The following is a 144,179-nucleotide window of genomic DNA, read 5'->3' on the forward strand; positions in this document are numbered from 1 at the left end:
GCAAATAATACTTTACAAGATGCCTTGATTTTGTGTTTAGATAATGTTAATGATTCTTGGGTAATAGATTCAGGGGCTTCATTTCATGCTACACCCCATATAAAATATTTTCTAGATTATGTTCAAGGTGATTTTGGACATGTATATTCGGGTGATGATGAGCCCTATCACATGGTTGGAAAAGGAAAGATAAAAATCAAGTTGTGGAATGGAAATGACTGGTAATGAAGGCTTCATAGTTACCTTTACAGATAATGTTTGGAAGGTCACTAAAGGTGAAAAGATAGGCACATTGTATTTATGTTCTAGTAATACTTAAATTCTACCTTAGTTGCTACAGAAAAAGTTTTTGTAGGGATAACTACAATAGATGTCGCAAGGACAGATTCAAAACTACACCATAGACTTGGGTATATGAGTGAGAAAGGGATGAAAATCCTTCACTCTAAAAATTTGTTTCCAAGATTGAATAAGACTGATTTAGAATAATGTGAAAATTGTGTTTATGGTAAATAAAAAAGAGTCAGATTTCTCAAGGTTGTGAAAGAGAATAAGAGTGAGAAATTAGAGCTTGTGCATTCAGATGTATGGGGACCAGTTCAGGTATCATCTCTTGATAGCTCTTGTTATTATGTTATTTTTATAGATGATGCAACCAAGAAAACATTGGGTATATTTCATAAAATAGAAATTAGATATTTTTGAAACTTTTAATAAATGGAAAGATTTTGTTGAGAATGATATAGGAAAAAAGTTGAAGTGTCTTAGATCTGGTAATGGAGGCAAGTATTGCAGCAAGGCATTTGAAGATTATTGTTCTTTCAATGGAATCTGAAGGCAGAAAATTGTTCCAAGAACCCCATAAGAAAACAATGTATCTAAGAGAATGAATAGGACCATCATGGAGTTTGCAAGGAGCATGAGATTGCACGTTGCATTACCCCTACATTTCTAGGTAGATGTTGTACATACTATTATTTATTTGATAAACAAAGTACCTTCAAATCCTTTGGATGGTGGCATTCCGTAGGAGGCATGGATTGGTAAAAAGGTAAATTATTCTTTTTAGAAAACCTTTGGTTGCGAATCTTTTGTTCATGTTGATAAAGAAAACATAACCAAGCTTGATGCTAAATATAAAAAATATACCTTCTTTGGATATGGAATGGATCACTTTGGTTATCAGTTATGGGATTTTGAAAATCAGAAAATAATTTGAAGTATAGATGTTATATTCAATGAGAAGGTCATGTATAAAGAACAAATGTAAGAAAAGAAGCAAGAACAAGTCAAAAAGGAATGTGGTGCTAGATGAGATTCCTGAAAATAAAATGTCATTGGTACCTGATGCTCAGCAACAACAGAATATCCCACAAACTCCTAGAAGTGTTAGAGGTTCAACGAGGTTAAGTAGACCTCCTAAAATATTTTATTCTTCTTTGTATTCTATTTTATTAATTGATTCTGGTGATCCAAAAGGAAATGAAGAAGCAATGCAAGTGGATGTCAAATAGCAGTGGGAGCTAAGCATGAAAGAGGAAATGGATTCCTTGATGAAGAATTATACTTGGGACTTAGTCCCATTACCTACAAGAAAAAGAGTCTTGCCAAATAAATGGGTTTATAGGCTGAAGGAGGAGGATGGAGGATAGAAAATATTTAAGGTCAAACTCATGGTTAAAGCTTTTGCACAGAAAAAGGTTATAGATTTTGATGAAATATTTTCTCCAGTTGTAAAAATGACCTACATCTTGAACAAGTAGAGGTTAAAACATCTTTTCTCCATGGGGATTTGGAGGAGGAAATATACATGCAACAACCATAGGGATATGAGGTTAAAGGTAAGAAGGAGTTAGTGCGCAGGTTGAAGAAGAGTCTGCATGGGATAAAGCAAGCACCCCAACAATGGTATTTTGAATTTGATAGTTTCATGGTTGAACAAGGTTACCATAGATGTCATTTTGATCATTATGTTTATTTTAAGAGATTAGATAATGACAGTTATATTATCCTATTACTTTATGTTGATGACATGTTTGTTGTTGGGTCTAACATGCAGCATATAAATGAACTTAAACATAAATTAGTAAAGTCATTTTCTATGAAGCATTTGGGTGCAACTAAGAAAATCCTTGGTATGAGGATTTCACAAGATAGGAAAAATAGAACATTAACTTTGTCCCAAAGTGAGTATATAAAGAAGGTGTTGAAAATATTTAACATGCAGAATGCAAAAGCAGTTGGTACACTTTTGGATAGTCATTTCAAATTGACTAAGGAGATTTGCCCAAAGACACAGGAAGAGGTAAATAAAATGTCTAACATCCTCTATTCATCAGTTGTTGGAAGTCTGATGTATGTGATGGTATGAACATGACAAAATATTGCACATGTAGTGGGAGTTGTAAGTAGGTATATGAGAAATCCAGGAGTGGAACATTGGAGTGTTGTCAAATGGATTCTCAGGTATTTGAGAGGTACTACTAGAAAGGCATTGTGTTTCAAAGGATCAAGTGCTTCTCTATGAGGATATGTTGACTCTGATCTGGAAGGTGATATTGATATAAGGAGTACTACAGGATATGTTTTTACTATAGGAGGAACTACTGTTAGTTAGATTTCTAGACTGCAAAAGGTTGTTGCACTTTCAACCACTGAAGCTGAGTATGTAGCTACTACTGAAGCTAGCAAGGATGGTTACAATTTTTTCTGAAGAAATTGGGCCAGGTGCAAGAGAATAGCCCATTATATAATGATAGCCAGAGTTTCATTCATCTTGCAAATAATTCTTCTCTTTATTCAAGGACAAAACATATTAAGCTCAGGTACCACTCCATACGGTTTGTTTTAGAGGATGGCCAGTTACGGCTTGAGAAGATACACACAACTACCAATATTGCACATATGTTCATGAGGGTAGTTCCATAGGAGAAGTTGATTTCCTCCTCATTTTCACTCAACCATCTTGACAGAAAATCATGAAATTAAGGAACAATTGAGTCTAGGAGTTTTATCCAGTGGGAGCTGCAAGTTCAACAATGTTGTCCAAGATTAGTCTCCAAGTGGGAGATTGTTTGGTGTGGAGTCTGATCAGCCTCCAAGTGGGAGATTGTTTATATTTGGTGACTAATCATGCAAGTACTATACACTCATTATGTTGAAAAACTGACATTGAAAAAACTCTAAAAATAACTAACTTTGAGTTTTGCCCTAAAATTGCTTGATATAAACAGCTGGAATGAAAAAGGCATTGTAATGGTGTTGTACTAATTTACTGGATAATAAGAAAATATTAGATGATTGTGTTATATAGATGTAGCCCATCTTGGGTGAACCACATTAAATCTATGTGTTATCTATGTTATGTATTTTTCTTCATCTTTTGTGTTTATATCTGTGTATAATTGTTAATTCATATTTTCTCTGAAATTGCCTAAACCCTAACAAAATTGGTAGGAGCATGTTTCTAGGACTATTATAAGATAGAGAATAGTATATGGTTTAGTATCAAGCTCCACAATAATAGTTTCATTGAATTATTGGCCCAAAAAATTCTTCAAACAAGAGACATAGAATATAAAATTAACATAATAAGGTGCAAGTTCTAGCTTTTAAGAAACAAGACCAACCAATTATATAACTTTGGATATGAGAATATGATAAAAGGAGAATACGTTTACAATAATATGAGATTACGAGAATACAAGTACGAGGAAAAGATTATGAGAATATTCTTTTAGGGTTAGTGTTAATTTTGTTAACCAAATTTGTGCATTGCCCTAAAAAATTGAATGTTATAAGCGGTTGGAATATAAAAGGCATGGTAATGTTGTTTTAATGATTGACTGGATTATAAGAAAAGATTTGATAGTTGTTTTATTTAGATGTAACCCATCTTGGTTGAACCACATTAAATCTCTGTGTTATTTTGTGTTGTGTTTTTCTTAATATTTGTGTATTTGAATCTGGATATAATTGTTATTTTCTCTGGATCTTCCTTAACCCTAACAACTGGTATCAAAGCCATGTATTTCTATAAATTGGTAGCCCTAGACTTTCATATTTGAGTGGTAGAAATGGAAGAAACCCAATTCAAGGTCAAAAAGATCAATTGTCAAAATTATGAGTTATGGAAAATGCAGACGGAGGATTACCTATATCAAAATGATCTATGGCGGTCAATGGAAGGAAATAAAAAGAAACCAACCACGATGTCAGATGAAGATTGGGATATTCTAGACAAAAAGGAATTGAGAACCATTTGGTTGTGCCTTGCACCATCTGTATAGTTCAATACACCAAATGAAACGACAACTAGAGACATGATGCAAGCACTGGCTAAATTGTATGAGAAACTCTCAACTTCAAATAAGGTATTTCTTATGAAGAATTTATTTAATATTAAATTGAGTGAAGGAGGATCTATAGAAGATCATTTAAATGAATTTAGTTACCAGCCAATTTACTTATGTAAAAGTAACTTTGATGAAGAGGTTAGGGCTCTCTTAATTTTATGTTCTTTGCCAAAAAGCTGGAATAGCTTGGATATGGTTGTAAGTAAATTTTTCTCTGGTACAAACTCTTTGAAATTTGATGATGTTGTTGGTGTTATCCCAAGCAAGGAAATGCGGTAGAAAAGAATAGGTGAGAATTTAACATCATCGGGTACTATTTTGAATATAGAGAACAAGGGAAGATCAAAGGAAAGAGGAAAATGTTCTAGGCATGATAAGTCATGAGGGAAGTCAAATAAAGGACACTCTAAATCTAGGGGAAGAAAGGATTGTTGGAACTATGAAAAGACAAGACATTTAAAGAAAGATTGTTGGTCTTGAAAAAACAAACAAGGAGACAGAAATGAAGATGGCAATAAGGAAGCCAATGTTGTAAGTAATACTTTAAAATATGCTTTAATTATATGTTTACACAATGTTAATGATTCTTGGGTAATGGTAGGGACACTATCTCAAAACAATTGCAATTTGGTTTATAGCTTAGGAAAAGGTGTTATTGTGGGCTTTCTTGTTTGTTTATTCCCTACTCTCTTTGTGTGAATCTAACCCAACAACCAAACTCCTTTGGAGAATTCTCTACCAACTCAATTGCTCAAATTACTCAAACCCAAGGCCAGAACTCACATGAGTAAGTTCAACCTTCAACATGCCTAGTTCAATGCTCTTCAGTTGTAGGGGACTAAGAAGGATCTGACATGGTTTACCAACTCCCTCCATGTTTTTTTTGTGTCTACTCCCTTTCATTTTCCTATCGTTTTCATAGGTCCTATAATTAAGGGATTGTAGCCCTAAGAGCCCCTTTTAGCCCTCCTTTTATGGTTTTTTCTCTTTGGTTCTAAAAATTGTTAGAGGACCCCACATAATTTTTGCAGATATGAATACCCATTTGGACACCCTTCAATATTTTTTAGGTTAGGTGGTATGTTTTGTCCGTACAGGTACTGTCCCAAAAATGGCACTTTTCAAGGGTTTTGAACTTGTGTGCATTCACCAATGGGGTTTATATGTCTCAACACCCTGTCAAGTGTCCACACTTACACTGAGGCTCTATCTAACATCCATCCTTAATACCAAACACTTGGAACTATTTAATTTGTCCACCCCTACAAGGAATAAGATATTGTGTAGTCATGTTCCCTAGCTAGGCTATGGCAGAGCTCGCCTAGGGCGTGATTTTAAAATGATCAAATGCAACTTCCTGGTCACAAGATTTAATATTTATACTACACATAGACTCTATAGCTTGAATCCCAAAGTTTTTTGGGAACCCACAATGGGAATTCAAGATGGAGTCATTTTTAGGGCCTAAACCTCTTGCATAGACCGAGAATAGTGAAAAAAAGAAAGAATTTATGTACACCTACTAAACCGAAAAAATTAAAGAAAACAAATGATTTTTAAGCACCATAACAAAAATTACTAATCCTCCATGAAATTACAGTACGGAAACTAGTCCATTTGGTACAGACTGCAATAAGCAATTTGACAAAATTCAATGAAAAAACCAGGAAATTGCTTCAGTTTGCTATTGAAAATTCAATCACAGAGGTTCTAACTCTTATTAAAAAAATTTAAGTGGCCTTATATATTCCCACACAATCATATCCAACCACCAATCAGACCACTAACTACCGCTTTGAGCATTTTTTCCAAAATTGCTCACATTTTTGACAAAATGTTGTCAAGCCACCATGACAACTTTTACTCTATAATGCATTTTGACAAATATGTAAAATATTCACAAACTTAACCACCTAGGATGATTTTATAACATCAAATAAACATATTCAAAATCCTTATGAGGCCTTACAAGGACTTTTTTACAAAATTTGCTATGTGATGCCATTTAAGGCTTACAAAGGCACATAGGCCCAAAACAGAGTAAGAAGCTAAATTTAATGACGAAGAAAAATACAAAACAAACTCAAAGCACACTTTTGGACTCTTCAATATTAATTTATTCAACCGTTGATCCAATGAGGATCAATCACACCAAAAAATTGAAGGTTTACTAGGAAACCTCAGGTGCTCCTGCACCATACTCCCCCAAAGAGAAAGAAGTCAAGTGACTCCTTTAGGAAACAAAGAGAGGTCAATTCAAACCTTTTAAAAGTATTCTTTAGGTACCCAAGTTTCCTCATATTTTGGAAGATGTTTCCATTTAACCAAATGTTCCATGTAGGCGGTATGCCTAGTCTTCTTGACAATCCTTGAATCCAACACTTTCTCAGCTTGTGGCATGGTTGGAGGTGGTAAAGGAAGGTCTGAAAGTGACTGAGAGACATCTGAGACTCTATTTTACTCCTCTATAATTATGCATTTTTATTGCACCAAATCTGCAACATTGAAAATAGGAGACAAAGTTATGTCCCCGGGTAGGTCAATCTTGTAAGCATTCAAGACTTTACAAGGTCCAATACTTCTCATTTGAATCTTGTTGGGAACACCTTTTTGAAGCCTTTCCTTGTTCAAGTGGACCATTACCAAGTCACCAACAACAAATTGCACATTCTTCCTCTTTTCATCCACTCTTTCCTTGATTCTTTGAGAGTTTTCTTGTAAAGCTTGCCTAACTTGCTCATGAATCTCCTTCATGGACTGAGCCATATCAATATCTTTTCCACTCCTCTACCCCATAATTCAAAGGTATATAATCTCCAACACACCTCTTCGATGAATCCCATAAACTACTTCAAAAGGACTCTTGTCAGTTGATATATTCACACTGTCATTATAAGAAAACTCGACTTGATGGATGATCTAATCCCAAGCTTTCCCATACTCTTTTGTCAAACATCTGAGAAGGTTCCCAAGTGTCCTATTGACCACCTCTATTTTTCATCCATTTGGGGATGGTATGTTGAGCCAAAATATAGGTTAGTACCCAATCTCTACCATAAAGGTTTCAAAAAATGACCAATGAACTTGGTATCTCTATCTGACACTATGCTGATTGGAAAACCGTGAATCCTAATGACCTCTTTTAAAAACAAATGAGAAATATGGATAGCATCATGAGTCACTTTACATGGGATAAAATGGTCCATTTTACTGAATCTATCTACTACAACATAGATGTTATCAAATCCAGTTTTGGTCTTGGGTAAACCAACAACAAAATCAATACTTACACACTCCCATGGACGGTTTGGGATAGGTAATGGCTGATAGAGTCTAGCATTGGAAGAGGTTCCCTTTTCCTTTTGACAAACAACACATTGTTCAACATAGTTTCTAATATCCCTTTGCGTCTTTGGCCAATAATAGAATCTTTGAACAAGTTCCAAGGTTTTATTCAACCCAAAATGACCACTTAAACAACCATTGTGCTTCTCTTGCATCAAGTTCTCTCTCATGGACCCTCTTGGCACACAAATTTGTCCTCCTTTAAACAAAATACCATCTTGCAAAGTAAAATCTGCATATTCACTATGAAAATGATTCCTAAACTCTTGGCAAACCTTGTAGATGTCAGCAAAATATTCATCATTTTGATCTAGCCCTTTGAAACTATCAACTCCAATTCTCTTGAGCTGCACTTATTGAACTATCAGTAACCTTCTACTCAATGCATCAGCAACCTTATTACATTGACCTTTCTTATGCTTAATTGTAAAAGTATAAGATTGCAAGTACTCTACCCATTTGATATGCCTATGATTCAACTTGTCTTGAGAGTTAAGAAAACTAAGAGCTTGATTATTAGTATAAACCACAAATTCTTTAGGCAATAAGTAATTCCTCCATTTCCTAAGTGATTGAACAAGTGCATATAATTCCAAATCATATAAAGAATACTTTTTCTTGGCTTCATTTATCTTTTCACTAAAGAATGTCACTGATCTATTGTCTTGGCTTAGGACTGCTCCAACTACTATGTTGCTTGCATCACATTCAATGGTGAAGAGTTTGTCAAATTTTGGAAGAACAAGGACGGGTTGAGTAGCCACCTTTTTCTTCAAGAGTTCAAATCCATTATTTGCCTCATTTGTCCATTGAAACTTAGTCTTTACACTTCCTTTGATTGTATCAAGCATAGGTGCACATATCTCACTGAACCCTCTGATGAACTTCCTGTAAAACTAAGCCAAACCATGAAAAATCCTCACTTCACTTGTTGTTTTGGGCTTAGGCCAACTAATTATTGCTTCCACCTTTGATTTATCCATCTTCAAAACACTACTTGAGATTACAAACCTAAGATACATCAACTCTTTTTTCATGGACTCACATTTCTCCAAATTGATAGTTAGTTTTTCATCACATAATGTCTTCAATACAATCTCTATATGCCTGAGATGTTCTTCTTTAGATTTACTAAAAATCAAGATGTCATCTAGATAAACAACAACAAATTTACCAATGTAATCTTTAAGCACTTTATTCATGAGCCTCGTGAATGTACTAGGGGCATTTGTGAGTCCAAATGGCATAACAAGACATTCATAAAGACCTTCAGTGGTTTTGAATGTTGTCTTCCACTCATCTCCCTCCTTGATTTGTATTTGGTGGTATCCACTCTTGAGGTTTATCTTGGTGAAATACTTAGCACCCCCTAAACAATCCATCAAATCTTCAATTCTTGGAATGGGAAATCTATATCTGATTGTAATCCAGTTGATGGCTCTTGAATCAGTACAAAGTCTCCAAGTACCTCCCTTCTTAAGTGCCAAAATGGTGGGAACTGCACATGGGCTGATGGTCTTTCTTATAAGACCATTATCCAAAAGTTCTTGGATTTTCTTAGCCACCTCTATGTTCTTCTCTGGTGTCGTCTTGTAGGCGGCCTTATCAGCAATGAGGCTTTAGCTATAAAGTCAATATGATGGCTTATGGCTCATTGAGAAGGAAAAGTAGCAGGTGTTCCATCACTTATAATCTCCTTAAACTAATTGAGTATTTGCTACACTTCATCAGGTATACAAACTTTCTTGTCCTTCTTTTCCTCTTTTGGTTTCACAACAAGTGTAAACCCCACTCCTTCTCCTTCTTTGAGAGTGTTTATGAACTCCTTCTCACAAACTAGTAGCACATTTGAACCTTTAGATTTGCCCTCTTCTCCATCTCTTATGGACTAAATTTTGTAAGTAACTCCATCTTTTTGAAAGGTGTAGGAGTTCTTTTCTCCATGATGTATTGATTTTCTATCAAATTGCCAAGGCCTACCTAGGAGTAGATGGCATGCATCCATTGGCAATATATCACACAAACTCTTGTCTTTATAGCCTCCTATGGTGAACTCCACCCAAGTTTTCTCATTCACCAAAACATGTTGCCCCTTCTTGAGCCAAGTAACCCTATAAGGATCACTATGTGGGATTCTTTGTAGTTTGAGTTTACTTACTGCTTCTTCTGACACTATGTTGTCAATGGATCTTGAATCCACCGCCACTCTACACACCTTACCCATGATCTTTCACTTTATCCTAAACAAGGATCTTCTTTGACTAGGTTCCTCCTTCACTGGTTCTTTGATCAAAACTCTTCTTATCATGAGGTTCTCTCCAACCTATGAATCTAATCTCATCTCTGATGACTTCACACTTGTTGCATCCTCTTGGATATAACTCACTCTCCTTTCACCTCCTTGGGATGAAGAAGACTTCTCAAGGCATCTATAGGTAGGGTGCCCAAGTTGATGACAATTGTAACACTTCATTGTGGAGAAATAGGACCCTCTTCCTGGTCCACTAGACCTTCCTCTACTAGAGTTGCTAGATCCCCTTCCTCTATAACTTCTCTTGCTATTGGAATCCCCACTTTACTCTACCAACTTGGATTCCCCTTGGGATCTTAGGTCTGCACCTCTTCCACCATAGCTACCTCTATGACCTCTACCATCTCTTCACCTACCTCTACCTCTATTACTTTGCTCTTGTTTCTTTTAACTCTTCTCTTCCACCTTGAGTACCAATTGATAGCACTTGTGGACAATACTAGGGCACAACAAGCTTAGCTCTTCTTGGATATTCCACCTCAAACCATTCAAGTACCTGGCAACATTGATGCTTTCGTCTTCTACCACCTTGGATCTCAAGCACAATTTCTGAAATTCTTCACTATAGCTGCTCACATCTAGTTCTCTTTGTCTCAAATTCTATCTCCTTTTGTGTAGTTGGATCTCATAGTATTCAGGGATATAGGCTTCTCTCACCTTGGCTAACATTCCTTTCCATGTGGCAATTGGATTCTTAGCCTCCTTTTGTCTCTCCTCTTGGATGAAATTCCACCAAGTCAAGGTTGCTCCTCTCAATCTAGATTTTTCTACCTTCACCTTTTGAGCTTCACTAACTCCATCACACTCAAAGTGATTCTTTGACCCTTCAATCCACTTCATAACCACTTCTGGTTCCATTTTTCCACTAAAAAGTGGCACTCCTTCTATGGACTTACCCCCTAGGGATTTGATGGCTCTAAGGAAAGGTTCTTCTAGCAAAATAGGATCTAGTTCAGGTGTTCCATCCTCCTCTACCACTTCTTTACCCTTTTATTCATTGACTTTGATAGTCACCTTCTCGGTTTTGCCTTCTACTTCACCTAGTTTATTCTCCAATCGTTCAAACTTTTCCCTGAGGAGAATATTCTCCTCCTCTTGGTCTTCTACCCTTTTGGCTAACTCTACATTAGTCACTATATTGAAACTAGTTTCACCCACTAATTCAATCTCTAACATAAACTAGCTCCTACCCAAATCTCATTGGGCTCTAATACCACTTTGGTAGGGAGACTCTCTCAAAAGAGTTGCAATTTGGTTTATAGCTTAGTAAAAGGTGTTATTGTGGGATTTCTTGTTTGTTTATGCCTTGCTCTCTTTGTGTGAATCTAACCCAGCATCCAAACTCCTTTGGAGAATTCTCTACCAACTCAATTGCTCAAATTACTCAAACCCAAGGCCAGAACTCACATGAGTAAGTTTAACCTTCAACATGCCTAATCCAATGCTCTTCACTTGCAGGGGACTAAGAAGGCTCTGACATGGTTAACCAACTCCCTTCATGCTGTTTTTGTGTCTACTCCCTTTCATTTTCCTATCATTTTCATAGTTCCTATAATTAAGGGCTTGTAGCTCTAAGAGCCCCTTTTAGCCCTCCTTTTATGGTTTTTTTCTCTTTGGTTCTAAAAACTGTCAAAGGACCACATATAAGTTTTTAGATATGAATACCCATTTTGACACCCTTCAATATTTTTGAGGTTAGGTGGTTTGTTTTGTCTGTACAGGTACTGTCCCAAAAATGGCACTTTTCAAGGGTTTTGGACTTGTGTGCATTCACCAATGGGGTTTATATATCTCAACACCCTGCCAAGTGTCCACACTTACACTGAGGCTCTGTCTAACTTCCATCCTCAATACCAATCACTTGGCACTTTTCAAGTTGTCCACCCCTGCAAGGAATAAGATGTTGTGCAGTCATGTTCCCTAGTCAGCCTATGGTAGAGCTCACCTAGGGCATGATTTAAAAATGATCAAATGCAACTTCCTGGTCACAAAATTTAATATTTACACTTCACATAGACTCCATAGCTTTAATCCCAAATGTTGTTGGGAACCCACAATGGGAATTCAAGATGGAGTCATTTTTAGGGCCTAAACCCCTTGCATAGACCGAGAACAGTGAAGAAAAGAAAGAATTTATGTACACCTACTAAACCTACAAAATGAAAGAACACAAATAATTTTTAAGCACCACAACAAAAAGTACTAATCCTCCATGAAAGTACAGTATGGAAAATAGTCCATTTGGTATAGACTGCAATAAGGAATTTGACAAAATTCAATGAAAAACCAAGAAATTGCTTCAGTTGCTATTGAAAATTCAATCATAGAGGTTATAACTCTTCTACAATGTTTTTTAGTGGCTTTATATATTCCCACACAATCATATCCAACCACCAATTGGATCACTAACTACCGCTTTGAGCATTTTTTCCAAAATTGCTCACATTTTTGACAAAATGTTGTCAAGCCACCATGACAACTTTTACTCTACAATGCATTTTGACAAATATGTCAAATCTTCACAAATTTAACCACCTAGGATGATTTTCTAACATCAAATAAACATCTTCAAAATCCTTATGAGGCCTTACAAGGAAGTTTTACAAAATTTTCTATGTGATGTCATTTAAGGCTTACAAAGGCACATAGGCCCAAAATAGAGTAAGAAGCTAAGTTTATTGACAAAACAAACTACAAAACAAACTCAAAGCACACTTTTGGACTCTTCAATAGTCCTTTATTCAACCATTGACCCAATGAGGATCAGTCACACCAATTAATTGAAGGTTTACTAAGAAACCTCAGGTGCTCCTGCACCAGGTAATAGATTCTAGGGTTACATTTCATGCCACACTCCATAGAAAATATTTTCTAGATTAAATGTTCAATGTGATTCTGGACAGGCATCTTTGGGTTATGATGAACCCTATCAAATTTTTGAAAAAGGCAAGATAAAGATCAAGTTGAGGAATGGAAATGATTGATTGTTGCAAGAGGTAAGGCATGTCCCTAATTTAAGAAGAAATTTAATTTTTGTAGGACAACTGGGTCGTGAAGGCTACATAGTCACCTTTACAGACAATGTTTGGAAGGTCATTAAATGTGCATTAGTAGTAGCTAAAGGTGAAAAGGTAGGAACATTGTATTTATGTACTCATAATACTTATTCTACCTTACCTACTATAGAAAAAACTATTACAGGGATAGTTACAATAGATGTTGCAAAAATAGATATAAAATTGTGGCACCATAGACCTGGGCACATGAGTGAGAAAGGGGTAAAGATATTTCACTCTAAAAATTTGTTGCCAGTATTGAATTAGATTGATTTAGAGTTCTATGAAAACTGTGTTTATGGTAAACAGAAAAGAGTTAGATTTCTCAAGGTTGGAAAAGAGAAGAAAAGTGAGAAATTAGAGCTTATGCATTCAGATGTATGGTGACCATCTCGGGCATCATCTCCTCGTGACTCTTGATATTATGTTATTTTTTTAGATGATACAACTAGGAAAACATGGTTGTATTTCCTAAAACAAAAATCAGATGTTCTTGAAACTTTTAACAAATGGAAAGCAATGGTTGAGAATGAGACAAGAAAAAAGTTGAAGTGTCTCAGATTTGATAATGGAGGTGAGTATTGTAGCAAAGCATTTGAAAATTATTGCTCTTACAATGGAATATGAAGGAAAAAGACAGTTCTAGGAACCCCTTAAGAAAATGGTGTGTCTAAGAGAATGAATAGGACCATCATGGAGCATGCAAGGAGCATGAGATGGCATATTGGATTGCCCCCTACATTTTTTGAAAGATGTTGTAAAAACTGTTGTTTAATTAATAAACAAAGAACTTTAAAATCCTTTTGATGGTGGCATTCCAAAGGAAGCATGGATTGGTAAAAAGGTAAATTATTATTTTCTAAAGACCTTTGGTTGTCAAGCTTTTGTCCATGTTAATAAAGAAAACAGAACCAAGCTTGATGTCAAATCTCAAAAATGTACCTTCATTGGATATGGAATAGATGACTTAGGTTATCAATTATGGGATTTTAAAATTTAGAAAATAATTAGAAGTAGAGATGTTGTAATCAATGAGAAGTTCATGTATAAAGAACATATGTGAGAAAAGAAGCATGAACAGGTGAAAAATTAATGTGGTGCTAGATGAGATTCTTGATAATAAAATGCCATTGGTACCCGATGCTCAGCAACAACCAAATATCCCACAGACTCCTACAAGTGTTAGACGTTATGTGAGGTTAAGTAGACCTCTTGAAGTATCCTATCCTTCTTTGTGTTCTATTTTATTAACTAATTCTGATGAACCAAAAGGATATGAAGAAGAAAATGCAGGTGGATACCAAACAGTAGTGGGAGCTAGGCATGAAAGAGGAAATGGATTCCTTGATGCAAAATCAAACTTGGGACTTAGTCTCATTACCCGTAGGAAAATGAGCCATATCAAATAAATGGATTTATAGGATGAGGGAGGAGGATGGAGGATAGAAAAGATATAAGGCCAAACTCGTGGTAAAAGGTTTTGCATAGAAAAAGGGTATAGATTTTGATGAAATATTTTCTCCAGTTATAAAAATAACTTCAATTAGAACTGTTTTAAGTCTTATGATTGCAAAAGACTTGCATCTTGAACAACTATGTGTTAAAACAAATTTTTTCCATGGGGATTTGGAGGGAGAAATTTACATGCAGCAACAATAGGGATATGAGGTCAAAGGTAAGGAGGAGTTAGTGTGCAAGTTGAAGAAGAGTTTGTATGGCCTAAAGCAAGAACCTTGAAAATGGTATTTGAAATTTGATAGTTTCATGGTTGAACAAGATTGCAATAGATGCCATTTTGATCATTGTGTTTATTTTAAGAGATTGAATAATGGCAGTCATATTATCTTGTTACTTTATGTTTATGGCATAATTGTTGTTGGGTCTAACATGCAACATATAAATGAACTTAAATAGAAATTAGCAAGGTCATTTGCTATGTAAGATTTGGGTGCAGCTAAGGAAATATTTGGTATGATGATTTCACAAGATAGGAAAAATGGAACATTAACTTTGTCCCAAAGTGAGTATATAAAGAAGGTGTTGAAAATATTTAACATGCACGATGCATAAGTAGTTGGTACACCTTTGTCTAGTAATTTAAAATTGACTAAGGAGATGTGTCCAAAGAAACGGGAAAAGGTAAACAAAATATCTAGCATTTTCTATTCATCACTTATTGGTAGTCTCATGTATGCAATGGTCTACACATTGCTAGATATTGCAGATGCAGTGGGAGTTGTGAGTGGGTATATGAGCAATCTGAGATTAAAATATTGGAATGCTATCAAATGGATTCTCAGGTATTTGAGAAGTACTACTACAAAGGCATTATATTTTAGAGGATCAAACTCTGCTCTACAAGGATATGTTGACTCTGATTTGGCAAGTGATATTGATACAAGAAGGATTACTACAAGGTATGTCTTTACAATAGGGAGAACTACAGTTAGTTTGATTTCTAGACTACAAACGGTTGTTGCACTTTCAACCACTGAAGCTGAGAATGTGGCTGCTATTGAAGCTAACAAGGAGATGATTTGGTTACAACATTTTCTGGAAGAGTTGGCAAGATGCATAAGGATAGATTGGCATTATACACTAATAGCCAAAGTAGCATTCATCTTGCAAATAATTATGCTCTCCATTCAAGGGAAAAACACATTCAACTCAGGTACCACTTCATATGGTTTGTTTTGGAGGATGGCCAGTTATAGTCCATGTTGACTATGGTGCTAAGTGTAATAGTCCAAGTTGACTAGAGTTTGAGGGTCTATATTCCTATTGGACAATGGCTCTAGGTGCCATCGTTCCCCCAAAAGAGGCCCAAATGCAAAGTTCTCGATGTAGTGGTTACCATCATTTATTATCTCATCCTGATATTTGAATATGACCATGTTGGAAGTTGTCCTAATTTATGAAATACCTTGGAAACCTTATATATAAGAGATCTTTCCTAATTCATTTTTACATAACACATTCTAATCAACTCTTAGAGAAAGAACTATGAGCAAATTTATTCGGATATGAGCATTATGAAGTAGTAAATAACAACAATCTTCATCAAACTGTGTTTTCATGATTGATCTTGTCTTTTCAAGTCATTTTATTGCATCAACACTTGAAGGTTCTATTTCAAGAGTAATACACCATCATCATTATCAATTTCAAGGTATAAAATTTTCAATTTAATATTTTACTTCAAATTTAGCCTCTTCCTTGCAAGGGTAAGCTCTCTTTTCCTAATCATCATTGTTGTAGTAAATGTTAATTCCTACTCAAGACTTTACTTATGCAAACTCATACATTCCAACACTTTCCCCCTCTTTTCTATGTGTAGGTGATAGATAAAATGGTAGATAGTTACATATCTATAAATTGAAGAAAGATATACATAGTTTCAGATTCAAAACAAGCAAAAAATCCTAGACATTTTTAAAAACTCAAAATTTTCTAGCACTTTTGAGCCTAGATTGTATACACAGATTTCTCCCTGTATCACATTTCTAGAAATGATCTTCTCTTCTTATTCAAAATTTTGTATATTCCTATTTATGTTGTTTCTTGTCAAAATCCCTAGGTGTTAAATCATTTATCATCTATCTTATCCAATCATATCATAATAAAAAAGAGAACAATCAACCACAGTTCCCAGCTTTGTGAAGGGACTAAAGTTTGATCTAATTGGTTATTCTCTAGTGAAATTTGATTTGAATGGATTTGATTCCTATTTTGTATACTTAGACTATTGAACCCCATTCGTCATACATTTAATGTGGAAAATAATGACAATTTATTTTCCTCCTCTACCTTACATGATGGCCATATAAGATTTAGTAAGGAATGGTTACATTATGATTATGATAGTTCTATTTGTTAATTGCACCCCAAGAATAAGAGGGGGGTGAATTATTCTTGATCAAACACATAAAATTTATTCCAAAACTCAATTTTAACTTATCCTTAATCTTATCGATAGCAATGAAAGATGAAACAATGAAATACCATGCACAAGAGGACACTAGATTTACATGGAAAACCTAGACAAGGAAAAACCACAATGAGAGTCAACTCACAATATATGAACAAGACTTCAATATTGTTTTATGCTCATTACCAAGGAATATCATTGCTACTTGAAAGGCTTGCAAGCTAATATGCACTGCCCTCTAGGGCAAGATACAAAGGACTTGTAAGTTGAGACTCACTACCTCAAGGAAAGATACAAGACCTGTGGAGGATGCTAACTATCTTCACTTGCAAGTTAAATGAATATATGAATCAAGATTAATCCTTCAGCAACATTGCCTCTAACAACCTCCAAGTATGAAGCTACCCTTGAATCTCTATCTCAAGATACCAACTTCTGAAACAATTGCCATACACTTCCTTTGGCTCAACTTCGCATCACTAACTCTATAAAAGATATGATCATGTAGGCACAAGACTTATATTTATTTACACACTCATATACACTATCGATATTGATTTGATCTTCTTTATATATCATCTTCTTCATTACAAATCATCAATTAGGTCAACTAGAGAAAGGGACAAACATAAGTCCTATCAAGTCAGCCACCAAACAAAATTATGGTGAAAGTGGTCCAATCTAGGAGATAAAAGGGACTTAAAAATATCATATTAGTCCTTTCTAAATAGCGTCAAATATTTCACATGCTAGTGCATACATCCTCCAAATTCAACAATAAGGTAGTGTGTAGCTCATTACTAGTCGGCCCAAATACATATCTTTTAGACGAATGAATCTAATGCATATATCCCTACATGGAAAAGTAGGACCCAAATTCAACATAACACAACCTCAATACAAGCGAAGACACCTAATGATACACTGCAAACAAGAGAACAACTTATGCTGGCCAAACCAGACAATTACCTTTAAACAAAAATACCAGATAGTGCAACAACAAATAGATCTTCTAGAATCATGCAAAAAATGCAATGATGTTTCTTTAATGTCCAAAAATATTTTCAAATACTTCTTTCCCACTATCACATCAAAAACATACTTGTACAACACAACTTGATACAGAATACTTCCCAAAGGGTCAGCAAATCCAATTATGAATAGATCATCATAATCAACTCTTGCGGATAACATCAATGCCTAAAACTTGAATTAGGATTATAGATGAGTTTGTAGATAGCTAGAATAATTGCATCCTCAATGCTTTCAAGGATAAATTCAAAATTAATGAGCCTTTTATAGCTCAAATTACTAGTTTACAAGTGGAGGGAAAAAAGTTTTACATGGAGAGGAAAGCAACAGAGGAAGCCCTATCAGTTTTATTTGACAAAAAAAGTAAAAGGGATAGAGTGAAGAAAATGGTGGATGATGAATATCATAGGAAAGACCTCATGACTCTGTGGGCAGATATGGTCGAGGTTATAATGAAGTACATTACTATGGATGACTGATTTGCCAGCATTTAATTTTATCATTTCATCATTTTAAATCATTTTAGGCATGATAAAAGGATATCCTTGCCTTTTTATTTACTTTCCTATTTAGAACATAGTCTGGTAAATCATGTAAAGAATAATGAGAACCATATTTTCCATGAGGTTTTAAGTTGTCTTATTATGGAATATGCTCAAGCACGTGAGATCAAGCCCTCCCTAGTTGTGAACAACCCTAAATCCTCAGATAACCCTGAAGTGCAAGTGGTCTCAAACACTAAGATTGATGAAGAGGGAATGGGAGATATGGCCATGGACTAGCGCAACCTCAACATGCCAGATGGTCCAAATTATTGGCCCTCTGAGGAAGAGGGACCCCCACTGAAAGCTACTCTTGACACCAATGGTAGCAGAAAAATCGAATACCCTAGACTTGCAGCAAATAAGTTTAAAACCCCCACTTCTAAACCCCAAGAGCTGGGCCCTCTGAACTCGAAAACGATAAAAGTGGGGAAAACAGGGGATTAGAAGGGGAAAGGGGAAAAGGAAATCAAACTGGATATTCCCCTCAATGTAGACCAAGTGGACTCGGGGGAGTATAAAAAGGAGATGGATTTTGATGTGCTCTGGCAAAATCCACCAAGTGTTAGGAGAAATGTTTATGTTGGGTTATCAACGAAATTATGTTCTCTAAGCAGGGAATTAAAGACATTATCAAGACTTTCACAAATAATCTCATGTCGGACAAGATTGATAAGCTCTTGAGATTGACTCAATAACTTACTAAGGATGTTAAAGTTATAAAAATTGAACATGAGTCGATACTTTCTCCTCTTGAGAAGAATATGGAGGAACTAAAAGGAAACCTTAGGGGCTTGGTGGAAATAAGAAAAGAATCCATGAACAGTAGTGCAAAAGGTCTTAGAAAGGTTAATGAGAAAATTGTTGTTCAGAAAGCTCAGCCAATTAGCAGTGTTCCTCCTTTACTTGCCAATTCGAATAAAAAGAATCCAGGGACAAGTTCTCAAGGGGTGGACACCCAAGTTACTACCGGACCTTACACTAGAACAAGAAGAATAAACTATGAGAGGAGGGCCATGAGATTCATAATGGAGGAGCTCAAGGAAATTCATAAGAATGTAATACAGAATAATTTTGAGCTCATGCAAGCTCTAGGATAGCTTTTTTGTTTTCTTTGTTGGTTGTTTTGCCTAGGTGTCTTTGTTTGGTTCGGTGTTGTGGGGTGTTTACCCATTTTTTATGTCATTTGACTATTGTTTTTGGTCTGGTTCACTACTATTTTAATCTATTGTTGTATGGATTTGGGCTTCAAGTCCCTATAAAACCCATTATCTTAATCAAAAATACCTAAAACTTGAATTGAGATACAACACAAATATTATAAGAATGTCCAACAAGACACAATGCCTAAAACATCAATGCAAATAAATGCAAATAATTTTCTAGACCAATCGTAATTGATAGGTTGATTTTTAGCAAACTAAAATTACCAACCATATCAAGTGGAACACTAGGGACTTAAAAGGATAGGAATTCAATGTCCATAGACCATATATATTATGTTCAAATATACAATACCATATCATTAGATGTGGAGGAATGTGGAGCATTCTTCCAAATTATCCTTAGCATACATTCTTGCAACAACTTTCTCCATCAAACTCCAAGGACCAACTGTCAACTGAAAACATCATTTTCTCATTCGGGAACAAACAAGAGATATAATCATCAAATTTTAGAATACACAAGATCAACACAAATGTTTTAATTCTTCTAATCCTAATATTAATTCTTCTCAATGCATCTTATCATATCAACTTAATATTCCTCATCTTATAGCATCTAATTATCATCTAAATATGATATCATCATCATGTTTTAATACAACATAGAGTATACATCAATCACCAAATTGAGTGTGGACATAAGACATCAATGAGGTGGGTATCTACAGTATAAATCAATTGCAACCATCATCCATCTATACTCTATATCAATGACAACAACTTCCAACAATCTTCCTATACATAAGTGTTAGAAGTATGTGTTGATGTGTTATTGTAGTTGTCATTAATGTCAAGCTTGTTGTTCCGGATTGGTTTGAATTTTTTGTGGTGCAGAATTATCTTGATGATTTGTTGATGTTACAATTGTTATATTGGTTTTTTTGGAAGTGCTTGGGTCGGAAATCTATTGTTGGTGTTGAGTGTTGTTGCTATCTTTATTGTATGTAGTTTCAGTGTTATTGATATGATGGTTTTGTGGTCCAAAAATATCTTTGTGTTCTCCAGGTGTTGTGGCATTGATTGTTGTTGGTTGTGAGATTCTATGTTTGACCTATCTTTAGGTCTAGATATGATTTATGGACATGTGTTTGATATGTTACGAGTCTCACCGTAGCGTGTGGATATCTGTATTTCAATTAATTGTATTAGAGAGTATTTTGTTGACCGTTAATTGCTTATATGGATGTGTAGCATGTGGATATGTTGTTAGTTGTGTTCTGGTGATTGTGCATCGATGAATTGATCTTTGGAAGTTATGTTTTGGTCTCCTATTTCTCTTGGAGTGGATTAGTATGTGCACTTTGATTCAAAAAGTGTATTTTGATTCAAGCCGACTTGGTTTAAGCTTTGATGATCTATCTTGTATATAAGGATGTGTATGTTTGAGTTGTGTAGAAGAGAGGAAAGGAAGGAAAGTGTGGTGAATATAGATGTGAGGATAACCAGTGAGGTTCGGTAAAGAGTATAAGAAGAGTTGTGTTTGAATGATATACAAGCTATGTTGAGACTGTGATAGAGATTGAGACACATTGTTGGCATTTGAGATCAAATTTATGTGTGTTGATGTTGGTTTATTGATGTAGAGTTCAAATATAGCTTCGTGATCAAGACATCCTTCTTTTCATATTATTTTTGTATCTTGCCCTAAGTGCAGTTAGCTTCGAATTTTGAAGTCCTCTTTGTATCTTGCTCCATGAGTAGTTAGTCTTGGTATGCAAGTCTAGAGAAGTTAGATCTTTTCTTTGTAATCCGATATACATAGTGGATATAGTTTGTGGGTGGGTTCTCACCGTGGCTTTTCCCTAATTGGTTTTTCCACTTATAAATCTTGGTGCTCATATGTGGACATGTTTTGAATTTTAATTATTTATATGTTGCATTTAATTTTTATTTTGGACTAATTCTGTCCACCCCCTCTCAATCCTACCTTGTGTTCAACAACAAGAAATCATCATAATAGACATATGATTTATGATAATATATAGCTTCATCCTCACTTATTCAACAATTACAACAATATCTATCCAACAAGTCACCATATCATCAATGACAATACAACAATTGTCAATGATCAAAGATAACAAATATTATCACACATCAAGTTGACATCAATGACAACACATATTGGTATGATTGATTCTTTGTATGTTAAATCATTATTCCTTGCTAGTTATCCATGCATAGGTGATAATATAATATTAATTAGTGAGTATAGGTTATACTTTAGAGTTAGGGTTTTGTAATGGGTTGGTTAATCTTGTATATTTTATTCCTCATTTATCCCTTTGAATAAATATTTTATTGCATATTTTTCTAGACATGGAGAGGTTGATATAGATTGAGATCTAACTATTCATGAGTTAGGGTTTTGTAATGGGTTGTTTATACTTTAGATTTATAAGATGGTGCTACTGAAGTACTTTGTAGTCCTTTTGTGTATGATACTTTGACTTACCATTCATCATATATATTTGTGGCACCTTTCCTAACAGATGATGGTAGAGGTGATTCATTATGACATGCACAATGATTCAAAATTATGTGTATCTATTGCTTACATGAGCACATTAGTTTCTTTCAAAGGTGTTCCTATTTTAAAAATCTTGGGTAATTACGACCTTACATTATTTCATTTATTACTCATGCTTATATATCCCTACCCTTAAGGAGTTGGATAATACTCTTATGAGAATTTTTTTTTAACATAATGAGCCTAAAATATATTATATCTCAACTAATGCAATACAAATAAAAATAACAAGAACTAATTAAGTATTATGTTTTCTAATTTAAATTTTGAGTTACAAATATATTCTCCACTATGTCTAATCTTTAAGAGACGTGTATGTTATCTATTCCTCATCTTTTATTTTCATCTTTTTGTACATAAGTGTGACTATTCCATATGAGAATATTAACTTTAATAAATGTGAATATAAATAAATTCCCCATTTTTTATCAATCAACATAATTATCATAGAGAAAATGGGGAAAATGAATAAGTTCCTAACAATGATCATTACACGTGCATCCAACTATAAAATTCACTACCTTGAAAATATCCCCATATAAGACATTGGAACAAAATTTGTAATATAATCTCATTAATTTGATTTCAAATAAGCCAACATATATATGTTCAAGATTATATTACATAAGGATGGATAATTTTGTTCTTAGTATTACATACATGGACAATATAGGTAGATTCTTTGTATCGAAACATAAATTTCAAGATATTAAAATCAAAGAGGAAAAAAAAATTATTCATGATTTTAATGAGGTTATGAACATAAATATAATAGAAAGAAAAACAAAGAAGAAATGAAAGATAAATCTACGATGTTAAACATGAATTTTTATTTTGGGATGACAATGTTGTATTAGATCATTGGAAGAAAAGCACTAAACCTCCTACTATGTTGATCAATTTATGAGCATCACTAGATCTTGGATGTTACTATTTCTTTATCTATTTAATTACACTTTTACCTTACCTTATCTTGTTTATTTTATATATCCATCTTGTTTACTAGATTTGGCATATTGCTTGTTTTCCTCAATTTGGGACCATGTTTGGCTTCACCTTATGCTTACTTTGTCTTATTTTCCCCACTTGTGAGGCATGCTTGGTATCTTTTATCTTTTTATTCTCATAAATTTTTATCCTATCCTTTTGGCCTTCATATTTCTTCCATTTTTTTCATCTTTTGTCCTATTTATTTTACATGTTTGATCCATTGTCTTTATAATATCTTTTCTTTCCTCACTTGGAGGGGTTTCTTGTATTATCTTATTTAGCCATTGTCACTTCCTTTTCATTGACCATCTCACTTACAGATCTTATCTTAGTATCCTTGTGAATACTAATTACTTCATTACTATGATATGTTCCTAAGTTGATTGATCTATCTTCTTAGAGATCATATTTTGAAGGAATAAATGTTTAAAATACAAATCCTACACTAAAATTGAAGGGGATATGTGTACAAAAATAATTAATTTTTCAATTATCTAATTTGGTTTGGATTTCACTATATTTAATAGCTCAACCCCTGTCAAAAATAGCAAGAAAAGATAGATGGAAAGAAAGTTGTGATAGAAAATAATATAATATTTTTGTAAATGAAATAATGAACAAATAAAATAATTTATTGCATAATGTATGATATTATTAAGAATAGCACAACAGCAAATGTTGTCCTTTTAAGTCAATCAGCACAATCCTTGTTATGTTTATCTTTTGTAATGTCTCAAATAATTTTTTTATGTGTCTATTTATATTTGTGTGTGCTTAATGATGAAGTAAAAAATTTAGTATTGTACTAATAATTGGTTGAGCTTTGTCAATAGTAAAAATATATTGTGCTGGATTTTTTAGTGAAAGGGTTTTCTAAAGTAAAAATAATATTATATCTTTTCAAAAAAATAAAAAACATATAAACAAGTGAAATAGAATCAACTTATAAAATATAACAATAGAAAAATGGTTCTCTAGATCTATGTTGGGATGTTGCTTTCTCCCTTGATAGATGTTGTTGGGAGAGGTTGGACTCCTTCCTGCAAGGCTTCTATGGAGGTGAAGCCCACCCCTATGGAGGTGGGCTGCCTGTTGTTGGCTCTGTTGTGGGAATGGTACATTTTATTTTTGTTGTTCTCTTTCCCATTCCTTATTGAGGTGGGGGCATCTCCTATTGAGGAAGGGATCTCCTCCTGGGGGGGGATGGTGGTTGCTTCATGTGGTATTTTCTTGACACTAGCAACTTGGAGGCAGGGATGAGGCTTGTGTGGTTCACCCTTCAGTCGATCTTCTTCTCCAAAGATCCTATAGAGGTGGGTTCCTCTCCTATGGAGGTTGTTAGAAGTTGTGTTGGTGAGGAGATTCTTCGAAGTTCGGTGTTTCAAATTAGTTACAATTGGTTGTGTATGGGTGCCATCTCAAAACCCATTTTGAAGGTTTGGGGAGCCTTGGTTAAATCCCTCATTGATTTGCACTTGGCTACCTAGTAATCTTGTGTTGGAAGGTCTAGTTACTATCCTGGTTCTATCCTTTAGTTGGGCACCTGCGTTTATGTTCTTCCTATTTTGGATCTCTGTTGTGTTAAACTAGGCTAATTTCTTAATCTTTTATTGTAAAAGGATTTAGGGTCCTTTCAAAACCCTGTTACCTTAATAAAATTTAGAAGAAAAACGGGGAATATCATTAATTATACAACATAAATAGTTGGGATGGGGATTAATTGTCTTAGGGAAAATATTCAACAAGTAGGAGATTGTTGGGTAACTATTGTATACTTACTATTCTTAATAGATGGGATGGGGCTAATTAATTGCAAAAAACAATTTGAGTGTTATTTTTGGGCTTTTTTTCTTTTTATATTTTAAAGCATTCATATATATTTTGGCATGATTCATGTAGTGTCTTAAACCACTATTGATGTGCCTATTTATAATTATGCATGCCTAGCTATAAAATAATAAATTATTATTGTATTGACAATTGATTGAATTTTGTCAATAATAAAAATATTTACTCAACTAAATTTTTATCTAAAAAAAAATTCTATATTATTTCTATTTTCTATTTTTATTATTATTTTAAATTATGTTACACGCTATTTATATTATAAAGATTTAGCCCACTTCTTTTCTCTACATTAAATTAAATTTCAGATACCTATTGAACATTTCAACAACCATCAAATGTCAAATGAAAGTTATTCACTGATTGCAGTGAAAAATAGAAAGAAAGAACAGTGACAAATCCAATTTTGTTTACTCAGATCCTCGCATATAATAGGAGTGACCTCAACTGTTTAAACAGTTCAAAAAAAAAATTATAAAATTATAAAATTATAAAATAGTATCGTATGTTTTTTGAAGGAGTCATTCTTAACCATCATTGTCTAGCAGAAATGAGTCATGAGAATCAATGCAAAGTTGTCATGTAAACAAATCAAGAAGGTGCTATAAAGCTCTTGTTTACTGCGAGTCTACCAGGAGAGATCATTCATTAGGAAGCCACACCATTTAACTATCTCATACCATGAAATTTAAGGGAATGGAATGGAATTCTATTATAGTTCACATGGTGATCTATTTTAGATCCATAAATAATCTATATACTTTCAATATGTCAGAGGCATCTAACTGTACACCCAAACTTTTTACATTATGTAAGGAGAAATAGGTACCTGCTTTGTCAGGCTGGAAAAGCAGCCTGTTTTTCGCTGTTTCATTGCTACTGTCCTTGCAGAATTAAGATCTCTACAAACTTCAAACGAAACCCAATTAAAAGTGCTATAAACAACCAAAGATCACTACTCTTGTTTACTACGAGTCTACCAGGAGAGATCATTCATTAGGAAGCTACACCATTTAACAATCTCATACCATGAAATTTAATGGAATGGAATTCTATTAAAGTTCAGATGGCGATCTATTTTAGATCTATAAATAATTTATAATACCAGAATATTCCTATACTTTTAGCATGTTGGAGACATCCAACTGCACTTTTAATATAAGAACGTCCAAACCTTTTACATTATGTAAGGAGAAATAGGAATCTACTTTGTCAGGGTGGAAAAGAAACTATTTTATTGCTAGTGTCCTTGGAGAAATAAGATCTCTACAAACGTCAAACGAAACCCACTTAAAAGTTTCTCATGATCTTAAAGATATTTAGGGTTAACTTGGCATTCATATGAATATCACTGGATTTCCAACAATACGTCCACCACTACTAAATCTTACCCTCTGAAAAGTTATTCTCTTCCGTGTGGGCTCAGGGTTGGAATACAAAATTATTTGACCAGGCCTTGAAGAAAGTCCCTATTCTTTAATGTACGTGGTATCAGAGGATCAGAAAAGAAGAAAGCCATTATTTTCCAATGTAGAAAATTAGTTGATTATCATATTAAGGACGACAAGTCTATATTGTATTTGAAATATTAGTGTTCTCCAAAATTTTAGTGATTTTAATTGCTTGTAATTATTTCAAAGTGTTGTTTGCTCTATTAGTAATCAGCACCGGAATTAGGGTTTCTTGCTCTCACAACCAAAAATGTCATATTTTGACCATGTCCAACACAATTGTTTTGGTCCCCTACGCACTAACTAGACGGGTCTCAGAAGCATTGTTTTTAAAGTTAAAAACGATACCATCAAATTTTCATACTTTATTAAAGTTGAAAATAACAAGACATACATGACCCATCACATCAAAGTTCCAATCCTTTGTCACTATGTTAATGGAACTTGAAGGAAACTTAATATAAAAGTTTGTAAGTGAGGAATTTCAAAACGAATATTAAAATAAAGAGTTATCATGGAATAAGGATTAGATGTCGGATTATTTAATAAGTAGAGTTATAATTTTTTATCTTTATAATCATGGTTTTCTTTGAAAATGTAAAATATTTATGGATGTCATAATATGTTTTTCGCTTAAATACATAATACTCTTTTAGTTCTACTTCATTGTTGCAAAGTCTACAAATGCATTTAATCCATTAGAATAAAGTGTTCTAACTTCATATGAAGATGATGAGCACATACTCACACAAAGGAAAGGATAACATATAGCATCGAGTCTTTTCACATTGCAATTTTAATTGATTCCATCCAATTCATATATTTGTTTAGGAAATTTTCTTATTAGACCAAATCTTAATCAAGATTTTGTAGCATCCCTACAAAAAGAAAAGTAATAATGTTATTTATATTTTATCATTATTTAAATTTATAATTAATCTTTAATAATTGTAATGGTGAAATTTGCAAACTGATGTCAATTTCTATTTAATTTTGGACCCATTTTCAAAATATCTTAATATAATTGCATACCCAAATGTTGCATGCTTTTGTGATAAGATTGATTCCTTCTTTGATCTCCAACCATCCTCATTTACTCTTAGTTACACACATTTTCATACAGTTATCCTCATCTTAGTCTTATTTATGATTATTTCTACATGTTCACATTATTTACTAGCCTTATTTTTTGTACATTCATTCCTCCTCCCAAAATTCAACATTCCTTATTTGGGTCATTTTTGTGATGCATAGGAGTGATCCCATGCAATGTGGATTTGATTGAAAATATTTAAAATATTTAAAATTTAAATTATTGACTCTCACCCTTTCCTCAAAGCTTTAGGTAGATGACTTATGTGATGATCCTTCCTACAAAATATTATGACAATAACATAAATATGGAATAATATAAATTATATATAAAAACTTGAAATTATATTTTTTGAAATTGATCTATCTACATTGATAGTCCATTTGAGGGGGAAACCTCCTTTGAGTAGCACTTAATATAATATAGATTGTGGTAAATAAAATAATAGCCTATGACTTATTATAGTGTCCTAAATTATGCCCGGTGCATTTATGGTAAAGTTCATGATCAAGATTTCTCTACTTTGGCATTGTGGGCTAAAAGACAAAGTGTCCCCAATCGCCCTAAGAGATCATTTGGGACTATCTTGGTATGGAAGAAGGTGCGACATGCAGACGTCAGCGTGTCGTGATAACGTCTCGACAGATTCCTGAATCCAGAATCACATATCCCGCATCAAGCTTTTTCGGGCATGCATCCCTTCGCTTAAGCATGTACATAACATTTATTCCTACCTATTATCTACATTAAAATCCTATCCTTTTCCTCATTGCAAGCTCTAGACACTCTTGGGAAGAAACTCTCTAAGAAACGATCTACTCTCATGCTTTGGCTTTCATTTTGATCAATTGGCTACTATATCACATCGATAAGATCATCTTGAGCTTTTTCATGCTCTCATATCAAGAGAGGGGTCTGGTTAGAACTCTTTATCTTCTCTCTTATCTCTTCTATTTTATCTCCAACATTGCATGTTGTGCATTGTTATATCTTTGAATGTTTCTATTGTCTAGGTGAATTTAATTTATCATTTTATCATTTATCTTGTGTCTATTTGGTGTAGGAGAACCTAGTTTTGAGTACAATTTCTTCATGTTGGTGTGTTAGTCCATAGATTGGTTTTGGTTTGTGAATAAGGGACTAATCATAGGTCCAAATATGTTTGTGCTATGCTTTGGTAAGTTGTATGTCAATAGGATCATGCATTTGCTTAATTTTGGCTTGTAAGCCTAAAATGGCATAATTATGCATTTTGATGTAAAACTTATTGAAAAGCCTTGTTTGGAATTGAGAAATGTTATGGTAGTATTTTTTAATCGTAATAGGTGGTTTAGAAAAGGAAACAAAGTATGAAATGCAAAAATGCACTTTTTGGCAAAAGTCATCAAAGTTGCTTGACAACATTTTGCAACGTTGAGCAACTTTTTGCAACTTTGAGAAAAGGGTTGGTTAAGAAACTGATGGGGAGTTAGTTAGGAAAATAATTGCATATAAATTCCATGAGCATGAATTTAATGGGGTTGTTGAACTCCTGGAGCAAATCAATATACATCTTGAAGACCATTTTCCAAGTTTTTACCTTGTGTTTTCTCTAATTTGGAGCAGCAGTCCATACTTCATGGATTGATTGCATTGTTGTTCTTTGATAATTATTTTGTACATGTTCTTTTAGTGCTCTGGAAGAATTTTTGTTATTTTTGTTGCAGGTTTGAATTGAGTTTTTTATTTTGGGTTAGTGCACGATCAAGGGGGGCCAAAAAGTGGCGATGTGAAAAAAATAGCCTTCTTCACTCGCCTAAAAATGCGAAAATCCGTGTTGACTTTTTGCTTGGCCTGGGTGTCAGTACACCTTGGCTTGGTAATTACCTATGCAAATCGAATATCCAATTTTTAATCGTAATTTTAATTTTAAAAATATATTATATATTACATATTATATAATATATAATATATAATATATTATTATATTATTATATTATATAATATATTATTATATTATATAATATATTATTATATTATATAATATATAATATATAATATATTATTATATTATATAATATATATAATGTAATAATATATTATATAATATATATAATGTAATAATATATTATATAATATAATAATATAATAATATATTATATTATATTATATATATTATATTATATTATATTATATATATTATATTATATTATATTATATATATTATATTATATTATATTATATATATTATATTATATTATATTATATAATACGTATTATATAATATATTATTATATTATATTTTTTTTTTTTATATTAAATATCGAGAGACCAAAATAAGGAGAGTTTATACAAAAATGAGCATGGGAGGCAAAGCCTTGGCCATCAACCAAAGAGATTATCCGACTAAACATAGACATCCTCCTACCAAAAAAAAAAGTTACGAGAAAGAGTATATACAGTGATCCATAAACATCAACTAAAGAGCTACTAAACACCTATTGTAGAATCTCATCCTGGTTTTCCAACCATGTTGTCCATCCTTGTGGGTCTTCCATCCACACCACCTTCTTCCACTCTAGGACCTGGGTAAACATCTCAGACTTATCAAAGTAGGGACCTCTGTTGTCCCTAAGTTCCTTGATCAGCTTCTTTAGAGCCTCATCAAATGCAGTCTGGTTCTTCGCAATTCTAGCCCATTCAAAGCCATCCTTCATCTCATATATGAACATGGTTGCCTGGCCATCCCTCAGGAAACGCAACAGGTTCTCCCTCTTAACATTCATCAAAAAGCATACCTGCACAACAATTTTATAATGTGTGAGTTTGTTTAAAAACCCAGTAAGAGTCCTATCAGTACCTTGGAATTTTTCCTCATTTCTATGTTTCCAAATAAACCAAAGTATGAAAGAAGAAATAATTTGCCAGAACAGATTAGCATCCTTCTTGAGGCCATGAATGAATCCAGTAATAATATTATATATATTATATTATATTATATATATAATATAATATATAATAGAATATAATATAATATTATATATTATATAATATAATATTATATATTATATAATATAATATTATATTTTATTATATATTATATAATATATAATTATATTTTATAATATAATACAATACGTATTATATAATATAATAATATATTATATATATTATATAATATATTATGTATATTATATAATATATTATTATATTATATTATAATATAATAATATATTATTATATTATATTATAATATAATAATATATTATTATATTATATTATAATATAATAATATATTACATAATATATTATTATATTATATTATAATATAATAATATATTACATAATATATTATTATATTATATAATATATTATTATATTATATAATATATTATTATATTATATAATATATTATTATATTATATAATATATTATTATATTATATAATATATTATTATATTATAACATATATTATAATATATTATGTAATACGTATTATATAATATATTATTATATTATATTATAATATAATAATATATTATATAATATATAATTATATTATATAATATATTATTATATTATATATGTTATTTTAAAATAATTTAAGTATAAAAATCGGATATCTGATTTTCTGAGACAAATATATTTCAACAGTGACAGCCAGTGAGTCATTTTTAACTCACGGGCTGCACGATTTTATCAAAATCCGATATCCGGTGTTTTGGCAAAAAATTGCTAAAAAATAGATTGAAACGTAAGAATTTTATCATTTTCAATCATTTTCATTCCTTTTTTGTATTTTTTGTTAATGTTTATTTGATTTTTCATTGAAAATATGGTTTTTTCCATGAAAACTAGGTTTTTTAAATCAAATACATAATTGTTTAAATTTGTTAACTAAATTTAATTATTTACATTCAATTAGGTTAAAAATGGGGGATAACAATGAAAACACTGACTAACCACAACCATAACAACCAAACCCTCATTTGTCAAACCCCCCCTCAATTAAGGATTTGATAGCACAAAATTTGAATGAATTGAGGGGGATTGCAGAAGTATATTGTAGTATCCCTTGTCTAAACCCAATGTTTGATCCTCTCACGTCGATCATAAAGAGTATGGAAACCATGACTGAGGAGCACAATGTCGCCCTTTTGTGGCAAGATTCTATGAGGGAAAAATATGCAGATGGCTTGTCGTATAAGGATATCAAGGATCTCGAGATATCCAAAACCGCTATCGCCTCATTGTTTGTCAATCCCCGCACTGGTCAACTCATAGATCCCAAAAAAACAAAACTTTCTATTAAATTGTGCACAAATGATGCTATTGTGAAAAATTTTGGGATTGTTGGTGGATGGTTTTCGACAAACCACCCAACAACAATCTTGATATCCCCTTCTATTTCATAAAAAAATTGTATGTTGAGTTTGTTTTACGCAAACATGTGAACTACTTTGACATCCAACATTTCCAATGTGTAGGTTTAGGTATGCCCCAAAATAGACCTGAGGCAGTCAGAGTAGTCCAGGGCCCATATGTCCCCCCTCCTCTTGTTGATCCCCCACCTGTAGTGCAGCATCCTGATATCATTTGTGAGGCGGCTTCATGGACCATATCGGCTAATCACTCTTTGAGTAGCCTTTTGGTTTCTCGGGTTGGGTCAGTAGCTCATCCTACTCTTGATGGTAGCGATGCATTCGGTGGCATTGACATGTCATCCTTAGCTCCACACATATGTGTGCCCCATAGTTGTGTCATGTGTGGGCACATATGCTTGGGTCCAGTTGGACAAGTCGTTGATCCTCCTGTGGACAGTGCAGATTATGAGGTGAATGATGCACCAGATATTATTACACAGACTGGAGGATACCCTAGGGAGTCCTCACATGCTAGAGGCGAGGAGGAACCATCATCATACATTGATGATGTATTGGTAAGATTTGTATTTTCATAGTTCATGTTATATTTTAATAAAAAATTTATAATCTAGATAATATTAAGTACTAATTTTTATTTACATGGTCTATTTAACATTTGATGATTGAGGAGTAGTCGAGACAGATTCAGGAGGGCACCTTGTCGGCCATTTCATTTGGCCTTGATAGCTTGACGGTACATACATTATTGCACCTAGTAGTTTGTATTTTATTGTACATACATGCTCATCATTTATATTGGTATTAATTAGATTATGTAGTAACTTGCATATATATCTTATTTTACTCTTGTAGGGAACAAGCAGCACAAGTGCGAGGCATTATGATTTAGGATCTGGTAGTGTAGATGGAGACAAGGGAAAGGTAATTGAATGCAAATATGATTGAATGAATAGTTTAGATAACATATAGTGATTATACATGTCTAGACATAGATAGATAGTTTCATATACTTATTGTGTATATATATAGAGAATTCTTGGCTTCACATCCTTGATGACTACACCCAATATACCTGAAGAAGAAGAAGAGATGCCTTGAGTAGATGTGCATTTATTTTATTTTTTTATTAGTAGATATAATTTGGTATTATCAATGACAATTATATGCTAACTTGTATCAATGTCATGTTTTCCGAACATATGTAGGTTGTGTATGAAAATATTCAAAACATACCTCCTCGACCAAAGACATACATCAAGAGTCCTGCAAAGCTGAAGAGAAAACGTGGAGATGAGGTAAACTTGAATAGTTCAATTATAGTTCATTTTTATTTTAACTTTTCGAATGTGAACTATATAATATAACTAATACTAATCGTGGTGTGTTTTTCTTGTGCAGGATCCTTCAGAGCCGAGCAGTGCGGTGAAGAGGATCAATTTTGATGATCCATCAGTAGCTTAGGATGTTATAGATAGTTTTGGGATGCTTACATGTCTAGTTGGCATGTATATTTTGTATATGGACATACATTTTGTTTCAGTTGGCGTTTATGCCATATTTGTGTATGGACATACATTTGTAATCATTTGACATTTTTATATATATAGAAGTTGATATTACATCATATAAATTGTTGTTCATCTATGCGTGGTGTTATCATGGAAATCTTTAATCTTCATTCCAATAATTAACAATGGTTAATAATGGTTATTTAATGAAAAATAAAATTCATTTCATTTTATCGTAAGTGTTGTTTTTATAATGAACAATATAATTCATTTAATGAACAATACAATTCAATTCATTTAATGAACAATATAATTTATGAACAATACAATTCATTTAATCAACAATACAATACAATTCATTCAATGAACAATACAATTCATTTAATGAACAATACAATACAATTCATTTAATGAACAATACTTGATACAATTCATTATTACCCTATGCATGGTCCTATTTTTCCCCCCACCTCAACCGAACACTCGAGGTTTAATTGGGGCAGAAATTTTTCGATTGGCGAAAAAATCGTTAGTCTCACTCAATCGAATGTTGTCGTGTGGCTAATTTCTCGTTTAGCTCGTCGCGATGACAAATTGTCGGTTCTGACATGTCCAGTTAGGCATTATTACCCTATGCATGCTCCTATTTTTCCCCCCCACTTGGTCAAACGCTCGGGGTCATACCCTACCGACGTCTTCCCTTGAGTGCCCTAAGTGCTCAAAATTGTCAAAATTTGACGCCCCCTAACTCAAAATCCATGGTACCTACAAACAATATGTTTGAACCTACAGGGCCATGAGAGGGGTCCCTACAAAAGCCTATCTCGGTTTTTTAATTTTCCCTACGGTTTTATTAGGGCAGCAATTTTTTGGTTGGTCAAAAAATCGTCAGTCTCACTCAATTGATTGTTCTCGCATAGCCAATTTCTCGTTCTACTCGTTGCGATGATGAACCGTCCACTCTGACATGTCCATTTAGGCATTATTACCCTATGAATGGTCCTATTTTTCCCCCCCACTTGATCGAACGCTCGGGGTCATACCCTACCAGCGTCGTCCCTTGAGCGCCCTAAGTGCTCAAAATTGTCAAACTTTGACGGGACCTAACTCAGAATTTGTTGCACCTGCAAACAATCCGTTTGAAGCTACGGGGCCATGAGAGGGGTCCCTCCAAAATCCTATCTCGGTTTTTCAAATTTCCCTACGGTAGGGCAGCAATTTTCGGTTGGCAAAAAAAATCATCAGTCTCACTCAATCAAATGTTGTCACGTGGCCAATTTCTCGTTCTGCTCATCGCGATGATGAACCGTCAGCTCAGACATGTCCAGTTAGGCATTCTTACCCTATGCATGGTCCTTTTTTTCCCCCCCACTCAATCGAACGCTCGGGGTCATACCCTACCAGCGTCGTCCCTTGAGCGCCCTAAGTGCTCAAAATTGTCAAACTTTGACGGGCCCTAACTCAGAATCCATGGCACCTGCAGATGATCTATTTGAACCTACAGGGCCACAAGAGGGGTCCCTACAAAAGCCTATCTCGGTTTTTTAAGTTTCCCTACGGTTTTATTAGGGCAGCAATTTTTTGGTTGGCAAAAAAATCGTTAGTCTCACTCAATCGAATATTGTCGCGTGGCCAATTTCTCATTCTGCCCATTGTAATGATGAACTGTCAACTCTGACATGTCTAGTTAGGCATTATTACCCTATGTATGCTCCTATTTTTCCCCCCCTATTCGATCGAATGCTCGGGGTCATACCCTACTGGCGTCGTCCCTTGAGCGCCCTAAGTGCTAAAATTATATATAAACAAGCATTACACTGTAGAAACATAATGATCATCAATATTTCCATGTATTGTATGCACATAATTACCATTACACTTTCATGTGACATCCATGAAGGGATATGCAAACATGATTTTTTTTCATTATCAATACAACTACACCAATGTACTCATGTATAGATACATGGACATTATCATCAATATAACTAAACCAATTTTCTCATGGAAATTGTATATCATCATAACAATGTTACATCAATTCACATCCATATACAAATACAACATCCCACTTCATCTACATCAAACATCCTCATGTTCTAAGAGAAAATCTTACGTACAGCAATGCCTGCATATAAACGAAGACCAAAATAAGTAACCTTTTTATGCGAAATGAATGTGCTACAAGAAACAAATTATAACACTTAATACAAATTAGTTTGGCAAATTATAAATAGATCATTTGAAACATTTTTAAGACGCACAAGATTGTATAATTACGAAACTTACCAATTTCTGCAAAGTATACAAGCATAACTTTGAAGAAAGATGCATGTTGATTAAAGCCCTTCTCACTGCATTTCTCTGCATGGTTGAAGATGATGGTAGATATGGTCATTTCTAAATAGAAATACATTCACTTGACTTAATGTTTATGCACAAAATTTTATCTCATTAATGCACAAAGGAATATGTACCATCACCAAGAGAGGGTCTTGTCAATGGCGAATGATCTAGCATGAACCTGTATTTTTAAGAATTGTTAGTCTACACATAAAATGAATGGATGAACATAAAGGCTTCATGATAATCACTTCAACTGAAATGCATGATAATAAATGAAAAGGTGGGATTATATACCACAAAAATATGACCCCTTGAATTATATCACAAGAACCCACTATGTTGACGCAAAAATCATAATGTGATACTATTGTATATCATCAAAAAAGAGTTGCATGAGCATAAATTTTTTGCACTAATTATATCATTAAAAAATTTCAAATAGTGTTCTCTAATAACAAAAATTGTAAATCTCATCAAATGCATGATAATAAGTCGTGTTGCAAAAATATGTCCCTTCTAATTATATCAAGTGTACCCGCTATGTGCATGCAAAAACTGTGTTGCCAAAAAAATATGTTCATCAATAGACCTGCATTTTCAACACATCCTTAATATACAAATAACAAACTTGAACATTAAGGTTTAATGATCATTGTTTGAAATGAAATGCATGATAAAAAAAATAAGGCACCATTAAAGACCTACTACTCAAGTGTGCCTGAAGGGTCATCTCTTTGCTTAAGAGTATCTAGTATTACTTCATGATCAGTAGTAGTCACTATCCATAGATCTTTGGTCTTCGGTTTTTCTTGATGCTTCAACAACTTGACATTTGTAGCTATAATAAGGTGTGAATACATTATAATGGTTTTGTGTCTCTCATAGTCTTCAAATGCAGGTATGCCATACTTTCTAATCATGTATGTTTGCAACCAAGTTTCCACAACAACAACTGAACTTGTAGGATATGTGAACCCGTCATCATCTGTCACTGGTTGTGTTAGCTTTTGTTTTCCCTGTACACATCATGCCAACCAATATTTTGATCTCTCTTCATTCTCTTGCAGTGCAACAACTGCAAAAACATGTCCTGGTTGTACAAGATCTGATAGACAATCATACTGAAGTGAAATTTCCATGTGATCATTTGACAAGGATATTGTTTGAGATAAAGGAGTTAGATAGTGGGGAACCCACATATCAACCCACTCACTTGACTCGCACTGATCCCAATCACACCAAACACAACTCTAACAAAAACAAGCCAACTCTCGTGTCCAAATGGTCCATGTACTTGCATCTGAGCTAAGAAATGAATGCATCTTTGAAGAACCTTTAATTGTTTGACAATCCAATCTATCTCCCACTATTCCCTCCTCAACCAACCAAAAGAATCTACTCACTATTGAATCAAGAGTACCTCCATGTGACAATGTTGAACTACACCAATCAACAATAGAACGTGCATCAGAGAAATTTGCACCTGAAATCCTCAATTGCTCCTTAACTAGAGCTCTCTTCAAACATGCACCTACTCCATCATGCTCTCCCTTCCCATGCCCTACCTCAAAAAAACACTAAATATGAGGTATATGCCTCTCTACATGCATTCTACTCAACCAATAAAACGTACGGGCATTCTTGAATTGACCCGTACAGTTATCTGACCATATTATATGTCGGTCAATTACAATATCTTTCTCATGCAAGAACTCAAAAAAATTCTTGAAAGAATGTTGCACATACTCAGAGGAGTGTGATCTATCATCACTCATATAAAAATGATACTCCCTGATTATCTTCCTATCCTCTTTTGTACTATCAAGAGCATGTCTATATGTAATGTGAACAAAAATAGCAATCTGGACTGAATTGTAGTACTGAGACTGTACCTCATTTTGCTGTTGCAATGTATAGTTCTCTACAAAATCAACCACTGATACAATAGTGCCAATTGGGAAAGAGTTCTTACACATCCTGAATTGTTGATCCAACCACTGAGACCTATGGGTGTTCCTTGCATACTTGTAGAAAAGATTTTCCTTAAAATCCAAAATAAAATCAGCAATACTCACTTCTCTTGAGACTAATTCACATCTAGAACCTTCACATCCACTCTTCAAAGTATATTTCATTGTCTCATATCTTTTTTTCTCAACATAATTCTTTCCAAACTCGTGCTCGCTGCCCTCATGAAAACATGAAACAAACTTTGACAACCCACCACATTCTGAGCACTTCTCATTCAAACAATCATTTCTATAGAAATAGCAGCCATCATCTCTAGGGCATAAAAATAGATCTTGCAAGTCTCTTGATGATCTCGGAAATAGCATTGCACCACACTCCTGCAACATCTCATTAGTATGCGAATATGACATAAAAGTTCCTGGTACATTGAAAACTCTGCATGGTACTTGCAACAACAAGTATTGCGGATCTTAAGAGGAACACAATAAAATGGTTTCAAAGATTCAAAGGCCCTTTGTGATATTTGCAAAGTTGGATGTAATTCACAAAAAAATTTGTAGAACATTGATTGGCTTGATTCCAAGAAATGTTTGGGATGTGGTGTGTGGTCTTGGTTGCCGATTCTTAATTTCAAAACGTCCTTTACATTGGGTGACACTCTAGAATTAGAGTACAAAAATTGTTCACTCTCCTCCTTCACATTTTTAGTCAACTTTCTATCAACACGTGGAAGCCTCCCACCGAATTCCCATGTATCTTGTTGAAGTGGATCATCAAGTCTTTGTCTTCGTGCAAGTGCTCTATCCAAAGTTTTATGGTTTATGTTAAAATCAACACAAGTTTGTCTCATTTGACTAGCCTTCCTCAATTGATGGTTTACTAAGGAGGTTTTAATCACTCTTCAAGTGGCTCTCTTATCTCTTTCTTTGGTATTCTTTCCAATAGAATTGAGAGCGTCAAATAGATTTTTTGCAATAATAGAATGTCTCTCCATCTTCTTGTTCATACGAATCTTCAATTTGTTTAGCAATGGTCTCATCTTTATCATCTTTAGCAACTGAACAAAGAGTTGGCATTGCTCAGTCAATGTCTTATTGCTAAAATTTTTGTTGAAAAGTTGTATAGCCCACAACCGAACGGTTCTTGTTGACCTCTTGCTTTCAAGATTCGCAATAATATTATCATCGATTTCAAATAACCATTTTGGGGTTCTTGAAGGTCTTGGGTTTGGAATTTGTCTTTCATCCATGAGAGGGTCTTCATTTCTAAAGTAATTAGGTGTTACATATGGCTCACTTGGTTGAGCAATTCCACCTTCAATGTTAAATTTTTCCACATTTTCACCTCCTATGTCAAAATTTTCCACATGTTGAGCATTTTCATTATCACTTTCAACATTTTCAAAATTTTTAATATTTTCACTTTCAAAATCTACATTTTCATTTTCAAATTCAATTTCCTCTTCACTTGAAGTAACATTAGTAATATTTAACATACCTTGTCTTCTCCTCCTATGACATTCTCTATCTCTTTCTCTATACACTTCAATTTGGTCATTTGAAAGTTTTCTTTTGCGTTTAGACTTCCGACGACTACTACTCCCCATTTCCCTCCACACACATATGCTCCTACATGATTGACATTGTAAGTTTTGACTTTAAGAATATCCCAAAAGCACAAATTTGTCTCAACCTATCTAAAAACCAATGATCCTCAACAGAAAATAGAATATGCAAATTGTGGGCCGTTGGAATCAACAAAATGGCCCACAAGGTTTTTTTCTTTTTTTGGGGGGTATAAAAATTGGATATCCGAGAGAGAGAGAGAGAGAGAGAGAGAGAGAGAGAGAGAGAGAGAGAGAGAGAGAGAGAGAGAGAGGGGGGGGGGGGGGAGGGATAGAGAGAGAGCTTAGGAGAGAGAGAGAGACAGAGAGACAGAGAGATAGAGACAGAGAGACAAAGAGACAGAGACAGATAGACAAACAGACAGACAGACAGACAAAGACAGACAGACAGATAGACAAACAAAGATAGACAAACAGAGAGAGAGAGATGGGGAGGGGGAAGAGAGAGAGAGAGAGAGAGAGAGATTAGGGGAGAGAGAGATAGATGGAGAGATTAGGGGAGAGGGAAAGAGAGAGATTAGGGGAGAGAGAGAGAGAAGGAGAGGGAGAGAGAGATTAGGGTAGAGAGAGAGAGAGATTAGGGGAGAGAGGGAGAGAGAGAGATTAAGACACCATAGGACCCAAAGCAACCCAATATGGTCTCATAACGGTCCTAAGGGGTTATAAGGGTTCATGGGATACCATATGACCCCTAAGGACAACATACGACCCCTTATGACACCATATGGTGTCATTAGGGATCATATGGTGTCCATAAGGGTCATATAGTGTCTTGGGACACCATATGACCCCTAATGACACCATATTCGGTCGCTTTGGGTCATATTGTGTCCTAAGGGGTCGTAAGACACAATATGACCCCTTAGGACAAAATATGACCCAAAGCAACCCAATATGGTGTCATTAGGGGTCATATGGTGTCCTAAGGGGTCATATGATGTCTTAAATGGGTCATATGACACAATGTAACCCACTAGGACATAATATGGCCCATAACGACACCATATGACCCCTATGGACACCATAGGACCCCTTATGACACCATATAGTGTCATAAGGGGTCATATGGTGTCCTAAGGGGTCGTAGGACACAATATGACCCCTTAGGACACAATATGACCCAAAGCAACCCAATATGGTGTCATAACGGGTTGTATGGTGTCCTTAGGACACAACATAATCCCTTAGGACACCATATGACCCCTTAGGACACCATATGACCCCTAATGACACCATATTGGGTCACTTTGGGTCATATTGTGTCCTACGATCCCTTATGACACCATATGACCCCTAACAACATGATTTGGTGTCTTAAGGGGTCTTATGGTGTCATTAGGAGTCATATGGTGTCCATAGGGGTCATATGGTGTCTTGGGACACCATATGACCCCTAATGACACCATATTGGGTCGCTTTGGGTCATATTGTGTCCTAAGGGGTCGTGGTTGATGACTTTTTTTGTAGCCAAAATTGAATGAACAAACTTGGGTGGAGTTCAATATAGGAGTTCACAAGGACAAAATCTTGTGTGACATCTTGCCCATGGATGCTTGCCACCTACTCCTAGGTAGGCCATGGTAGTTTGATAGAAAAGAAATACACCATGGAGAGAAGAATGCCTATACCTTTCAAAAGGATGGAACCACCTACAAAATTCAGTCCATAGGAGACCAAGTAGAGGGCAGATCAAAAGGTTCTAATGTGTTGTTATTTGGTTAGAAAGAGTTCATCAACACACTCAAAGAAGGAGAAGGAGTGGGGTTTTCCATTGTTGTAAAGCCAAAAGAAGACAACAAAGAGAAGGTGTGCATTCCTAAAGAAGTGCAGCGGGTCCTAAATCATTTTTAGGACATCATTAGTAATGGAACACCAGATACATTGCCTCCTCAATGTGCCATAAGTCACCAAATTGATTTCATACCCAAATCTTCATTGCCCAATAAGGCAACTTATAAAATGACACCAGATTAGAACAAGGAGATATCCAAGTAAATACAAGAACTCCTAGACAATAGACTAATCAAAAAGAGCATCATCCCATGTGCAATACCCACTATTTTGGCTCCAAAGAAGGGAGGTACTTGGAGACTTTGCACTAACTCTAGAGCCATAAACCGGATTACTATCAGATATAGATTTCCCATTCCAAGAATTAAAGATTTGATGGATTGTTTGGGAGGTTCTAAATACTTCACCAAGATAGATCTCAAGAGTGGTTACCACCAAATCAGAATAAAGGAGGGTGATGAATGGAAGACAGCCTACACGACCACAGAAGGACTCTATGAATGGCTTGTTATGCCATTTGGACTCACAAATGCTCCTAGCACATTCATGAGACTCATGAATGAAGTACTCAAGGACTACATTGGTAAATTTGTTGTTGTTTACTTAGATGACATCTTAATTTTTAGCAAGTTTAAAGATGAACATCTTAAGCATATAGAACTTGTATTGAGAAAACTATGTGATGAGCAACTAACCATCGATTTGGAGAAATGTGAGTTTATGAAATAGGAGTTGGTGTATCTTGGGTTTGTAGTTTCAAGAGGTGATTTGAAGATGGATACCTCTAAGGTGGAAGCTATAATCAATTGGCCTACACCTAAGATAACAAGTGAAGTAAGAAGTTTTCATGGCTTAGCTCAATTTTATAGAAAGTTCATCAGAGGGTTTAGTGAAATATGTGCACCCATTCTTGAGACAATCAAGGGAGGTATGAGAACCAAGTTTCAATGGACAAAGGAATAATAAAGAGGATTTGATCTCTTGAAGACAAAAGTGGCTACTCATTCTACCAAGCTTTGACAAGCTCTTCACCATTGAATGTTATGCAAGTAACATAGCGGTTGGAGCAGTTTTAAACTAAGACAATAGACCGGTTGCCTTTTTCAGTGAAAAGATCAATGATGCAAAGAAAAGGTATTCCTCTTATTATTTGGAGTTGTATGAACTTGTCCAATCCCTTAGGAAATGGAGGCATTATTTGTTGCCTAAGGAATTTATCACTTATACTGATAATCAAGCTCTTAGCTTTCTTAATTCTCAAGAAAAGTTAAACCATAGGCATATTAAATGGGTAGAGTATTTGCAGTCATATACCTTTACCATTAAACACAAGAAAGTAAAGTGTGATAAAGTAGTAGATGCATTGAGTAGAAGGTTACTAACACTACAAGAAGTGCAACTCAAAAGTATTGGAGTGGATAGTTTCAAGGATTTGTATGAAGGAGATGAAGACTTTGCTATAGACTACAAGGTTTGCCCAGAGTTTGGAAACCATTTTCATAGTGAATATGCAGATTATACCTTGAAAGATGGCCTTTTGTTCAAGGGAGGATAGCTATGTGTGCCTAAAGGGTCTATGAGACAAAACTTGATGCAAGAGAAGCACAATGGATGCTTAAGTGGACATTTCGGTTTGAACAAGACTTTGGAACTTGTCCAAAGATTCTACTATTGGCCTAAGATGCAAAGAGATATCGGGAAATATGTGGAACAATGTGTGTTTTGCCAAAGAGATAAGGGTACGTCTTCCAATGCTAGTCTTTATCAGCCTTTACCTATCCCCAACCGACCATGGGAGTGTGTAAGTATAGATTTTGTTGTTGGTTTGCCTAAAACCAAATCAGGTTTCGATAGCATCTATGTTGTGGTAGATAGGTTTAGTAAGATGGCTCATTTTATTCCATGTAAGGTCACTCATTATGCTAGTCACATTGCTCACTTTTTTTCAAGGAGGTTATTAAAATCCATGGTTTACCCATCAACATTGTGTCAGATAGAGATGCAAAGTTTATTGGTCATTTTTGGAAGACTTTGTGGCATAGATTGGATACTAACTTGTCTTTCAATTCGGCCTATCATCCCCAAATGGATGGCCAAACTGAGGTGGTCAATAGAACACTTGGAAACCTTCTTAGATGTCTGAAAAAGGAGTATGGACAAGCTTGGGATCTGATCATCCATCAAGCTGATTTTGCCTACAATGATAGTGTGAATAGGTCCACCGGTAAAAGCCCTTTTGAGATTGTGTATGGCATTCATCCTAGAGGTGCTTTGGAGCTTAGAGATGTTAGAAATTTGGGACAGCATAGTGGACATGCCTTAGACATGGCTCAATCAATGCAAGAGGTTCATGAGCAGGTTAGGACAGCCCTATTAGACACTACTCAAAGGATCAAGGAAAGAGTAGATGAGAAAAGAAAAGATATCCAATTTGCAGTTGGTGAAATGGTGATGGTTCATTTCAACAAGGCAAGGCTTCAGAAAGGTGTCCCTAGTAAGCTTCAGATGAGGAGGATAGATCCATGCAAAGTTTTGGCCAAGTATGGCAATAATGCATACAAGTTAGATCTACCCGATGATATGGCTTTATCTCCCATCTTCAATGTTTAATATTTGGTGCAATATAAGGGCACACTTCTAGAAGAATATAGTAGAGTCTTAGAGGTCTCTTAAGAACTTTCAGACCTACCCCTACCACCTTCACCCATTCCACAAACCGAGAAGGTCTTAGACTCTAGAGTTTTGAAGAAAACAAGGCATACCACCTATATGGAGCACTTGATCAAATGGACGCACAATCAAGAATCTGAAGCTACATGGGTACCTGAGGAAGAATTTTCTAAGTATGGAGTTCCCCTTTCTTTGCTGCCTAAAGGAGTCACTTGACTTCTTTCTCATTGGGGGAGTATGGTGCAGGAGCATCTAGTTTTGAGTACAATTTATTCATGTTGGTGTGTTATTCCATAGGTTAGTTTTGTTTTTTGAATAAGGGACTACTCATAGGTCCACATATGTTTGTGCTATTCTTTGGTAGGTTGGATGTCAATAGGATCATGCATTTGCTTAATTTTGGCTTGTAAGCCTAAAATAGCATAATCATGCATTTTGATGTAAAAATTCTTGAAAATCCTTGTTTTTCATTGAGACATGTTATGGTAGTATTTTTTATTCATCCTACGTGGTTTATAAAAGGAAACAAAGCATGAAATGCAAAAATGCACTTTTTGGCAAAAGTTGTCAAAGTTGCTTGACAACATTTTACAACGTTGAGCAACTTTTTGCAAATTTGAGAAAAGGGTTGGTTAAGAAACTGATAGAGAGTTAGTTAGGCCAATAATGGAAAATAAATTCTCTGAGCATGAATTTAACGGGGTTGATGAACGCCTGGAGCAAATCAATATACATCTTGAAGACCATTTTCCAAGTTTTTACCTTGTGTTTTCTCTAATTTGGAGCAGCAATCCGTACTTCATGGATTGATTGCATTGTTGTTCTTTAATAATTGTTTTTTACATGTTCTTATAGTGCTCAGGAAGCATTTTGGTTAGTTTTGTTGTAGGTTTGAATTTAGTTTTTGATTTTGTAAGCTTTCGGCCTGAGCAAGGGTTTGAGAGGCCCAAACATGGTTCCTTTGAGTTCTTCTCAATAACCCTTGGCACTCAAGCCATGGAACCTTTTTACAGTGTACATATTCCTTGTTTGCATTTGGAGGTCATTGAAAGCCCATTGAGCATCATTTCCCAGGTGAGCTCAGTCATAGCCCAGTTAGGAAATGAATGAAATTATGCAAGTGCTTGCAAGGATGAGTAGGTTTAGAGTTGCCAAGTGTTTGGAATGAGAAAGTGGGGTGTGGAAGAGAATATGTGATATTTTGGAGGTGTAGCAGAACAGGGAAGACACAAAACCCTTGAAAGACGACGAAAAAAACCCTAAAACCCCTTAAAACAAGCCATTTTCGGGTTTCGTACTTGTACGGTCAGACTGAGTTTTACCACTTCATGAATGTTGAAGTTCTTCTAAAAGGGTACTCAGATCACAAATGAGTTTTTCTGGGTCTTTGGGAAAATTTTGAATAAATCCACAAAAACCAGTTAGGTAGGGCTAATCGGGGCTCTAGGGCTACTAGGCCTAGAAATAGGAAAAGGAAGGAGTGATGGAGTAATTGATGAAACTTAAACACAAAACCAGTTGTTGGGCTTGTAAAATCTCATGAACACTTACTACATCTCCTATAAGAACATGTTAGGAATTTGATAGTGTAAGGTTGGATTTACCCTTGTGAATCTCAACCATGCCTGAGCAACCAATGAGCACATACTGATTGGGAGCACTCCTAGAGAGTTTGGATGTCTAGTTTGATTGATATACCAGAGAATAAAGAAGTGATCCCACTAAGACAACACTTGACAGCGTTGTGATAAAAGATTGACTCTCTTTGAGTACCCCTCCCCATCACTATTGCAATAATGGTTTTCCTCCATTAAGTGGGGTTTGTTTCTATTTCTTTTATCATTTATCATTTCATTTTATGTAATAGGGGTTTTCATCCATTAAGAAGGATTAGTTTCTATTAAAATATTTTTTTATTCAATATATATGGTTGTCTGTGGCGGTGGGAACACCAAAGCGGGGGTTTGACTAAGGCAAACCCCTATACAACCCCAACATTTTTCCCTGTCTCTATGTGCACAGGTATCGAATAGGTTTTGTGTGGCTAATAACTAATTTTGGAATGTTTCTAGTGCATTTATGGATCTCTATCCATACAAATGACAGTGTAGTGCGTAGATGTCCACACGACACACTAGCATCTAGGACCCAAGACCAAATTGGTTCTCTAGTATAATTTACATTTCATTTGTGAATCTTCATAGTAACTAGAGCTCCTTTTCTTTGTTGTATGTTTCAATATTTAATAGTTTAAATAGTTCAATTTAGTGATTATTCCATCATTATATTTTGTATCCCCTAACTCACCTTTAGCACCAATTTAAGTGAGGTAGTGGTGGTTAGTTTGTTCTCTGAGATTCATTATCTTAGAGGTAATAAATTCCCTCTACACTTATGTTTGTACTAATTGTAATAAAGATAACTAATATTTCCCAAGTATATGAGATTATTCAAAATAGTTCGAAAGGAACAACTTACAAAGCATATGTGTCTAAATATTTTATTACAATAAAGAAAGAGTTAAAGGAATAAGGGGTCCTAACATCCTGTTGGACCCTTGAAAATTTTTATCTTCAAAGCTAAAGGAAAGGATTTTTTTATTGAATTTGGTGAAGTGGTTCCCAAGTTGGACCTTCAAGGTGCATACCATGCCACTGGATCGGGATCTTATTGATTGTGCAATTGTAAATTTAGTAGGAGCATGTATCTAGGACTATTATAAGATATATGATAGTGGATTTTTTAGTAGCAATCTCAAGAAGAATAGTTTCATTGAATGATTGACCCAAAAAAATCTTCAAATAAGAGTTGTAGAATATAAGATTAACACGAGAATAAGGTGGAAGTTCTAGATTGTAGGCAACAAGATCAATCTATTAAATAACTTTGTAGATAACATAGAATTGAGAAGAAAATAGAGGACAAGCATATCAATAGGCTTGAAGATGGGTCAATAATAGTTTAGATATAATAGGATATAAACTATTTTTTTCATAGCATGAAAAATAGTTTTGATAAAGATGTCGTAGCATGAACAAAGATAAAAGTTCATGCTACGACATCTTTTTGAAGCAAGACTAGCAAAGGATGAACATTTTTCTATAATATATAGCATTTTTTTATAATAATCATTGAGAACCAAAAAAGATCCATAAACACTATTAGAGTTATCTTTTATTAGCTAATAATTATTTATTTAATTATTAGTCTATTATACTCTATACTTAAGCTAAACTTAGGAATCTTATAATTCTTTAGGGTTTCGAGTATCCTTTTATAAGGATTATATCTTTGTAATTTCATAACAATTGTAATTATTGAATTGCATTCTTGTTGCACAATTGATATGACTCCTCTTTTCTAGATCTCTGAATTCTGGCCTCCATAGCTTTTTTGCTTCTCTCCTTCTGTGATAGGTTTGCATGCAAGTGATCTTTGGGAGCTGTAGAGTTGATTTTTCCTCAACTCCTATAAATACTTTTGAGTGTATTGTGAGTGGACCTTGTTTGCATTCATAGGATTTTGTTAGGGTTAATCCAAACACCTATTGTACTACACTATCTAAGGTACTTATTTTTCTTGTGATCTTAAGAGCAATTGGAACACTTAGCACATTATTGAATATGGAAAAGAAGCTATAGCTCCATATAAAGGTTCTACATTTATTTTTTCCTATGTTTTTCTATAAATCAAATGTCAACAAAGAAACTCTCTTGGTTTGTGATAATTGCCTTATTTCAAACCATTCAAAAATTTGTTGTCCAGATTCTCATAGTAATGTTATCTCAAATGCCTCCTTTTCAAGTTTTGAGGAATTATGTTTTCCTCTCTTGGTTCCCCTTTAGATGAAAGGCCTTTACCATCTGATCTATTTCTATAGATCTCCTCAATTGACCTTCAAGAAGAATCCCATAAAACTTCTTATGGAAATTTAAGATTAAGTGGAAGCACGAGTTATTAGAAGGAGATCGATGCAATTCTTTAGGGGTGGATTGAGGAGATCCAAGAAAATATTATTGAGGAAATTGAAGATAAAGTATTAAAGGAAGATCAGGAGATCTAAAAGGAAGTAATAGGGGAGAATCAGTTGATGATTTCTCAGTATGTTTGTTATGATCCCACACTGAGTCATTTTGGGAAAATTCTTCTAAAGATAGAAAGAAAATGGAATTTGGTTTCTCCCTTAGTTATATTAAATTCTTGTGAGATTGAGTCTCCTTTTCCATTTTTATTTTACAATGCTATAAAGAACTGGTGGGGAAAATTAGTAAGGTTGCTGATTTTTTGCAAGGACAAGTCAAGAGTAAATTAGAATATGGAAATCATACTCAAGTACTTTTATCCTAGATCAAGATTGTTTGATATTTCTAAAACTTCTATTACCAACAATTATGTGTAAAATTATGTCTCTTATCTAGAAATGAATTCTCATAATCTGAGTTTGCATCTGTTAAAAGAAGGAAGAGTTTCCTTCAACATTTCAAGCCAAATTAAAATTGAAAGACTGGCATATATTAACTGTGGGCACCTGAGTAAAAACATACAAAATACTCCACTCTTAAGGATTGAATTGACCAATTTAATGTAGATTCTTTTAGCATCATCTTCAAAAATCTCACAAAATCCTGAAAAAATTATATCAAATGGAAGCAGGAGAGTTATTTACTCCATCCAAATCAAAAATAGGTAGACCTTTGGGTAGCTCTAAGAACCTAAGAGCTAAGATAAATGGGGAGAAAAAAATATTACTTCCAGTGATAAATAGTTTGAAGTTGGAGAGAAGAATATTGGTGAGGCTTATGGGGAAAAGAAACACGAAAGGTTATCAGTCTATGTCAGCAAAGAAATCACATGTGATGTCTTAAAGGCCCTTTAGGGATGATGAAGAATTGTCATTATCCTTGTCAGACTCCTTTCAACAAAATGAAGAAATTCTAGGAGATTCTGAAAATCAAATTCCTTTTTATGGTCTCTCTTCTGATCAAAAATTTGTATTCGTAGACTAAGTGAACTCCTCTCCTTTAACAGGGGAATTGGTAGTGGTTAGTGATTTTCTAGTTATTTCATCACCTCGACATGGGGAAATCGAGGAATCATGGTCTGAAAAATAAGAACTTATTAAGAAAATAATGAGAGTTTGGAAGACTTGAATGAGGATGAGAGTAGAAATTTTGATTTAAATCTATAATAACTTCAGAGGATTTGTGTGAAAAAAATTGAGTGATAAGGTCTCACTTGGTCTTCTACAAAATTGCTCAACTTAAACCAGATTATGGTGAAATGCTAAAGTGGAGGAGGGGAAGAAAATCATCATCATTTTTAAGAGGTTTGGATGGAGAAAATAGGGATCACTTAAAAATAACAGCCCTTTGGAGCAATGGGAAGGGGAATTCCCTTGTATAAGACTCATGAAGCTAATATCATGGAATTTTAGGGGATTACATGCCCCTAATAAGAGACATATGGTTAGGTGCTACATCAAAGTTACAAAACCAGAGGTGGTTTTTCTTCAAGAAACAAAATTAAATAGAGAACAAATATCAGCCTTCACAATAAAACTAGGGTATTGGGAAGTTGAAGTAGTTGAAGTTGTGGGTTCAGCTAGAGGTTTGGCTCTGTTGTGGAATCCAAGGAAAATAACTTACTCTCATTTGTCTTCAAATAGTCATTGGATAACAGACTTTTTTTCTAGTTTTCAAGAAGATATAAAAATTTCAATTTTTAATGTATATGGGCTAGTTCAAAACATCATGAAGTTGGCTCTATGGAGGAATTTGGAAATAATTTTCTAAATTACACCCCAAAATAATGTGGTGATTGGAGGAGACTTTAATGCTTTTCTTTATCTCTCAGAGAGATTTGGAGGTATTCAGAAAAAGACCCAGTCTCAAATTGACTTTTGAGGTTGGGTTGATAGAAATAGTTTGCTGGATATTGCTACAGAAAATGGAGTCTACATGGACAAATAGAAGATTGGATTTTAGCTATATTGGTGAGAAGTTGGATAGTTTCTTATTTAAAGGAGATCTTTCATTGGTCCCTTTCACTTTGAAATCCTTCATTATGCCAATATCTAGGTCAGATCACTATCCAATACAGTTAGAACTTGTAGGAGATAAGAAACTTGCTATTTGTCCATTTAAATTTGAAAAAATATGGATGAGGGATAAAGGATTTTTCCTATTGATTGAAATTTCATCATGATGGTAAAATCATAACAATTAATCATAGCATATATCAACCCACAATGAGGTATGGAGATGTTTGTCTTGATTACTTTTGGTCCAAACAATTCCAACCTCTTCAACCTAGAAGTGATGCTCTTTTTAAATCATATCAAAATTGGAAAAATGAAATGATTTTATCCTTAAGTAAACCCAAAAATCCAAAAATTAGTCTTCGCTCAAGTAATCATCATATACCTCTTCTTAAGGATTAGATTATTCTTCCTTCTAATGAAAGAAATAATCTTCTTCCCAAAGAGGAATCTATTTCCTCTCCTAAGGATAAGACTATCTTTTCTCCTAAGGAAAGTGATATTCTTTTTCCTAAGGAAGAATCCATTCTTCCTCCTAAGGATGAGTCTATTCTCCCTCCCAAAGGTAGAAAATTTCTTCCTTCGAAGCCTCAACCTAATGATAAAAATATCGTTCCTCCTAAGGATAGATCTACTCCTCCTCGTCATGATGGACCCGGTCTCCTTCCTACACCCTCTATCCCTCTTCTATATGGTGCAGTTCCACCTCCTACAACTTCTAAATAGAAGCGACTGACCTCTCCTATTTTTCAACCTAAAAGGCCTCAACCAATTCATCCTTCCTTAAAAGAAGAAAAAGAGCCTACACCAATTGAGCCTACACCTTCACAACCTTCTGCTAGAACTAAACAAAACCATTGTGCGAGAGAACGTTGATGGAGACGTCATGCTCAAGCTCATGAACTTGCTTCCCAAACCATTTCTTCTCCCAAGACACCAACTCTTGATATAATTCTAGTTGATCAAACTTCTCCTAAATAAGAGGTTCAACCTAAATCTCCAACACAAAAAATGATTAAGGCAACTGATGGTTCAAGTTCGATTCCTATTAGAGCTCCTATTTTTATTAATCTTGATGAAGAAATAGGTGAGAATGTTGTTAATAATGAAAATGTTGATCCTAATATTTCAGATAATGAATATGAATATGTTGATGTTGACAATGATTTATCTAAGATATTTTCAAAAGCATTAATCCTAGCTCCTATTAACAAACGAATTGATCCATCATTAGAGCATGGTCCTTGTTTGGAACTTGTGATAGCTCCATCTATTATGCTTAGTGTGGCTCCTCTTAAATATTTTCCTCCTTCCTGAAACAATGATGAGCAAGATCGAGAGGTGCATAAGATGCTTGATCAGCTTCATTAGCATCGTGGATTCTCTCTCCCTCTCTTCTCTTGCTTGTTTGTGGCATTCTTCTATTTGTCTCTCATTTCTTCTATTTTTTATCCCTAGTGTTGTCTACTTGAGGACGATGCAAAATGTTGAGATCTCTTTTGGTCTCTCCTATGTTGACTCAAAAGACACATGTGCCCTTCTTCCAAGGTGGTTTCCTTTCTTTGGGGAATGAGGACAGTTTTATGCATATATATATATATATATATATATATATATATATATATATATATATATTGGTTACCAAACAAACATATACTGGCCCCAAAGTTACGTGAAACCACCTCATGTTGTGTGATCATTATGCTTTGATTTCTCTCTTCTTGGGGGCTAAATCATTGTGATAATGTGCTTATTTTCTTGGGATGTATTCTACCTTAAATAAATTGCCCCCAATAAGGCATGCGCCATCTCTTTAACGTGGGGGAATACACTTTGTTCAATGATTCTCTCTCTTGCATATCTTGATATATGAAGTTACTTAGCGAACGTTGTCTTTTGATTTGTAATTTTTTGTATTTTTCTTTTCATGACTCATAGTAAGAGAGCCATACTAGTTTGAAGTAATGGTTCTCTCTCCTTCTCTCTCCCTCTTATAATGTCCCTTTAATCTTATTATCAAATTTGTAAGATCATAAAGTCCACTAGGGGCTTGGTGTATCTTGCCTTCTTGATAACTTAGTGAAAGTTTTCAATTTAAACCCTTTGTACTTTACCGACAATATGATAGACTTCATAGTCTCGCTAAAATGGGGGCTAAATCTAGCATCCTAAAATTGTACCCTTTGCAATTTCAACCGCATTTGGGTCTTCACCTTAGTGTTTGTGCCCCTTGGCCCAATTAAAGACCTGATTATGCTCTTTCACATCACAAATGGCATCTAAACTCAAATTTGCACCTCATTTGGCCCCTTATGCCTGCACCAAAATAGGGCACGACCATGGCACCATGTCGTGGTCCTCACTAAGACCATGGTTCCATGCCATGGTCCTCCCTAAATTGGGCCCAATTTGACTCCTTGGTCCTATTTCAATTTTGAGTGGGGTTTCCCTCTCAATGTTAGCTCATGTCGTAAAATTAGCCAATTTCATCGACGGGCAAGTATATAAAGAGGATTTTCCCTGCCATTTGAACATCCATCTATCATCAAGAGCATACATGAGATCAAGAATTCAAGCATTCAAGCAATTGAGCATCATCAGTTTTCTTTCAGCTTAAGAGCAGCAGTAAAGTCAAGTTTCAAGCATTGAAGGAGACATTATTCATCCTATATTGTTGAAGACTTCATAAACCCTAATTCCATCTTGAGGCAAGAAAAACTTCACAAGAAGGTATCATAATTCAATTTCAGTCATAATTCAGCATCTCCCTCAAAATGAGATCTTTTCCTTTTAGTCATAGAAATTATATTTATTTCAATTTCATGGTTAATTCAAAAACTAGGGTTTGACCTAAGGCAAATCCCTATTCCTAAGACATTTCCCTTTCTTTCTAGTGTACAGGAACCAGGTAAAAAGTTGTACTCCGCAGATTAGGCTTCATTCACAGTGATGAATCATCTCCCTTTGGTGTGCAAAAAATTCGGAAGACTGTTGTGATACACCATGGTCCCAACATTTTTTGAGCAGTTTCAGCAAGCAAGTCTGATTCAACTTACATTGCTTAATTCCAAGTGCATACAAAAATCATGTGAATGTAGCTCACTATTTTTCATGCTTTTACCTTCATTTTTCACCATCTTACCTAATTTCAACACTTCAACTCACAAAAGAGGATACCCCCTTCAATACAAACTCACTTAGAATTTAGTCTGGATCTGATTCATGACTAGATCTAGTGAATTCCCCATCCTCTTTTGAATGTGAAGGCCCCAAGTGAAAAAAATCTCTAGTGATTTTCATCCCTTGGGTGAAAACTCTAGAGCATTCATTTCCCTTCTTTACAATCATGATCATGTATTAGTCAAATTCAACCACCATATTGTTGCAGATTTTTTGCCTGAGTTGGTATTGAATTATAAGGGATTGTATATGGAAGGACTATTAGACTATCATGTAATCTTCTAGAGAATTATAAATCCAATCATTTTATTATGTACCATCATTATAAATTAATGGTTCATTAGGATGAAAATTTCTAACCGCTGAGAACTTAGCCTCATAATGTTGTTTTTAGGGGTGGGTCGCCTTATCACCAAGAAGTGAATTCACTAGTTTTGATTGCAGCAGCCACATTAGTGGTATCTTAAGATGTCTACTCTTTAGAAACATGTAATTGTCCAAGAATTTATCAATGGTGTTATTAGTTGTCTATTTATTATTTTCCCCTTCTAGTCAAGTGAAAACTTGCACTTCATATTGGAAGGTTGTCTTTTTTTAACAAATTGATGTCCTAGGTGAAAGTAGTGTAATTTATTGCAGAAGGATCAGCTCTTGCATATTAAATAACCTTTCAAATTAATTTATGGGTTTTATTCTATGCTCTTTCCCATTTCTAGAATATAAAGCACTTTAAATTTTGGCTAAGGGATGTGAAAGTTATGGTGGTTTTAACACTACTATTTGATGCAATCTGTAGATTGGAAGCTGAGAATATATTTATATGGATTATCTGTACAAAATTAACAAATATTATCATCATTTGTGACTATATTTTATGAATATAGGCAAAAATTAATAAATAGTTCATTACTAGGTCTTTGCAAAGGGTTTTAGATTGGGAAAAATCAACAAGTGAGAAAGTAAGACCTCTTAAACATAAGTTACCTAAAACTTAATGAAGTTAGGAAACTATGGTTGTGTTTTAAATTGGAATCTTTAGTGGTAATCATTAGATATTTGTACTCTAGAAATACACTAATCAAGTTAAACCTAAAGGACTAAATGCTAGTTATGGGCTTACCTTGTGCTATTGCTTATCTATCTTATTGAATGTTTGGATGTCATAGTGAGATGTTTGGGACATTATATGCTATAAACATTGATCATCATTGGTTACACACATGTGTGCATTACTTAGATTGGTGACATGCTCCTTCACATAAATGTGTTCAATAGATGAGTGCATTAGACATGCATTGCACAAGTGTGTAGGCATTCATCCATGTAGTGAATTAGATTTTGTCATGAAATTTGCCACAAAATGCTAGATCCTTTGTGATGGGTTGGTCTCCTCTACTAGAGTAGCATGGGGGAGCTTTATGCTTTGTGGCAAGGTGGATATCACCTTCATGATGCTCTCTCTCTCATTTTATCTTTACATCAGTTAAAACACAAAGGAGACAAAAGATTGTTTGTAATGCAAGTGTTAATGTAGTTACCTATATTGCAACTTACTACTTGAACAGTAGATGATTCTTATTTACTACTTTCCCCTTGGACCTATAATGTAAAATGTTTTAAAAAAATTATTTTTTTTATAATTATGCCAAAATGTTATAAATTGTCTAACATAAATTGTATGACCGTAGAATCATTTTGTATGTTATAAAAGAGGGAAAAGATTGTGTCTGAGTATTTTACTCTTTAACCTTGAATGACCATCATGTTATATTATCCATTAAACTTAAAAATTATGAATTTTTTATGAATAGTTGTTACATATGATGTGAAAGTTGCTTCTCTTGCAGTGGGTAGGGCTAATCATCTATACAGGATGTATACCTTTGACTTAATTGAGGATGATGATGACTCATATTCCTTTGACTCATCCATCTAATATGAGGAGTAATGGAGTTCCTCATAATGGGTTTGTCGATCTTCTCATGACTCCTTCATTCCTTACTACATCAAAGTTGACCAATGACATGGATTCCAAGACTTCAATGCAATAGGAGCTATTTAGTTTTTTGATTTAGGGTTTCAAGATGGTTTCATTTTAGGACTTGTAGACTTGGCCTCTCATTCCTCTACTTCACATTTGGCATACATACTTGGGGAGGTATCCCTTCACTTTGCAAATTTAAAATTGGTAGATTATCTTGAGTCTCCTTTATTTATCGTCTTTTCCTTGATTGAGGATTTTCCCACTCTTGATGAGATATTTGTGGAGGCACTTGACTCTAATTCTAAGATTTTATTGATGAGACTTGTTTCTTCTCATTTCATTATGAATATGGAGTTTCTTCTACAAGAACCATTGGATTTCTTTCTTCCCAAGGGAGATATATTGTTTGTCACAATTAGATTCTCTTTTAGCCTCAAACATATTTCAATGGTTTTGATGATACTTCATATAGGGGGGAAATGTTGTCCCTATCTTTTCCTTCATTGGAGGGGTGATTGTATTGTATTCTCATGATGAATGTAGTTCTAGGGAAGTATTGATGTGAGACCTCCATACATCAGATTATCTATTACTTGTATATATATTTCATATCTCTTTTTTAGAGAGGATTTTTGTCCCATGAGGTTTTTTCATTTTCTTTGTTTGTAAGAGATTAGTTGTGCATGGGTACTTAACATGGTCTAGTTTCCAAAACCACTATATTGCATATTCATAATTAGTCTTGCATCATTTTCATAATATTTTCTCCCTAAGTTGCACTTAAGGGGGGGTGTTAGTGTGAATAAGGATATTTCCTAGCTAGCTCTTGATTAGCACCTATTCACACATGTGAAGTTTACCTGGGATAGCTTAGTTGTCACATGACACAACCATTTAATATTATTCATGTTAGTTATCTTAGGTAATATTATAGATAGAGATGAGTCAGCATTATGCATTTAATTTTTTCATGGGGTAGCTGTAACTACTCCCTCATGACTTGCCTAAATAAGAAAGATCATTTGTATATTGTATCATATCAATTCATACCAATTTATTGTCTATCATTTCATTTCGATCTCCATTGTTGATCATTACTCAAGTTGCAACATTGTCATGTACAATTGGATAGTTTCTTGATTGATCCATTAAACTGTGTACAACTTCATGGGCTCATAATTTATCCTTAATGAACTAGGGGATTTCTACACTAGACGCAAGGAGATAATGACTATCTTTTATAATTTTGTACCATATGGTGTCTATTCTTTAAGGAAATGCATATTTTATTTCATTTATTTTTTTTAGAAATGTTATTTATTTATGTTCTTGTAGAGCTCTATGTTGTTAAAACTATATTAAGAACAACAACAACACCCAATATCCCCCTCTTCATTTCATGTAATTCTCAAATCAACACAATATTTGTTATTATTATGTTAATCTTGATTTCAACTTAACATAAAAACATATTAGAATTTTAGGAGAAAAGAAATTGTGCACTGGAAGAAGAAGATATCATTTCTTTTCATAGATTTATAATGTTGGTTTGTTAAAAAAAATATCATATAAACAACAAACTTATAAAAATATTAATAGTAGAAGAATGGGGATTGTCATTGATTGTACAACATAAATGAAATAAAATCTTATAGTGTTACTTTTAAGAACTGGTATAGCTATTATTATTATAAGAAATACAATGGTTTATGTAAAAATTGTGTATTTTTTAATCATGATTTAGAGTTGGTTAAAAATTGGAACACTATTTTAAATGAGATTAGAAAATTATTTTTATTATAGAGATATATAAAAACATTAATTGTATTGTCTATAATAGAGGCAAAATACATGGTAATGATTCATGCATGTAAAGATTAAAAGATATAATATGGCCTTCGATACAAAAATAGTAAAGTTTTATATGATAGTTTTGATGTTGTCAAATTTTAACTAAATCTACAAAATGCAATATGGATCTAGATGTAAAGGAAAGAACAAAAATTGCATATGAAACATGAAAATTTTAAAGCAAGAATCCGAAAGAATAAACTATTTCATTAATTGATATGAATTACAATATAAATATCCTTTGTGAAAGCATAAAATACAGGAAAAAATAGTAATAAAACTGACAACCTTTGTTAGCTTGCAATAAAACAAGCAACAACAGCAATTATTCATAAATCGCCCATAAAGCAAGGATAAAACAAATTGTGTTGGATAAAAAATATTGCAATAACACCCCACTTTAATTCTAACCGAGGAGACAAAAATCTAAGTAAAGAGGAAAGAGGGAAAACCTGGTGGGAACAACCCCCCTCTCAAAATTTATGCTAATTTTGCATGGTAGCTACTATGCTACAATGTCCTTCACTCGAAGAAGGTCTCACAGAAAGTGAAAATAAATATAAGTGGCATGGAAAGATCATGTATCTAGTAGATGCTAAGAACTAGATATAGAAGTTGGTCCATGGACGTTGAACAACATTTCTTCCCTTAGGAAGAAACAAAAGCAAATACAAATGTAGGAAATCTTCCTATTCTGGATAGGAAGTAGTTGGAAGTGGAATCCAAATGTATAATGATGTCTCAAAAAACAACTCAGTAGTCTTCATGTTGATGCTAAAATTTGTCATTATCAAATCAAGCATTGCAAGCCAAACTATTGAAGATGACAATCTAAAAACTGATGAAGACCAATGTAGATCATAGTCCAAAGAGAAAGATGAGCCCTCAAAATATTGTTCAAATGTCTCTAAGAAAATGCCAAAGTGTGACAAATGCTAATAAGATAAATTAGGTGCCACAAAAGATTCAAACGTAGTGTCCATGGATGTATGGTGATAGTTGGACCAATAAGAATTTGGTACTTCCATGATAGAAGCAAAAATAGGTAAAGAGAGAATAAGAGGGTCTAAAGATGCACCCATAACGTTAATAAAAGATGAATCAACTCCATAAGAGCTATCAGAAAATAGAATATGAAGGTCATCGATGGTGTCATCCAAGTCAACAATGTGAGACTCTAAAAATAGAAAAGAGATGTTTGGTAGGAATTTATCCAGATTCTAGTGTCACATCCTTGTGTGCTTCTAGAGTTTCTTTCTAGTGGGACAATATTAAGCATTGGATAAACAATGGCAGCATCCCAACTAGAGGACATCTTTGCAATTCTTCAGTTTGGAGCATGTTTCTGTAGAATCATATATTTATATCCTTAGATGATCAGTTTTTGTATTTTGAGACTGTGTACCTGTCTATTCATCCATTTGAACAATGCAAATTATGTACAAATATACTTTTGAGAATTTGAGATTATCTCAAAGTTTCTCATGCAATGATTTCTTTTGACTCTGATATAATCTTATTGAAATGTAGATTCATTTGCAGTTCTTCATCAGCAATTGGAGCTTTCTTCCTCAGTTTGAACAAATGGTTAGGAGTTTTTCTCACTTGGTTTTTCTCCTTTCCACTTTGTAATTGGATTCCTTATCAATCTTTGTTGCCAAGAACTATGTCTCTCTATTCACTTAATTACACTTAAGGGGAGGTGTTAGTGTAGAATATTTTGCCTAGAATATTCCTCTAGACAAGTTAGCTAGTTGTTAAATTGTTAAGATCATGATTTCTTAGTTGTCCAATCTTGCATGGAGCTTCGTGCCTATTTTCTAGTTCAAAATCACAAGGCCCATCTCCTACTATATATATGGTACTCATTCCTAATTCAATTAGCAATTATTCACAATTTTTTTCTTCATCTCAATTTATGCAATTATGTAATTTACAGCTCTACCTGTGTTCCTAGTTTTCACAAGTTTAGAAAAAAATTTACATGGTAGAAGAGCACATAAGGCTAGAAAGAAAGAGAATTTACTTACTTCATCTTGATTGGTGGAAGATTTTTATATGCTTCCCTTATTTGTTTATTGGTTCTCAAGTTTATTTTCAGCATGTTTGCAAGTAAGGATGTTCTTGCTATGGCTTCCCTTGAAGCGGATTTTTCTAGCATTGTTTTAAAAAACACGATTACAGTTAAGTGGTGTGGAAGGCCTATTTTTATCAAGTGATAAACTGATGATGATATCCAATTGACTAATAGTGTAAATGTGAGTTCTCTCTGTGATCCTCATCCAGACTCAAAAGGGGTGATTAATCCAAAGTGATTGCTTGTGAATGGTGTTTGTACCCATCTTGGTTGTGTTCCTCTACCAAATGTTGGTGATTATGGAGGATGGTTATGCCCTTGTCATGGATTGCATCATGATATAATTGGTTGAATCAAGAAGGTTCCTACTCCTTAAAACCTTGAAGTTCCAACCTACAAATATTTGGATGATAATAAAATGATGATTGTTTGATCTCTATAGTACAAAACAAAGCTTTGATATCATGTAAAATTTTAACTAAATCTGCAAAACACAATATGGTTCTAGCTGAAAAGAAAAGAATAGAACTTGTAGATCAAAGAGGAAAAATTTAGAACAAGATTTAGAAAGAATAAACTCTTTCATTAATTGATATGGATTACAATATATAGAGCCTCTCTGAAAGCATAAAATAAAGAAAAAACAAAAGCCTTTGTGAAAGCATAAAATAGAAGAAAAATAGTAATAAAAATGTAACTTATAATAAAATAAACAACTACAATAATTATCTGTAAATCACCGGTAAAGCAAGAATAAAACAGATTGTGTTGGATAAAAAAGATTGCACTAACAAATATTACTAATTTATTAACAAAGGTTATAAGTACTAAAATGAAATTCTGGTGCAACAAATCAATAATTGTACATAATAATTGACATTTCAAAATTGTAGTCCTTATATGAAAAGTATCCAGTGAGTAAGAGATCATTTATGAACAATGCTTGCCATGTTCAGTAGTTGAGATGGGGCTAACTAATTGTAAAAATAGCCTAACATTCACCTACGCACCAGTTAATCTTTTGCATAATTTATACATTGTCTCAAACTACTTAAATTTATAATTGATTAAGTTTTGTCAATAGTTAAAGAACTGTTATGCTAAAAAAAAAATAATCAAAAATATTTTCTCAAATAAAAATACTATCTATTATCTTTACTTTCTATTGACTTTAATATTGTTTCATATTATACATTCTTCTAATATAGAAATTTATTAGATTTATGTAAAAATTAAAGTCTGTAGAAAATATCAACAACCAAAGCTGAAAGTCGTTCACTGATTATAAATAAATAGATTTAAACAGTAAATTATTCTCAGACAATATCCTAATAAACAATCTCCCAGCCTCCCAAGAATAAAATGATATCATATGCTTTTTTAAAGTCACCTTAACCATCATGGTCTATATTTCAGCAGAAATGACTCCAAATATAGTAAGAAAGGACAATTACATACAGTAAAGAAGACGATATAAATAACCAAAGAGCACTGCTCTTGTTTACTACGAATCTACCAAGAGAGAACATGCATTAAAAAGCTACACCATTTATCTATTTCATACCATAGAATGTATTGGAATGGAATTCTTTTATAGATCACATGGCAATCTGTTTTAAATCTATAAATGATTTATAGTATGAGAATATTTCATACTTTCAATATGCAGAAGGCATGTAACTGTACTTCTACATCCAAACTTTTTACACCATGTAAGGAGAAATATCTATATCTATTAGGTAGGTACCTGCTATGTCAGGCTGAAAAAGCGACTATTTTATTGCTACTGTCCTTGCAGAAATAAGAACTCTATTGACGTCAAACGAAACCCACTTAAAAGTCTCTGAAGATGTTAAAGATATTTAGGGTTCAGGTACTGCTCTATCTGTGGAAGTATTGGTTAACTCAGCATTCATATGACTATCACTGGATTTCCAACAACACGTCCACCACCACCAACAACAACAGCAGTACTTCAAGTACGGTAAACAGCAAATGCAATCCAAGAAACAATCCCAGAAACTCATCCTTCGTTAATGAGAATAAATCTTACACTCGGTCCCACTGCTTCACAAACTAAAAAAGTATTAGTCTTCAATGTTTAAGTCTGCTTCTCGTCTTTCTGCTAAATCTTTCCTTCAGAAAAGTTATTCTCTTCAGTGTGGGCTCAGTTTGGAATACACAAATTATTTGATCAGGCTTTGAAGAAGAATGCCGAAAGTCCCTGTGCTTTAATGTACGTGGTATCAAAGGATCGAAAAAGAAGAAAGCCATTATTTTCCACTTAGACAATTAGCTGCTTATCATACTAAGGATCTGTCAAGTTTATAGTGTATTTAAAACGTTTCAGTAGTTATCATCATGTTATCCGAAGTTTTAGTGAGCTTATTGCTTGTAATTATCTTGAAATGGTGCGTTTGTTCTGTCAGTACCGACCACCAGAATTAGGGTTTCTTGCTCGCGTATCCCAAAAAAAGTGTCACAGTTTCACCAAGTGCGGCCAGTTTTTTGGACCCCTACGCACTAACTTGGCAGATCTAAGAAACAGCATAATTAAAGTAAAAAACATATACCATCAAATTTCTTGCTTTATTAAAGCTGAAAATAACAACACACATGACCCGTCACATCGAAGTTCCAAAAATTAGAGTACTGACTTTCCTTTCAATTTCCTTTGTCACTAGGTTAATGGAATTTGAAGGAAACTTAATATGAAGCTGGTAAGAAAGGAATTTTTAACTGAAGATTCAAATAAAGAGTTAATGTGGAGTATAGATTATATGTTGGATCAATTATTTAATAAGTAGAGTTTTTGATTAAAAGGGAAAACAAGTTTTAAGGGGATCAGAAACTTCGTACATTAGGTTTTAAAGGGACCCGAAACCCACAAGATTTTACCTAGATCTTGAACCCAACAAAGCACGTTGTTCGACGGTATTAACGAGGAAAACCACAACCAAAGACCAGCACAGCTGACCCATCAGCTTCCAACTAATGCAAAATGATGCTGCTAAAAAGAGTAGATGTAGAAACCCAGCAGGCATACCAAATCCAGGAAAGAAAGGATCAGCCCCAAGAACCAACACAAGGGTTTAACAGGGGGACCCTTAACCTACAAATGCAACCATAGGTGGATCCAGACACCCATAAGTTCCATCATAAACTCCAGATTACAATAATTGACCATATAAACCCAATCTGGACACAAAGGGTTTTGAAAGGCTCCCATAACCTTGAATCTGGGTTTTGAACTGGTACCCAAGACCATCAGAGGGTTTTCCCAGGACCCCTTAACATTCAGCAAAGAAAACAAGTCACCAAACTCAAAACCAGCCCTTAACCAAAAACAAAGACAACAACAGGCCAAGCTGGGCCCTTGAAAACTGTCAGCATCCAGCCTGCCTAAGAGAAAAGCACGGCTCCCATAGCCTGACAAAGGGTTTTTCAAGACTCCCAAAACCTGAAAACAGAGGGCCAAACAAAAGGACAACAATAAAGAGCCAGGCCCTGAAACATGCTAGGAAACTAGGAAAAGAGAAGCCCAGACCTTCCTTAAGGTCCAAAGGTTTACTCGGTAAATGTTGACTATATGCCTCAAGTGTAATGGAGTCAACTTCATACTCCATGGGCATGATCCATACTATTTTGGGTTCCACCGCTTCCATTTGGCATTGATCTTTGTCAACCATGAAGCAAATGCTTTTCTCATACTTTTCAACAATCTCTTTAGGGATCTTCTCTCTATTTTTCATTGTTGTTTGAAAAGATTTGAAGTATCCCCAAAGAGCGGATATTATCATTGTTGCATCTCCAATTCCCCACAATCCCTCTTTAAACTTCATTGCCACCAGTCTATCATAGGCCGATTGGACCTTTCATTTTACACCAGGTATCTCATTCAAAAAGTATAAAACCAAGCAAATAAGAAGAGTCCCATATTTGAAAGTGTTCTTTTTATCCTGCTTAATCTTCATCAAATTGCTTAACAATTCCTTCAAGAGAGCTGAACACAGCTCATACCTTTTGTCATCCTTGAGCATCTGGTCTGCAGAGTAAATGGATGTACCAGAGACAGAGTTGTACCTACTTGACTCGTAAACCTTGTAATCGACCACCATCGATGCAAATTTCACATCATTCTCCAGTATATCTCTTATGGTCATGGCTCTGTTGTCAAATTTGGAACCAATGGTGGCTATCACCACATCATTCGACACTTTCCTCAGACTGGGCACTTCACTGGTTTCAGCTAGGCATGTCACAGCTCGAATCGCCTGTTTGGTGATCTTGTGTGGCCTATCAAGCCATATGAATTCATCATGAACATGGCTAAGAATATATCAGATCCATTCTTCTCCGTCGAACAGTGGAAAATGAACGAACTGCGAAAACCCTTATCTTCAAGAACTTGGTACTCAGGTTTGAGATTTCCTAAACTGTGTGCCAAGTGTTTGTTGTATAGGTCTAGCATATCCACATTTCCAAGCTCCTTGAGATCACAGTGGATGTAAGCCCTAATATCTTCATTATGGAGAATGATGTAGGGTACCAATGAGAATGCACCTTTCAGATCATCCTCAACCAATTTGAAACGGTGTTTCTTGAAAACAGGTTTGGCCTCTTCCTTACTCTCGACCACCAAGGGGGTAGCAACACCAGAAGTTGAAGCCATTTTGAATGCTATGGTTTGCAGAAAACAGATAGTCTGAATAGATAAATACCTTGATTCAGAATTGGGCGCTGAAATTTTCTTGGGATCTCTGAAATCGTTGAGGAAATCACCAAATTGCTTTGCTCTTCTTCTCTGCAATATTTTCTTGATCACAGTGTAACAAATGAAACTTTGAAATGCACTTTTATCCTTCGAAAACCTAATTTTCCACTGCAATAAATGCAACTGGTTACCATGAGTTTTATGAAGTAGCATACTGGAGCATCAAATCCTTTCTGAAACTTCTGGATAACATCTACATATCACATCTAAGCCTTCTACAACCTTACGGAATTGATTGCAAATCACCGAAGAGGGGGTTCTTAGAATCTGCATGAAAATCTCCCCTTAAGGCATAAAGCCCTCATTACTAGATGAAGATCTCACACTAGATTCATGTGCAGATCCATTTTCTGCTTTAGATTCATCTTTTCTAACCCACATCTTCTCATGTTTGTCTCTGATCTCTTCTACCTTTTCTTTTCCCTTCTCATATCATTTGCTTTTGTCTATTGGAGCATTGCTCTTGCTTCTGCAATACTTTGCAATGTGACCAATTTTATTGCATGCACGGCAAACAACATTCTTCTGCATAGGTCTAAAGTTCATCTGATTTGGCCTCATCTTGCACTGGTTAGAGATATGTCCAAACATACCACAAGCATAGCATCATTTTGGAAGTTATTCATTACTACTCTACACATATTTTACTTGTGACCAAAATTATTGCATACGAAGCTCACTGACCGGTAAAGGTAGGAACATTGTTCATGTTGTTCATTCCATTATTCATCCTACTTCTGCATTGATTCGCCATATGGCCGAATTTATTGCAAGTAAAGCATCTACCATTGAATTTATGAGCATTAGGTTGTCTTACCAGAGGATTCTTTCTCTTCTTCTAATCAGGTTTTGTATTGCCTTGTCCAGATCTAGAGGATTCTCCTTTCTCAAATCCAAGTCCTCGTATGTCCTTTCCATGTCTTTGACTTTCCAACATCTCATCAAGCCTTGTTGAGATAGCTTTGATTTTTTCTTTGATTAGTAGTAGCAAGTTCATCCCTCAACGTAGCAATCTGTATTTCAAGTTCTTGACCATTATTCCTTGACTGTGTCAACTCAAGATTCAACTGATCATTCTCATAGGTAATCCTAAAGCATTCGTCAGCTCTTTCCTTCAATTATTATGCCAAACTCTCCTCATTCTTCTTCCGGTCCTCAATCTCCTTAGTTATCCTCATCACAATGGATTGCATCTCATTCTTCAAGGCACCATTTTCTCTTTCAAGCTTATCACATTCATCAACTTTACCCTGGAATTCCATGATCTGATCTTCTTTATCCTTTAGCTTGTCCATCAATTATTTCCTCTTATCTCTTGAAGTGTTCGCTTGATCCTTCAAGTCATTGATGAAATCATCAGCAGCATTCAGGTTCTTCTTCAAGGTACAGATCTCATTTCTAGTTGCATCAAGATCCTCAAGTGCCACAGTGAGTTGTCTCTAAACATTGGAATCCATTCATTCAATCTCCCAGACCTTCCTCAAGCGGTTAAGATTCAGAGGAACTAGGATCTGATACCAATTATTGAAATCAGGGATCACTGAGAGGGGAGGGGTGAATAAGTGATCTACCAGTAATCAGATTTTCAAACTTAACTTTAAACCACTAGAAGCAGACACTTGAAACTAAAATGCGGAAACATAAAATAAACAACCACAAAAGCATAACACCGAATCCAGATTTTTACGTGGAAACCCAAATGGGAAGAACCACGATGGGATTTGAACCCACAATATTATTCCACTATGGTCAGTAGCAAAACAATATTACAATATGGGAATGCACAGGCATTCAAGCACACTGCCTAGAGCTCACTATTCAATTACAATAACCCAGAAGGCTACAACCCTCAAGAAAGGCTCACTTCCTTACAAGATAGTTACAATGATGAATTACAATAAATGAACTTTGAAATAGCACCTGCAATGCTTGGATGAGTTCCGATTGAGTGTCAAATATACTGACTGACTCCCTTCTGCTAATCTGCTTTGTTTTGTCTTGTTCTTTGTCTCGGTCAGCTACCCGATCAAGAATATGCACGTGAAACTATGCCAAAATGGATTCTTGATCACCACTTGCTCGCATACAATCACATCACTCCCAAAAAGATCATCCACACCAAACTTATATACCAACAACCACAAAATAGGTCATTTACCTGCTAGTGTAACGTGTAGTCTCATGTTGGCTTGACCGGATCACCAAAGATAAATGTGGATCACCAAACAAATAATAAAATGATGTTTCTAAGTCGGCCCAATCATCCTAGACATGATTCAATGCACCGCAATTATCGGAAAGCTTCCGGACCCAAAAATGCTCCATTCTTCCTTAAATACCGGTTAATCAGCTACCGGTTAACACCCACTTCCAGATACGAAGAATTATGATCACCAGATTGAATCTCCATGAAGAGTTTCCATCAATGACAACCATAAACCACCAGAAATCACCGGATGAGTGTCAATTGCCAACATAAAGTACTTTGTAGTCTTTTTGTGTATGAGACTTTGACTTACTCTTCACCAAATATATATTTGTGGCACCTTTCCAAACAAATGATGGTAGAGGTGATTCATTATGACATGCACAATTCTTCAAAATTATGTGTATATGAACATTACTTTCATGAACACATCAGTTTCTTTCAAAGGTGTTCCTATTTTGAAAATCTTGGGTAATTATGACCTTACATTATTTCATTTATTACTCATGCTTATATGTCCCTACCTTTAAGGATTTGGATAATACTTTTATGAGAATTTTTTATTAACATATTGAGCCTACAATATATTATATCTCAACTCATGCAATACAAATAAAAAGAACAAGAACTAATTAAGTATTATATTTTTTTAATTTAAATTTTTAGTTACAAATATATTCTCCATTATGTCTAATCTTTAAGAGACACATTTTATCCATTCCTCGTCATTTGTTTTCATGTTTTTGTGCTATTATACGTAAGTGTGATCATGTCATATGAGAAAATTAATAAGTTCCTAACAATGGTCATTACACTTGCATCCAACTACAAAATTCACTACCTTGGAAATGTCTCCACATAAGACATTAGAATATAATTTGTAATATAATCTCATTGATTTAATTTCAAATAAGCCAACATATATACATGTTCAAGATTATATCACATAAGGATAGATAATTTTGTTCTTAGTATCATATATATGGACAATATAGATGGATACTTTGTATTCAAACATAAATTTCAAAATATTATAAATAAAGAGGAGATAAAAATTATGCATGATATTGATGAGGTTATGAACATAAATGAAATAGAAAGAAAAATAAAGAATAAAAGAAAGATAAATCTATAATGTTAAACATGTATATTTATTTTGGGATGGCAATGATGTATTAGATCATTGGAAGAAAAGTGCTAAACCTCTGACTATTTTGGTCAATTTATGAGCATCGCTAGATCTTTGATATTACTATTTAATTATCTCTTTAATTTCCATTTTACCTTACCTTATCTTTTTTATTTTATATATCCATCTTGTTTTCTAGATTTGGCATATTGCTTGTTTTCCTCAATTTGGGAGCATGTTTGGCTTCATTGATCCTTACACTTACTTTGTTTGATTTTCCCCAGTTCTCTGAGGCATGTTGGGTCTCTTTTATCTTTTTATTGTCATAAATTTTCCTCCTATCACTTTGGACTTCATATTTCTTCCACTTTTTCATCTTTTAGGCTATACATTTTACATGTTTGATATATTGCCTTTAGATTGTCTTTCCTTTCCTCACTTGAAGGGGTTTCTTCTATTATCTTATTTAGCCATTTTCACTTCCTTTTCATTGACCATCTGACTTATAGCTCTTGTCTTAGTATCCTTGTGAATACTAATTACTTCGTAACTATGATATGTTCATATATTAATTGATATATCTTCTTATATCATTGCCTTGTGTTCCTAAGTTTATTGATATATCTTCTTAAAGATTATATTTGAAAGGAATAAATGTGTAAAATACACATCCTACACTAAAATTAAAGGGGAGATACATTTTAAAAAACAATTAATCTTACAATTATCTAATTTGGTTTGAATTTCACTATATTTAATAGCTCAACCCCTCTGAAAAATAACAAGAAAAGATTTATGGAAAGAAATTTTTGATTAAAGGGGAAAATAGGTTCTAAGGGGACCCAAAATCCCATACAACGGGTTTTGAAGGGACTCAAAACCCATAGAATCAACAAGGATCTGAACCTCAGAACAGATAGCTGCCAAAAGATACGTCAAAGATAAACAGTAGCCCAAACTCAGCCTAGCAACAAAGAAATATCAAAGAACCCAGCTGAAAAGAAATAAAACCAAATTCTTTCACAAGTACAAGGGTTTTAATAAGGATCCCTCAACCTTCATCAGATAACAAGGGTTTTTCTAGGCACCCATAACCTTCACAAACACTAGATATTTGCTGATATACATACATTCACAATCTAGAAATAAGGGGTTTTGAAAGGTTCCCCAAATCTTCAACTTGGGTTTTAAACTATCTCCCAGAAACCAACATCATAGGGTTGTTCCAGGATCCCTCAACCATAAAGATGGGTTTTAACAAGGTACCCAAAACCTTAATCATAGGAATGAGAAGAAAAAATATCACCAAAACCTTCAGGAACTCTGCCTCAAAAGGAGAAAAAGGATGGATTTCAACACACAAACTAGTCTCATAAACCTTGCAGCCAAGAAACAGTTGTCCATCAGTAAACCACCAACAACTCCAAAAATCATGCACAGCATGTGCCTCCACCTTAATAGAAAGGTCTTCTCTGGAGCCAACCAACTCCACCTCAATAGAAGCAAGGGCCACCTCAATAGGCCAAGCCAAAGAAGACCAAGGATGTTGAAGAAGACAAAGGAGAGCCAGAGAAAAGGGTTTTAAAAAGGCTCCCAAAACCTTAACGAAGCAAAAAACCACCACCCTGTCAAACACCAAGAGAAATAACTCCACCAGAGACCCCACCTTCATACGGCCAAAATGATAGAGAAATAAAAGCATGGAACAAAAGACGGTTAGGAAAACCACCAAAAGACGCAGGGCCACAAAGAACCCTAAAAGGCCTCTATCAACAAAGTCCTCAAAGTGGCTCTCAACCTCAATTTAAAATAGCCATTCACCTCAATAGGAATAGCATAGAGGGAACAGAGATAGAAGAAAACCCCTATCCAGCCCCTCTCCAATAAAACCTAAGGGAAAACCAAGAGAGCCAGAGAAATGACACGGCCCCACCAAAACAGAATAAAACTAGAGATGCACATGGGTCGAAGTAAAGAGAGAAAAAATGACCCCAAGGAGGCACAAAACACTCCTAGGAATCCAACCGAGCACCAAAATCCACAAGGGTACCGAATAGGTCCACCAAACAAGGGGACAAATCCCATCACAAGCACCATCTTCTGCTAGAATGGAATCCATATCCCCAAACCAAACAACAGAACCCAGAGTGGTACCCACAAAGAAATTAGTGCAGCCTCTCCCACCACACGCAAAATCTCCAACTGGTAGGTCACACAAGGAGGAAACCCACAGCCAAGGCCCACAGAGAGGAACACAAAGGGTTAATGCTAGATCAGCAGCAAAAACTCCTCTGACGGAAGCCCACACACCACAACATTCACCACAACCTCCCCGCACAATAGGAAGAAACCAAAACCGCACAGAGGAGGGAATGACCAAGGAAAAACCATCAACGTCCACGCCAAAAGAAGAGTCAAAGAAGATCCGTCCACCAACTTAGCATGAACGAAAACATCAAACCCTACAAAATCCCAACCAATGGTAGAGGACGCAGAGGGGATAGAAAGAGAACCCCCGCCTGAAGCATCCAGAACAGCACGCAAAGAGGGAAAGCTACAGAACTAGATTCCAGATCATGTGGGAAAACCGACCTCCCCATCACCATCCGCTTCATCATCCGCCTCACCATCTCCTCCCTCAGAGCCTCCTAAAACCCTTGCTCCCGCCCGCCTCATTTTCATTGATGGAAAGAAAGTTGTGATAGCAAATAATATAATATTTTTTAAATGAACTAATGAACAAATAAAATAATTTCCTAAATATGGTATCTATTAGAATTTTTACAAAAAAATTCTAAATATAAGTATGATATTATTAAGAATAGCAGGAAACAAATGTTGTCATTTTAAGTCAATCAACACAATCCTTGTTATGTTTATATTTTGTAATGACTCAAATCATTTTTTATGTGTCTATTTATATTTGTGTTTGCTTAATGATGAAGTAATAAATTTAGTATTGTACTAATAACTGGTTGATCTTTGTCAATTGTAAAGAATATATTGTGCCAGATTTTTTAGTGAAAGAGTTTTCTAAAGTGAAAATTATATCATATCTTGTCAAAAAAATAAAAAACATATAAACAAGTGAAATAGAATCAACTTATAAAATGTAACAATAGAAAAATGGGGAATGTGACTAATTGTATAACATAAATAGTTGGGATGGGGTGTAATTGTCCTAGGAAAAATATTCAACAAGTAGGAGATTGTTCAAGGCTAAGTGTTGTATACTTACTATTCTTAATTGATGGGATGGGGCTAATGAATTTGAAAAACAATTTGAGTATTATTATATCTATACATGCCTATAAAATAAGAAATTATTATTGTATTTACAATTGATTGAATTTTATCAATAGTAAAAAATGTTTAATATATAAATTTTTTATTAAAAAACTTTGTGATATATTATCTTTATTTTTTTTTATTACTATTTTAAATTATATCATAGATTTATCCCACTTCTTTTCTCTACATTAAATAAAATTTCAGACACCTATTGAACATTTCAACAACCATCAAATGTAAAATGAAAGTTATTCACTGATTGCAGAAAAAATAGAAAGAAAGAAAAGTGACAAATCCAATTTTGTTTGACTCAGATCCTCGCATATATTCTCATAATTAGTTGATTATCATATTAAGGACGACAAGTCTATATTGCATTTGAAATGTTCGTGTTATCCAAAATTTTAGTGATTTTTATTGCGTGTAATTATTTCAATAGGTGTTTGTTCTGTTAGTAATCAAAACCGGAATTAGGGTTTCTTGCTCTCATAACCAAAAATGTCATAGTTTTGGACCCCTACGCACTCACTAGATGGATCTCAGAAGCATCGTTTTTAAAGTTAAAAACGATACCATCAAATTTAATTGCTTTATTAAAGTTGAAAATAACAAGACGTACATGACCCATCACATCAAAGTTCCAAAAAGTATTTGACTTTCCATTCAATTTCCTTTGTAACTAGGTTAATGAAAATGGAAGGAAACTTAATATGAAAGTTTGGAAGAGAGGAATTCAAAAGTGAATATTAAAGGGTTATTGGGGAACGTGGATTATATGTCGGATCATTAAGTTACACACTTTTTATCTTTATAATTATGATTTTCTTTAAAGATGTTGAGTTTTTATGGATTTTATAATATATTTGTCATTTAAATACATAATATTTTTTTGGTTTTACTTCATTGTTGTAAAGTATACAAATGCACTAATCTATTGGTATAAAGTGTTCTAACTCCATATAAAGATGATGAAAACATACCCACCCAAAGGAAAGGATAACATATAGCATCTTGCCTTTCACATTGCAATTTTAATTGATTCCATCAAATTCATAAATTTGTTTAAGAAATTTTCTTACTAGACCAAATCTTAATCAAGATTTTATAGCATCCCTATAAAAAGATAAATAATAATATTATATGTATTTTATCATTCTTTAAATTATAATTAATCTTTATTTATTGTAATGGTAAAATTTACAAATTGATGCTAATTTATATTTAATTCTAGACCCATTTTTAGAGTATCTTAATACATTGCATATCAACATGTGGCATGCTTGTGTGATAAGATTGATTCCTTCTTTGATCTCCAACCATCCTCATTTACTCTCACTTACACACATTTCCATAAATTTATCCTTATCTTAGTCTTATTTATGCTTATTTATACATGTTCACATCATTTACTAGCCATATTTTTTGTACATTCATTTGTCCTCCCAGAACTCAACATTCCTTGTTTGGGTCATCTTTGTGATGCATAGGAGTGATCCCACATGATATGAAGTTGACTAAAATTATTTTAAATATTTTAAATTTAAATTATTGACTCCCACCCTTTCCTCACATCTCTTAGTAGATGACTTGTATGATAATGCTTCCTACAAAATATTATGCCAATAACACAAATATGGAAAAACATAAATTGCATATACAAACTTGAAAATTATATTGCTTGAAATTGATATATTTGCATTGATAAATTCTTACTCCATTTGAGAGGGCAACCTCCATTGAGTAGCACTTAATATAATATAGGTTGTGGTAACTAAAATAATAGCCTATGACTTATGTTTGTACTAACTGTAATAAAGATAACTAATATTTCCCAAGTATATGAGATTATTTAAAATAGTTCAAAAGGAACAACTTACAAAGCATATGTCTAAATATTTTAGTATAATAAAGAAATAGTTAGTAATATAAGGGGTCTTAACATCCCCATCCCCTCGAAAATACTTATCCTCAAAGCTAAAGGGAAGGAAATTTTATTGAATTTGGTGATGTTGGCTCCCAAGTTGGACCTTCAAGGTGCATACCATACCACTAGGTCAGGATCTTATTCATTGTGAAATTGTGAAGTTAGTAGGAGCATGTATCTAGGACTATTATAAGCTAGATAATAGTGGATGTGTTGGTATAAATCTCAAGAAGAATAGTTTCACTAAATTATTGGCCGAAAAAATTCTTGAAATAAGAGATGGAGAACATAAGACTAACATGAGAATAAGCTGGAAGTTCTAGATTGTAAGCAACAAATTCAATCTATTAAATAACTTTCTAGAAAACATAGAATGGAGAAGAAAATAGAGGAAAACTATATCAATAGGATAGAAGATGGGTTGAAAATAGTTTAGATATACTTCTTCATTACTTACATATCCAAGTGGGAAAATAACCTCATATCTACACACTCACATTACACATCAAACAAACATATACCACATATAATAGCCAAAACGATATAAATCACCCAAGAAGGTATAAAATCACATGACTCAAATAATCCATAATTAAAATAATCAAGTGAAAATACCAATGGCATTACACCTTCAATCTAACATGTAATGAAATACATCAATTCCTCACAAGAAACTTGTCATGCAACCCCATACACATACAACATGGGAAATACCAACAACTGACATGCAAAGGAACATCATCACTAAACAGTTGGTGGTCTAAATACACATTATAAAATACATACCATATCTCATATGCAAAACACATCAATCAATACATAGTCAACAACCACAATAATAAATTTTAATGAAAATTGTTAAGCTAAAGACTAATAAACACTCAAAGCAACATAACCAAACACGACATACGCATTCCATAGTGAATAGTACAAATTCCAAGAATGGACACCTCAATAAAAATGTGTGAGCATTACAATAAGTGTCTCCTTGCATTAGCTCATTTGTGCTCTTGGGCAAAAGGGCATTGTCCTCATCAACTTGGGCAATGGTATTTTTTGCTTCATTTACCTTATCATAATTTTGTTGTACTTGTGGACAACCAAAGTCTTGGTCACCAACCTTTCCAAATCTATAACAAGTTCCAAAAAGTTCTTTACTTATTGATCTTGAGGAATTTTGTTTTCACCTTGTATTTTGATAGTGTGACCTTCATTTGCATTTTATCTGTTGCTTCTATTTAATTATGCTCATCCTCTTGGAAACCATCCTCTTTCTCTAAACTTTTTTTTTTTACTTACTTGTCAAGTTCTATTCTACCTTTAAAGCATATTGATAGGTCTCCTCCATTGTCCTCACTCTAATCATACTAAAATTATCTTGAATTGATACTCAAAGTCCATAATACCTTGAAATATTTTCTTCATCATCTACATGACCAACTTGAATATTCAACTTGCAGAATTTCTTTATTTAGTCTTCAAACTCATTTCTTTCTATTTAAAATTCTATTATTTTGTGAATAAGCTTATTTTCTAATTTGCTAGTAGGAATTTGGTCTTCAATTTGTAATAATTTAATCTCAAGGTTTAGTCTTCTCTTTATACCTTCATTTGTACATAATCCCACCATACTAGTGCATGGCCTTTCATTTTAATACATCAAACTTTACTAATATTAGAATCCTCAATCAATTCATAATCAAAATGCTTTTGTGTTTCTATCATCTAGACTATAAGTTATTTGAGGTTTAGACATCCATCGTAGCAAGGGGTGTCCAACTTTGATCCACTACCTATCTTTGACATACCTCTCAAAAATTTGTTTTCAATCTCATCCATCAATTCTTCTACTTTTATTTCTTAATCTTTCACTCCCTCTTTGTCATTACTTACATTTTCAACACATGTTCTTTGCATTATTGACATTGCACCTAATTTTTTTGTAACTCCTCTCAAAATATTTGTATGCTAGAAACCCAGTTTGATCTTATTTTTCCTATGTTTCATCATCTTCCTATACCTCCTTACAATTGTAGGACTTCCAGATAGCTATAATAATTTTTAGACCCTCTTCGACACACAACCCAGCAAGAAACATTTTTGTGGTATTATTTAATGCAATTTATATCAAGTTACCTAATTAAAGATAGCTTAACATAGAAACCTAACAAAATTCAAACAACATACACATAATATGGAATGGAATTCAAATTAACTTGCATTAAAAAGTATAAAAATATTCAATGGATTAAAAATATAATTAGAATGAAAAACCAAACTATTACAAATTTAAAAATGACATAAATATATTATGTACATGGATGGATTAACTTTGTCCTTAAATTTTCTTTTTTTTTATTCTCTTTATTTCTCCCCTTCCCTCTCATTCCTCTTCTAAATGGCCAACCTTTCCTCATAATTTATTACTAATATTTTTCCTTCCCTACACAAATATTCCTTGTTTTTAATTAAAAGTTAAACAATTTTCAAGGGATCCCAAAACCCATAACAAAATGACCAACTAGAGACCACACTTACGCAATGAAACAACAACTACATGATTTGAAGGGGTCCAAACATTGAATACACAATGAGACAATAGTCAAATTACAACAAAACATAGCCATTGGACCTCAATTCCACAAACTATAGAAAGTTAAATTACAACAGGGAACTAGACAATGCAGGTAACTTTTTCCTATCAATCCTCACCCCCTTAACCCTAGAATCGGAGTTTGAAATTGATTTAAGAAGAAACATTTTCCTTGTTTGGAAAATCATCCAAGAAAGATCTTCATCTAGATCAAAAAATTGGGGTGAAAGGACAGCATCCTCCCCCACCACCACTCCATGGGACCACATGTGAAGTGGACAAAGGAAAATCCAATGGAGAAGAAATATCCATAAAATAAGAGCAATATCACAAGACCTCCCAAAGTCCCCCAAAAAGATCACATGAGCATACATCAACTTAGCAACATCACAAGACTTCCCAAAGTTCCCCAACAAGTTCACAAGAACAAAAGATAATAGAACAAAATTTGTATCAACTCAAGGGGAAGATACAAATATTCTTTGTTCCTCACAAACTAAGGCATGTTCCATTCAAGAACCAACCTTCCTTTTTTGTCCATTATTTTGCATTCCAATGGTTTTAGATCAACTGAAGTGCCCTAAATGCCACATGATGATTTTCACATTTAAATCATAATGGCATGCAAGTTTTGACCAACAAAGTAACAACTCTAAGTTTGTGTTGGGTCACTTTTTTTGATAAATAATGTTGTTTGATACTTTTTCATACATCCTATCTGATCCCAAGTGAAATTATGTTGAACTCTTAATGCCTAACAAGTGTTTGACAAAATGTCTATAGAAAGAAAACACCAACCAATATAACTATGTGATCCATTTAATAATTGGAAGTTTGAAATAAATTGAATCGGACAAAGATAATCTCAATGTTCACTAAGATCCCCATTATTGACATTGTCTCTATCAACCATCCAGAAGCATTAGTTGTTAAATTCATTTGAGATGATGCTAAAGTTATAGAGCTAATTAAGTGAAATCCATAATGTTATTGAAGTTACATAACTTTTTCTCAAAAATGACAATTACTACAAAAGTGACTTGCGGGTCGATTACAAAATGAAATAATGTTGTTAAAAAGGATAGTAGTTACTATAGAAGTGAGTTGCAAACAACTAAAAAAGTTAAACCATTTTACAAAAGATGAAAAGGTGTAAAAGATGTAACTATACTATCAAATTTTTTTAAGATGCACTATATAATTTCTACTACCATCAAAGCTAAAAATAATAAATTTACTCTCTTTGATTTGCCCAAACTATGTCATTGTGCTAGACACACACAAAAAACAAAATTGCACCTAAGCCAACCTTGTTTTATTTGTTGGGGGATGTGAAACTTCTCATGAATCTAAATGCAAATGTATCACAAATAAATTCTATAAAAGTATCTCACACTAATTTTTATTATTCTAGCTTACATTCATGTTTCATCTTATCTCCCTTTCTCACTAGTTGTCCTACATGTTTACTCTCTTATTCTACTATTGAGATTTAAAAATTATATGGTCTTGGCTCTATACACCCCTTCCATATCCATCCACACCTACAATCTTTCCCTTTCGATAGGTCTTGTGATCTCCATGACTCTCCCCAGTGCATTTATATCTATCCCCACATACTCTTATCAAATTTTTCTTTATAGCTCCCCAGACCCTAACATTAGAAATCCTCTCCCTCCATCATCCCTTTTTCTAGACCAATATTCTCTAAATCCCTCTTAGGTGGCACACTAGTGATCTTTTCATCTTACCAATCTCCTCTCCACTACAATACACACAAACTATGGTTAGTGAATCTACTACAGTATTATGATTCTTATTACACAACCAGAAGAACCTTCACTTAAGGATCACACACCCCAAACCACATGAAGGATAAAACATGACATCCTAAGGAATTGATTAAGGCAATCTCCAAACCCCTCTAGCCATTTTTTTTTCCCCTTTAAACTTTATGCATATATGTTTCTCTTCAAACAAGTGGTTTCTAAAATATACATGCACCATAAACATTAAAAAAATTGGCAAGCAACTTCCAAAAGTTGTTACTCAGTCGAAGGTCTATAGATGAGCATTTATTGAGGACATGTGCCCCCTCTAAACATGAGAACTTGTACCCTAGACACCAACATCTTTATATATATATATATATATATATATATATATCTTACAAAGTCAGAATGACCTTCCATCTCTTACCATTCATTTCCAAGCCTCTAATAGCCCCAAACATCAAAACAAAGATTTACTCCCACATTATTTTCTCCATATACAATAGCATTTCAAATCCCAATTCTTATATTTAATTATACAGTTTATTTTTTTTGTGGTTTATGATGGTAAATGCTTCTGATCAAAACAATTAACCAAAAGGGCCAAACCCCTTACAAAGAAGCAAAGAAAACAACCAGCAGCATCAAAGGACAAGGAGCGCCAAGAGACAAAACACAAACACAAACCACCATTCCCTACAAGGGAAGAAAAAGATAAATGCCTAGAAACCACAAAAGACTAGACCACCATTTAAGGTGGTTTGAAGCCAAAATACATTAGAATTTAGTTATGAGCTAGCATTACAATGCTTAACCAAATCAAGCCCGAACAAGTTGGAATTCAAAAGGTTACCTAAAATCATACAATGGGATAATTGATTTTCTTTGTCGAAGGGCGAAGGACCATGAGGACAATCATGTACCAATATTGAATTCAAATCTTTGACTGCCACCCTCCAAAAAGTCTCACTCTTTGGACTCATCTTGTCTACTTGAGGATAAATTGCACCACCAATCCCCTCCAAGGGAAGGCCATCAAGTGGTTTTATGTTATTTCAATAGTTTTGAATGATTATCAAATTAGTAAGTGTAATGAATATATAATAAATAATAATATCCAAATTAAACATTAGTATTAAGCAAACAAATTTTTATCTATAAATTTTACCTTTGATGCGCATATATAGTATGGATCTACTATAACATAATCATGTCTAAGGTTAAAAAGTAGTTTCTTCACGCTAAGTCGATGTCCATGTTAAGATGAGGAATCACTAGAACCACTACACTTTGAAAAATCTTAAGATCACAAGTTAGGCCTCACAATTATCATTACCATATTTCTCTAAATAAAACATGTCATCCTAGGGGATTTATTAAGGCAATCTCCAAACCCATCTAACTATTTTTTCCCCCTTTAAAATTTATGCATGTATGTTTGTCTTCAAACAAGTAGTTTCTAAAATATGTACATGCATCATAAACATCAAAAAAAATTGGCAAGCAACTTCCAAAAGTTGCTGCTCAATTGAAAGTCTAGAGATGATCATTTATTGAGGACATGTGCCCCCTCTAAACATGAGAACTTGTACACTAGACACCAACATCTGAAAATAAAAGAATAAAATAAATAAATAAATAAAATCTCTTACAAAGTCACAAAGACCTTGCATCTCTTACCATTCATTTGGAACCCTCTAATAGCCCCAAACATGAAAACAAAGATTCACTCCCACATTGTTTTCTCCATTTACAATAGCATTTCAATTCCCAAGTCTACATTTAATTATACAGACTTTATAGATTTTTTGTGTTTTATGATGGTAATCCTTTTGATCAAAACTATGAACCATAGGGGCCAAACCTCTTACAAAGAAGAAAATAAAACAACTAGCAACATCCAATGACAAGGGGCACCAAGAGACAAAACACAAACACAAAAAAAAAATCACCATGCCCTACAAGGGAAGAACAAGATAAATGCTTAGAAACCACAAAAGACTAGACCACCATTTAAGGTAGTTTGAAGCCAAAATACATTAGAGACTTTAATTCTAAGCTAGCATCACAATGCTTAACCAAGTCAAGCCCCAACATGTTGGAATTCAGAAGGTTAGCTAAAATCATACAAGAGGACAATTGATTTTCCTTGTCAAAGGGCGAAGGACCATGAGGACAATTTCATGAACCACAGCTAAATATAGATCTTTGATTGCCACCCTCTAAGAGGTGTCACTCTTTGGATTCATTTTGTCCATTTAAGAACAAATTGCACAACCAATCCCATCCAATGGAAGGCCAATGGGTAGTTTTATGTTATTTCAATAGTTTTGAATGATTATCAAATTAGTAAGTGTTACGAATATATAATAAATAATAATATCCAAACCAAACATTAGTATTAAACAAATAATATTTTATGTATAAATTTTACCTTTGATGCACATATATAGTATGGATCTACTATAACATAATCATGTCTAAGATTAAAAAGTACTTGCTTCACACTAAGTCATTGTCCATGATAAGATGAGGAATCACTAGAACAACTACACTTTAAAAAATATTAAGATCACAAGCTAGGCCTTACAATTATCATTACCACATTTCTCTAAATAAAATGTTACACCCTAAGGGATTGATTAAGGTCATCTCCGAACCCATGTAACCATTTTTATGCCCCCTCTAAAATTTATGTGTGTGTGTATCTCTTCAAGCAAGTGGTTTCTAAAACATACATGCATCATAAACATCAAAAGTTTTTGGCAAGCAACTTCTAAAAGTTGCTACTCAGTCAAAGGTCTAGAGATGAGTGTTTATTGAGGACATGTGGCCCCTCTAAACATGAGAACTTGTACCCTAGACACCATCATCTAAAAAAAAAATTTAAAATAAATAAAACTAAAAAAATATTAAATCTCTTACAAAGTCACAAAGACCTTCCATCTCTTACCATTCATTTGGAACCCTCTAGTAGCCCCAAACACCAAAACAAAGATTCACTCCCACATTATTTTATCCATTTATAATAGCATTTCAATTCCCAACTCTTATATTTAATAATACAGACTTTATAGTTTTTTGTGTTTTATAATGGTAAATGCTTTCGATCAAAACTACAAACTACAAGGACCAAACCTCTTACAAAGAAGCAAATAAAACAACCAGCAACATCCAAGGAAAAGGAGCACCAAGAGACAAAACACAAACCACCATGCCCCACAAGAAAAGAACAAGATAGATTCTTAGAAACCACAAAAGATTACACCACCATTTGAGGTGGTTTGAAGCCAAAATAGATTAGAGACTTTAGTAATAAGCTAGCATTGCAATGCTTAACCAAGTCAAGCCCCAATATGTTGGAATTTATAAGGTTACCTAAAATCATACAAGAGGACAATTGATTTTCCTTGTCGAAGGGCGAAGGACCATGAGGACAATCATGAACCACAACCGAATCCAAATCTTTGATCGCCACCCTCCAAGAGGTGTCACTCATTGGACTCATGTCTTGTCCTCATTGGATTCATGTCTGGTCCACTTCAGGATAAACTGCACTTTCAATCCCCTCCAAGGAAAGGCCATCAAGTAGTTTTATGTTATTTTAATAGTTTTGAATGATTATCAAATTAGTAAGTGTAATGAATATATAATAAATGATAATATCCAAATCAAACATCAGTATTAAGCAAACAATATTTTATCTATAAATTTTACCTTTGATACACACATATAGTATGGATCTACTATAACATAATCATGTCTAAGGTTAAAAAGTAGTTGCTTCACACAAAGTCATTGTCATGCTAAGATGAGGAATCACTAGAACCACTACAGTTTGAAAAAAATAAATATCGCTAGCTACGTCTCACAATTATCATTACCATGTTTCTCTAAATAAAACATGTCATCCTAAGGGAATGATTAAGGAAATCTCCAAACCCATCTAACCATTTTTCATCCCCGTTTAAACTTAATGCATGTGTGTTTCTCTTCAAACAAGTGATTTCTAAAATATACATACATCATAAAGATCAAAAAAATTGACAAGCAACTTCCAAAAGTTGCTACTCAATCGAAGGTCTAGATATGAGAATTTATTGAGGACACGTGCCCTCTCAAATCATGAGAACTTGTACCCTAGAAACCAACATATGTAAAAACAAAAAAATAAATCTCTTACAATGTCACAAAGACCTTCCCTCTCTTACCATTCATTTGGAACCCTCTAATAGCACCAAACATTAAAACAAAGATTCACTCCCACACTATTTTCTCAATTTACAATAGCATTTCAATTCCCAACTCTTATATTTAATTATACAAAATTTATATTTTTTTGTTTTTTATGATGGAAAATGCTTTTGATCAAAACCACGAACCACGGGGGTAAACCTCTTACAAAGAAGCAAAGAAAACAACCAACAGTATCCAAGGACAAGGAGCACAAAGATTCAAAACACAAACCACCATTCCCACAAGGGAAGAACAAGATAAATACCAAGATACCACAAAAGACTAGACCATCATTTAAGGTGGTTTGAAGCCAAAATACATTACATTTTAGTTCTAAGCTAGCATTACAATGCTTAACCAAGTCAACCACGAACATATTGGAATTCAAAAGGTTACCTAAAATCATACAAGAGGACGATTAATTTTCCTTGTCGAAGGGGGAAGGACCATGAGGACAATCATGTACCACAATTGAATCCAAATCTTTGATTTCCACCCTCCAAGAGGTGTCACTCATTGTATTTATCTTATTTACTTCATGACAAACTACACTTCCAATCCCCTCCAAGGGAAGGCCATCAAGTATTTTTATGTTATTTCAATAGTTTTGAATGATTATCAAATTAGTAATTGTAATGAATATGTAATAAATAATAATATCCAAATCAAACATTACTATTAAGAAAAGAATATTTGATCTATAAATTTTACCTTCGATGTGCATATATAGTATGGATCTACTATAACATAATCTGTCTAAGGTTAAAAACTAGTTGCTTCACACTAAGTTGTTGTCCATGCTAAGATGAGGAATCACTAGAACCACTACACTTTGAAAAATCTTAAGATCACAATCTACCTGTCTCACAATTATCCTTACAACATTTCTCTAAATAAAAAACGCCATCCTAAGTGATCAATTAAGGCAATATCCAAACCCATCTAGCCATTTTTCTTCCCCTTTAAACTTTATGCATGTATGTTTCTCTTTAAACAAGTGGTTTCTAAAATATACATACACCATAAACATCAATTTTTTTTGGCAAACAACTTCCAAAATTTGCTACTCAATCGAAGGTCTATAGATGAGCATTTATTGAAGGCATGTTACCCCTCTAAACATGATAACTTGTACCCTAGACACCAACATTTGATAATAAAAATAAATAAATAAATCTCTTGCAAAGTCACAAAAAAACCTTCCATCTCTTACCATTCATTTTGAACCCTCTAATAGCCCCAAACATCAAAACAAAGATTCCCTCCCACAATATTTTCTCCATTTACAATAGCATTTCAGTTCCCAACTCTTATATTTTATTATACAAGCTTTATAGTTTTTTTGTGTTTTATGATGGTAAATGCTTTTATTCAAAACTACGAACCACAGGGGCCAAACCTCTTACAAAGAAACAAAGAAAACAACCAGCAACATCAAAGGACAAAGAGCACCAAGAGACAAAACACAAACACAAACCACCATGCCACACAAGGAAAGAACAAGATAAATGCTTGGAAACCACAAAAGACTAGACCACCATTTAAGGTGGTTTGAAGCCAAAATACATTAGAGACTTTTTTTCTAAGCTAGCATTACAATTCTTAACCAAGTCAAGCCCAAACATGTTGTAATTCAAAAGGTTGCCTAAAATCATAAAAGATGACAATTGATTTTCTTTGTCGAAGGGCGAAGGACCATGAGGACAATCATGAACCACAAATGAATCCAAATCCTTGATTGCCACCCTCTAAGATGTGTCACTCTTTGGATTCTTGTTGTCCACTTAAGAACAAACTACACCACCAATCCCCTCCAAGGGAAGATCAAGTACTTTTATGTTATTTCAATAGTTTTGAATGATTATCAAATTATTATGTGTAATGAATATATAATAAATAATAATATCCAAATCAAATATTAGTATTAAGTAAACTATATTTTATCTATAAATTTTACCTTTGATGCACACATATAGTATGGATCTACTATAACATAATCATGTCTAAGGTTAAAAAGTAGTTTCTTCACACTAAGTCTTTGTTCTTGGTAAATGAGGAATTGCTAGAGCCACTACACTTTAAAAAATCTTAAGATCACAAGCTAGGCCTCACAATTATCATTACCACATTTCTCTAAATAAAATGTGTCATCCTAAGGGATTCATAAGGGCAATCTCTAAAACCATCTAACCTATTTTCTTCCCCCTTTAAACTTTATGCATGTATGTTTCTCATCAAACAAGTGGTTTCTTAAATATACATGAATCATAAACATCAAAGGTTTTTGGCAAGCAATTTCCAAAAGTTGGTACTTAGTCGAAGGTCTAGAGATGAGCATTTATTGAGGATAAGTACCCCCTCTAGACATGAGAACTTGTACCCTAGACACCAACATCTGAATAAAAAAATTAAATCTCTTACAAATTCACAAAGACCTTCCATCTCTTACCATTCATTTGGAACCCTCTAGTAGCCAAAAACATCAAAACAAAGACTTATATTTAATTATACAAACTTCATAGGTTTTTGTGTTTTATCATGGTAAATTCTTTTGATCAAAACTATGAACCAGAGGAGCTAAACCTCTAACAAAGAAGGAAAGAAAACAACCAAAAACATCCAAGGAAAGGAGCACTGAGAGACAAAACACAAACACACACAAATTGCCATGCCCCACAAGGGAAAAATAAGATAAATGCTTATAAACCACAAAAGACTAGACCACCATTTTGTTGGCAATTGACACTCATCTGATGGATGTCGATGCTCGGTTAATGTTTTAGGGTTGTCATTGATGGAAACTCTTCATCAGAATCCTATTCGAAATCTATAGTTTGTAGAGAAGTGGTTCGGTAACTGGTAATCTGGCTTCGATAATTTAGGTTGAGCATAGCAGTTTTTGTCTGGAAGTTTTTTGGTGATTGTGGTGGTCAGATTTGTGCATAAGATGATAGGTCCAACATATAAAAATCATTTTATCATCATTTGGGAGATTTGTCTGTGTTTTGTTGATCCGGTTCAATTTGACTCACTATTACACGTTACATTGTATGGTCAACTTGATAAATGTTTTGTTTGTGGTTGCGGATATATAAGACCGGTGTAGAAGATCTTTTTAATGTATGATATAAAGTAATATGAGTGAGTAGTGATCGAGAATCCCTTTTAACAATGCTTCATGTGTGCATTCTTGATCCGATAGCTGACTGAGACAAAGAACAGAGCAGATTTGCAGTCAGTCTTTGTGCACTTAATCGGAACTCATCCAGGCATTGATTGATGCTATTTTGGAGTTAAATAATTATAATTCATCATTGTAAATGATCTGTAAGGTAGTGTTCCTTTCGGGGTTATAGCCCTTATTGTAATTGAGCAGTGAGCTCTAGGCAATGTGCCTGAATGCATGTGTATTCCCCTTTTATAATATTGTTTTGCTACTAGCCATAGTGGAATAATATTTTGGGTTCAAATCCTACCATGGTTTTTCCCATTTGGGTTTCCATGTAAAAAACTTGGTGTTATGATTTTTTGGTTAATTATCTTGTGTTTCTACACTTTACTTTATTGCATATGCTTCCAGTGGTTTCATAATAAGTCAAAAAATTTGTTTACTGATAGAACACTAATTCACCCCCCCCTCTCCCCCTCAGTGTTCCTTGCTTCCAACAATTGGTATCGAAGACATGGAAAAGACATGAGAGGACTTGGATTTGAGAAGGGAGAATCCTATGAATCTAGACAAGGCAATGCAAAACCTAATCATAAGAAGAGCAAGAATCCTCCGATAAGACAGCCTAGTGCCTATAAATTCAATGGTAGATGTTTTACTTGCAATAAAATTGGTCATATAGAAAATCAATGTAGAAGTAGGATGAATAATGAAATGAACAATGGTCCTACTACCGATCAATGTTTCATATGCAATGATTTTTGTCACATGTCAAACATGTGCAGAGTAGTAATGAACAATTTTTCAGAATAAGAGATGTTGTGCTTGTGGGATGTTTGGACATATCTCTAACCAATGCAGGATGAGACCAAATCAAATGAATTTCATACCTATGCAAAGGAATTTTGTTTGCCATGCATGCAACAAAACCAGTCACATTGCAAAGTATTGCAGAAGCAAGAATGCGCTGATAGACAAGAACAAAGCAAATGAAAAAGACAAGGTAAATGTAAAAGAGATCAGAGACAAGCATGAGAAGATGTGGGTCAAAAAAGATGAATCCAAGGAAGATGATCGATCTGCACCTCAATCTGATATAGGATCTTCATCTGGTAACTAAGGCATTTGGCCTTAGGAAGTGGCATTTTCATGGGCAATCTTACAAAACCCCCTAGAGAGATTTATGATTGATCATGGATGATTGCAGATGCTTGGAGATGATTATCCGAAATTCTTCATGTCGATCTTGGAATCTGATTAAATGGATTATGCTAAACAGGGCATCCGGTTGAACCTTAATAGTGCATTTATGTCAACTTAAAATTATGGTTTGTGAGGTTAAAAAGGGCAAATGTGAATCATTTCTCACATTGCAAGCGAGGAGTTGAAGCAGCAGAGAAAGGTGAACCAGTTTCCATGGTGATCAAAAGGTTGAGGCAATCCGACAAAGGTTATTGTAAATCCATCAGGAATAAGAGGTATTTACATAAGCATATTTTGAACCCTAAATTTCTTGAACTGGCATCATCTTCTGTTAATATGCCTTTGGTAGTTGAGGTTTTTGAAAGAGCAAGGCCGCAATTCAAGAAACGTCCATTTAAGTTAGTTGAGGACGACCCAAATAGTGCCTTCTCATCTGTGCTATATGGAGTTCTGCGTGTTGATGATGTGAGAGCTTATATTCACTATGTTGTTGAAGAAACCAAAAATGCGGAGATCCTAGCACTTTACAACAAACACATCAGTGGCAAAGATGGAAACCCCAAGCCGAAATATGCTCAGTTGCAGAGGAAGGGTTTCACGTAATTTGTTCACTTCTCATTGTTCGATGAAGATGGGTGGGTGAGATACATTCTAAGTCATGTGCATGATGAGTTTATTTTTCTGGAAAAACCATACAAGATAACCAAGCAAGCCATTCATGCAGTTACATGCTTGCATCAAACCAGTGGAAAACCTAACCTAAGGAAGGTATCCAACACAACAATTACAAAAGTAACCAGTTCTCAATTTGACAGCAAATCTATGACAATTGATGATATTTTGGAACATTATCTGAGATTTTCATATATGATCATTGGATATAAATTTTACTAGTCTAGTAGACTAAATTTTGTCTATGGTACAGCAATTTATGCAGCATATCAGATGGTGAAGGTGAAAGAGGACATGCAATATGATTTATGTTCAGTCCTTCTCGAAGAGCTTCTTAGCAATTTGAAGAAGTTTAAATCTGACAAGAAGCATGTATTTAATTTGGTTCACTAATTATCTGTATGGCATTGTACTTTATGAATCAAATTCTCAAAACAAGCAGAGTGCAATGAGCATTTGACATGCCAGTAGCCACCCAAATCAAGCAACGCTTGTAGAGATTGAGAAATTGGGAGAATCAGACAGTAGGCTTATGGAGTTTCTTCAAGACCTTCTAAGGCAAGATCAAGGATAGGGAAAGGATCCTTAAGGAGGTTGTAGAAAAATATGAAAACTCTTATCGGTTTCATGATCGACAAGGACCAATCCACATGGAGGCAGTAGAGCCCAAGATAGTTTGGATTTTGCCAATGGGTTATGAGGTTGATGTCCAAACCCTTGAGATCTATGCTAAACATCTCTTAAGTAAACTGGTGGACCCCAAAGAGCCCATATTTGGTACCTTCAAGGAGAAAGATATGGAGCTACATAATAAGTTCACCCAGCTGGCAAGAAAAAGAAAGGTATCCAAAATGGTTAAAGAAGTGGTTGTGGAGATGGGATTCACTAAATAAGAAGTCAAGCAAGCAAGGGAGAAGCAAGCTCAAATGGAAGCTAAGGAGGAGTCAAATAAGCCTAAGTTTGAACCAGTTCCCTCCAAGGAAAAGCCTAAGGAGACCAAATATGCCCCTACTCCGGTGAAGCCTTCTACAGGTCAAAGCTCATCCGACAAAGGAGTTCTGAAGCAGAAGGAGAAACCAAAGAGGACTTATGTTGTTGTATCTTTGATTACATCTGACACTGAGATAGATGAAGAAGTAGTAAAGCAAAATAGGTCGAAGTAGAAAGGAAACCTCAGTCTGGTGGAGCTTAGCAGAGCAAGAAGGCTAAATTTGAATCTACTCTAATCAGAAGACCTAAGAGAGGAAGAAAAATTAGGACCAATCTTGATGAAGACCTTGACTCCAGTAATCTGCAAGGTAAATATACCTTTATTCCCCCATTGACAACAAAGCAATTGATTGATGAAATAATTATTGATGGTAATTGGAAAACATTAGAGCATATTATGAAAATCTTGTTGAGGATGATCAAAGGAAAGTTGAGGAAGCTATTGTTTCGCATTTACACAACTTCAGCAAATCCTTCATTGCATTGGAATGTAGCATCCCAAAGGATCTATAGAACATTCTTGATGTTAGGAGGTTGACTGCCAGCAAAGTAGATAAAGAGATGAAAGAGTGTGAACAAATAAATGTTTGTACCTGTATTTCTCAAGAATAAGCACATAGACTCATTGAACAAGCCAATAAGAAGGAATTCAGGAGTAGAAATAGGGTAAACAAGATAATGATTAGCAGGGCTGAAGAAGTAAGGAAAGAAACCGAAGAAATATGAAAAAGGATCATAAAAAAACCCTTTATATAATGATGCCACTCAAAAGGAAGACACTTCTCATCTGGAAGTGCAAGCAGATGTCCTAGATGATCATAAAGATGAAACTTAGAATGAGACACATCCGGTAAAACAGCCAAATATAACTCTTGATGTCGAGATCAGTGAGAATCCTTTGGTGGAAGGGAATATTGGATAAGTTCTTGAGGTTCCAAGGGATGATACTGCACCAGGTGGTGACACTAGTGAATAGGATAAAGGGGATGATGCAGAGAAAGAGCAACCAAAGAAAACTAAGGTGTGGGGTAAGGGAAAAGAAGTGGATAAAGGAAATAAAATTGTTGATGTGTATGGTGAAAGTGGATAATAACAATATTGAAGGACTAAAATAGATTCAATCACAAAACCTTATCCTAACAACAACAAAGATCCACCATAACATATGAAGATTACCTAAGACAATGTAAATTAGCAATATCACAAAGATTATACCATCACATGTCCACTAGGGTTTGAATCTCCATTCTTCCTATCTCCATTGATCTTGCTTGATATATTTGCTCTCAAATTTTATGTGTGCACAAGAGCTCAACAAAGAACGGAAATGTGGTTGATAGCTTGATCAAAAAAGGCTTGATTGCATATGAAAGTTTGAATGCATAGTTGAGATTAGAATGCGTAGGAGATTCATAATGAAAGAAGCATCCTCTTATATAGAAGACACTTTAGGAAATGGAGGGATAAGATTAAGAGGTGTAAAAGATAAATGGTCGGCTAGGATTAAAGGGTAGGTAGAGAGAATAATAAAATGATAAAGGGCGTAGGTAGTGTAGGAATTAAGAGATGAATGACATGTGTCATGGGTAGAAAAGGCTAATGAATTAATTAAATAAATAAATATTTATTTAATTAATAGAGGAAATGGGATCAATTAAATAAATAAAATATTTATTTAATTTAGGAAAAAGGATAATTTAAATAAATAAAAGTATTTATTTAAATGAGGAAAGGCTTAGAAGAGGATAAATGAATTAATTAAATAAATAAGATTTATTTAATTAATAGAAGACTTAGGATAAAATAATTAAATAAATAAAAATATTTATTTAATTAGACAGGACAATTTTAGGTGTCTACAATTGATACTCTGGAAATTGACACTCCAAAGGACAAGGGGAAAAAGTTCCTACCTTAGATTTCCATTAATCTTGATGGCCCTTTGGATATTGAGTAGATGTCTCCAGCTGAAAAGATTATGGTTGCAGCTGCAATTTAGGCCCGAGCCAGTCAAGACCTGGTTAAGTCTTAAAGTGGAGACAAAAAGCTTATTCAGATGTCTGATGATTTTTTGCAAAATGTACTACCGGACTTGCAACTAGATCCCAATTCTAACCCCTTTGGTAAATTATTGTAGTTGATTAAGAGTGTAAATACCAATTTTGATTCATTGGAGAAGTCTACCACCAAGTGGGTATTAGATAGATTTAAGGAGGTTCATATGCAGACATTCTGGAAGATGATAGAGGATGACAGAGTAAGATTAAACAAGGGTTTGTAGACAATCTCAGAGGCATTGACTAAAGGTGGTAAGATATATAAATCTTGTCTTATTTTACCCAAATTCACAGTTGATATAGACAAGCAGATTAGTATTTGTCAAGGCAAGCTAGCTGGAATTTCATATTCATTTGACTCAAATGTAGCCCTAACCAGCAGCATAGAAGGGTAAGCAATGGCTCTAAATGATCAAATCTCAAGCCTTAATGCAAAAAAAGACAGAATTTTGGGGAGAGTTGGTGAACTCTGGAACCTAATTTCCCCCCGGATGGACACCATGTTGAGTAATAAAGTAGATTGTATGAAATCTATGGTACAACCTATTCTGACTGAATTGAAGGATGTGGAGATTCATGCCTATGTTTTTAGTTCATTCATCACAGTTTTGGACAACTTGAAGAATGGGTGGAATACCCACTTAGGAATTTTGAAGACCATTTTTGCTGACATCTTCAAGTATGTATAAAGTGTCCAGCAGATATCCTTGTACATAAGTTTTTGGATAGCACCCCTACTTTGGCATTGTTGTCAAAGGGGGAGAGTAAGAGTGAAAAATGTACAGCGAATTAGAGAGTAGAGTGAAAAATTTACATAATGATGCAATTTTTTGAGATTTTGATCTAAGGGGGAGCCTTAGAAATGTGGATCCGGTATCCAGGTTGTTTCAACACTTAGTCATTTTTCACAAGTGTTTCCATCAATGCTAAAGGGGGAGATTGTTGGCAATTGACACTCATCTGGTGGATATCTATGCTCGGTTAATGGTTTAGGGTTTTCATTGACGGCAACTCTTCATGAGAATCCTATCTAATAGCTATAGTTTGTGGAGAAGTGGTCATATAATCGGTAATCTGGCTCTGGTAATTTAGGTTGAGCAAAGCAGTTTTTGTCTGGAAGCTTTCTAGTGATTGCAGTGGTCAGATTCATGCATAAGATGATAGGTCTGACATATAGAAATCATTTTATCATCATTTGGGAGATCCACATGTGTTTTGTTGATCCGATTCAAGCCGACTCATTGTTACACATTACATTGTATTGCCAACTTGACAAATGTTTTGTTTGTGGTTGCAGATATATAAGAACGATGTAGAATATCTTTTTAATGTATGGTATGAAGTAATATGAGCGAGTAGTGGTCGATAATCCCCTTTAGCATTGTTTCACGTGCACATTCTTAATTTGGTAGCTCACTGAGACAAAGAATGGAGAAGAGTTGCAATCAGTCTTTGTGCACTTAATCAAAACTCATCCAGGCATTGATTGATGTTATTTTGGAGGTCACTAATTGTAATTCATCATTTTAAATGATTTGTAAGGTAGTGTTCCTTCCGGAGTTGTAGCCCTTATTGTAATTGAGCAGTGAGCTCTAGGCAATGTGCCTGAATGCATGTGCATTCCCCTTTTGTAATATTGTTTTGCTATTGGTCATAGTGGAATAATATTGTGGGTTCAAATCCCACCATGGTTTTTCCCATTTGGGTTTCCATGTAAAAATCCTAGTGTTATAATTTTGTGGTTGATTATCTTGTGTTTTTGCACTTTACTTTTTTGCATATGCTTCTGGTGGTTTCAGAATAAGTCAAAAAGTTTGTTTACCGGTGGAACACTAATTCACCCCCCCTCCCCCCCTCTAAGGGTTCCTTGAAAGGTAGCCTTACAATGTTTAACCAAGTAAGACCCCAACATGTTGGAATTTATTAGGTTACCTAAAATCATATGAGAGGACAATTGATTTTCATTGTCGAAGGGTGGAGGACCATTAGGACAATCATGAACCACAACTGAATCTGAATATTTAATTTCTACCCTCTAAGAGGTGTCACTCTTTGGATTTATCTTGTCCACTTAAAGACAAACTACACCACTAATCCCCTCCAAGGAAAGGCCATCAGATAGTTTTATGTTATTTCAATAGTTTTGAATGATTATCAAATTAGAAAGTGTAATGAATATATAATAAATAATAATATCTAAATAAAACATTAGTATTAAGAAAACAATATTTTATCTATAAATTTTACCTTTGATGCACATATATTGTATGGATCTGCTATAACATAATCATGTCTAAGGTTAAAGAGTAGTTGCTTCAAACTAAGTCATTGTCCCTGTAGACACCTAAAATTGTCCAGTTTAATTAAATAAATATCTTTATTTATTTAATTACTTTAACCTAATTCTTCTATTAATTAAATAAATCTTTATTTATTTAATTAATTCATTTATCCTCTTCTAGCCTTATTTCTCATTTAAATAAATACATTTATTTATGTAAATTATCCTTTTCCTAAATTAAATAAATACTTTTATTTATTTAATTGACCCCACTTCCTCTATTAATTAAATGAATCTTTATTTATTTAATTAATTCATTAACCTTTTCTACCTATGACACATGTCATTCATCTCTTAATTCATACACTACCTACCCTCTCATTATTTTATTATTTCCTCTACCTACCCTCTAATCATAGCCGACCATTTATCTTTTACACCTCTCAATCTTATCCCTTCATTTCTTATAGTGTCTTCTATATAAGGAGATGTTTCCTTCATTATCAACCCTATGCATTCAACCCCGGGACATATACATTCTAATCAAGCATCCTAGCATTCGATCTTTCATATGTGATCCTACTTGCAACCACATTTTCGTTCTTTGTTGAGCTCTTGTGCACACATAAAATCTGAGAGCAAATATATCAAGCAAGATCAATGGAGATAGGAAGAATGGTGTAGGATTTTGCCAAGATCAAGGGCACAATGAAAAGCATAAAAGAGAGACAATAGAATGACAAGAACAAAATTGTATTCTCATCAATATGCAAATGATCAACTGGATTAACCAATACAATGAATATAGGCCTGCTTATATAGGCAAAGCCATATGGATGTACGAGCACACAATTATGACATGTGGCTCAATGAGAAACAAGGGTAGATAAGAAATACTAGGGGTAAGTAGGAGAAATAATATAATATTCCACAAGAGGTGGATGACCCACCGAATGTGGAGTGTAACAGCAAAATAAGACCACAAAAGGTGGAATTTCTCTTACAAGCTCTATCCCTATGTGCACACTTTCCTAAGTGTCTCAAATCCAAACTACGAAGAGATACATTATCCTAAGTTAACTTAAGTAAAGTGTAATAATATCCATAATGAATATTTATTTAAACCAACACCCCCCCTTAAGTGCAACTTAGGGGAATGAAGACTCAACTCAACAATGCAAGATGGGTCCCGGCTACTAGACCATGATAGGTACCCATGTACAATATGCAAATGCAAGAAAAAACTATGCAATGCAATCTCTCACAAATGGAGAAAGGGAGAAAACCCAGTGGGAAAAAACTCCCCCCCCAAAAGAGAGATGAAAGTACAAAAGACTCTCAAAGAAGAAGGACAAAACCTCAAAGAGGAAAAAGTCCCCCCCATAAGAGAGGAAGGAGAAGTCAGCTGACCCCCCCTAATGACACATCCCACACCCCCAAGAGAGCTTGCAACTGCTGGAACTTACTCTCGGTGAAAGGTTTGGTGAATATGTCAGCAACCTGCTCCACTGTAGGACAATACTGCAAATCAATGACCTGCTCCTGAATGAGCTCTCAGATATAGTGCATATGAATCTCGATGTGTTTGGTCCACTGGTGCTGGACCGAGTTCTTCGAGATTGCAATAGCACTTTGATTGTCGCAATGTAGAACTATCGGTCATCGAGTGGTGAAACCAAACTCTATGAGAATCTGCTGGAGCCAAATGGTCTCAGTCGTTGCATTAACAGCGCCTCGATACTCAGCCTCAGTCGAAGACAGAGCAATAGCATGCTGCTTCTTGCTTTGCCAACAAATGGGGCCTGAACCAAGGTGAAAACTATAACTAGAAGTAGACTTACGATCATCAAGATCGCCAGCCCAATTGGAGTCTGTGTAACCAACCAAGCGAAGTCTTGTTCCTGTTGCATAGCGAATCCCATAGTGATGTGTACCTTGGATGTAATGAAGGATACGTTTGGCGGCTTTCCAATGAAGCTCATGTGGTTCCTGCATGAAGCGGGAAACCATGCCAACTACAAATGAAATATCAAGGCGTGTATGGGTCAAGTAGATGAGACTGCCCACAAGCTCACGATACAAAGTGGCATCAACTGGTGGAGAAGAACACTGAGCCTCAAGCTTGACTCCTGAAAGAAAGGGAGTCGGTGCAGGCTTACAATCAGCCATATGAAAGCGTGCAAGTAGATCAAGAGCATACTTGGGTTGCGATAGTGTAATCTTGGAAGGTGACTGTGAAATCTCTATCCCGAGAAAGTAGTGCAAAAGACCCAAGTCAATCATAGAAAATATGTCATGCAAAGTAGATTTGACCCTGCTAATGATGGATGTAGTACTCCCTGTAATGATCAAGTCATCAACATAGAGCACAAGTATCAAGTGAGAGTCATTCTGTCGCAAAATGTAGACATTCGGATCAGAATGACACCTGGTGAACCCTGTGGAGAGAAGAAAGAAATCCATTTTGGCGTACCAAGCCCTGGGGGCCTACTTAAGGCCATAGAGAGATTTCCTTAGTCTACAAACCAAGGAAGTATCCTGGATGAAACCCTGTGGCTGCTCCATATAAATCTCCTCATCAAGATCACCATGAAGAAAAGCACTCTTCACATCCATCTGATGTACAGCCCAACCATGAGCTGTAGCAATAGCAAGTGTCAAACGAATGGAGTTCATCTTGGCTACGGGTGCAAAGGTCTCAGTATAGTCAACACCTGCAACCTGAGAGAAACCTTTCACAACAAGCCGAGCCTTATACTTATCCACACTACCATCCGCTGCAAACTTGGTCCAATAGATCCACTTACATCGAACCATCTTTCTCCCCTTAGGGAGATGTACTAAATCCCATGTGTTGTTCCTCATCAAGGAACTATACTCTTCCTCCATAGCTTGGTCCCACTCAGGAACCCCTGATGCTTCCCTAAATGTCTGTCGATCAGAAGCGGTAGCAATGAATGCATGTGGTAGATCCTGATGTTGTGATCAAGTTCTCCATGTATCTGAAGGATACCCAACAAGAGAACTCATAGACTCAAGTGTCTGTCGAGCCCAACGAGGTCTAGGTGGAGGTGGAGAATGAGGCTCCTCAGCTGCAAGTGGACCGTGCGGAGGTGTAACCCTGCGAGTCGGAGTTGAAGGAGTCTCATCATCTGAATCACTAACATCACTATCCACAATGGAGGAAGGTGGAGGAGGTAAAGAGGCTAAGCTAGGAGAGCTTTCCTCAAAGTGAACACTCCTCTCAATGAACACCTCATGTGTCTTAGGATCCATCAATCTATATGCCTTAACACCCTCAAGATATCCAACAAATATGCAAGGCTGACTCTGTGGAGGTATGCGAGCCCATGTTGGACACCCAAAGACTCTGAAATGTCTCACAATTGGTTTCCTACTAGCCCAAGCCTCAAAAGGAGTAATACCTTGCAAAGCTTTGTGAGGAACCCGATTCTGGATGTGTGTGGCACAACTGATAGCCTCTGCCCAAAAGGCGGGATCAAGAGAACGTGCATGAATCATACAGCTAGCCATTTCTTTGAGAGTTCTATTCTTGCATTCTGCTATGGGGTGTATGCGATAGAATGCTGAAGATCAATCCTCTCAAATGTACAAAAATCCTCAAGTCTTTTGTTCACATATTCCCTTCCATTATCTGTACGAAGAATCTTGACCACTTTCCCGGATTGCTTCTCCACACGAGTCTTGAAGTCCTAAAATCTGTCAAATACTTCACTCTTATGAATAAGAAAGTAGACCCAAGTGAAGCGGGAGTAGTCATCAATGAAGGTGAGGACATAGTGGGCCTTACTAAATGAAGGTGCTTGAAATGGACCTGCTACATTGCTATGAACAAGTTGAAGAACTTCCAAAGCTCTCCAAGCTTTCCCCTTATCAAACTTCTCTTCAGGATGCTTGCCCATGGAACAACCTAAACATACACCCTCTGAAAAACTAATTCGAGGTAGACCTGTGACCATGTCTTTAGTGCTGAGCTACTGAAGATAGCGGTAGTTGAGGTGACCAAACCGCTCATGCCATAGCTTACTTTCTGAATTTGAATGAGTAAGCAAGGCCCTAGAAGGTGAACTTGGCACAAAGTGGGAGAATGAATAAAGCCTTGAGTTGTCATTGACTTGTCCCACTGCTACCAAGGCATCATTATCAAGTTCCTTTACCACAACTAAATCTGGTGTAAACTCAACCTTTTTCCCATTTCCATAGTGAGTGATTTGGTAGATAGAGAGAAGGTTGGTAGACAAGTTAGGAACATAGAGAACATTCTCAAATGTTCCATCATCCATGTCAACTAAACCTTTCCCTTCAACCTCTACTTGTGTATCATCACCTATGTAAATGTGAGGTACCTTAGATGGCTCCAATGAAGAAAACTGCTCCTTTGTAGAACCCATGTGATATGAAGCACCCAAGTCAAGTATCCATTGCTGTGAAGAACCTGTTGTAGCCACAAATGCTTGCCCTTTTCCCTTAGAATGTGAGGAAGAGAAAAGAGATGAATCCTTCTTTGTGTAGGCAGATGGCAAGTTGATGTTGTTTTTCTTAAGAAGATTAGTTAACTCATCGACTTGCTTTGCGTGGCATCAATGCTCATCATGACCATACTTCTTGCAATATGCACAAGTTGGTTTATCCTTCTTAGGTGGTGTCCCCTTCTTGGAAGAGGATGAAAAATTGCCTTGTGATGGAGAGGATGATTGTCCTTTTTCCTATTGTGGCTTAGACTTGGATTGCTTCTTCTTCTTGTTGGAATTTTTGCCTTGACTTCCTTGATTCCCTTGATTTGCCACCAAAGCCTTGGACTTTGAAGACTTGAGAAGTCCCATGTTCAACAACTTAGATTGTTCCAATATCAACATTTCTGTGAAAGCATCAAATGAAGGCATAACATAGGAACTCCCCACTATCAAACGATGAGTTTGGAAGCTAGACACAAATGCTACATATTCTAGTGCAAGCTTGTCCAACAAGTTGAATATCAACTGAGCATCCTTTTTGTCAATTCCACAATCCTTAAGCTTTGCTCTTAGCTCATTTGCTTTGGTGACATAATCTTGGATTGTATCAAAACTCTTGGGATCCAAGTTGGTGAGCTCATTGTCAATCTTATAACCTCTGATTTCATCAACTTGACCATACAATTTCTGAAACATATCCCAAGCATCTTTGATTGTAGTACACTTTTCAATATGAAAGATGAGATCATCTGATACATACTTGCGCAAAGTTCCAAGAGCCATGCAATTCTTAGTGAGCCATTCTAATTGAGCATTAATATCAGCCTTAGGATCAGGTGGTGCTGCTATTGTTCCATCTATGTAATGCATGAGACCCTTTTCCATTAATTTACTCCATACTTTAATTTTCCATGATGCATAATTATGTGGAGTTAAGGGTGGAAATTTATGAGGACTCGTTGCAACAAAAATGAAAGAGCACAAAGAGAGGCACAATCACACAAGACACCCCCCCCAAATTCACTCAATCAAAGAACCCCCCCAAAAGTGATGATTTGGCACTTTATACTTAGTGCGTATACAATGGGCCACTTGCAAAAAATGGCAAAGTGAGTTTCTGATTACAATTTTACAACTGCCTCAATAAGGCCAAAAGAGACTCAAACTAATAATGCAAGAGATCTAAACTAAGATCCAAGCACTTTACAAGTACCTAATAGGCCAAATAAGACCAATATCTGAAAGTACAACTTCCACTCAAAATCTCTGAAATCTGATCATAGATTATGAAAGTAGATGAAAAAACATGCACTTTCAAAAAAAACGGCACCTAAAAAGGAGGTCGTATGAGCTCAAACGAGGCCTTTGAAGTTGCAAAATTGAGGATTGGACAGGTACAGCTAAGAGAATCCAAAAATTCCGCAAAACTTGTGCACCAAAATTAGAAAATAACCACACCACTGTGAAGATCACAAAATTTTAGCCTATTTCAAAAAAAATTGCACAAAAAAAGGAGCAAAAATGAGCAAAATATGGCCTTTCAAAGTTGAACTGCAAAACTGAAAAGCTTAATGAAAAGGGGGTCAAAAAATTTCAAAAGTCTACTGATGTGGTGCTAACATCAGCAAATGACGGGCTTAAATTTGACACCCGTATATCCGTCACAAAAATTTCATCTCCCTCCTACGTGGCGTCTGTACCGTATGGACATGCTGAAGTGGCAGCTGACTGTACGGATGTTGACCGCGGGCCAGTGGCCGCCTACCACATGGCGAGCGCGGGTCCGTCGGGTTTCCTACTGATGGGGCAGTCTATCTGCGTGGCAAAGGAGGTGGCAAATGCCGGCGGGAGGAGGGTTAGCCGACAGCGACCGGAAGGTCCCGGCGGCGCGGGAGTTGGCCGGCAGCTGGGCGGCGCGGGTGCTACGGACTGCGCAGGCGCTGGGCAGCACGAGCGGAGGAGTTACTGGCGGGTCGGGAGCCGAGGGGGCCAGCGGCGGAAGCGGTGGGGCCGACAGGAGGCACGGGTCGGCAGGGACGGCGGGCGCTGCAGAGTACGGCCGACGGCGATGGACCTGCAGACAACGCAGGGTACGGTGAGCACGGGGGGGTCTACGGACCCCCAAAAACAAAAAACAAATTTTGATTTTTTTTTTTTTCCTTTTTTTTTTTCGAAAAATAATTAAAAAAATTTTGAAATCCATCCAATAATAGCCAAAATGGGCAAAAAAAAATTTCTCACCAAAATAGGTTGACTTTATAGTCAAAATTCATGGAAACGGCCTCCCGGATTCAACCGTGATGTCCAAATCACTGTATGACGCCCCCAAAAATTGAAGATCCCCAAATCCAAAAATTGAAGCCTCTAAAATGTCTCCAAAAGACTAATCAATGAAGCCCCAATGGCTCTGATACCATGTAGGATTTTGCCAAGATCAAGGGCACAATGAAAAGCATAAAAGAGAGACAATAGAATGACAAAAACAAAACTGTATTCTCATCAATATGCAAATGATCAACTGGATTAACCAATACAATGAATATAGGTCTACTTATATAGGCAAGGTCATATGGATGTACGAGCACACAATTATGACATGTGGCTCAATGAGAAACAAGGGTAGGTAGGAGAAATAATATAATATTTCACAAGAGGTGGATGACCCACCGAATGTGGAGTGTAACAGCAAAATAAGACCACAAAAGGTGGAATTTCTCTTACAAGCTCTATCCCTATGTGCACACTTCCCTAAGTGTCTCAAATCCAAACTACGAAGAGATGCATTATCCTAAGTTAACTTAAGTAAAGTGTAATAATATCCATAATGAATATTTATTTACACCAACAAATGGAGATTCAAACCCTATTGGACATGTGATGGTATAATCTTTGTGATTTCATTTGATTTGCATTGTCTTAGGTAATCTTCATATGTTATGGTGGATCTTTGTTGTTGTTAGGCTAAGGTTTTGTGGTTGAATTCATTTAGTCTTTCAATATTATTGTTATCTATTTTCACCATATACATTTTGGCACGCCCGGTGGGACTCTTGTCCCTTTTGCATTTAACATCTTTTGTTGCAGATTTTGTGTTTTTGAAGTTGCAGATTTGACATTTCCAACAACATTTCGACATTTACGCGTTTGCAGATTTTGAGATCACGTTTTTTATTTTCTGTCGCATCTGTGAACCTCTGAATCACGTCTGTGTATTTTCATTTTCCAGATTGCAGGTTTTCATTATAGGCGCGTTTGTGGGAAATTTAATCGCGTATGTGAGATCTAATCGCGTCTCTGATTATTTTAATCGTGTCTGTGATTATTTTAATCGCATCTGTGTCTTACAGGATTTTTTGTTTTGAATTTTTTTTGTAGAAACACGTTTGTGAGGTGTTAAATCACGTATGTGTTGTGGAATCGCGTCTGTGTAGGGTAAAATCGCATTTGTGTTTTCAAAAAAAAAAATATCATTTAGGGTTTTCATTTTCGCCAGTTTGTCTTACATTTAATGTTTCAGATCTGGTTTATTTTGAGCTAACATCTTCAAATCTAGCTAACGAAATTGGTGCATCTTGTCTTGAAAGAAAAATCGTTTTGTTGAAGGCCCCTATTTCACAAAGTCTTTTGGATCTAAAATTTACCAAACTTGTGTGTTTGCAGGAAGGGGTGATCATTTGAAACAATCCAAACTACTAATAGATCTTTGTTGCAGGACCTTGGCAAGGTTTTTTTTTATCTTTATTGTGTGTCTTGTTTTTATAGACTAGCAAACACTTCAATTGGTGCACTAAAATTGAACCAGTGTCTTTTGTGTCTTGGGCAATAGGCTCTTTTTGTTTCATCTTTAGAGGGCTTGTCTCCCTGTGTGGTCATTAGGACTACTAGTGAGGAGAGAACGACCCAAGTGGTAGCGAGGAAAACCCACCTCTTCCAAACCACTATAAACAATTGTATTCATGGAGAAACCCATGGATAACGTGTGTTGATTAGTTCATACCGACACTATGTCTCCCCATAAACCCGTTTGATCAAATTTATTTGATCAGTTGTAGGGCGTAACCCCTACCGGTTGGGAGCCTTCTGTATTTACAAAGTTGAAAGTGTCACATGTATGGCCACACGAGCGGATGCCCTTACTAGCCCCTTTTTGTTTTAGAAACCAAAATCCTTCTAGTTGTTGGGGCAGGAGGTTGGACCTCTGGAGTGGCCCACAACCATATGGTTCTTAGTAGAGATACAAAGTTTGCCACGAGGAGTTTTCGTGGGGACTGATGCTTCGCTACCCCGAGAAGTGAGTGCCGAGAGTGGAGCCAGTGGGGTCAAGCATCTAAGTATCTGCTCTGAATAGCGTAGCCTCATGTGGTATCAACAACTATTGTCCTGGCCAGCCATAACAATTGTGTTTGTCTTATTTTGAACAATCAAACATTCAAGACCAAACATCAAAACATTGTGTCTTTTGTGTCTTCAAGTGTATGCAAAACAATTTTACATCAAACAACACACTTTTCTTTGAGCCATTTTGGGTCTAAACACTTACAAATATTGAGTCCTCATCAACCTTGTGTCCTCTTGTCACAGAAAACAGTCAAACATTCAGATTTGGTCACAACAAGTCACTTCACATATTAGAAAAATTGCACAAAGTTTTCAAAAACGCGTCTGTGTCTGACAGAACCGTGTCTGTGTCATCTAACCACGTCTGTGAAGGGCAAAAATGCGTCTGTGTCCTTTGAGCAACATTACACTTACAACATCTCAGAAACGTGTTTGTGTCTGACAGAACCATGTCTGTGTCATTTAAGCGCGTTTGTGAAGTATACAGGCACATCTATGTTCATAATTAAAAAAAAATTTACAATCTAGCAAACAAGAACAGTCAGTTTTAGACTTATTGAGCTTCCTAGGTTATCTCTCTGGGTTTTCATCTAGAATTCAACATGTCTTTGGGTCTCACAAAATTCCATCATTGCTTTACACCTTGCACTACATTCACATTTATCTAAACTTGAGTCAAAAGGTCACTTGCTTGTCTTCATCATACTTTTTCAATACACTACATACAACAACATTTTGCTAAGTGATCCCTCATCAAGGTCTATCACCTTTGGGTCTCATTTGGTCTTACTTAGAGTCAAGGTCAACTTACCTCATCAAGAGAAACTATCATCTCTTTGGAAGTCACACCTACTCTACTACATACATACTTGGTCTTACACTTTGGACATTGCAAGTAAACCTCAGATTCATTTACATTTCATCCAACTCTTGGTCTTCCATACTCTTTCCATTTTCATCTATTCTCACACATTTTGGTCAATACCTAGTTCATGGTTGAAACTCGTTCCCAAAAATCTAGGAGAGAAGCTAAAGAGGCTCAAGAGTCCACAAACATGAGTTCCTGTGAGTATGACAATGATATCTTTTTCAATTCTGATCATACTACATTACCTGACATGGATTCTTATAGAAACATTCCAAATATTGAGAACGTGGACACTACAAACAACAATGATACACACAATGACAATATGGACAACATTTCCGTACATTCAACAAAAATGGAAGACTCCATTATGGATCCCCATTTCAATCGATTGGTTGAGGAAATAATGAGGAGATATAGACAATACTTCTTACAAGTGATGGCACAAAGTGGAGCCAAGATCCCTCATGATTTTGACATGTCTCAAATAATGGAAAATCGACCTTTGCAACAACCTCACCTCAACATGGATCAAAAGAGGCCTAATAGTGGAGGCAATAAAGGACCACATCTTGTGCCTAAATCACCATCATCTTTGTTTCAAAAACTAGAGGTCCCACATACACATGGTCAAGCATATGATACTCACCTTTGCAAACCATTATGGAAGTCTTATGCAGAAAAATATACTCAATCACATGCTAATGCTAAAGACCTACCACCAACGCAATTGGATATCCAAAGGCATGTTCAAAATTTGGACACAAGGAAACCCCGTGTCAAATTTGGGGGTAACACACTAGAACAAACTCATGACATTCATGTAGAGTATGGTATACATGGACAAAGCAGATATTTCATTCCTCACCATGACTCTATACTAAGTGGTCCATATACGCAACATCACTATAGACCTCCTCCATATGAACATGTGTATGATCTATATCATCCATATATGCAACATGCTCCTCCTCCACCCGGTGGTTCAGGCATGGGGTATGGTCCAAGAAGTCGATCTCCACCTAAGAACAATTTGGAGCAGCAAATCAAGGACTTACAAAAGAAAATGGAGGACATAAATACACTGAAGCCAACTTACACAATGAAAGACATATGTCCCTATCCATTTGACAAAATCATTCCAATGCCTCCATTCCCTACACACTTTGTGACACCTAAGTTTGATAAGTACAGAGGAAAAGGGGATGCTAAGGCACATATAAGACAATTTTTCATAGCTTGCATTGAGGTAGCAGCAGAAGAGACATATTTGATGAGATTATTCTCACAGAGCTTAGGTGATCAAGCTATGGAATGGTTCTCCCAACTTCCACCTGGAATTAAGTCATGGGGTGATTTAGCAAAGGCATTTATCCAACATTTCTCATACAACATAGAGATAGACATATCAGTCACTACTTTGTGCAACACCAAGAAAAATGATGGAGAATCTTTTTCATCATTTCTATAAAGATGGAGAAATCTAGCCAACAGATGCTCTTGTGAAATTCCACAAAAACAAATGGTAGAAATGTTCACTCAGAATGTTAACAAAGACATTGGTTATGACCTAAGAAAATCTTGTTTGTCCACCTTCAAGGACGTCATTGAAAAAGGCTTAGCGACAGAAAAGGTCCTAATTGAGCAAGGCATCATCAAAATATTCAAGGAAAACAAAGATGACTTTAGAGGAAAAGATAAGCCAAGATTTTGGAATAAAAACAAGAACACAGTCAATGATGGTGTTGTTGATGCCAATACAGTATAACCCAAAATCATTTTTTCCGGATCAAGCTCTACAAATAATCAGGTGAATACTCAAACAACTTCCAAATCACGAAGGAAGTACACCCCATTGGGAGAACCACTAGAGTCAATTTTCAAAAAGCTAGTGGCAAACAAGATAATTACAATCCCAAATTTGCCTCCATATGAGCCAAAGGTTAAACCAAATTGGTGGAATGATGATGAGTATTGTGAATTTCATAAGAGCAAGGGCCATAAAACAGGAAATTGTCATCGACTGAAGAACATCATACAAGATCTCATTGATAGAGGTGACATTGAGATTGAAGGACACTCATCTAATCAAGAACATGAAATGTTTAAAGAACCATTCCCAAAACATGAAAAGGGAAAAGCTAAAGCCACAGATGATCAAACCAACTATACCAGAGCATCTTATAACTATGATTCAACTATCAATCACATTTCAATGGATAATTATGTCTCTACCATTATCATCAAGGATAAAACGCCTGAGAATTATATCTAAAGACCCAAGATTGTCCTAAAAGGCATTGGATCTTCTTCCGAACCTACCTCTGAATGTAATGTTACAACTCGTCGAGGTAAATTCACTTTGCAAGGTGCTCCAGCTAAAAACATCACTTCCTCATCGACCAATCCTGAGTATGATCTTATAGAACAATTAGGAAAGACACCTGCGCTTATCTCAGTCCTTGAGCTCTTACGCATATCCCCTGCACATAAATCTATTCTAGACAAAATCTTGAGAGAAACTTTTGTCCCTGCTGATCGGAACGTGGACCATTTTCAAGCCATGGTGGGATACCTTTCCATTCTACACTCCCTTACATTCACAGAAGTTGATGACGCCTTCGCAAGTCAGCCACATAATGCACCTTTACACATTGAAGCCTTCATACACAAACATCGAATAAAACGAGTCCTAATAGATGGAGGAGCAGGTCTAAACATTTGCACATTGAGCACTATTAAACAATTGGGATATTTAGATAAAGCTATGAATTCTACAAACAAAATTACCATCAAGGCATATGATGATGAAGAGCGTTCATCCAAAGGCATAGTCACCTTGCCTCTTAGAGTTGGGCTAGTTACAAAGGATGTGGTTTGTCAAGTCCTAGACCTAGATCTCACATACAATATATTACTAGAAGGTCCTTGGATTCATGAAATGAGGGCAATCCCATCTACATATCACCAATGCATTAAGTTTCCTCACAATGGAGTTGAAATAACAGTTAATGGTGATCCTAATCCATTCATATACTGTAATAACTTGAGACCAAAAACTAAGATGATCATTCCAAGTAATAGGGAAGTTGTCCCTTCTTCTGCTTACATTGATCCTAAATCATTAAAACCTTTGACATCAAAACAAGGTGAGCTTAAAAGGAAATATCAGGACAAGGGCATGGGTGAATACACTTTGAATCAAACCATGTGCTTACAACAAGTTATGAGTTCACCAAAAGAATATGGAAGACCACATCCTAATAAGTAGGTATCTATCATTATACTCAAATGGGACCCTACTATCTTTCAAAGATGGGGTGAACTAGAAGAAGAAGACTTATACAAAATTCTTTACAAAGACCTTGAAAATGATACACAAGATCACATCAGCCTACCATGTGAAAAATATGGCAAAGGGTTCAAGATATGGAAAAAGTCTTCTTGGCTTAAGAAAGGAAGGCATCATTGAACCTTTACAACTTGAATTGACATTCAAAAAGGAACGCTCGAAAGGACTTGGTTTCATTTTTTCCAAGGAAAACAGTCGAAAGATAGAAGAAGCATTACAAATCAAAGTTGCCAAAATTCAACAAGAGAATCGCTATTCCACAGACTCCAATGAATGGGAATGGGATTCAGACAAATCCTCCAATGACTGTGAACTCACTGAGACATTCAGAGAACCAAGTGAACCCACAGAAGAAGAAAAATTTTATAGAAAATTCAAAGTTGTTCAAGAAACAACCCCTGAGGATCCCACACAGTCCTTGCCTCTAGGTTCTAGGTCGAAATCATGAAGAATGAGAACACCTATCCCAGAATGCGCTACTAGTGATGACAATTTGGATTCATTCATGATCAAGAAGGATGAGGAGAGTGCCAATGATGACCTTGATAACTATCTCGACATACCTAAATATAACTACATCTTCACCCTTAGCCCTGCTAACTTCGAAGACATCAAAAGTCTTCCCCTTGTTCACCACCAACTTATTGACTCGGACCATGAAGGACCTGCATAGTTCGACACATTCCAAAATGATGAAGCCTTTATTGATTATCTAGGCATACGAGATGATCTTCCCCCTAGGGACCATAAGGCAGGATACACTATAGAAATCAATAGCGTGGCATATTTTGGTGAGGGTGTCAGGCCTTCCAGTCGCAAAAACATAAAAATAAAAACAAATCAAGGGTCTTATGGTGAAAACCACATTGTGGTGTTGTCTGACCCCAAAAAGTAAAAAGAAAGGATGTATCTGAGGGTGAAAACCTCTCTGAGGCACCCGAGGATGGAAGGCTCGACATTCTCCCAGCATCATATGAAGAAAAATCATCTATGTTGGTAGAGGAGACCATCAAAACAAACATTGGTACAGAACAAATTCCACATAACATATTCCTGGCTCAATCCCTGACAGAGACAGAAAGATCAAAGTTCATAAGTTTCTTCATATAACGACAAATCAATTTTGCATGGTCATACGCTGATATGCCTGGATTGGATCTGGATTTGGTAATGCACATCATTTGACAGTTAAACCGGGGGCAAAACCAGTGAAATAGAAATTAAGAAAGATGCATCCACAAGTGGCATTATTAATCAAAGCAGAGCTTGAAAAATTATTGGATGTCGGATTCATACGCCCAATTGATTATCCTGAATGGATCTCCAACTTAATGCCTGTCAGTAAACCAGATCGTAGCATCAGAATATGTACAGATTTTAGAGACATCAAAAAAGCTTGTCCTAAGGATGACTTTCCATTACCAAACATTGACTTGATTGTAGATCTCACAGCAGGTCATGCGATGTTATCTTTGATGGATGGATTCTCTGGTTATAATCAAATAAAAATCGCATCTGAGGATCAGCACAAAATAGCATTCACTTGTCCTTGGGGAACTTTCTGCTAGAATGTCATGCCCTTTAGGCTAAAAAATGCAGGCGCTACATATCAAAGAGCCATGACTACTATCTTTCATGATCTCATGCACGTTACTGTGGAAGATTATGTTGATGACCTCTTGGGAAAATCAACAGACAGAGATACACATTTGGACATACTTTCAGTTATTTTTGATCGGTTGGAAAAATACAAAGTAAGGTTAAACCCCAAGAAATGTGTCTTTGGAGTAACCTCTGGGAAGATCCTGGGATTCATTGTCTCAAAAAGAGGAATTGAAGCTAATCCAGCAAAAGTCAAGGCTATCCTAGAGATGCAACCACCAAGAAAAATCAGCCAACTTTGATCTTTGCAAGGGAGGCTCCAGTCCATATGAAGATTCATAGCACAACTTGCAGATAAATGTAATCCTTTTCAACACTTGCTACACAAAACATCAAATTCAAATGGGAAGATACTAAAAGATTATCTTCTGAATCCGCCAGTATTGGTACCACCAGTTCCAAATCAACCTCTATTACTATACATATCAGCTACTTCAACTTCACTGGGGGCGCTCTTACCACAACAGGTTGCTAAGGACAAAGAAAAGGCTATCTACTACATCAGTCGCACATTGGTTGGATATGAGCTAAACTACACACCAATTGAGTGTGTGTGTCTCGTTGTGGTCTTTGCTTCACAAAAATTATGACATTACATGCTAACTCATTGAACACAGTTGGTCGTAAGGATCGATCCATTGAAATACCTTCTCAATAAAGCAATGCTTACTAGTCGACTAGCCAAATGGGTGATGCTCCTGAGTGAATTCGACATTGAATATGTGGATAGAAAATCAATAAAAGGACAAGCTATTGCAGATCAATTAGCAGATGCTCCCATGATAGATCATTTTCCTCTAACTTCAGAATTTCCAGATGAATCCATCTTAACAGTGTCACACACAAAGCCTTGGTAGCTATACTTTGACGGCTCATAAACACAACATGGTGCAGGAGTTGGCATCCTCTTCATAACTCCTCAAGGGGATTCTATACCAAAATCATATCGATTATCATTTCCTTGCACTAATAACATAGCAGAATACGAGGCATTGACAACTGGGTTAAGGATTGTCATTCAATGGAAGATCCAGGAACTTCATGTTATGGGGGACTCCCAACTTGTGATTCGTCAAGCAACTGATGACTACCAAACAAAGGATGATAAATTAATGCATTACAAAAGAATGGTGGATGACCTGAAATTACATTACACGAAGTTAGACTTTGAGCAGATACCAAGAGAGCAGAATCGAGCTGTAGATGCTATGGCTACAATTTCTTCACTAATCGATCTACCACAGAATGAAACCCGCTATGAGTTCTTGGTGGATAACCTTTTCATTCCCTCATATGAGATCACTCCTACTAAAATGATATGTGTCGTCGGTCCTGATTCCCCATTATATGGCTTCATTTTCACATACCTTTATGACAATACCCTTCCTCCTGACTTATCCAATAACCAACGTCACACTTTCATTCGCCAATCCTCTCGATATGTCATTTTAGCCGATATCCTATACCGTCAAGGTCTAGATGGCACTCTTCTTAGATGTTTAGAAAGGGATGAAGCTCAGATTAAGTTACGCAAAGTTCATGAAGGGATATGTGGTCCACATTCTAGTGGTCCTACCTTAGCCAAGAAACTCATCAGGACTGGATATTACTAGCCCAATATGGAAAAAGATTCATATCAGTTTGTCAAGAAATATAAGCAGTGTCAACTTTATGGAGACCTCATTCATGCGCCAGTGCAAGAACTTCAACCAATTGCGACTCTGTGGCCCTTTTGTCAGTGGGGACTCAATCTCATAGGTAAGATTTGCCCTCCTTCCTCTAATGGTCATAAATTCATCATCACTGCCACAGAGTATTTCACAAAATGGATTGAAGTTGTGCCTCTTACACAAGTCACTGGAAAACAAATTGCTACATTCATTCTCAACTACATCATTTGTCGATACGGTATTCTTGTTTCCATCATCATCGATAACGGGCGTCCCTTCAAAAATCAAGATGTTCGTGAACTCTATGATCGCTTCCATATTACCCATCTTTTCTCCACACCTTATTACCCCCAAGGCAATGGTCAAGATGAGGCATCTAATTTAAAATTCTTAAATTTCTAAAAAAGACAGTCAACGATGTTGGCCACAATTGGCATATCCAACTTAATCCCGCACTTTAGGCTTATTGCACAAGCATCCGTACACCTATAGGAGCTACCCCTTATTCGCTTATCTATGGCACTGAAGCTATCTTGCCTATTGAGGTTGAGTTACCCTCTTTACGAGTCTCTTTGCAAAACATTATCAGTGACAAAGACTACAGGGTCTCTCGCTTACAAGAACTTGAACTATTGGATGAACAAAGACAAACTGCTTTTAATCACTTCAAGGCTTATCAACAACGAATAAGTCGCAGCTACAATTATAAAGTCAAGCCTCGCACATTTGAGGTAGGTGACTTGGTTCTCAGAGAAAATCCTAAAAATCAACAAGACAAAGAGAAGAAAGGCAAATTCAAACCAAACTGGTTTGGTCCTTACATCATCACAACAGCATCTGGATCTGGTGCATATCAGCTCTCAACCACAGAGGGTGAACCTTTGGAGGATCCTATCAACAGCATGCACCTTCGTAGGTTTTACATATAGCTCTTCAAAATATCCTAATTTAAAAATACAAAAAAAAAAAATGAAAAAGCATTTCGTCCAATAGTGAAAATCACTTCGGTGGCGCCCTGGGCAAGTACCATGGTGAAAACCGGGTCATCGGCACCATGTGTAGAGACATTGCTCCTCCCTCCTTCAGGATTCCATTTCATCCTTCACTTTGCACACAATCACAACCTATCCATTCATAACAAACTTTACACATTCTCATCATGGCTTGTTATTGATCTACCCAAGATTGGTTCGCCATTCATAATAATCCTTCCTTTTCACACCTTTTCATCCATAATAAATCAGCTCCTATCTGTGGCTAAGGAAAATCCTATGTCTAGTGATGGGTGTGGAACTGAGAATATCACACATTTCAAGGAGTACAGTTTCTTCTAGTTTTCTTCAGTCTATCCGTGCACAATTTGCAATAAAGAAGTATTTGCATCGCCATCCGCAATAAAGTTTTGTATTCTCCACAATAAAGTATCAGTTTCATGGATTCAGTCAGTTTCAGATGAGACACAGTAGCAACAATGGGCTTCAACAAATCAAATCTTTCAACAGACTCAGACAATATTATGGTTCAGTGTTATCTATCCTTTTGTGAAAGTAAACATTGTGACCACAATCAAATAAGACTTATACAAGTGATAAGAGACACTAAACTTGAGGACTATAGTGGATGTTGGTGTCGAGTCTTGGTTTTATTTTGATTTTATCTTTTGGTGACATGTCTTTTAGCTTTTCGAGGATGTCTCTGACTAGAGATTCTATCTCCAGAATGTCTTTGACTAGAAAGGCGAGGATGGGGTATCGTCGCCTATTTTTCTTTGCTATCTGTAGATTGTCTCTTAGTAATGCTATGACTTGTCCAAGGATATGAGAACACTATGAGTCTAGTATGAACTGGGGCATTCCTTGTTTGCAACTGTCTTATCTCCATGCAAACGGGTACAATGACTTTCTAGGTCGAACATATATCTGGATTGTCAAAACCTACTTGCCATAATAAAGCTCAGTGATGATAACGCACAAGAAGCTCTTTCACTTTCATATCTTCTACCTTCCATCCCCCTTTCTTGATTAACTTCCATCGTCCTTCTTGAGTCTGTGTCGCCTGCTATCACACGACTAAGTATAATGACACGCCAAAATATATGCATTTCATGTAGTTGCGCCTGCATTACCACATATAAGCATTTCATACATACATATAGATATCACAATTGCATCACATCCTGCACACAACACATGTTAGCACATTTTACATCCTCATCATATTCATTTACATTTCATACATTCACATTGGCATCATGCATAACATTTAAAAACATAAAAGAACAAAAATATTGCATTTCATCAAGTACATATTTGTATCCATATCATAAGAATCATATAGAAACATGCATCACATAGAAACATCACATAGGTATACATGCATATGGTTGCCGCAAAGATGAATCATCTTATATATATATATATATATATATATATATATATATATATATATATATATATATATATATATATATATATATATATATATATATATATATATATATATATCTCAAAAATTATAAGTGTCATGATACAATGATGTCAAAATCATATGGCTATAATCACCTGAAGGTGTCTACATCATCATACAAAATGGTACAAAACTAATACATAGGGAGCCCTCTAAGGCTATGATGAACTCCCTCCCTCGAAGCCGCCTGGCCTCGACAAAGTCTGAGCCCTGGAAGTTATATATATATATATATATATATATATATATATATATATATATATATATATATATATATATATATATATATATATATATATATATATATATCTCAAAAATTATAAGTGTCATGATACAATGATGTCAAAATCATATGGCTATAATCACCTGAAGGTGTCTACATCATCATACAAAATGGTACAAAACTAATACATAGGGAGCCCTCTAAGGCTATGATGAACTCCCTCCCTCGAAGCCGCCTGGCCTCGACAAAGTCTGAGCCCTGGAAGGACCCACCCCAGGATCATCTCTCATGTCCCCACTATGTGGTGGTGGTGGAGGACCCATGACCCCACCGCTTGATGTCTGTCTCTTGTCCCTCCCTCCAGTGGTCGTCGATGTCTGCGATGGTCTCCGAAAGCTCCTAGCCCACTGCTCTAGTGGCACGGCCCCATAGTATAGGTCTCTCCAGTAGCCTATCTCCTCCCCAGCTCGTAGAACATAAGCATATCCAGCTCGTGTCCTTTGTTGCCTGCCTCCCTTCCCTCAGTTCTATCTCAGCCTCTGTATAATGCTAGATAGCCTGATCCCTCTCCCACTCAGTGTCCCTCAGTTGTCTCCTGATTCTATCCCTCTCCAGCTCAAGATCCTGGATCTCATCTTCCTGTCCCTGGCAGATCTCCCTCAACTCCAATAGCTCATCCTCCTCTTCTCCCCCCTGTGCCTGTGGCTGCTCATGCCCCTATACCTATGGCTGCTCCTGTGGCTGCCCCTGCCCCTATCCTCCTCCCTGTCCCTATCCCTATACCTGTCTGGGACCCTGTGTTGTTGGCAACTGTAAAGGCAATCCACCCCTACCTCTCACCATGTGAGCCTATCTCTCCTCTCCACCCTCTCTCCGCGGAGCCACTCTCCTCTCTCCTATCACACCCTACCTCCTATGTCAGCCTCTACCTCCTCCGTCTCCATCATCATCCTCATCACCTCTGCCATTTCCATCTAGTTGCTCCCTTGGGTCTATCAGTCCTGGAAATGGATGCTCAGCCCAATATGCAGTATACTCTGCATCCATCCTTGCATCCTCTATCTCTGGCCACATATCCCAAGGCAAGGGAGTCATCTCTACCAGCTACATCACTGCCTGATCATATGACAATAATAGCCCGAAGTGTGCCTGATCCCTCACTATCCAAACATACATCCTAGAACCTCGTGGCATCCACCCAATCAGATACCTGCTCCTAAATGTGTATGGTAGCTCCACGGCGTCATCCTTCCACTCCTTGCACTCTTGGTATGGTCTCCATACTATGGTGTCAATCTCATAGATGACCCAGCGCCAGTACTCCGATCTCCTGATCCATGGCTGAGATGTAATCATATCGTATAAATGAACAAAACTGCGCCCATGGCCCCTGCCTCTGAAATGAATTGGTCAGGTAACTAGCAAATGCTCATAAGCCCATACCTGCAATAATGTCACTCCACAGCCCAATCCTATGAATCCATGGTATACAAACTGATGAAGCTCATAGTACAAATGTGCCAGCACGCACGGTCCCCAGACATATCTGGTATGTTGTGTCACCAGTGTCTTCAATATGCTCCCCTAGCCCATAGCCAACCCTCATGTAGCCCTATCCAGACATAGGAACCCACTGATCACTCTTGTCAGTACTGATGGTAGTGCCAATCCTGTCCGTGTCATGGTGTCCCATGCCACGTGTCTTGCTCTCATCTCCAATCCTGGATCCTGAAACACTCATCTCAGGGCATCCCTATCTCTATCTTGATCATAGGAAATCAACTCCCCATCAATCAATATCCTCAGTATCCTGTAAATATCCTCTAATGTGATTGTCATCTCACCCATCGGCAAATGAAAACTGCAAGTCTCTGAGTGCCATCTCTCAGCTAGTGCAGTCAGCAATCCCATGTTGGCCTGAAACTTAGGCACATACAGAATATGTCGCAGGCCTGTAACCTCAATAACTGGTCTATCCTCAAATGTCAACTCCAGTCATAAACTTTGAGTTGATGGGAATCTCTCTCATGACTCCAGCATAGGTAGGTACTCCTGCAGTCAAGCAAATCAACTGTGTCAGTTAAAGTGACACTCACTGTTCATCACAAAGTGTTGTTGTTTATCCTAGTGGTACTCCCTGTTCATCACAAAGTACTACATGTTTTTGCACTCTTTGTTCATCACAAAGTGTTGCTCATATTTGCACTCTTTGTTCATCAAAGTGTTGCTCATATTAGTACTCCATGTTCATCACAAATTACTATGTCTTGGTACTCACTATCATCACAAAGTGCCTTGATCTATCTTATCCTAGCCCTATCTTCTATTGTAGTCTTCCCTAGAGGACCTGCTTGAGTGTATCCTCTCAGCAACGTATCCAATTAACAGCGCATGTTCATCACAGAACTGTCGATTCGACCTAGAAGACATAAACGTGCCTTCATGACATAAACGTGCTTACATATTGCCCAAACATGCCTTCTCTGCACAGACGTGCCTAGAATACATAGACGTGCCTATTCTCTGCACAGATGCACCTACTCTACACAGACGTGCCCACATAGCACAAATGCGCCTCCATAATGCAGACGTGCTCGCATTTGACATAGACGCCTTTTCCTGCACAGACGCACCTGGCACAAACACAAACGCACCTAGATAACCTAGACGCGCCTTGGCATTTTTTTTACCTTGTTTGACATACCTAAACGGGCATTTATTTCTCTACCTAACATGCATTTATGACAACATTTATTGCGACAAAGTACAAGGAGCTTTTGTGGTACTCACCGGCTCTGCTGCATCTGTTGGCCTCTGAAATCAGCGAACACGATCGAATCTATGAACCAATGCCATCGTTGCTGACTGTTGTTGCTCTATTCTCTCTCTACACTCTAATCTCTTGGATGTGTGGATGATAATGAGGATGTATTCCCCTCGTGGTCTATTTTACAGACTGCCCTAGCCCTAGCCCTAGCCCTCGTCTCCTGAGTCAGTCTTCATTATCCTGTGACTCTGTCACTCTATCCTATCTTGTTAGTCCATTCTAGCCTTTCTTTCTTATCGAGAGATTGTCTGTGATCTTTTTAGACATTTTCATCCAATCTCTCGAGGGGGCATATCATTCCCATCTTGGGGCAACTTTGTATCAGTTCATATTATCTTCTTTAAAACAACGTGACAAGCTGCATTGTCTCAAAGAGGGGCAAAATGTAGACACCTAAAATTGTCCAATTTAATTAAATAAATATCTTTATTTATTTAATTACTTTAACCTAATTCTTCTATTAATTAAATAAATCTATATTTATTTAATTAATTCATTTATCCTCTTCTAGCCTTATTTCTCATTTAAATAAATACATTTATTTATTTAAATTATCCTTTTCCTAAATTAAATAAATACTTTTATTTATTTAATTGATCCCACTTCCTCTATTAATTAAATTAATCCTTATTATTTACATTTAAATAATATTAAATTATTATTAAGTGAAAAAATGTGTCTCTGCGTGCAAAAAAGAGATGCAATGCATCGACATCTTCTTTCGAGTGCTCTTATCCGCCGCGGGGAAATTACAGAGGTTATGCTAATCGATTCGTTGTTTTGGCTAATAACTATGGGACTAAGGATCTTAGTAGGGTCATTTCACGGACTTGTGATCAAGAGGCCTTCTTTGCAAAAACAAAATACTCTTTGGTTAATTTGGCTAGGGCTCCCCCTCTTCTTTACAAAGGCTGGGATCAGGATTGGCATCTGGTTAGCCGCAGAAGGGCATTAGGGCAACCAAACGGCCTCAAAAGGATTTCCAATCATTGTCAAGAGGAGGGTTTTGTAAAACCTAACCAGCCAAAGAGTTACTTTGCTCGCTACACTCCTCCATGAAAATCCCTAAGAAAATTATCAGAGGAGATGGAAACCTCTGGCTGTCACAATTCTAAGGAAATTAAGCACCCTATGTCGGATCTACCTTCAAATTCCCCAGCTACTCCTAACAAGTTGGTCATTGAAATTGATAATTATACTCAGGCTAGGTATCAAATGCATTGTAGTGTTAGAATGATCTTTGCTCGGTGGAAAGGCTGGGGGATCCCATCGGAACAAATTGCTAACTGGGTGTCATCCACCTTCAATAACCAGGTAAGAATTGACATCCTTCCTGATAATTTCTTAGCTATTGAATGTGGTAATCAGAATCTTAGAAATTCATTTCTTAATGAGGATATATTAAAATTTAAAGGTCTAGGGTTTGATTGTTGGGAATGGCAACCTCTCTTTCTCCCATCTCAATTCAATTCCTGCATGGTTAATAGAGCAATTTCACTTGATAAATTCCCTATAGAATTGCACAATAATGACTTTTTAAGAATAATACGCAACAAAATAGGTAAATTTGTAGAAGTCAAAAAATCAGCCCTAAGCTTCTTTAACCAGCTCTTAATCATTAAAATGAATATTAACATTAAATCTTTAGAGCCTCTAACTCTGAAATGTGATAAATCTTGTTTAACCCTAGAATTACCCTTTTATAATGGTCCCTTCGAAGATTCTATGCCAAGGAAGATCCCTCTGAGAAACCTTTCCCTGTACCGTTGCTCAAGTCTAATGGCGCTCCATTCAGATTCGCGGAAGGAGGGGGTTTTACCCTAGAGGGCTATAAGATTGATATTAACCCTAATCATCTTACTTCTAACCTATATCCTTATAGCTCCCATGTTAATCCCTCTCGCTCCCCTCTTCCTTCACTACTAACTATAAATTCACCTATAGTTGACTCTCTTCTGGGGGATCAAGATCTAGAAGATGGTGAAATCAATGAGGTTATCCCCAAAAAAGAGCAGCTCGGCCTGACAAATTTGTCATCATCTAGCTCTCTCATTCCACCGGAGAGGTTGAGTCCCTTGGGGTCTCCCCCTTTAATGGAACAAATTGCCTCTGAGCAATCAACAGAGCTAGATAGGCTTTCCCTGGATCCAGGATTGGCATCCTTACAGGGTCAACCAATCTCTCTAGTCTCAAGTATGGAGGGATTTGAGGAGGCAGAGGTTTGCCCTCCATCTCTGAAGGTTGTTTCTGATCCAATTGTAGAATCTGAGAATGATCAGGTGGCTAGGGAAGTTATAATCATTACCAATTTTGTAGGGGAAGAAGTAATAAATGACCTCATGGACCTATTGGTTGATGAAATCCATGATGATGAGGAGTTGGAAAGACAAAGGGATTTCTTGGTCAAAAATCTTGTGGATGTTACTAGAGTCAACTTAGAAACAGATGAACTCTTTGTAGCATTAGCTAACTTAGAAAATGATAACCCAAATATTCTAGGCATTCTCAACTCTGATAGAAGCAAAGACTCTCCTGACTGTGCTGAACACAGTAAGAGAAGAGGTAGGAGATCCCTTGCTGAACTAAGATCAAAGGATGGAGAAACCAAGGGTTAGTCTAAAATATCTACTCTTTTTAATGCAGGGGAGGGGAAGTTTCTCCCCACAGAGCCATGAAAATCATAACATGGAATGTTAGGGGTCTGAATGCCCCTAACAAACAGCGCATCTTAAAGCGTTGCATTTCTAATTCTAAACCAGATATAATGTTAATCCAAGAAACCAAAATGAACTCATCTAATATAGCCCTTTTTGAGAAAAAACTAGGCATTAGACACCTAAAGCACTCCCCCGCTATAGGGGCCTCAGGGGGCTTAGCCATCATCTGGGACTCTAGATTCATCTTGTTTACACCTTTAGAGATTAAGAAAAATTGGATGGGAGGAGAAGTAGTAAGTTATAAAAATAACCTAAGATTCAAATTGATTAACATTTACGGTCCTATCCAAAATAAGGATAAGGCTAGGGTGTGGGTGGAACTGGAGTCTTTCCTCAAAAGTTCCCCAAATGATGTATGCATCATTGGGGGAGATTTCAATGCTATCACTAAGGTAGCAGACAGAAAAGGAGGTAGAAACAAACTTCCTCTAGCGGCTATAGATTTGAATCATTGGATCAATAGGAACTCCCTGTTGGAAATCCAGACGACAGATAATGCCTTCACATGAAACAACAGAAGGCTTGGTTTCTGTAACATTGCTGAGAAACTAGATAGGTTATTTATCTATGGAGGGCTCTCAGAGCTTAACTTTACCCTGAATGAAGAACCCCTCCCTTTACCAAGATCTGACCATTTCCCACTCCAACTAATCATATTATCTAACCACTCCCCTAAAAAATGTCCCTTCAAATTTGAGAGCATGTGGTTCAAAGATGATAAATTTTTAAACTTAATTGAGAACTGGTGGAGAAGCTCTGTTTTCTTTGGTTCAAAGATGTTTATTATCACAAGCAAGTTAAAGCTTATCAAAAGGAAGCTCTTAGAATGGAACAGGACTAATTTTGGAAATATTTTTGATAAAAAACTCCTAATAGAAAATGATCTTAAGAATGTTAACATTGAGGTTCTTGAGAAGGGGATGGATGAACATCTCTTCCTCAAAGAAAAGGCTCTACTCTCTGAGTATGAAAAGACACTCTCAAATAAAGAGATCTTTTGGAAACAAAAATTGAGGGAGACTTGGTTGAGTGATGGGGACCAAAATAATAAGTTTTACCACAATAGTACTAAGCAGAGGCAATGGGTCAATCAAATTTCTAAAATTAAGAATTGCTAGGGTTCCATTCTGTTTGAACCAGATGATGTTGCCTCCGAGGCAGCAAGGTTTTTTGATAAAATCTTAAACAATATTGAAGGCTCCAACCTCAGAGGCCAACTCAATATTATCAAGAATCTTCCAAAACTCATTAAGGATGACCACAACAAAATCCTGTCAAAGAAATTCTCTAAGGAGGAGGTTAAATCTGTCCTTATGAAGATGAATCCCAACAAGGCCCCAGGTCCGGATGGCTTCCCCACTAGCTTTTTCCAAAAATGTTGGGGTTTTATGGGGACAGAGATCACAGATGCCTTAGAAGGTATTAGGAACTCTGGTAAGATTCTCAAATAAATCAACAATACCTTCTTAGCTCTCATCCCCAAAAAAGAGAATCATGAAAGCTTTAATGACTTCAGACCAATAGCCCTTTGCAACACTTTGTACAAACTCTTAACCAAAACTCTAGCAACCAGACTCCAGAATCTTCTCCCCATTATCATTAGTGAAGAAGAAAATGGCTTCGTAGCAAATAGATCAATATATGATGGGGTTATTATAGCCCAAGAGGCCATTCATTCGGTCCAGCTCAATAGGGCACCAAGTATGCTAGTCAAACTAGACATAAGCAAAGCTTACGACAAAGTTGACTGGCGCTTCCTATGCAAATACTTGGAGGCCTTTGGATTTTCCAAATCCTGGATCAACCTAATCTTTGAATGTATATCCACCCCCTAATTCTTGGTCTTGGTTAATGGTTCCGTAGAAGGTTTCTTCAGCTGCTCAAGAGGGCTCAGGCAAGGAGATCCTATGTCTCCCTTCCTCTTCATCATCATGGTTGAAGCCCTAGGTAGATCCATCTCTAAGGCCAAAGAGGAAGGTGGGATCCAAGGAATCCCCATTACCAACAGCCTCATTCCCTTTACGCACTAGTAATTTGTCAATGACACGATGCTTTTTGGGCAGGGAAGTGTAAAGGAAGCGAGAGCCTTCAAAGGCATCATTAGTTCCTATATGCTAGCCTCGGGTCAAGAGGTGAATCTAGCCAAGTCTGCAATTTTTATGTTCAACATAGACCCCTCCTTAGGAAAAGTGATCAGCAATGTCCTGGAGATTAGTGAAGGAACTCTTCCTTGCAAATACCTAGGCATTCCCCTTGACAAGGGTAGAAGACCCTCAAAATTATGGGACAACTGGGTGGATAAAATCAAGTCCAGGATTAACACTTGGAAAGGAAAATGGCTCTCATTTGCAGGTAGAGCAACCTTGGTTAGATCGGTCTTGTCAGCTATGCCCATTTACCAGCTCTCTTGTCAACATTTATCTTCTTCTAAACTTGGAGAGCTCAATAAGCATCTCAAGACTTTCTTTTGGTAGGGTGCTAATGACAATCGTAAAATATCACTCATATCCTAGGGCAAGATATGCAAACCTAAAAAAGAAGGAGGATTTGGCATTAAAAACCTTCGCGATTAGGGAAAAGCCTTAGGTGCCAAGTTGGTTTGGAGGATGTTCAAAACCCCCCACCTCAAATGGGCTCGCTTGCTGCACCACAAATACCTTAATGGAGGGAATCATATCCAAATCTTCAGAGAAACCAACCCTCCCAGAGGGTCCTACCTATGGAATTTTATGTTAGACTGTAGGAGGATTATCTCTGACATACTTACTTGGAACCTGGGGTCTGGGGATAAAGCTCTTTTCTGGTCGGATTTTTGGGGTGGATATAAGGCTATTGATAATATCCATGACTTTGTTTCTACTCGTATCCTTCTTGAATCACATAGAGGACCCTTGTTAAACAACTATATCTCCCCTTTAATAGATGGGGCCGGTTGGCAGTGCATCGAGAAGGAAGATGAGGATATCCTGGTAAGGGATAAACAAAAACTTATGGAAATTCTCAAATCAAGGAACATTGCCTTAGGTCATAATGAGGACAAGCTCATCTGGAATGGCTCCCTAAGAGGAGAATACAACTCCAAGGATGGGTACTCTCTCATCTCCAAATCATTTATAAGACCTATGACTGAGCTTCCCTTGAAACTTTGTTGGGATAAATACTATCTGCCTAAGGCAGGTATCTTCTCCTAGCTTGCGGTTCAGAACAAGCTCTTAACTGCGGACAAATTTAGAAGAATGGGGTATGAGGGCCCTAGAAGATGTCCTCTTTGTGAGGCAGATGAGGAAGACACTAATCATATCCTCCTTAATTGCCCCTTTTCTCACAAATGTTTGATCTTGTTCACCAACAAACTTGAATGGTCTGCAGCCTTCCCCCACACCATCTTTGGAATGCTCAAGGCATGGCCCCTCCTCAGACATGGTTGTCTCTTTGAAGGTTTATGGGCAGCTCTTCCCTCTTCCATAATGTGGGAACTATGGAAGGAGAGAAATAGACGTCTCTTTAAGAATGAAAAGCTAGAGGTGCCCAAAATCATTAACAGGATAGAGTCAGCTATCACTGAGCTCATGAACAACTGAGTGTCATCAGGAACATTGAAGAACGCCTCTATCACTTATTGGGATGAAAAAATGAAAAAACGTTGGGAAGGCTTATCCTTTCCTCCCTATGTAGGTGTTGGTCCTATTGCAAGTCTTCGATCAAGGGATGCATGCAGATGGCAGCCCCCAGGCGAAGGTTGGATGAAGCTAAACTTTGATGGGGCATCTCGTGGCAACCCAGGGCAAGCAGGGATAGGATGTGTTGTTCATAATTGGGAAGGAAAGAAACTAGCAACCCTTGCCTCTCTGGTTGGCATCAACACCAACAATTGGGCAGAACTTATGGCCCCAGTTGAGGGTCTGCATTTATGCAGGAAACTAGGAGTTAAGAACTTGGAAATTGAAGGAGATTTGGCTATAATTGTCAATGCTCTGTGTTACTACTTATCAAATTGCCATTAGTTTTATATACAAAGTCATTCTATATTCTAGTCAGTTAATATTACCAAATCATGCAGTCGGTACACACAGAGAAGTCGGTATGTACAGTCTAGTCGGTTACAGAAGGAAAACAGTCACAAAGCCCAGTATACACTGAGCTGTCTACCGAGTGATATTTCATGTCTACCAAGTAGTAAAGATAATACACCAAGTGAAACGTGTTACCAGATTCATTGAACCTGGACACACATATGAAAACGTGTTACAAGATCGAGGCACATAGAACCGTTATCACATTGGAAATTGCACATACAGATTTTGTATAATTTTGAGGTCATCTAACCAATGAAATATTTTGCATGGTTATTTATTCAAGAAATCATGTTTGTAAGATCGAAGCAATGAATCGGATCACCGACTTAAGAAGTCTATTTATACAGCATGAATTTAGGGTTAGAAATAGAGATGTGAATGTGAGAAATGTGTGTGCATGTGCATATGAAGAAAGACTTATGTGATACATGAGAAATCACAAGGCATTATGACTGTTACAGAGACACAGAGGTCACCGAGAAGGTTATCAAAGAACAGTTGAGGAAAAGAGTAAACAGAAGGGTTTACCGAGTTACTTTATGAGTTACCGAGGTATGCTATAGGCAAGGTAATCTTATTTTGAGCACATAGAATCTGCTACAGCATTTCAGATGTAAAGTTGCAGATATTTGTATTGATTCTATTGTAATATTTTGAAGTTGTAAGAGAAACCTTTAACAGGGTAAAAGACTCTAACCAAGTCTATAAATTGTAAATCCTTTAACCAGATGCTACACTTATATAGTGTTGTAAAATCCTTTAGCAAGGTAGATCTAGCTGATCTTAATACTCCTAACAGGGTAAGCTATCAGAAATAGCTAAATGTAGCTCTAACCGAGCACTCTTTATTATTGCAGTAGTGAAGTTGTGGGTGCCATCCCCACCACATTTTTTCTCTCTAACCAAGAGTTTATGCATTACCAAAATATATGTGTTATCGAGTGAATCATGTATGAATGTTATCAGTTGATTATAGTTTTGTTTTATGTTACTGCACTATTCTATTTATGTATAATAGTAAGGTTATTACAAAAGAAAAATTTTGGAGTACTGATTCACCCCTCCCCTCTCAGTACATTAGCTTTCCATATTGGGCCTAACACTCTGAGGAAAGGTAGTATGCCTAATTGGAGACTAAATACTTTGTTGTCAAAAGCTCTTGACCTATGCAGAGATTTTGATAGGTTCACAATCAATCATATTTATAGGGAGAGCAATAAAAGAGCGAATGAGTTGGCCAATTTGGGAGCCGATGGAATCAATCTCCTATTTGTGCCACCTTGAGGCATCAATCTTTTGTTTTCATTTCCTTTGTCATTAGCATGTTCCTCCTTTCATCCCCTTATGTTTCTCTTGCCCAGACTCTATTTTAACCCCCTTATTTATTCCTCTTCCTACCCCCTGTATTTTCGTATAGATACTCAGACAAACATTTAGTTTAAATATTGGCTTCTCAACATAAGCCATTAACTAACACTTTTGTTTCGAATATCACTTCGACCACGTATTTCCTTCATTCATCGATATATTGTTTTCGGTCGCTAGGGTTGTCTCCTCATCGCTTCCTATCTGATATCCATCGGGTTTTATGTCGATGAAACCTTGGGCTTCGGTGACCTCCTTTATTTTTCCATCAAAATACTTCTTCCATCGATATCAATGCCCCATCGATGAATGGATCTATTGTCTCACCAAATACTTCTTCCACCAATAAAGTTGTATCGGCGAAACAACGCATATTGGAGACATGCCTTTTAGCCTCCTCGAAACCTATTTCCTTATCCATATCTTTTATCGATGAAACTGCCTTTTATCTAATTGACCTTATTCTTTTTATGTAAACATTTCTTTCGGTGAGTCCCTTTGCACTGATGGTATTATCTCCTCAAATACCTTTTCCCATCGATGAAAACCATCTCCACCTTCTTTGATATCTTTTATCGATGGAATTACTATCTCCGATGAGTCCTTTCTAAAGCTTATCAATGTTTCCTTTCTTTTGATACCCTTTTATATCAATAAGACATCATTGGGTCTAATGTCGAAGAAACCTTGGGCTTTGGTATTTCCTTAATCCTTCCATCAAAACACTTTTTCTATCGACATCACTACACTCCTTCGATGAATGGGTCTATTGTTTCATCAAGGCCATCTTTCTTTTGATGATTTGCTTCACTATCATCTTTCATCGATGAGCTCATTAGTAATCTTCCTCGATAAAGTTGCATCGGTTAAACCACACACATCAGTAACATGCTTTTTAGCTTCCTCGAAACTCATACTCTTATCGATATCTTTTATCAATGTAGCCTCCTTCTGTTTGATCGTGATCATTCTTTCGATAAGAACTCTTCTTTCGGTAAGTTTCCTTCATTGCACCGATGGTATTATTTCCTCAATAGCCTTTTCCCGTCGATGAAAACCGTCGTTGCTTTCTTCAATATCCTCTTTGTTGGAATCAATGCTTTCAATGAGTCCCTCTTAGGTTCATCGGTGTTCCCTTTCCTTCCCTACCCTCTTTATATCGATGAAACTCTCTTATGTTTCATCGACCTTTTATCTTTCAATGAAAATACTGTTGTCAGCCAATAACTTTAGTATCTCTTAGACACCCTTCTTTTCTCGAACAGTCTTATCGATGAAACATTCCCTAGTTTCTTTGATTTCATCATTTTGGTAGAACTATCTTCTTCATTGTATTCATTGCATATCCTACCGATTCCAAAGTTTCTTCGTTATCCCTACTTCATCAATGGAACCTCCTTTGGTTTCATCGATATACCTTCTATCAATGAAAACAATGCTTTTGATAAGTCCCTTTTGAAGTTCATCAAGGCCCAAGTCTATTCGATAAATCATCTTATCAGTGAAACATTGATAGGTTTCTTCGATTCCCTTTTTTTTTATGAGACATCGTTGGGTCTTATGTCAAAGAAACCTTGGGCTTCGGTAACTTCCTTTATCCTTCCATCAAAACACTTTTTCTATCGACATCACTACACTCCTTCGATGAATGGGTCTATTGTTTCATCGAGGCCATCTGTCTTTTGTTGATTTGCTTCCACTATCATCTTTCATCGATGAGATCATTAGTAATCTTCCTCAATAAAGCTGCATCAGTAAAACCACACTCATCGGTAACGTACCTTTTAGCCTCCTCGAAACTCATATTATTATCAATATCTTTTTGTTTGATCGTACTTTCGATAAGAACACTTCTTTCGGTAAGTTTCCTTCATGTTGCGCTGATGGCATTATTTCCTCGGAAGCCTTTTCTCGTCGATGAAAACCATCTCTGCTTTCTTCGATATCCTCTTTCGGTGGAATCTATGCTTTCAATGAGCCCCTCTTAGGTTCATCGGTGTCCCCTTTCCCACGATACCCTTTTTATATCGAGGAAACTCTCTTATGTTTTATCGAACTTTTATCTTTCGATGAAACTGTCTCTGTCGACCAATAACTTTAGTATCTCTTCGATACCCTTCTTCTCTCGAACTGTCCTATCGATGAAACCTTCCCCAATTTCTTCGATCTCATCTTTTCAGAAGATCTATCTCCTTTGGTGATTTCATTACATGTCCTATTGATACTGCAGTTTCTTGGGTAGCCTTGCTTCATCGACGGAACCTCCTTTGGTTTCTTCGATAACCTTCTATCGATGAAAAATAACACTTGCGATAAGCCCCTTTTGAAGTTCATCGACGCCCAAGTCTATCTGATAAATCATCTTATCGATGAAACATCGATAGGTTTCTTCGATTCAACAAGTGCACCATTTCGGTAAAATAAAAGCCCTCATTTTTTGCATGTGTTGGCCTATAGGAACCCCTAAAGTGCCCTACCATATACTCATTTGATACTTGTTGTTGAGATTTCTATAATTGAATGGTTAGCTGACAATCCACAAACTGTGGGTAATGTGGTTCTACCATAAAACTCATCTACCTCTATTACCCTCAGCTGGACTCAGGCAAGACAGAAGTCCTATTTACCCCCTTTTGTTATTGTATCCTAGATATCATCCATTTTCAAGGATAGCATCTGGGTACATAAGCAAAAGGTGGTAAACAGGTGATTCATAACTATGGGTGATCACTTCTCAAAATGGAAATTATCTAGAAACTCTATTTATGAATATGTCATATTGATGACTTTATAATTTCAGATATATGAGGTTAAGAATTTAGAAACATCAAAGAAGGATGTCAAATCACATTGGAATACTACATGTGACTAACAATTTGGGCAAGTGTTTTGAAAACTAACCATGCAGGAGGTGCAGGGCCATCTTGAACAAATGACAGGATGAAAACTGCTAAAATGACAAAAGACTACATGCAATCAAGGCTCAAACTCTTAAACAAAGCACAAGGAGAACAGTGAAAATTGAAAAATACTAATATGGGCCTGTAAGGGAAAGAAAATATCTTCCCACTTGCTCACCCTAGCCCGGGGTGTTATTGTATTATTCTGAATCTATGCTTATTGTAATTAGATGTAGAAACTATCTGGACTACGGTCCCAGGCAAGGCTGGAGGTTTTCTCGCCTCCACTATTTCCTACCGGCACCCGCACGAGTGGAGTGATGTAAAATATTAATTTTGATTAATAAAATTTTTGGCTACGGCCTCTTACCGATCAAAAAAAACAAAAAACAAAATTAAATGAATTTTTATTTATTTAATTAATTCATTAACCTTTTCTACCTATGACACATGTCATTCATCTCTTAATTCATACACTACCTACCCTCTCATTATTTTATTATTTCCTCTACCTACCCTCTAATCATAGCCAACCATTTATCTTTTACACCTCTCAATCTTATCCCTCCATTTCTTATAGTGTCTTCTATATAAAGATATGCTTCCTTCATTATCAACCCTATGCATTCAACCCCGGGACATATACATTCTAATCAAGCATCCTAGCATTCGATCTTTCATATGTGATCCTACTTGCAACCACATTTCCGTTCTTTGTTGAGCTCTTGTGCACACATAAAATCTGAGAGAAAATATATCAAGCAAGATCAATGGAGATAGGAAGAATGGAGATTCAAACCCTATTGGACATGTGATGGTATAATCTTTTTGATTTCATTTGATTTGCATTGTCTTAGGTAATCTTCATATGTTATGGTGGATCTTTGTTGTTGTTAGGCTAGGGTTTTGTGGTTGAATTCATTTAGTCTTTCAATATTGTTGTTATCCATTTGCACCATATACAGACCCTACTAAGATGAGGAATTACTAGAACCATTGCACTTTGAAAAATCTTAAGATTACAAGCTAGGCCTCACAATTATCGTTACGACATTTCTCTAAAGTTCTCTAATTCAAAATAAAGGCATGGTCAATTGCCTTAAATCAATCATAAGTCAGCATATCTACAAAATGATTCATTCTTATTATAATGAGAGATTCTAAAGTGATTGACATAAATTATTTAATTATTCATGTTGACTATTAATTTTACATTAAACGCTAATAGCCTTATGGGAAATTCGGTGATGGGGGACCTTTTGAGCGAAACTCACTGAATGACCTTAGGGTTTGAGAAGTTGTCTCTTCATACAATTGGGGGAGAAAAGGGGAATAATAAAACTTAAAACAAACAATCTACACTACTTAGGCGATACGCCAGAATATTTCGGAAAAACATTAACAGCATATAAAACCCATATACATGCGGCTTTAAAGTTCATTCAACAATCTACATATCTAGAACCATTTGAGAGAGTAATTCAAGAAAACTCATTCAACATAATATGACATTCACCATTCATCCAACAGATAACAAGTCTTAAAACATAGTTTAATCTGTGGAGTCTCACAACATATATCATAGAAGTTATCGAATTTGAAAACAACATAGAAGTCAGTCTATTAAGCTTCAAATAAAACAATCACAAAGGCCATAGGCATAATATGACATGTCTATCATTCATCAAATTTAATTAACATAAAGGCCTCTTCAATGAGCCAAAGTCTAAAAAATCTCTTTAAAGTATGAACCCCCTAAAAGAAGGAGAAAAGAAGCATATATAGAGCCCCCGACTCTTAACCAACAGTACGCAGCATCATCAAAATCCTAGCAACCGCTTCTAACAGGAAACTCTTAATGTGGCACTCCATGAGATGCTACCCAGTGAAACGGCCTTCAAATTCGTTATCTCAGTCGCATCATGGCGAGCCTTGCACCTGCCCAACAAGAAAATTTTGATGCAAACTGCATTCTGGTTCATGAACCACCATGGAAGACACGTGATGACTCCAGGGAGACCCGAAGTCAAGCGCAAAAAGAGAATGAGATTGTGCAACATGGAGACACCAAGTGTCACTACCTTTACACGATGGATGGTGGGGCTGAGAAGCATACACCGAGGAAAAGACTTGAGCCATGCGGCAGCTCCGTGTTCTCTCAACTTTGAGTGAGAAAAGTGAGCCGCTCAGGACAACACCAAGACACCACTTAGCATGCATGCTGACAAATGAGAAAGCAGGCCAAAAATCAAAAGAAGTCACTGCCACTTGACCAAAATGCCACTTACGAACAATCCCGAAATAATATTAACATTTCCTCGTGACTCAATGGGGAATTCTTCCTGCAAAATTCTAGAACCCAAAATTGTTGGTTCAGAGACCACACTTCATGTCAGAACAGGGAAAAGCATATCGAAGACCTACTACAATGGAAACCATTCATCCTCAAAGGGTAGCACCTGTGCTTCCAGATTATGGTAGTGTTGGTCTAAGTAGATCACTTCATCAAATAGGAAGCTCGTTGGCTCTTCATGGACTAGTTTCAAGAGCGTGTAGAGTTGGGCTAGGGGATGCAAGAGATGCTCAACTTCCTCTGCCGAAATAGGATTGCTCAGGCATTGTAGGAAGGTTCGATCTTGTTGTAATTACTCTATTTGGCTCATCACTTGTTCAATCCCTAGCATTGAGCCATCTACGGGAAAAAGAGAAGGAAAACCCAAGAAAACAAACCTCTCTACACGTTGCTTGATGTCTAGAACCAAAATCTTCAAAGGCTCAAGTGTTGTTGATACATGCATGATTACCTTGTGCTGGTTAATGAAAATATTAGTCTTCCTGATTAATTGCTTGTGGTTTGTAATTCCTTTTGCTCTCAATTCTTCATCTGGAGTAGCATACAACAACTAAATTAATCTCTGGGCTATGAGGATCTTAGGACCAATGAAAAGTATAGAGTTGTTAATGAGAGTGCCCGCTTCAGCACAGAGAGATTGTGCTTCTCCTAGGAATCTCAGTATGGGTTACAGCGAAGGGCAATACTGCTTAATTCTCTCCCAATGAGAACATACAATTCTACTAAAATTAGAGAGAAATCTTGAAGAACCTCCAGAGGGGGAGGAAGTTTTGATAACCGCGAGACTTCCTCATCTTTTTCTCTTATCTCATTTTGCAACTCCTTGCACTTGTCTTGTTCATGGATCGCCTGACTTTCTAGAGCGAGGATCTTGGTGCTTCCATCCTGTAAAGCTTGTTGAAGTCACGACATGCGATCCCGTTCTTGCTGTAGCAAACCTTCCACATTCAAGAATTTATTTTCAGCTTGCTCCATGCTACTTTATTTCTCATGGGCATCTGTTTCAAACCTTGCTCTTTTCTTTGAAAGCATGACCTGTGTATCACTCAGTTGTCGAGCATATTCTTCTTTTAGGCGGATCTCCTCGCACAGTTGGGTATGAATTTGGGTAGCATCTCTTGAAACTCATTTAGATGTATTTCTTTCTCCCTCTCCTCCAATTCTTTCAAGGCCACATTCCTCGTTGCCTCTTGTCCTTTCAATTGAGAGCTCATATTGTTCAGGGCGGACTGCAACTTTCCTTTTTCAAAGTTGGCTTGGGTTAACAATCCCTGCAAGCGGTTGATTTCAGCATTTATAGCTTTGTCTTCCTTTCTCTGTTGGTCCAAGAATTCTTGGAGGCTCACATTCTCTGCTTGCATTTTCTCCAGACGACGGCTCTTTTTGATGAAATATGAAGACACGTCCTTCGAGGTTTATTCCATCATTTCTACTTTATCAGATGTTGTAGCATTCAAGAGATTGACCCCAACAGCATGTAAGGTGCAATCATTGGGTCTCATTTGGGCCTCTAGCTTGTCGACCTTTGGGAACATTGTCGCAAAGAAGAGAGTACCCTTTTCCTCACTAAAATGTGTTTGTACATGTGGACGGGCTTGCTTGGCACCATCCTTCTCCTTTCTCTTACCAGTCTTGCCAATACATGCAGTCTTGGAGTAGGTAACCTGTTGCTAATAAGCATCTGGGTTTGCAATAGCTTGGCCTGCAAACACTACACTAGGAGGGATTACAAAGGGGAATTGGGAAATAGGGCCACCGAAAGAGGTCTGAATGGGATCTGAATGGGATGTGCAAGCATGGTTGGGGAAAAAAATGGGATGAAAGGAGAGGCTCCCGAAGAAACTGGATCAGCAGACGCTACCTCAACATTTGGGGGAGGAGTGGACTCTCCAAAACCAAACCTACACGAGACAGTGATTGTATCAGGCATCTGTAGAAAAAATGTTGCAGGAAGAAATTCAGGGGCAGGGAGTGAAATAGACACCTACGATAACACAACTGGAGGGTCAACCGGCGCTCCGACGGGTGCTAATGTAAGCGCAATGGGGATTTGGGTAGGCATAGATGCGACTTGGGACACTATGAAAGACACAGATTGAGAAGAGAGGAAGGGCAAAGAAGGGTGTACCTAAGCCATAGAATTCATTGGTCGCTGAGAGGCTGGAGGAACCACAGGGACCCGAGAAGGTGAACCCTTCTTGGCAGAACCCATATATTACTTTTTACTGGAAGGGGAATCAGGCGCCTGCTTCTCAGCCAATCTTTTGGCGATTTGGGAAAGAGGTCTCTGGATTTAACTGGTGAGAGGAAGAGGAATACTAGACTCGGTCTCTTTCTCTTCTACATTTATAACTTATACCTCCTGATGTTGGGCCTCCTCGGGGGATGAGTCACCACGTGGGGACTCATCGCCTATCTCTTCATTTGATTTGTTGTGTTGTCACTATTCGGCCTCAAAACACTCATCAAAAGGAGCGTTCACGATGTTAGCCTTGGGCTGATTCACTTCCTGACGGTAGATCCATAAATCCCCCCTCTTTTTCTTAGGCCACAAATCCAATCTCATGGCTTATAGCATGCTCCAAGGAATGGGCTTCGCTAGATTGTACTTTTGTAGGATAGAGTAAAAATTCAACCATGAGGGACGTTTCAAAATAGGAAAATCACTAGGACCCACATAGATATTTGGGTCATTCACTGGCGGGTTGGTGCGTCCTTCCCACGAACTCCACGGTTCATGCTTAACCACATTTTTTCTCTTAGACAAGCACCCATCTGGGTCAAAATGCCACATATCATCAATTACTACCAAGCCAAGTTGCAACAGTTTGGAGGTCAAGACATTTTTAGCAATGCTCCTTCGTACAAGAGTAATGGGGCCAATAGCCTTGTGGTCTTCTGTTATGGAGGTATCATGTTTTCTCGCTCCTATAGCTCTGTCAATCTCCACCAACTACCAAAAAATTTCAAGGGCGGGGTTCTCTATGTGACATAGGTAGGTAAGTGGAAGGGTTCTTCAAAAAAGCCATGCACCTGGATAAAGGAAAGTCACTACCGAGAAACCAGTCACAAGGGGGGCATTCATTGTACATCCAATTCATTTATATCTGGGAAAAACAAGCAAGAGGCTCTTCGGGGATCAAATTGAGATCACAAAGGACGAGAGTCAAGAAACAGTCTGAAAACTGGTAGACATCGTAAGAAGCTAGCAGGATGGGTGTCTAAGCCGACATAGACATTTTGTTTCCTAGCTCATCATGAGTAGCCAATCGCATGATTGGATGAAAAAAGCATCATTTTGGTGCAGGAAAAGGTGAACTAGGAATGAGGCAAACCTGAACCGCCGAAAATGTTCGAATTCAGCTAATTGCTTCACCATTTCTCTAGCTATTAAGATAGAGAAGTTGAAATAAAATGGCCCTTTCTGCTTCTGGCATTTGAATAGGAAACCCATCATAGGGGCAATGATCTACCAGTCGTTATCATGATAGCATAGCCACACAAGGGTTGAGGAGATATCTTTGAAGTCCTCATGCCTCAAATCATTGTAGGACAGAGGGAATCTTGGAGGCCCAGTTGTTGGACTCTAATTCAATGCGTCGTGACAAAATGTAATGATATCTCTTCTAGTGTCCCAATATTCCTCCATGGAGCTCTCACTGAAAACCTCCATGTCTTCAAATATGGGACAACATAACATATCCCTAACAGCCTCTGGGGTTATAATGACTCTCAGAAGAGAGCCCTAAATTGAAGAAGAATCAGGCTCGAACCTGTTGGCGCACACACCTACAAACTCTGGACAATGCAGAACCATGGGAACCACGAACTAAGGAGCACCACTATTCCAGAATTTGAATGTCGTAGATTGCGACTCATTCCTGTGATTTACCATCCTACTGCAAGCAGCCTCTCTGAGGTTCTTCAGTTGCCTGTGAAGTTCGGGCTCAATGACATTCTCCAAAGAATCTATCACCACCGCAGGATTGCAGGTGGCCAACTTTGATTTAGGTTTAGTTCTTTGATATTTCGGCTTTGGGGGCACGATGTGAGAGGGATACGAGAGTTCCCCGAATACATCTACCCACATTTTTCCTTGAAAAGAACCTAAGGAGGTTACTTCCATCTCCATCTTCTGCAAGAAAGCTTCTCTTTTTGACACCTCTGAAGATTTTTGGCGCTTGGGGGGTAAAATGAACAATATGACATGCATTTTTGGAGACCTTCTTCCTTAAATGCGTTCCATGCCTAGATTTGTGCAAAAGAGGGTATTTAATGACAAGCACTTGTCCGCACGCATTCCACTTCATTTTCCAAGTTGCAATTAATTATAAAAAAGGATAAGCTTCATCATCTGCATTTCCCAAGAAGATGTTTGTTCAGTCCACTATTACTTCAAGCCACTTGAGGTGGTCCATTTGTCCGAACAAATCTGCCCATTAAGGAGAGTATTCGCATCCAATGAGGCTCGCACGATCCATAAAAGACCTGCAGGTTATTGGACTCAAACATGATGTACCTATATATGTGTGGTGTCTGAGGACGCAGCTTCTCTTTTCAAGGTACAGGACAGGGCATACGCAACCTTCAAGATCGACTCTGTCTACCTGTGCAAGTTTATGAGAAAAGAAGGCTGCGTCGAAAAATTGGGAGCACTGGCTTTCCACTTCATTCATTACCTGGAGCTAAAAATTATCTATAAATATGTCTTTTCAAACATTCTTTTGCAAAGTATCCAGCTCAATGATGGAGTTTCTTGAAAAATGGATACTCTCGTCAAGCTTACCAATAGTAAGGCTTCGGTCGCTTTCTTAGGCAAGATCTCAGACTAGAGGTTATAGGGATGACACGACGTAAAAATCCTCTAATCATTGTTGTCATCAAATGGGTGCTTGGAGAGGACTTCATTGACGATGTGGATAGATACCGTGTCAACACAGATATCTATTCACGTTTTGTGGCTTCATTACAGGATGTCGGGATGATTGGTTATCTAACCTCAGAGCTAGCTTAGGCGCTCTTCCCTCTGGAGTATCTAGGTGGCCTGGAGGACATTGTGGCATACTACATTCCTTTCAGAGGTTTACCTCTAGCCTCGGATCTACAGCATTTCATCTCACTCGGTGAGGAGGTGACTTGGTATCCGCTTATAGGCGGCCTAAAGATCATGTCATTGTCATCTCATCGCTTCCGAGCAGAGCTTGCCGCAGAGTTCCTCCTTAGAGTTCATCTCATAGGACCTGTTCCAGCTGGCACCAATTGGTACAATGAATTCAAAGACTACATCTTCTCATGGATCTTGATGCTGCATTTTCTCCCTAACCTGTTGCTTGTGTCGATAGCTTAGGAGCTCGACGATGACTCTGCCCATGAGTGGTCAGAGAGAGATGATGTTGAAGATGAAGATGATGACTCCAAATTTTGAATGGATGAGGAGGAGGATGAAGAATATTGCCAAGATACTGCCACCCTGTTTCAAAAGTTTGTCCCTTTATTTCTCAAAAATAGATCGTAGGCCTTTTGCATGTATTGTACCAAGATACTTATAATATAATGATTTCCTTTTGCTTACTCAAAGAATACCATGTGGTTCATTTTTTTCTTTTTGGGGAATGCATGAAGAATCATAATTAAATAAATAAGGCACTCTAAAATACATTACTTACATTATTTATATTAGGAAATTTGTTGCTAGTGAAAGGGTTTAAGATGAAACCCGTTGATCAGGATTCTGAGAGATTCCCCCTGCATATTCTTGAGATCAAAATCATTAAAACCCTTTAGATTCATAATGCGGAAGAGTCCCTCCCATAAACCATCAAATTTAACATGTTGACCGGGCTTGGCTACCCTCTCATTATACTTCAAAACAAGGTCGCCTTATTTGAGTCCCTGGTCAAAACTTTTCTTATTATCAAACCACCTCTTGACGGTTTGCTGGCGGTTTTGAAGGGATGAAAATGTCGCTTCCCTTGCTTCCTATAGCTCCATAAGCTATTGTCTATGGGAAAAGCGAGGCGATGAAACTTAAAATGTGAAAATTATGTTCAAAGAGGCTTGTCCACACACCCACAGGACTTCTTGGTGCAAGTTATGGAGTCATGAAGAATGACTCAACTTCCCAAGGTAGGTTCCATGGTTCTCTATCTCACAAGGTCCCTCAAGCCAATGCCTTTGCTCTCAAATCACTGAGCAAAGTGACTTAGGGATGACTAATGCAAGAACGAGGGATGTTTTTGATTGATTTTAACATGAATGCATCCTATTTATGCATGATTCTACAAATGAGTTAAACTAGATTATAAGATGACGACGTTAGTATAAATACTATCCTAACATGATATACTAGTTAATGATTTAAGCTAATGACAAAGGAAATATTCTAAAATGCTATATTAGATTAATTCCTATTTCAAAGAGAGGCTAAATGTATTGATAAAATTGAGCATAAATGAGATACTAAAATCTTGGATGATCTTTGAAATGGAGGAAGGAGAGCTCTATTTATAGTGAAAATAGGGCAATGGAGGTTCAAGATTGGAGGAGTTATCAAGGGTCGGGATTGAAAGTTATCAATCCATGTTTGCAATTTTCACCAATGAAATGGTGACAATGTTAGGTCCCGGAGACAATTGAGAGTAGGGGGTGAATCAGTTGTCAAATAAATTTAAACCAAAAACAACTTAACCAACTTAATGCTTAATACCGGTAAACCAGTTAAGTATGTCGATATACAGTTATAACAATTAATTGCTATACTGGTAAATATTAATGCATGAAAGTAAAACACAAAGTCATCCACAACACATAACATCAATATTTGTACACGGAAACCCTGTAAGGGGAAAACCCACGATGGGAAACCTTACCCACAATCAGATGATACTACTGCAGATAGTAAGTGTACATAAATGGGGTCTGCACATGCAGAAAGGTCAACAGCCTATAGCTCACTGCTCAATCACAAAATGGGAGTCACACTGACTACAGTTGAATGGTTAAATCCAATAAGAATGTACTGCACAAAATAGCATCTTCATATGCTGGATTCAGTACCGGTGTAATGTTGATATGCTTTCACAGAAACCCTTCTTCAATCTTCAAATGATGTCTGCATGTATAGCTCTGCTTAATCTCACATATACCTTTACACAATCCTTTTTTGCATTCCACATTTGATCTTACAAATAAGATCTTACATTTATACCATAACCTAAGACTAATTTTAGTAGGTCGGCTCTATAAGATATTACAATAAAACATTTTACAAACAATATAATATCCGATGCAATAACCTATTGAACTTGTCAGCTTAATGCATTTACAACAATAATTAATCATCTCCATAGCGTGTCGTTGATCTGGAAAAGATAAACCTGCCAGTGTAACCCTAGACCTATTTGCCGGTAATAGCAAATATGCAACTATGAATATACCAATGAACAAAACTCCAAGACAAGATGTCCAAATGATGTCTTTGACATAACCGTGTGTCTTCCATGCCATTCCAAGTGTCGGTGATCATTATATCTTGCCAGTGTACCAAATACCAGTAACTGTGCAATAGTTACTTGCTTGCCGGTGAATGTTGCTTGATCTCCAAAGTGCTAGTGTTTTAGTAGGTGTTGACATCAATGACAAAACCATACCAAAATACCAACAGACAATTCTCAACATAAGATTGCTTGAGAGGAGAGGTAGGAAGCATTAAATGTTTGAGGGGACATGATGGTTACCCTAGGGGGTTGGGTTAGGGATAGGTTAATGGATATTCCTTTTATCCAAGGGATAAATGAATGTGCAAGGGTTAAATGGCTACCTTAGTCAAAGAAATAAATGATTTGAAGAGACCCATGAGTCAAAAGGATGGTTAAGTTAGAGGAAAGTCTCTAACCAAAGGTAAAAGGTGAGTTAACCATAAATGGTTATGTAAGAGCCTTTAATGGTTTGGAAGACTTTAGAGGTTTTTGAGAAGTGACTTTCTTTTATTTAGAAATGTGACAGTGATTAGGATAGGATTAGACTAATTAGAAGGAGTTAGAAGAATCTAGAAGGGATTTAGGCATGCAAGTGGATTTTGTAGGAGAATGCAAGTGGGAGGAATTTTGGGATTTTCAATTAAAATAAAATCATTTATTTCAATTAAATGGTGTTATTTGCATTTGGATAAATATTTAAATAAATATTAATTTATTTAAATGTGAATGTGAATTTTGGATTTAAATTAATTTATTTATTTACATGAGAAAAAGGAAGATAAATCTTTAAATGCTTGAAGACTTTGAGGGAAACCATTAAAGGCTTAAGAAGGCTCTAGAAAGAAGCCATTAAGTTTGAAGACTTTAAGGGAAACCATTAAAGGCTTAAGAAGACTCTAGAAGGAAGCCATTAAGTTTGAAGAATTTAAGGGAAACCATTAAAGGTTTCAAATGGGTGAGGATAAATAGGATTTTAAATAAATTATTTATTTATTTAAAAAAGTTGTGCAACTTGCATTTGTAGGAAAATACAAGTGGGTGGAGGATAAAGGATTAATTAAAATAAATTGCTTTATTTCAATTTGGTTGAAAGTTGGAGATTTAAATAAATTAGATTTATTTAATTGGGGTAAACTATTTAATTAAAAGTAGAGAGAAGGGGTTTAATTAAATAAAATGATTTATTCAATCAAATGATATAAAGGGCTTAAGTGAATTTAAATAAATAAATTGAATAATTTATTTAATTGAATAGAAGAATGTGGTGATTTAATTAAATTAGATTTAACTAAAATAGAGGAATGAGAATAAAATGAACATTAAATATTCATTTAGGAATATGGTCATTTTTATACGTCTACATTTTGCCCTTATTTGAAGTGACGTGTGTGCACATGTTGATTCAAAGAAAATGATGTGTTGTAATGATTTGGTTATGATCAGTGTGATGTCTTGTCGAGATGTTCATGTCGTGCCTCAAATTTTGATAAATGATGTTGATAATGCCCCATCGGGAGATAATCAAAATTTTGAAAATTTGGTGTGTTTTAATTGCATTGTAAATTTTTGTCTATGTTGAATGCGATAAGTTGATTCATCTCCCGATAATGAGCGTTTGATATGAGACCACGAGCAATTTACGTATTGGTCCATGCAACCCTAATTTTCATTTACCCCATAAAAGGGAAAAGTGATTTATTTTGTCTCATTTGAGCTTCGCTGACTTTGGAGAAAGTGACATTTGGAGAAAAAGACAAAATGTCGATTCCTTTTGCTTCTCATCGATTTGAGCGCGTTCGGAGGTATCGGAGGCATTATGAGTATGTGGTTCCCAAGGAGCACCAAGATCCAAGTTTCACAGCTTTGAGATCCATTTGATCCAGGGAGACCGGGTCGAGGACAAAAAGTAGAGGTGTGACAGGGCCTATTCGTCAAGATCCACCTGGGGATCCTGGTGTTGGGATATCTGTTGCGAGACCATCACCCTCGGGAGATAGTCATACTTGAGAGACGTTGTCTCTATTGTATTTTGATCATTTTGTTGTATTTGGCACAGACATTACATATTTTGCACATTGATCATTTTTTAGATATATATATATATATGACACCATTTTCTTTGATCCTCATGTGATGTGTTATAGATGATGTTTTCTATATGATTTTGTTGCTTCTATGATGATGATGCAATGCTTAGATAGATGCATGTGATTTGATATGTGATGAATATGATGTGATAATGCATGATGTATGAGATGTATCTTGTATAATATTATTTGATGTGAGATGTATCTTGAAAATGAGATGTATGATAATAATATGTTGTGAGATGTATCGTGAAAATGAGATGTATGATAATGATATGTTGTGAGATGTATCTTGAAGATGAGATGTATGATAATGATATGTTGTGTGCAACTAATTGTAAAATGATATGCAACTAATTGTAAGATGATATGCAACTAATTGTAAAATGATATGCAACTAATTTGAGCATCCTCATTCTGCATTTGTCATCCCTGTATAGTCACAAGGTTTTGCCTTCTTTGTGGGTATCATCATTGAGCATTGATTTCTTTGGGATATGTTGAAAATTTATACAAGCATAATGGTACAATTGAACCATAATGACCTGAGAAAAATTTACATGATTTTTTATTTTGCAAGATGGCACAAGCGTCAAGGTATAATTGAACCAGGACAACCTGAGTGCAGATTGCGTATAAACAGACAAGATTAAACCATTTGTATGCGCAAAGTGGATTCATTTCTTCAGTGATATGCTTTGAATCACGTCTTGAGACAAGTATTTACACAGTACAAATGATAGCCTCATAGACAGAAAACTAAAAAGATATTGGAGGCTCCATGACTTTCTCTAGCTCGATGCATCGTTGAGAGAATGTAGAGGATCCAATAGTTTAAAGAAAATTTAAGTGCAAAATAGTCAAAACTTCATGTAAAATGCAAACATTTGATACCTCATAAAATTATCCATCATGAGTTGTGAATCTGTTAAGTGATCAATGTTTGGTTTTGTGACTGTTGATTTGTTTGCTGGATATGATTGTCTGAGTTTACCGCAAGTTTTGATCAATGCTGCCCCTAGCTGAGTGTTCCTCTTAATGTGGATATGTACAGTGATTACCAAGCCATGGTGGGATACGATGAAAGGATATGTGGATAAACCAGGATAGTGACTGCGCTAAGTATGTCCTGGATAATGCGATAAAAATGTCAGGCGATGGCCGATAGTGCTTGACCAGGGATATAATGGCTTGTTAGTAAATATAGATAGAGGAGTTGCCCACTCACGGTAGTGCCTGTTGCCAGGTTTTCACCAGTTTCTTTTATTGTACCTTTTTATTTGCTTTTTCTTGATTTTTTGATATTTTTTTATTTTTTCGTGCATTAGACTGCTCAAGTGTAGTATTTCTTCAAATGGATGTTGTTAGTTGGTTCATTGAGCACATCTCCTTCTAAAGTTGTTAGTTGATAAGTACCTGATCCATAGGCTAATATGATGACATAGGGACCTAACCAGTTAGGTTCAAATTTTCATTTCTTTTCCCGATCTTGCTGATTTCTAGGATTTTCCTTGAGTACTAGATCACCAATTTTAAAAATTCTAGGAATGACCTTGTGGTTGTAGCTTCTATACATGCATTGCTAATATGCTTTGAGGTGAGTGTAGGCATGTTATCATTTTTCATCTAGAAGTTCAAGCTCTTGCAGTCGGTTGACTCGATACTCTTCGTCTAGAATTAGGCCTTTCAAAGAGACTCTGAGAGATGGAATTTCGACCTCCAGGGGTAAAATGCTTCAGATCCATACACCAATGAATATGGTGTAGCTCTTGTTGGTGTGCAGATGCTAGTTCTATATGCCCAAAGTGTTGGATTGAGTTGTACATGCCAAGTTTTTGCCTGCATCATTCACTATTTTCTTTAGAATTTTCAATATTGTTTTGTTGGATGCTTCTGTCTGACCATTCCCCTATGGGTAGTAAGGTGTGGAAAAATGATATTGGATTTTGAATTTTTCACATAGTTCTTGCACATCTTGGTTCTTGAAAGGTCGTCCATTATCTGTGATGATGGAACTTGGAATGTCATATCTGCAGATTAGATAATTAAGGATAAAAGAGGCGGTTTGTTTCCCAGTTATTGTGGTAATGGGGACCGCTTCAATCCATTTGGTAAAATATTTTGTTGTAGTTATAATGAACTTGTGTCCATTTGAAGATGAAGGATGAATTTTGCCAACTAAGTCCAGTCCCCACTGGTAAAAGGGCCAGGATGTTGTGAATGGTTGCAATTACTATGATGGTGCATGTATAAGATTGCCATGGATTTGGCATTTAGGACACTTTTTTACAAAATGATAAGAATATTTTTCCATTGTCGGCCAGTAATATCCCATTCTTAGAAGTTTTTTAGCAAGAGTAGGACCACTTGAATGTGTGCCACAGATACCTTCGTGAAGCTCTTGTAAAGCGGAATCAGATTCATTACGATCAAGGCAATGAAGAAGAGTACCATCTAGACCTCGACAATACAAAGTATCAGCAGTGACAGTATAACGGGTCGCTTACCAGATAAAGTTGCATTTTTGGTTTCGAGATAGGTCAATGGGGAGGATATTTCTTTTTAGATAGTCATATATCGGTCTATATAATGGAGAGTCGAAACCGGTCAAGGCATAAATAACATGGGATTCAGAATGGTCATAGGTTGGGAAGAACAGTTGCTCTACCAGAAACTCGTAATGACTTTGTTGCTCTGGAATTTGTAGCAGTGAAGCGATAGTAGCCATTGCATCGGCTGCTCTATTGTCCAACCTTGGTATTTTCTTGTAGGTGATATGTACAAAATATTGTTTGAAATCATCCACCATTCTGTTGTAGGGTAGCAACTTGTCGTCCTTCGTCTGATAGTCATTGTTGATTTGATTTATAACCAGTTGTGAATCTTCGTAGACTTTTAGTTCTGTGATTCTCCATTCTACTGCTATTTTGATGCCTATGACTAGTGCCTCATATTCAACAACATTATTTGTGCATGGAAACATGAGCCTATATGATCTTGGTATGGTGTGTCTTTCAGGAGTAATGAACAGAATGCCAGCACCTGAGCCATGTTGAGTATAGGATCCATCAAAGTATAGGGTCCATTGTTGTGTGGAAATAGTAAGAACATCCCTGTCTTGAAATTCGATCTCCATTGATTGTTTTCCAGGAAGTGGTGCTTCAACTAGTTGATCTGCAATTGCCTGTCCCTTGATGGCTCGTCGCTTTGTGTAGTGGATATTAAATTCACTGAGAATCATGACCCATTTAGCCAATTTGCCTGTAAGAGCTGCTTTGCTGAGTAAATATTTGAGAGGATCATTTTTTGCTATGAGCTTGATTGTATGCGCTAGCATGTAATGTCAAAACTTTTAAGAGGCAAATACCACTGTCAGACAAGCTTTCTCAATGAATGTATAGTTGATTTCATATCCATTTAATGTCCTGTTGATGTAATATATAGCTCATTCCTTGCCTTGTTGATCTTCTTGTGCTAATAATGCCCCCAGTGATATATCTATTGTTGAAATGTAGAGAATGAGTGGCTTCCCTACTATCGGTGGTACTAGAACTAGTGGGTTCGTCAGGTATTGTTTGATTTGATAGAATGATTCTACACATTTGGCTTCCCATCTGAATGGTACATTTTTGTGTAGCAGATGGTTGAATGGTAGACTTTTATCTGCTAGTTGAGCAATGAATCGCCTGATTGATTGGAGTCGTCCTTGTAGAGATCTGAGTTGGCTGATATTCTTTGGTGGTGGCATTTCCATTATGGCTTGTACCTTTGTTGGATCTACTTCAATACCCTTAGCTGAAACTATGTAGCCTAGTAACTTGCCTGATGTAACCCCGAAGACACACTTCTTAGGGTTGAGCTTGACTTGGAATTTTTCCAATCTGTCAAATATTTTCTCTAGTATGTCCAGATGCTCTGCCCGAGTAAATGATTTAGCCAGCAAATCATCCACATATTCTTCCATGAAGGTGTGCATCATATCATGAAAGATTATTGGCATTGCTCGTTGATAAGTTGCCCCTGCATTCTTTAGGCCAAAAGGCATGACATTCCAACAGTACGTTCCCCAAGGACAGGTAAACGTCATTCTATCTTGATCCTCTGGGGCTATCTTGATTTCATTATAGCCCAAAAAACCATCCATTAGTGATAGCATTGCATGGCCTGTTGTAAGGTCTACAATTATGTCGATACTGGGTAAAGGAAAGTCATCCTTTGAACAGGCTTTGTTGGCATCTCTAAAATCAATACATATTCTGATACTGCCATTTGGTTTGGAAACTGGTACAATGTTGGAAATCCATTTAGCATAGTCGATAGGTTGGATAAATCCGACGTCTAATAGTTTCTTCAGCTCAGCTTTGACCATGAGTGCTACATGTGGATTCATCTTTCACAGTTTTTGCCTGACTGGCTTAGCTCCTGGAGTAATAGACAAGTGATGCATGATTAGGTATGGATCAATCCCAGGCATATCTACATATGACCAAGCAAAATTGATTTGCTTTTCTTTGAAAATTTTGATAAAATCTAATCTTTCTTCCTTTGTCAAAGATTTTGCAAGGTGTATATTTTTGGCTGCTTCTGTAGTACCAACGTTGGTTGATTGAATGGGCTCAATAAATATGGGTGATCGCTCCTGATAATGTTCAGGAAGAGTGTCAATTCTCCCATATTTAGGTGCCTTAAAAAGGTTTTCACCCTCAGATGCGTCCTTTATGTTTACTTTTTTGTGATCTATTGTTGTCATTGACTAGTTTTCAGTAGTAGATCCTTTACTTTGTTCACTTTTGCGACTGAGAGACTTGGCACTCCCTTGATTGCAGATGTCGTTACTTTGTTTACTGGTAGAGTCTATTTCCGAGTTAACAGTACATAAGTAATGGATAATGGATTCATCATTTGGGAAAATTGGTATGTCATGGTTTTCAGGTTCGTCCCAGTCTATGAGGTCAGGCAAGACAAGTGGTAAGGAGTCATTAGGCGGATCAAGTTCAGCTGCTATAAGTGTCGGGATGGAGGTATCATTGTGGTTGGTTGGGGTATTAAAGAAGTTAAGGATGTTGTCAAGGTCTTCGATGGTTTCATCTTCCATGTAAAATTTCTCGTAATGTTGTTGCTCACTTTATGTGGCATCATAGATATTCTGTGGACCAAATTCAAGTAGTCTAGGTTCTGTGTCGCGTTCTTCTTGAGAGATGGGTGTATGACTGTGATTTTCAGCAATATCTTCAGTAATATTGGAACAGCTGCCCCATTCATATTCATTTGAATCGGTCTCTGAGGTATTATCCCAAATTCTGGCAGTGTTGTGGACTAGTATGTTGTAGGGTGAAAACAAGTCTTTGATGATTGATACAAGTCTGATAGTTTTCTCTGATTTTGTGTCAGATCCTGCTTCCACTCTTTGCATTTGCTCATATACTGTCTCTCCTCAATGAGGAATAATGTTATCAGGAGGTGATTCTTCTTTATTGGATATTGGTTCTTGAACATGATGTACTTCTGTAGATGTTGCCTTCTTTTGAATGATGGGCTTCTCTTGATGTTGCTTTCATTCTTGATATTCACGTTCTTTGTGTATTGTCTCTGCTGACTCAAATAGTGCTTCCTACCAGGATTCCTCGTATTTCTTCTTCGGTTTCCACTGAGTTTTTTGGTATTTTCTTGGTGTCTTCCTTAGTGGTAGAAGGTGTTCATAGCCCAATCTTGTTTTGTCTTTACTAAATTGTAAAGGAGGATCTAAAGGTTTTGTGATGCCTTCCTGACGTTTGCCGATAGGGCCTTTGCCATTGTATCTCATTTGTTGCATGATCAAGTAGCCTTTTTCATATAGGTGTGTTGGTATAGCTACTTCCATAGTAGTTGCTCTGTCATTGTCTTCCTCATCCTTGTATAGTCAACTAAGGATGTCTTTTTCTTTTGATTCATGTGTTAGAGTGCCTAGTTGGATAAATTTTCCATCAAACTTAGTGATGGGTTTTGTTGCTTGATGTGTTGATGTTGTAGGTAATCCATGAGATTTAGGTGATGTTGGTAAGTTGGCTAAACACAAAAGTTCCAAAGAGTATTCACCCATGCCTTGCTCTTTGATTTTCATTTTCTGCTTGAAATCCATAGATAGTGATTTAGACTTTTCTTGTTGAAGATCTGGTGCTGAGGAATTTTGTTTTTCTCTGTTATGTGGAACCAGGCTGTCTTGGGCTGTGCCCATAGCATTACAATGTTGAAAAGGGTTATGATCTGCTGATATAGAAATCTCTTGTCCATTGTAGGGGAATTTAACACACTGATGATAAGTGGAAGGTACTGCTTGCATTTCATGTATCCAAGGTCGACCCAATAAGATATTATATGTGAGGTCTATGTCTAAGACTTGGCACATAGTGTCCTTTTGTATTGGTCCTACTTGAATTGGCAACATTACTGTTCCTTTGGATGATCTTTCCTCATCATCATATGCTTTGATAGTGATCTTTTTGCATGGATCAATAGACTCCTCAGAGAAGCCTAATGCATGGATAAGTTTCAAGGTACAGATATTTAGTCCAGCTCCTCCATCTATTAATACTCGTTTAACTCGGTGTTTATAGACCATGACTTCAATATGGAGTGGAGTATTGTGTGGATGGCTTAATGAGATATTATCGTGCTCTGAGAAGGTAAGGTTATGAGGCAATGTCATGTGAGCCACCATGGCTTGGAATTTGTCAACATCCAGATCTTGAGGTACATTTGTTTCCAATAATGCTTGCTCCAATATGTCCTTGTGTTTTGGCAAAAGTTTTAACAACTCCGGTATAGATATTTGAGTAGGAGTTTTATGCAGTTGACTGACCATATCATATTGAATTTTGGGTATGGTGTTTTTTGTTGACGTATGCCCCTTCAAGACATATTTTTGAGCTCTGGTTGTTATGTTAACGGATTCATGTTCACGCTTGTCTTTGATTGTGATGGCGTTTACTTGATTGTCTTCAGCTGATATATGATTGATGGTGTTATTGTATATGTGATTGATATGAGCTCCACATGTATCGTTTGAGATTGAAGCTCCATCCTTGTTGTAGTTTGAAAGAGGATTCTTAAAGGCTCCATGGTCACTATTTGTCTTGAGACCATCGACTGTTAAATCGCCTCTATCAATAATGTCTTGAACAATGTTTTTCAGTCTCATGCAATCATTTGTTTGATGACCTTTGTTGCAATGAAAATCACAAAAGTGTGAGTCATTCCACCAGGGTGGTTTGATTTGTGGCTCAAATTTGTTGATCACTGGTAAGGAGATAATTTTATTTGCCAGGAGTTCTCTGAATGCTGACTCTAATGATTACCCTAGTGGTGTGTAAATACGTTTTGGAAAGTTATTGTTGTTACCTCGTGAATTTGTATTAGGTCCTTGATTGGTGTTATTGCTTTGGGTATTGTTGGTGTTGTTTGTGTTGAGTTGATCTTAATTGGTATTTGGTGCATAAGTGTTAGTGCCTTGGTTAGCACCTTTTGGATTCTTTGTAGCTTGAGGATTACCTGATAATGCTAGCACTGGTTGCTTGGATTTTGTATCATTTGATTCGTTTCCGCCTTCATTTCCAATGTTTTTGTTTCTGGTCCAGAACCTAGATTTGTCTAAGTAGTTGTTGTTTTGATTGTTGTAGTTTGATGAATTTATTCCTTCTTTGAAGAATTTCAATGTTCCTTTCTTGACACATGCCTCCTCTACTTGGGTGTCATTTTCAATTAATTTGGCAAAAGATGGTATGCATTGTAGCTTGAATATGTAACTCATCTCACTATTCAAGTTGTTAATGAAAATTTCCATTTTTTCTTTTTCGTGTACATCGCAAGGATATCTCGAAACCATACGTCGCCAACATTGAAGGAATACCATGAATGTTTCATTGTTTTTCTGCTTGGTGTT

The 144,179-nt window shown here is 36.1% G+C and overlaps 1 pseudogene; it reads left to right on the plus strand.

The window, feature by feature from the left end:
• The first annotated feature begins 15,263 nt into the window (after positions 1–15,263).
• Positions 15,264–59,540, plus strand: LOC131067906 (cytochrome b-c1 complex subunit Rieske-4, mitochondrial-like; annotated as a pseudogene).
• Positions 59,541–144,179: the final 84,639 nt, after the last annotated feature.

The sequence above is a fragment of the Cryptomeria japonica genome, chromosome 5 (assembly GCF_030272615.1).
Source record: "Cryptomeria japonica chromosome 5, Sugi_1.0, whole genome shotgun sequence".
In the NCBI taxonomy this organism is placed as follows: Eukaryota; Viridiplantae; Streptophyta; class Pinopsida; order Cupressales; family Cupressaceae; genus Cryptomeria; species Cryptomeria japonica.